At 41.9% G+C, this 144,179-nt stretch overlaps 1 protein-coding gene across 1 annotated transcript; it reads left to right on the top strand.

Annotated features, from left to right (window-relative positions):
* Positions 1–56,199: 56,199 nt before the first annotated feature.
* TACR3 (tachykinin receptor 3) lies at positions 56,200–130,263 on the top strand. The gene is made up of 5 exons (XM_034772461.1): positions 56,200–56,681; positions 87,132–87,320; positions 88,223–88,373; positions 127,703–127,899; positions 129,247–130,263. Exons 1-5 carry the CDS (start codon positions 56,206–56,208, stop codon positions 129,560–129,562), a joined length of 1,329 nt encoding a protein of 442 aa, XP_034628352.1. The 5' UTR covers positions 56,200–56,205; the 3' UTR covers positions 129,563–130,263.
* The last annotated feature ends 13,916 nt before the right edge of the window (positions 130,264–144,179 follow it).

Raw genomic sequence — 144,179 nt, 5'->3', positions numbered from 1 at the left:
TTGCAAAGGAGATCAGCATTATTATCCTCATTTTAAAGATGGGGAAACTGAAGTACGGAGGCAAAGTGACTTACCCAAAGTCACCAACAAGCCAGTGGCAGAGCTGGGAATGGAGTCCAGATCTCCTAAGTCTCATTCCAGTGCTCTATCGTCTAAGCTATTCTGCTTCCCTTATCCACACTTTTTTCTTCTACTTGTCACAAGAGGATGAGTCAGGAAACAAACACTCCAACACGCTATTGAGAGGTGTCCTGTTGCTCTTTTGATGATTCTTCTGTTGTAACTTGCTCACTGTCTACTTATGCAGCCATTTGCCACAAGTCAGGTAACTAGCTATGGAAAGGGACTAGAGAGCCACTCTTGCTTCCTTCAAAGCCAGTGGGAAAATAAACTGTATGACTTTGGGGGAAACAGGATCAGGCCCCAAATTAGTAGTCAAACTTACTCATCTACAGTCAGCCTTAAAGAAACAGTACAGAAAATGGCATTTGAAAGGATTTTATCACCATGCTCCAGAGTATAGTAGAATATGCTGGACTTGGAAGACAGAATTTTTTTTTCTCTTTTATCTTTAGCAGTCACCTTGCTGACAGCTTTTTTTCCTCCTCAGAGCCCTTCACCACCCCATAGTGTGCAATGCGCTGATTGGTGTTATGGGCAGAGGAAAAAACATAAGAAGCAGTTCTAAAAGGTCATTCCTGAATCATCTCAGTGATGTACTTCGCTAAATTCTCAGTGGTGAAGACTCTCTGGCTCTAAACAATGCTTTTGGTTCTCTGTTTCAAGTAATTCTGCATTTACAGAGCTTATTTCAAACAACTGAATTATTCAGAAAAAGCTGTTTGCAAGAAATCACTCCAGGTAGAGCAACAATTCACTATATTTGTTTCTGATCTGCCAATAATTAATAAGATGGGGAACAGGAACTAGAATGATTTTTCACTAATGATGAAAGAATCAAGTCATTTGCTCTTGCCATGCTTCTCATTCAAACTTATGATAGCTTAAAGTCAGTGGAGTTATTCTGCGTTTTCACTGATGTAGCATACGGCTAGGATATCCACAGAACAAATTCTTAACATTTCTTACAAATGATTATAGTATTCCAATTCCTGCACTTACAGTGGGAGTATTGGCATGTGGCTGGTCATAAGTCTGGCCCAAGAAGCATTTTGCTGATCTATGACATGGTGCATTGCATTGTTCTGCTTCATGCATGTTTCATTCCATTCTGAGCAGGACCAATTTGTCTAATCTTCCGCCAGCCAGCACTTGCAAGCCAAGGTTTAAGGGGAGAGCATGCCACTGAGTCACTGCTCCCCACTTCTTTGGTATAGCTGGGCAGGGAGGCAATCTACTCTCTCCTCTGATCACATTAGTGGAGATAACCAGCAAGTACATAGTTACTGCTTGATCCCCATATCAGCCCTTATATGGCTCATACAGGATCACTACTTCAATACAGAAGTAGTGTTCCTGGGGAAGAAAGGCCTTCTAAAAACACGTGTAGCTTTGAAAAAAAAAGTGCATTAAATATGAAAAGACCTCACAAACAATCCTTGATATGACTCTGATCTTCCTTTCAAAGCACTCAGATACAAAGAGCAAAGGTAATTTAGACTCATTTTAAATGAAAGTAATGCAAAAGTAGCCAAAAAATACTAAAAAGGCTCGGAGAAACGTTCAGATGACATTATTAAACCTGCGAATGATACAGGCTGAGAAAGCGATGCAAGATGCTGCAGGAAGTTTTTGAAAGGTCCTAGGTTGTGATAAAGCTGCAAGAATTTTCATGACAATTTTTGTCATCAGTTAAAATGTGTATTTTATTTCATATTATAAATAGTCCAACTCATTACAAGATGTCATTTTTATTTGTAACTTTAAAAATTCACAGGGTAAGTTACTGTGGATGAAATACATTAGAAATATGTACCCTAAAAATTAATATATCGTCTTATGTCTCAGAAAGTTTTAAAAAACTTATTTTAATTAATGTTTATTTCCAATGTAAAGGAAATTAATTTGAATTTTAATCACTTAGAAATGAGAGTTAGAAGTAGTTTCAGGTACTACACCTGCCCCTGAATACACCAGACAATTTGTGGTTTTACAATCATGATTTTCTACAATGAATTTGTCCTTTTGATGTGTGGAAAAGTCCCACACAAATAAAAGGCAAAAACTGACTTTACAGGGAAGTAATTAAACAAATTATATGGAGGTGCTGTCAAATGCTCAAATTTTACTCATATATATATATATTTTCCCTCTACTATTTCAGTTATACTCTTAAGTCTTCCTTGTAGGAACACTAGGTACAACATTTTCAGAAGAGTTTAATGTGACTGGGGACTGGTACACTGATTTCCCAGTCCACAAAATAAGTCAGGCAGCCTTCAGTCAGTTGCAGTCCCTTCTCCCCAAGGCCAATATTATGAAAACTTATACAGAGTCCAAACAGAACAAAACCAGCAGTAGCAAAGCAAAGACAGCAACAACCAACAGTCTCAACATACAGACCTGTGGTCAGGACTCCAGCTCACACCTTAGCTAAGCATCTTAGATTCTTCAGGCATATTAGAGGGTGAAACAATAAAGAAGTTGTGTTGCCTTGTTCTGCAGCACTCCAGGGAACGGTGTCCTGGGTGTAGAGGCAAAGAAAACAGAGCTCGTTTGGAGTGAATTCCTAGGAGACACAGAGTTCCCAAATCAGCAGAACAGCTACAGTTTTACTCTGTAGAGAGACCATGCTAGGTGACTGCAATCCACAACATACAACTCTGCATGCAATCCATGAGGGGGACCAACAAATCAGTGATGACACAGCAGCCAGCCAAGTTCATGAATGGAATGGATTCCTGTCCAGTCTCTGCAGTCCTTTATTCTTGGATTAGGAATAGATTCTGTAGCATCTGAGTAATAGACATTTATGGACCCCACCATTGTCAAAACAGGAAAAACCATGGGATATGTTATCATTATAGCCATCATTGTACAGAATGAAAAGGATATTTAGCAAGATTCGGAGTTAATCATTTTGGACCAAATCCTGAAGCCTAAGTATTCAAGCTGTGTACAAGGTATTTCCTGCTGGGCTTGTAAAGCACGAGAAGGAAATCTTCCCACCAAGGCGATGGAGTCGGAACAGAGTCATGCTGCATATCCACTGCTGCTCTGCACCCCACAGAGAGATGAATGTGACCAGTGGAGTCTCATAGTTGTCAGTCCTTCAGCCACAGCCCTGTCCTCCTCAAGCACAGCACACTGGACAACAGGAATACCTGCAGAGTATAGCTGTGTTACATGCAGTAAGAGCACACCCTCTGTATCAGCTCTCCACATTGTCTCAGTGCCAGAGCTCATTTTGGGGGGCTAACAAAGACTAAATCTGCTTCCCTACCCCCACCCAACATCCTGATTGTTGGGACCTTATAAATATAAAGGCTAACCTCAGTTATCATTTCAAGCAAAATAAAAACTTCTGCTTGTAGTGGTCAGAATCTTGACTGACCAATCAAGCTGTATTTGTGTTCTGAACTTTAATGAGCTTATTATATCTAAGAGCATCTCATATGCTGGGGATAGGTGTATTAGGGGAGGATGTTCGTTCAGATGTATCAAAGGAGGGGGAGGGTTGGAGGACCTTTGAAAATTTCCAAGGTGTCAAAGGTAACTGTCATGGATTCCTTAATTGGTTTGAGTGCAAAATTTGGGAATTCAATTTCAAAGACCCCCTACGCAATTCAAAGACTTCTTTGAAATGGACACACCAGGTAGGAAATGGACTGTTGAAGTTTTAGGAGGAAGCTACAAAGGGTTAGTGAATTTAAGAATAGTTTAATTTGGAAATGCTATGTAGTTGTGCACTGCAGGTTGTACTAAAATCTGAAGGTAATTTACATTGTCATAATGAACACCTTTGCCTCAGCAGTCTCAGAGAACAGCTACCAGAATCTCCAACTGTGAAGGCAATGAGATATACCTGGGTCATGTCTTTCAGTATCCCACAGAGAGGATGAGACCTTGAACCATAAAAAGCATGGTGCTGTTAAAAGAGAAAATTGTTTAACCAATAAGCTGTAATTAAGAGCTCTGACCTAGCTCATTATGCTTTCCACAGTGTTTATCTAGCTATGTCTCATTCTGCTATATCATTTTGTGATTTTCCCTTTTATTGTCACTCCCATGCCAACTTAAGTAAATCAACGCTTACGTATCTGGAAGTATCAACAGGAACCATTTAAGGACAAGATTTGTAAGATGCTCCTAAAGGAAAAAAAAAAAAAAAAAAAACATGATCTGATCTCAATGGAGGTTAAGTCTCTCTCCACAAAGAGAGAAGTATCTCAGTGTAGGAAAGGCAGTGTTGTCTAGTAGAATAATTATGGAACAGGAAAGAAATCTTGGAGTCATCGTAGATAGTTCTCTGAAGACATCCACGCAGTGTGCAGTGGCAGTCAAAAAAGCAAACAGAATGTTAGGAATCATTTAAAAAGGGATAGAGAATAAGACGGAGAATATCTTATTGCCCTTATATAAATCCATGGTACATCCACATCTTGAATACTGTGTACGGATGTGGTCTCCTCATCTCAAAAAAGATGTACTGGCATTAGAAAAGGTTCAGAGAAGGGCAACTAAAATGATTAGGGGTTTGGAACGGGTCCCATATGAGGAGAGATTAAAGAGGCTAGGACTTTTCAGCTTGGAAAAGAGGAGACTAAGGGGGGATATGATAGGGGTATATAAAATCATGAGTGGTGTGGAGAAAGTAGATAAGGAAAAGTTATTTACTTGTTCCCATAATATAAGAACTAGGGGCAGCAGGTTTAAAACAAATAAAAGGACATTCTTCACACAGTGCACAGTTAACCTGTAGAACTCCTTGCTTGAGGAGGTTGTGAAGGCTAGGACTATAACAGGGTTTAAAAGAGAGCTAGATAAATTCATGGAGGTTAAGTCCATTAATGGCTATTAGCCAGGATGGATAAGGAATGGTGTCCATAGCCTCTGTTTGTCAGAGGGTGGAGATGGATGGCAGGAGAGAGATCACTTGATCATTACTTGTTAGGTTCGCTCCCTCTGGGGCACCTGGCATTGGCCCCTGTTGGAAGACAGGATACTGGGCTGGATGGACCTTTGGTCAGACCCAGTATGGCCATTCTTATGTTCTTAACAAAGATCTCCTGCATTCTAATCCCAGCTCTGCCAACAACTCCCTCTGTGACCATGACCAACACACTTAAGATTTCCCCCCAGCCATAATATGGAGTTAATTATCCTATAGGAGTAATGTGATGAATAATTTGTAAAGAATTATACCGGGTAGTATAAATATATTAATGTTGGTGGGGCAGACACGCTACTGATGGAGGCCAAGATCAGTATCCAAAGAGACAGGAATGCCTAGGAAGAAGCATTACATATTATTCTAGAGAGAAAGTGTGACCGGGGTCCCAGTGGGGGCCAGCTGTGGTCACTCAATTAGGATGAACTGTGAATAATGGGGCAGACAAACCCCAAAAAGCTGGTGGATATTCCAATACTTAGATTTACCAAGCCAGCATAAAACAGCTTCTTTATTACATTACTGGTTACTCAGAAGTCCAAACAATACAGTTCCCTTAAAGTGACCAGCCTCAGGCCTCCATCCAGGTACTTCAGTCAAATATGATGATTTCTGGAAATCTTATTTCATCATATAAAAGAAAAGGTTCTACCAATCCCAAAGGATTGGACACATTAACTCCCAGGTTAATGAATGTTTCAGATCTTACCCAAATACACGCTACAGCCAATTCTTATTAACTAAACTAAAATTTATTTAAAAACAAAAGAGAGAGTGTATGGTTAAAAGATCAATATACATTCAGACATGAATTCAATTTTTAAGATTAAGATTCATAGCAGAGATGGTGAGCTTTGTCGTTGCAAAGAGTTCTTTCAGAAATGATGATCCAGTTAGAACTAGGATCTCAGTCCTTGAGGCCTAAGCTTCCCCTGTAGGAAGCCTCAAGCAGACCTAAGATGAGCAAGGATCTTTTATACAATTTTATGTCCTCTTTGACAAGCTAGAGTTCCTTGGGGAACAAAAAGGATGACTTTGAAGGAGGTCCATCACCAGAATTTAGCTAAACGAATTAACATAAGACAATTGGCTTGTCCTCCACCATTCATAGATGATTTGCTATACATTTCAAAGAGAGATGAATACAGAGATATCCCGTGTTTACAATTCATTTAAATGCTAGGATGTTCTTTTGATCTTTGAATTATCAGAATACAGCGTAGACAGGGATTGTTGATTACATTGTTGACCATTATCCATATACAAAAGCTTGCAAAAACACAAACATTATCTCCCCATACGTCTTCAAGGGTTGAATTTGAGCCATTTATTTTGAAGGATGCTTAACCCTTTTTATCCAAGCGTCACAGAAGAGTAGGTGGACTTTGCTCCCATCATTGTCTGTCCAAGGGGGGGCAAGATCTGAATTCAGAGAGCAAGGCAGCAGAGAACAAAAAAGTGGTGCAAATGGGAAGATAGGGAACAGCAAGGATGACAGAGGATGGAGTAATATGGACCCAATCCTGTCATATGCTGATCACCTCCAATTTGCAATGAAGTCAACAGCGGTTGAGGGTGCATCACACCATAAGAATCAGGTGTGAAAGAGAAAGAATAGAGAAAATGATGTTTTTTTCTTGGAAAAGCAGTGAGAAAGAAGGTCGACAAGTCATATAGAACAATTGACAAAAAAGTAAAAAGGAAATGGAATTTGGGATTTAGGAAGCAAGAGACACAGAACTATCAGGTTCATGAATTTGACTTGTGATCTTTTATTTTATTGTATTTCAAAGAGGTGCTCTACCTCTCTAACTATGAGGGGAAAGAGTGGAATGGTGATTTGGAAAACTTACGTTATTTGAATATTCCTAGTTATTCTGGATCCCATAGCATAACCAGAGGAAAAGTCAGAAAATGAAACTTACAAGCAAAGATAATTTATAAATCCCCCCCAAAATCAAACAAGACTCCTGATTTTATATGTGTTACCACTGGCTATTTATGTTAGATTAATATTGCTGACTAATCTGGATTTTATAGTTAAATATTAACCTAAAATTCACCAGAATATAGGCAAAAACCTCTATCAAATGGCTATTTGATAAGTAATCTGAAATTAATCAGCAGTCCGTCCACTTCCAAAGACTGAATCCATCACCACAGCTGAGAACAGCACCTTGATGGTAGCCGAAGTAGAGAGGTCAAGGCAATAAGAATAGCAAACAAATTTCCCTCTGACCACTAGAAGTGATTCTTGCAGGGTTGAACAATGGTGGTGGCACAAGATGGGGAAGTTTATGTGGTTACTTCCCATGCTGCACATATCCTGTGACTAGAAAGAAAACGTAGGTTCTTACTTTCAAGCTGTAACCTTTCAAAAGAATTAACATTTTTAGATGTGTAGAAAATGGGAATTTTTTTTAAATTTATTAACGGAAAGAATTTTCCCTGGGTTGTACAGGAAAGCCAAATCATAGTCCAACTCACAAGCCAAAAGGAATTTATCATGTACATATAGCCTAGTCCAACTCCTGTTGAAGACAATGGGAGCCTTTAATGAGAGCTGGATTAGTCCCATAGCTGAGATGGCTGCTACTTGATCCATAATATTCCTAATAGAAGGATTTATGGGTAGTAATAGTAGTAATGAGCATTTGTACAGCTCTTATTTATATTTTCAAAGAGCTGTACAAACATTAGCTAATTAATCCTCACAACAGCCCTGCTAGGTAGGAAAGTTATTATTAAGTAATTGCCTATAGCATACAACGTAGAGGTTTTCCCTTTAACCTTATCTCATGCTTTCAGTTTCCACAGATTTCTAAATTGCTTCTCTGCTGGAAAACCATTTTGGTCATGACTGAATTATAGATTTATTTTACTTCATGCATAAAGATGTATTGAAATAGTTAATTAAAGTATTAATTAATAGAAACCAAAAATAGTCTGTCCTTTTATTCTTGTGTGTATAGGTACTCTGAGTTCCATTGTAAACCAAGGACATTGCATTCTCAATGCATTTGAGCTAATGAGCACTCTGGTGACCTTGTGAAAGTTAGTCACTCTTTTCACTTCTTGCTGCCGTTGCTGTCCTAGCAATGAAACTGGGATACATATTTCTTTCAGTACAGACAATGGAGCCAGAGTAGATTAGCAGCTACCTGAACTGTTGTTTTTCTGTTTGACGTCTAGTATCTGTCATTGTATTTGTGTAAAGACAATTCAGTTACCTCCACAGACGTAACTGGTTTCTAATCCGGAAGGAGAATTTCAGTGAATAATTGATTACCTCTAGCTTTCTCTGAGTAGGAGTCTCATGCCTATTATGTTTTAGGTGCTTGGAAACAATGGTGATGGGCACAGTACAAAAACCTTGAGCCAAATTCTCTGCTGATATAAATTGTTGCAGCTCCAATGAACTTTGGTAGGCTAGAATTCAATGAATTGGCTTCAATGGAGCTGTGTCAGTTTGCACCTGCAGAGAATTTGGCCCTGACATAAAATAGAATTGACACCATTTACTAGCTTGTGCAATTATTCATATTACTTTAGTGTGTAGGAATCCCACTCATGGACAAAGACCCCTTTGTGCTAGGTGCTGTACAAACAGAACAACGTCCCAACTTCAACAGGAGCACAGGAACTTGACTTGAATGTCAGGTCAGAACCTAGAGTGATGGCAGGGCATCCCTCCTCATTTCTCTTTAGATTTCAAATCAAATTAGCGCACACCACTAAGATTATACTTAATTTAGCATACAGAGCTTCAGTGAGGAAACCTCCTATTGTTTTGTACTGAATATTTGCAACTCCCGCTGTAACTCATGTGGGCTGAAGATTCTGATGTTGTCTCATCTGAACTTTTCATTTTAACTGCACATTTCTTCACTTTTGTCACATAAATGAAAATTTAATATAAAAGGCTTCCTCTGCCCTGCAGCCTCAGAGGTAGGGACCTGGACCAGCAGGGGGGAAGTAAACCTGTGACCCGCTTTGAAAGATGACTACCCCCTGTTTTCTCCCCTCTATGTGGGCACTGAGCTGCCTCATAGGCTTGAGGAGAGAGGCTGATTGGCTGGAAAAAAGGGTGTAGTGGAAGCCTATCAGCTCCGATAGGCAGGGTTTGGGGCGTTTCCACTTTCCTCTCAGAAGTCCCAGGGACCTGCTTAGCAGGTTAGGTTGCAACAACACAAGTTTTACTGACATTACAGTGCCGGTAATTGTTCAATAGAGGAGAAATTTGAATAGGAAGCTGATTATGAGAATGTATCTCTAAAGAAGGTGAGGATGGTGGTTAGGGCTCCTAATGTTTGGTACAGTGAGAAGACAACCCTTTCTTCTCTCTATCTCAACCCTCATACAGTGGGAAAGCACTGGGGCCTGAGCAGTGGTGCTGGGACTGGTTAAAGGGGTGTGTGTATGTCAAAGAAGGGGCAAGAGAAGCCCTCCAAGTGGTATGGATGAGAGAAGAATGACCAGCACTGGACATTGCTGGAGAGTTCCCAGACATGTTACTTAATAAAGCTGTCATCCTGTTAAACTGTATTTATGGTCTCTTGTCTTCCTACCTGCTGTGTCCAGGAAAATGAAACAGCTTCAGATAAGTGCATTAACAGCAATATTAGCTAATACAAAATGTGACAGACCCAGACCAGTGGGGTACAGGAGTCTGGTAGAGGGCAAATATACTGGTCACTGGATGAGTAGTTTTCTGTTCCCTGAGTGACCAGAGCAGGGGCTGCACTAGAGTAATCAGGAACCTGCTAGAACCAGTTAAGGCAGGCAGGCTAATTAGGACACCTGAAGCTTCTAGAATCAATTAAGGTAGGCTAATCGGGGCACCTGGGTTTTAAAAGGAGCTCACTTCAGTTTGTGGTGTGAGTGTGAGGAACTGGGAGCAAGAGGTGCAAGGAGCTGAGATGGTGTGCTCCTGGAGGACTGAGGAGCACAAGCATTATCAGACACCAGGAGGAAGGTCCTGTGATGAGAATAAGGAAGATGTTTGGAGGAGGCTATGGGGAAGTAGCCCAGGGAATTGTAGCTGTCATGCAGCTGTTACAGGAGGCACTATAGACAGCTGTAGTCCACAGGGCCCTGGGCTGGAACCTGGAGTAGAGGGCGGGCCTGGGTTCCCCTCCAAACCTCCCAATTGACCTGAACTGTGGGTTCTTCCAGAGGGAAAGGTCTCTAGGTTGTTCCCCTCAACCCACATGGTGAATCTCTGAGGCAAGAAAATCTGCCAATAAGTGCAGGACCTACCAAGATAGAGGAGGAACTTCGTCACAAAAGTTATTACTCAAAGGTTTTTGCTAAATAGCTGTTCACTGAAGGTCAAATCCTACAACTCTTACTGTGCTCTAATTCAGGTCAGACTCCCATGGAAGTTTGCATCAGGTTTGCCTGAGACACTACAGGATTTAGGGTTACCATACGTCCGGTTTTTCCTGGACATGTCCGGCTTTTCGGCAATCAAACCCCCATCCAGGGGGAATTGCCAAAAAGCCGAACGTGTCCGGGAAAATGCCGGCCGGGCACTTCCCCTCCCGCGGCTGCTCTGCTCCTCCCCTGACTCTTCGGCTCTGTTTAAGAGCTGAGCACTATGGGCTTTGGGCAGCCCCCATGCCTCCGGACCCTGCACCGCTGGAGCCCGGGAGGGGAAGTGCCCAGCTGGGGGCGCAGGGTCTGCCCGAAGCCCAAGCGCTACCGGCTTCACGGTTTGCCGGGCAGCCTCCAGACCCTGCACCCCCAGCTGGGCGCTTCCCCTCCCGGGCTCCAGCTGCGCTGGGGAAGCACCTGCCGGGCGCAGGGTCTGGGAGCTGCCCGGCAAACCGTGAAGCCAGTAGCGCTCGGGCAGCCCTTTTCACGTGGCTGGGAGTGGGAGGGAGGAGGGGGCGGAGTTGGGGCAGGGAAGGGGCGGAGTTGGGGCAGGGCTGGGGGTGGGAAATGGGCGGGGTCAGGGCCCCATGGAGGGTCCTCTTTTTTTACTTGTTAAATATGGTAACCCTACAGGATTTTAACCTTAAGATTAAGTCCACATTCCCTGCACAAAGCTCAAATAAAGAAGCTTTGCATGGGGAAAATTAAACTTAGGTTTAGGGGAATCTTTGCTCCCAATACATGGACTGCAGGGTGAGCACTTGAGTAGCTGCATCACAGCATTAGCCCACTCTTCCAACCCCTTACATGAGGGTTAATCAGTTAGTTCTAGCAGTGTATGGTGCCACTGACCACGACCCTATTATTCCCCAGTCCATCCCTGTGATCCCAGGGAAAGAGCTGCCCTATAGCTGTTCCCTTTATGGCCTCTCCACTTCACTCTCATACTGAGGTTCTACTGTGCTTTGTCTCTGCAGCAGGAGGCAGGACCAGAGGATTGTCTTCTAGGAAGGCAGGTAATATAAACAAGAGGATGAACTGGATCACTTGTTTCCTTCTGAACACCATGAACATAGATTTGTGTCAAATCCCTTATGGAGAAGTCCCAAAAGGAGTTAGTGGGGAACAACAATCTTTCTATTGAATGTTTAGACTCTTTAAATGACCCAGACATTTCTACAGTAGTGATATAGTTTTCCCTTAAAGGCTTAAAATTCTGCAGGATCTTCTTGGCCTCATAGCTGTTAAATTCTAGAGGATTTTTTCCACAAAGGTATATCTAATTGAAGAAATAGCATTGCTTCAAGCACCTGGTGTGCCATATGCCATAACTGACGTTGTATTGCTGAACTACTAAAAGGCTTTATTTCAAAAATTTAAAGAAAAGAAATAAAAGTAAATCAGCCTTCATTATTATTTTCTTACCTATTTAGTTGCACTATCTGTCCTATGCCAGATTGTGATACCCTTACCCACACATTAAATAGAACCTTACATTACAAGAAGTCCTACTGAAGTTAATGGAAAAGGCAACTTACTCATGGAGTAAAGTTGAAGAAGGGTATCTCAATCTCGTCCTATGTTTTAAGTTACACCGAGTAACACAGAATAACTACTTGGCATGATCACAGCACCAACAGTTTAATGAAATATAAGTACTGTTGAGACTGATTGCTGAGAAAGTGGGGAAGAATAATTAATTGGGTTTTATTTTCATTTCACAGGTAGTGCAATTACCTGGTATTTGCAAGTGCCCATTCTACTTCTTCACTTACCTTATTGTTTCCTTTTCAGACAGCAAATAGCGTGGTAATCAGAAATGAAAAGGAAGAGATATTGTTACCTGCTGAGCTATTCAATTTGAGGCTGTTACTGAACAAAATCATAACAACTATAATGGCTTTGATTAAAATGAGAAAGAGACACCTTCTGTTCTGTTTATACTAGTGGAAGAGAGCAGAGTTAGTTCAAAATCCTGTTGCACACATGTGGCTGAAGTGGGGGTCACACCCTCAATGCAGAGATCCAAGAACTGAAGGGATGGCCTTATTTCCTAATATCTGGGGTTTTGCCTGGTTTGGGGGGTCATGTCACAGCTCTTTCTTAAAGACAGTAGCTTCCCCCCCTCCCATCTGCCCCCAACCCACATAGTTCCAGACATCCATGACTTGAAAGCCATCCATTTTAGTTTAATTTTTTTTCCATGGGAGAATATCCTGGAGCCTGCTCTGTTTACCTTGAGCAATGAAGTTCCCATTAGAAAGACCAGTTAAGCTAGAGGCTATACAGCTTTATCATGGAAGTTACAATATTTCATAGCAAAGCTGCACATTCCTAAGGCACTGTACTCTGTCAATGAGCAAGTAATACTTTTCCTGACAATTTGTCAAATGAGAAGAGGACAGTTATTTCCCCCCCTCCTCTGCTTAATGGGACTGAAAGCAAACAGCACCATGTTTGTTATGTCAGATTTTGTACCACCCCTCTACAGAGTTTAAAGCTCAACTTTCAGCTCTGACTTGTGTGTTAGAAAGTGGAGAACTATACCTCAGGAATAATCTGAAATGAATACAACCCTGAGAATGGGCTTTGTTAGTGCTGCCAAGCCAGCAAAGGGAGCATATGCATTACGTTTGAGTGTAAACACATTGTCAGAGCGCTGGTTGAGCTCCCCTCTTGAACACTCCCTAGGGTGATGTGTTTGGACCCATATTCTGGCCTATCTACTTTTAAGGCTCCTCTTGGTCACAGTCTCTGGCTTCAGCCTCACTAGCCCACTTAATTTGCACAGACTCTCTGATAACCCTACCCCAAATTGGGACCCTGCAGCCCAGCTGCCCTAGTCCCCCAGGACCAATGCTAATCCAACGATGAGACACTTAAGCACATCCTTTCCCAGAGCTTCACCTTGTGGGCAGTCTGATTTAAAGTTTAATGCTTGACAGACCTGTGAAGGATTGGATCACAGAAACCCCCTTGGGAGCTGCCACCCGATGTGCAAAGACTACCTCTGCTCCTGTTTTCCCTGCCAGCTCAGGATTCCAGCACCCTGTCTTACTGAGCCAGACACTCCCGTCTGCTCCAACACAGACCCAGGGTCTGAATCACTTGCCCCAGAGCTGCAAGTTTACCTGAAAACAGCTCTCAGAAGTGTGCTTGTCTTCAGCATTCAGATGCCCAACTCCCAATGGGGTCTAAACCCAAATAAATCCGTTTTACCCTGCATAAAGCTTATGCAGGGCAAACTCATAAATTGTTCACCCTCTATAACACTGATAGAGAGATATGCACAGTTGTTTGCTCCCCCAGGTATTAATACATACTCTGAGTAAATTACTAAATAAAAAGTGATTTTATTAAATACAGACAGTAGGATTTAAGTGGTTCCAAGTAACAGACAGAACAAAGTAAGTCACCAAGCAAAATAAAATAAAATGCGCAAATCTATGTCTAATCAAACTGAATACAGATAATCTCACCCTCAGAGAAGCTTCAGGAAGTTCTCTCAGGCTGGACACCTTCCAGGCCTGGGCACAATTCTTTCCCCTGGTACAGCTCTCGTTCCAGCTCAGGTGATATCTAGGGGATTCTTCATGATGGCTCCTCTTCCCCCTCTGTTCTCTTCCACCCTTTTATATATCTTTTGCATAAGGTGGGAACCCTTTGTCCCTCTGGGTTTCCAACCTCCCCCCCACACACACTGGAAAAGCACCAGGTTAAAGATGGATTCCAGTTTAGGTGACATGATCACATGTCACTGCAAGACTTCATTGCCCACTTGCCAGCACACACATATACAGGAAGACTCACAGGTAAACACAGCCATCTGCGGATAATGGTCCTTGTTAATGGGAGTCATCAAGATTCCAAACCATCCTTAATGGCCCACACTTTACATAATTACAATAAGCCCTCAGTTATATTTTATATTTCTAGTTTTAGATACTAGAGTGGTACATTTATACAAATCGGATGATCATACTCATGAGATTATAAGCTTTGTAATGATACCTTACAAGAGACCTTTTGCATGAAGCATATCCCAGTTACATTATATTCACTTATTATCATGTTTTTATAAAACCATATAGACTGCACAACATCACAAGACCCTTGGACAAAGGCTTTGCAGGAGAATTTCTAAATAGCATTCTTTAGACAGCACAAGAGAGACACAGATCCAGATAAAGTAATAAACACCTCATTTCCAGCCTCAGTTGCCTCACCACTCAAGCGGGCTTTGGAATTTAGGTCAGTGTCTTTTCAGGGGTGCATGACCTCTCTGCTGGACCACACTTCTCTAGCTTAGGGCTTTTCCTCCAAAATATATAGTCACTCTAACTTGGAAAGTCACCTTCGACCAGCTTTGGGTGGTCCTGAAATCATCAGTCCTTTCTCCCTCCTAAAATCTTCCCTTCTGTGCTTCTCTCGTCCTCTGTGAGCCCTGGTCTGCATTACAAACTTATGTCATTATAACTATGTTGCTCACCCTTGAGCAACGCACTTATGCCAACTGAACTCCTGGTGTAGACAGTGCTATGTCAATGGGAGGACTTCTTCCATCGCCATAGGTACCGCCTCTCTGGGAAGTGGAGTACCTACGCCAACAGGAGAGGCCTTCTTCACTAAGCACTACAGTGATACAGTGCACTACGATATGGGTAGACAAGCCCTGAGTCTTTCCCCAACTTCTCATCCTATGTGTTTTAGGCACCTCCGTTGACACCTGTCTTTGTTCCCTTCTGGGATTTTTCATTCCTTACAGCCCTAGCTCTCTGTAGAAAAGTTGGAGGAAACTGGTTTCACTTAGGACGCAGCCATCTCACTGTCATGTCTGGGCAAGATCTATTCAGGTGCTGGTCTTAGGTGCCCCTCTCCATCTTCTTATCACAAGAACTAAAAGCAAAGATACAGTAAAGATAATAGGGATTTAAACATACAGAGGTCAATCTCAAACAGAATTCATAAACTGAATCTAAAAAGATTTCACCAAGTCATCACATAGACATGGCATTCAAAAAAAAAAAATAAATAAACAGAGCTTAGGTTTTTTTAGCTTGGGTTTGGTCTTATCAGATTTCCCAGACTAAGCATTACATCCCAGTTCTCCCTGTCCAGGAAGGAGAATCATTTTTCCATTCTGTTTCACCATAAACCCCTCAAAACAGTTTTTATTCAGTGGAGTTTGAAAGCATTTTTCTTCTCCAAAGATGTTTCTATTTAAAGAGTTCTAATATGCTGTCTAGTATCTTGACATAACTTGAATGGGAGACCCCTAAAATTAGTTTTGCTAAAGAAAAGATAAAGGAAGGCTTTGCAAAACCTATTTAAAAAACAACAATGTGAAAACACTATTTGTTCTCTTTTAAGCACTCAAGCAGTACTTTTGACAACTCTTGTGCTGTGTTCAAGAATCCCATTATAAATTAGAGCATAAACATAATGAAATTTGTTATTTCATTCATTGGCCAAGCTGAGCAAAATGCACAAAGGAAACAGTGAAAAGAAATTTTAAACATTTATTTTAGTTTGAAATATAAAAGTGTTATTAGTAACATGGGTGAGAATTTTTTAAAGGTGAAATTTTAAAATATCATCCAAGTGTCTTTTTAGGGGACTATATCCTGCCAGCTTCTCAGCCCTGGACTCCCATTAAAATTAAAGGAGGCAGCATACGCTGGGATTGAATGAAGCTCCCCAAGTTTTCCCTCAGCTCTTGTTGCTATAAATTGTACATATTCCACTGGACTCCTTTTAACTGTCTCCATACATTAGCCATATACGTTGCCATTCACTGATTCTGTGGGCTGTTTATGACTGCAAACATCCAATCGCTGATTTAGACACTGTACCCTGGAGCATGCCACAACATTTGCATTCCCAAGTGCCCAGCTCAGACTATGAATTTGATCAGATGGAAGGTACGGTATGAAAACTCACAAGCGATATCCTTATTCAGAGAATGCGCAACCATGTTTCAGGCATTGTTGTCTTGTCTTTCAGGTGATAATGTTAATAACTTGTGTCAGAAGACAAGGAATATAAAGTCACAAGAAGAAACTGTATAATTCAGAGAGCTCTTGGAATTCTAAAACTGTATTAGATACCTTGATAAATCTGATGGCATGTTATATGTTAATGAAAAGGAGAATGGAATAGATATAAGGCTAATAGAAACAGGGTGCTGGTTGCAGCCTACTTTTTCTAGTGATAATCTGTAAAGAAGACACAGATATGACCTTTCCCTTCTCAGACACTAGCCAAACGAGCAACATTTACAGGGCTAGATCCTCAGCTAGTGCAAGTTAGCATAGCTAGCTCCACTGACTTCAAAAGAGCTATACCAATTTACACCAGCTGAGGATTTGGCTCAGAGCTTTTCCACAGCCCGTAAGTGCTCGCCAAAGATTTCAGAATATTGACCAAGCTTGGAGTGCATGTCTACAGACTTGATATCTTTCTGCACAATCTAACTATTGAGGATAATATATGGTCCCAATTCATATGTCCAACTTTTGTTGACAGTCGAAATCTGTGTGCAGAGGACTGTATCCTCCTGCATATCAATTACACACCGAAAATATTCCCCCTCTCTTCTCCCATAAGGAACTAGAAATGCTCATTCAGAATGTCTCACATTTGGTGAGAGATTCCCCCAAGTCTTTTCCTAGCTCCTGACAGTCTTCACCAGCCTACCCTTATACTAATCCAAGACCAAGAAAGTCTTCCTGATGGTTTCCCATGATTGAGCTAAAAGCACCCCTTTATAATCTTCAACAGATAGTCACTTGACTCAAGCACCTGGTGCCCATTCTTGATTTGGTCTGTTCAACCTTTGCAGAATTACCTTTCTTAAAGGGATCATGCCTTGGTACAGAGTTATCTGTCCCCAGGCCACACTGCCCATAAATGGGACAGACCACTGATGACATACACAGCTTCCATGAAGAACTGCCCCCAAGAGAAGAGTTAAACAGAATTCATAAGACAATTAGAAAGCAAATGAGTAAAAACACAAATATGAGCCATAAAGAGCTGGCATTAACACTAAACCAGGTGTACTGCTGCTCAGGAGATAGAAAATATCTCCAGACCTCAGTCAGGTCAGAAGCCTGTAAAAGAGTTGCAGATCACTAAGCAGACAGTGGCTGTGGTTCCAATCTCTCATTAAGAATAAAATTAAAATTACCACCCTCCCCCAAAATTAGAATATCACATGTCAAACAATTTATCAAAAGAGCACCCAAGCTCTAAAAATCCCGCACACGCTGTCTTTCGCTACAGTAGGAACACAGATATCAATCAAAAAAGATATTGTGCAAAAGTAGCTCAAACCATCAATAAATGGCCTGGAACAGCTTCCTGTACAACCATTGAATCGGGCCTCACCCTGTATGCAAAGATGGCTACCCCTGTGCTTGTAGTGGAACCAGGATTCAGAAAAACCTCCCCTCTCCAATCAGCAAGCCAGTCAGCTTGGTTGCCTGGATCTGTGTGCGTCTCTTACAAAAATGTTGACACTTCGTTTTTCTGGGACAGGTACTCAAAAAGAGCCATACATTTTTTAATGTCCCTACACCCATTCACATTCGTTCAGAGAACCACATATAAAATTATCCATTAGACCAGTACTCTCTTACTAAGGGGAAAAACCCCAAAGCCTCAAAAACACCAAATTCTCCTATATCCATTAATCCCCAACTTTGGTTGTTTTTTTTTTCCCCAATCTGTGCTATTTCTGTTTGATAAATTTAGAGACATCTCATAGTATACTGAGCAGACTACAACAGGTTAAGGTCAGGAAACCCGTCTCCCATCTGTTGGTGGGGGAGTGGGGAGAGGGAACCTCAGAGAAACCGGAGGGAGGGGGCTGCTGGGACCAAGAGGGGCAGAACTACAACCAGAGAATTGTCCATGCCCCTGACAAAACAAAAAGGGGGGAAAAAATAAAAGGACATCTTAAGCACCCCCAATAGTCTGCTTCCCAGTTTTGCTGACCTAACTAGCCCTCTTCGCAGTGCCCTTGGCAACTGGAGCCCCTTCCTCTAATGGCCAGTTGCTGCTTTGGGGCTTTGCCAGCAACCCAGAATCCACAGCTAAGGTTGCAGATATCATAGCAACAGGCTCAGGCTGCGTTTTGCAGTCAGGCTCAGGCCAAGAGGCCTCTGAGTCAGGAGCCACAGAACCAGTCATACTGCCTCCCCCAGATTATAAAGGGGGTTGCCCAGAACCAACAACCCCAGAGACATCTGGGTCCTGTTGGGACACGGTCTCTGCCAGAGCCATCCCACTTAGGGCTTTTCTCTCAGAAACCTGCACATTCCCAGGAACAGGATCATCGTAGGGCACTGATTAACCAAGTGTGTCAGCCTCTCACAATGAAAAGAGTCCATGTCCTCAGCTGCCAGCAACTTAGTCACACTCCCCAATTCTATACTTCATGGAAATGTTTAGAACTTTGGAAGCATTGTTTAATATATAATCCTGCCTATGAAGGGACAAGATATGCAGGACCTCTGGTGCACTACAAGGACAAAAAAAAAAAAAAAAAAAAAAACCCACACCCCCACACAACAATCCCCTCCACAGCCACCTGTTCAACAAGGCTAAGTGGGGCAACACAAGAGCCTTGCTCATGGGGGAGGCATACCTCACCTTTTTACACCCAGTCATCTTCCCCACAGTTAGAACACATTCCTCCACAGAGGCAGAGTCTGCAGGCAAAATCTGCAACCCATGGCCATGGGTTAAACCCTCAGAATCCACAACCAACTGAGGTGTCTCCCCTTGGCTGGCAGACAAAATCCTGCTAAAGTAAGAGAAATCCTGAAATTAATTCCACAATCACCAAACAGAGCCCCATTTCCCCAACAGAAAGAAACACAACCAAAGTGCACCCACTCTCAGTCTCACTCCCAAACATCCCCATAGTCCTCTTAGAGAGAGTTATGAACAGAGAAATGCTCACTAGATTTTCACAAATGTTTTGCCAGTTTTTTCTTGCTTGATGCTGTCTGCCAATTTCCACTCAATGTATTGCTCTAGTTGAAGGAAAACATTGACACATTGAGTGTGAGAAAACATACTTCAATGTCTTGGGGGTCAATGAAATGATTTTCCAATCTAGTATTTTCTAGAAAAGAAATTTGCCTGGGAATTAAACAGATTAGCACAAGCAGAAGTATCAGACTCTTGCACCCAGAGGCAAATATACCTTCTTTCCTGTCAGTCACATTTTCTTTAATTACAATACAATACTTTGATGAACCTTCTTTTTGTTTTGTTTGATCCTCAGAGAAATGGTATTCAATTATGCAGTCAAAGTGTTTTTGGCATTGAGTTTGTTTGTCAGACACAAGGCAACGTAGAAGATCAAATTAATCAACAAGCTCAGCTTGATTATGGTAATGATGAATTAAACGTGCTGTCAGAAGCTAATTTTGTCAGATACATTTATGATTTTACTAATTCATCATGCTACCTATTTCTTGTTTGCTTTATTCTAACCCCCTAAAAAGTGTGTTGATTATAATGGCTGTAGCTTCTAATACTTGTTTCCATGTTGCTGATCTTTCCATCATGACTTACATCCTTTTTGAAAAAGCCTAAAAAATTTAACACAGGCTTAGAATCAACCTATGTACATTTTTAAACCCACAAGTTTTATTCTAAAGCAGGGATGTAATTCTCTGTTAAATTCTGTAGGATTATCATTTCCATAGAACTCTATTGCATTTCTGTAAAACACTAGTTTCAATCTACTACATTCTATAGGCATTTTCTATAATATATCATGATCTAAATTCCAGAAGACTTTTCCAGAAGGAAAAAGGGATGAACCCCCTAGATTTCTAAAAACCCACAGAATTTAATAGAGAATGATATTTTTCTATAGTTTTTTTTAAAAACTGTTCTATTAGAATTATACAGCAGAATATTCTCTACTATTGTTCTATATTAAATTTATAAAATTGGCAAGATCACTTTCTGTTATACTCTATAGGACTAAGCTGGTAGAGGCCCCTGCCGCATCATGTAAAAGCCACCCACTCATTATATAGAGTCAGAAGGACCCAGATCCTCAAGAAGCATTTAGGCAGCTAACTCCCATTGAAATCAATCAGAGTTGGTGCCCAAATATCAATGAATAGTAACTGCTCCTAGAGTCTGGTTCATTGACAAGAAGATAACTCCAAAACAACACATGAACCAACCCTTCAGCCTTTTCCCCAGATCAGGTAGCTCCTAGGGCTTCTTTACTCCAGCCTAAGCCTTCTCTGCAGGATTGGCTGCTGAGGGGCTGTCTGTTCCAGACTCTAGCTCTCTGTTGTAGAAGGGTACCTGTCCCCTTCCCCCAGATGTTCAAAACTCACAAGCCAGATCTCAGAAAAAATAATGAGACTTTAAAAATATTATTTTAAATCAACAAGCCCACCCCCGTTTCTTATTTTTTTAAATTTGCCTTATGGTTTCCGGGTCCATATGCTATACTTAGATCATATTTTCCAGCTTTTCTCTGGAAGTATGAGGATTAGAAATTTTCTTTTTATAATGCAAGCTGAGATTCTCACATAATCACTTGATTTCAGGAGCTGGGATTTGAGTGCCACGTACATTGAGACTTGGGATAAAATCCTGAGAGTTGGCAACATTGCATTCTAAATATAGGCAATCTACCCCAAAGAGTCAGTAGTAATTAACCTGCATTCCAGATCCTGCTGTCTGGATAGGGAAATAGGAGAATCTTGCTACCCAGTTACAAGGACTTTCCCCATACAGGAAAATCACAAATGTGTGAGAGACTGCAGGCTTTTTTGACATTGTAGGCCTGGCTTGACATGAGTAAGTGGATATGGAAGGGGCCTCATTTCTCCTCTAAGAGCCACAAGCAGACTTCTTAAAAGGCTGCAAACTAAAAACAATTGTACATTCCTTTCTTTTGAAAAATGAATATACTTTAAAGACTTTTTGAATCAATAGACTTTTTGAATCTTTTCAGTCTGAAAATGCAACATAAGTGTGTCACTTGACTTCTAGATAACTGTGAAATTCTAAATTTAATTTGAAATTAAGAAAACCATTATTAATTCAAACAATTCTGGCTGAGAGAAACATAATTTTGTTGGAAGTTATAAGTAGGTGAAATTGTACTTGATCGGTAGGAAATTTGTAAATCAAGAGATGTATCAAATAATGCAACTGTAGCTTAAGTTTGTATTGTTAGGTACCTTCCTTAATATCAAAATCAATTATAATTTTCAAAGTGAGAAAAATCTAGGTTGGGATGAAATAAAATTGGATTCCTCTTTGTCTTATTGATTGTCTCACAGCAACTTAATAAAACATCTGTGACATACTGTGACTGAGCCAGGAATTTCACCCAAGCCTCTTGATACCCACTCCACCAGACCATCTTTCCACTAGATATCGCGTCCCTTAGAGATGAAAGACCTACTGGTCTCTTGTCCATACCCCTGCTAACATCTTTATTCCATTGGACCTACATAGATGCAATAATGGCATTGAAATTAGGAGATAATTTCCCCATGATCTTCTCAAGAAGGGAAATTTTATGCACAGATTCCCACTTGCTAGTTCTAGGTGGTGGTGTGCTACTGCTTCCACTGAACCATCCCCTTCTACCCCAGGCTGAGGAGGACCCTCAGGAGTCTGCATTTGAGGATAAAGAGAGGGTAAGAAGGATCCATATTGTCCTCTTCTCCCACCCCTAATGCTTTAGAGACCTCTCTATGCCCCCATTGGTGAAAGGGTTCCAGGAGCAGGTGGTAGGTAGAGAAGGATGGGTAGTCTTGTGATCTAAAGCAGAAGGTCTGGCAGTCAGTGGAGAGGCTTCTCTGTTGGTGTCCTTGGCATTCAGAATATCCCTGAAGAACCTTTTCACTGGGATCAAGCCTGGCCCTCACTCCAAATAGAATGACTGAAAGGAAAACTCCATGAAGTTCTGGCACTTTTCTTCCTCCCTTTCCTTGGTAGCTACCCACCACTGACATTCTATTTGTCTCCTGTAAAATACACATTACTTAGAACTCCAATTAATTAAGTCAGAAAATATTAACATTTAAACAAAAGCCATGGTGGCGTGCGAAATCACTTGAGAAATAAAGTCTTTTAGAAGTGGCTAAATATGAGCCTCACTGAGATGACAAGGTAGGGCAATAAAAATGGAGAGCACTTATAAGCCCCTGGATCAAAGGGACCTGATTCATACAACACTGGAGAATGAAATGCTATATTGCTGGGCAAAAAACTTGCAATAAAATATAATCTATTGGTGCCTTCCAAGCTGTTATGGGATCATTGACAATGCATCATAAGACAGACCATAATGTGTTAGACTCTAAGTAAGCCAAGAAGCCATTAGTGACCATAGAGTAGTTTACAATATTTTAAAAAGAAATCCAGCTATGCTATTGTCAATGCATTGAATAAATAAGGTGTTTTTCAAAGTAATTATAAGAGCCCAGGAGCTCTTATGGAACATTCATTAACTGCTTTATTTTTTAAATACCAAATGACATAATTAGAGATTGCTTTTGAGGTTTATGATGGATTATCAAAATATATGTAATTGAAAGTCCTTAAAAACCTCTTGGAAGTAGGGAAATCAAAACCAAAAATAAGTATTTTTAAAATATTCAGAGATTTCAAGTTCAGTGGACCATTATGATCATCTATTATGAGCTCCTGTACAGCACAGACTGTACAACTATTATATTACAGTTTTAACACTCAGCAAGTGAAATAGGTGATGCACATCTCTTGAATAACCCCAGATAAGGTCTTCAAAGAACTCCACCATTGCTCAGTGGAATAACCAGTCCTGCAAACGGAGGCATTCCATATAGGGATGGGATACACCTCTGTTGCATTACAGATTCAGGGTGAGACGCATAGCATATAATTAGAAGTCCCAGGTGAGTGAGGGATATGGTGGCTTTAAGCTACCTCTGCAACCCCCCAATTCTGGGCTGCTTCAGGGATCACAGCCACCCACAGGGGCGGCTGTCGCTTTTTTGCCGTCCCAAGAACGGCAGGCAGGCACACCATTGGAGCGCTGGTGCCTGGAGCAGCCGCTGGCCACCCATAGTATAATTAATGCAGCACCAAAGGACTAAGTTACAACAGCCTGTTCCTGTCTTCGTATGGGCAACAGTAAAAGCCAGAACTCCATAATGCTATGAGCCCCCCCAACATGCCACTTCTGCCTCACCCACACTCCTTGCATGCTCCCTAGGCAAGGGCTTGATGTGGATCCTCTGAAGACAGCCTACTGCTGTCTGCCTTAGTTCCTGTGCTGAGAAATTTGCTCTGCTTGATCCAGGGCTTTTAGGGTATCTGCACTGCAGCTGGAAACAGGCATCCCAGCACAGTTAGACAGATTTGCACTAGCTCCAATAGCTGTCTGGACATTGTAGCGGCTCTAACTAGCCACCTGAGGCCAAGCCCACCAGCCGATTGGATTGGAGCTTGACTGGCTAGCCCGAGCGTTGCTGTGCTGCAACATTCAGACCACTACTAGCAGCACAGGCAAAGGCTTAGTCACACAAGCTCCAACCCAGGGGATTGGGTAAGCTCAGAATTGGGCAGCTAGTCTGAACCACCACCAGGGCACAACATCTACCGCTAATGTTAACGTGCTAATTTGAATGGCGCTATCATGAGTTTTTGTACCTGGCCTGGGTGGCATGTCCCAAGCTGCATGTAGACACATTCTTAGGTCTCTCTTATACAATTCCAGCTCTTGCCTCACCCCCCCGCCCAGCGTAAAGGAGTTGCAGTGGGGGTGATAATCTCCCCTGCAAAGTCCAGTCCTGATCCTACTGTAGTCAATGGGAGTTTTGCCATTGACTCTCCAGTTCCCAGTGTAGTGTCCCTTCAGTGAGAAAAATGTACTTGCCATCAATTTATCATTACAGGAGAGATTATGTCCTACAGAGCAGGGGCTCTCACCATGATCGGTCTGATACTATAGTTCAGAATGAGAGACTGATTTGTTCTCTAATCACCACCTGTTTTCAGATATTTATCTGACAGAAGATACTGTTTTTAGGTTATTCTTTGTTATAAAGAAAAAATGCTCTTCAAAAATAAAGACTGAAAGAAAATAAAAACAGTGTTAAAAGTCATTTAAAGAGGGTAAAAATCAAATTGGACAAGATAACCAAAAGTAGGGGAACAGCGAACATGTGTATTATAAAATAGGCATTGAAAATGCACCTTAAAAAAACCAAACAAACAATCTACTGCTGGTAAAGACTGAAAATCCATCGGCACTCTTACCTGAAACTATTGTTGTTTCATTCATGTGACCAAATGTAGCATTGTCTTCACTCTTTTTATGAAACAACAGATGCTCAAATAGAAAATATTTCACTGCAACAACAAGAAAACCATGATTGAGGGATTAATAAAGTTTAATTGGGTGGGGAGAGTATTTACTCCACATAACTTCACAGCATACATTCTTCTGCATCTTTGAAGAATGTCATCACAATTTTTTCTATTATACTTGTACCTGGAAAATATCCTACGCATACTTCTGAGTTAACACTTTTGGAGCTATGTGTTTAAGGGTTGTTGTTACCATAGCGGATTGTTTTTTTTTTTTTGAGCATTTCCATTGGCTTGATTTCTCAATAAAGTCAGTGATAGATCTAGGTGGAGATTTTCAAAGGCACAAAGAGCAGCTTAATTGATTTTCAGTGGGAGTTGGACTAATAAGTTTGGGGAAAAAAACCTCCATAAACAAGATATAGATCAGAGAAAGCAAGCCACAGACAAAACTCTAAAATAGACCATTTCTTGGGGAGGGTACAGAGAATATTCAAGGATTAAATGATTCACTGCACATTTTTATACAAATTAGAAAAAAAACTGCAGGAAGAGGAACATTTTGGTTAATTCCATTTTACCTTTTATAATGACAACATTGACAAAATGAATCACTAAAGCCAAAATGAAACATCTTACCTTATTGAAACAACATGGTTTTGTCAAAATGGAATGATTCAAAGTTATCTAAACAATTTGTTTTGATAATCCCAAATCAGATTTTTTTTGGAATTTTCACTTCATGGGAAATGTAAAGTTTCAGCTTTTTGTTCCAATTTAGAACAAACTTTTTTCCAGAATGTTGGAACGTCCCATGGAATGAAATTCTTATTCCCAATCCGCTCTAATAAATACATTTAAAATTGTCAGGTGCTCAAATACTATGGTACTGGGGACTAAATAAGTAACTCAGGGCTTGTCTACACTTTAAATGCTACAGTGGCACAGCTGCACTGCTAGAGCTTCAGCGTAGATACTACTTGTGCCAATGGGAGGGGTTGTCCCATCTGTCTAGGTAATCCACCTCCCCAAGCGGCTGTAGCTAGGTCAAAAGACGAATTCTTCTTGACCTAGCAGCTGTCTACACTGGAAGTTGTGTCAGTTTAACTATGCCGCTCAGAGGTGTGGATTTTTCACACCCCTGAGCAACACAGTTAGAGTGACAATTTTCTAGTGTAGACCAGGCCTTAGATACTCTAAGCACATGAGTAGTCCCATTGACTTTAAGGCCTATATAACTATCTGAAAAGGCCAGTAAAGGCTGGTGGGTCTTTGAAGAGAAAAGGAATATTTGTCAGCATTTGAACAATAATGTATAAATAGGCAGAGTTGGAAAGAAAAATAGGAATGTCAGGTTAACATCTTTGAAATGCCTTAAAGTCAGATTATTTTTAGAGAATGATGTAATTGATCTATTTGCTTAAAAACAGGGATTGGCCTCACGGACAGTTGATGTATATTTAGAGGGGAAATGGATTATAAACCATCTGGAAATTTAAGAGATATCTATATGGACATTTTAAGTGTCTAAAAAGGGTGCACCAGCAAAGCCATTTTGTACACTTTTGCATCATTGTAACTTTTCCTAGTTCTTTAAAATGAAATTTAGCAGACAATTCACAATATATACAGATCCCTTTTATATTTTTAAATGAGTAATAGTGGCACAAAATAGCTTTTTCATCTGCAGAATTCAAGGTGCTTTTTAAATGTGGCTGAGCACTAAAAGTCATAACGGAACCACTCTGCACTCACAGTAACTCCTGTCCATAGGAATTTTAACTATTCAGTCACAGTTATCGGCTGAGAACTATTAAGTGGAACAAAGGTTTAATTGTCCATATGTTCCAAGGGGAATTTTTCTAAGAGAAGACTGCCTAAGACCTATGGGGCAACAATTTCACCTTTGAAGTCAGGGGAGTTCTGTCATTGACTTCGATGGGGCCAGAATTTCACCCTAAGGCTACATCTACACTACGGGCTAAGAGTGTCATTTCCAGCTTGTGTATGCATACTCATTGCTAGTACTAGTATAAATAGCAGTGTAGGCACAGTAACATAGGACATGGCAGCAGAGGCATAGCAAAGCCAGAGACTGTACAAACCCACCTGAAACTGATGGATATGTATTTGGCATGTTATGGCACCTTTAAAGGGATGTTATGTCTTTTTAAACTTCGATATGTCCCCTCTTTTGCCAAGACAAGGTTTGGGAGGCAGGGGAAGACAAGCCTATATCCTACATTTGCAGTGGGATGCAGTTAATGGCATAGTAGGGTTTTCTCATCTCCAACATTTATGATCCAAGCCCCTGTACTGCCGTAGTTCCCCCAGTTAGCTGAGAAGAGCTAAAGCTCATACAGCAGGTTCCTGTGGAGTCTCGTGCTGTATTACAAATTGCCCAGAAGAAGTTTTCTATGTAACTATTCAGACCATGTATGACAGTGCCTGGTAGTTTTAGGTTAGGTAGGCTTTTATATAGACAGTGGAATTTTTTGGTATGGCTTCTGGGTAAATTCACAACCTGTAAAGAGTATTTCAGTTTCTTTGGATTACTAGCCTCTTAACAGGAAGATCAAATAACTCTCCTCAAAAGAGTTAGCCAGTATTCCCTCCTACCGCCACCCCCAAGCAGTCTAGTTCAACTCAAATTAGACTTTATATATTTTCTCTGCTATGTCTAATATTAAGACTGTACAACAATGTACACATTTCAGACATCTTGCAGGAGAATTACACAAGGATTCTGTTGCCAGCTGTTCCATACACTTTTGCATGATTGCCATTAGTATTGGTCTAATTATTCATTGCCAATAATATTCAATTAACATTTAATTTTTTCTTTTATATTTGTTTGCGAGCAGATCCTGATTTCTGCAAGTATATTCATTATTTGCTAAATAGTTTGGATGAACAATTTTCAGATTATGATTGGGTTACAAGTAGAGCTGTCGATTAATCACAGTTAACTCACACGATTAACTAAAAAAATTAATCGCAGTTTTAATCACACTGTTAAAGAAGAGAATACCAATTGAAATTTTTTAAATATTTTGGATGTTTTTCTATATTGTATTCTGTGTTGTAACTGAAATCAAAATGTATATTATTTTTGATTACAAATATTTGCACTGTAAAATTGATAAAAGAAATAGTATTTTTCAATTCACCTCATACAAGTACTGTAGTGCAATTTTTTTGTCGTGAAAGTGCAACTTACAAATGTAGATTTTTTTTTTGCTACATAACTGCACTCAAAAACAAAACAATGTAAAACTTCAGAGCTTACATGACCCTTCAGTCTTCTTGTTCAGCCAATCGCTAAGACAAACAAGTTTGTTTACATTTATGGGAGATAATGCTGCCCTCTTATTTACAGTGTCACCAGAACGTGAGAACAGGCATTTGCATGGCACTTTTGTAGCCAGCATTGAAGATATTTACATGCCAGATATGCTAAACATTCTTTTGCCCCTTTATACTTTGGCCACCATTCCAGAGGACATGCTTCCATGCTGATGATACTCATTAAAAAAATGTGTTAATTAAATTTGTGACTGAACTCCTTGGGCAAGAATTGTATGGTCCCTGCTCTGTTTTACCTGCATTCTGCCATATATTTCATGTTATAACAGTCTTGGATGATGACCCAGCACACATTCATTTTAAGAACACTTTCACTGCAGATTTCACAAAACTCAAAGAAGGCACCAATGTGAGATTTCTAAAGATAGCTATAGCACTCACCCCAAGGTGTAAGAATCTGAAGGGCCTTCCACAATCTGAGGGGGACGAGGTGTGGAGCATGCTTTCAGAAGTCTTAAAAGAGCAACACTTCAATGCGGAAACTATAGAACCCGAACCACCAAAAAAGAAAAAAAATCAACAATCGCTGGTGGCATCTGACTCAGGTAATGAAAATGAACGTGTGTCGGACCACACTGTTTTGGATTGTTATCGAGCAGAATCCATCATCAGCAAAGACACATGTCCCCTGGAATTGTGGTTGAAGCATGAAGGGACATATGAATCGTTAGCACATCTGGCACATAAAAAATATCTTGCAACGCCGGCTACAACAGTACCATGCGAACGCCTGTTCTCACTTTCAGGTGACATTGTAAATGAGAAGCAGAAAGCATTATCTCCTGCAAATGTAAACAAACTTGTTTGTCTGAGCAATTGGCTGAACAAGAAGTAGGACTGAGTGGACTTGCAGGCTCTAAAATTTTACATTGTTTTATTTTTAATGCAGTTTTTTGTACATAATTCTACATTTGTAAGTTCAACTTTCATGATAAAGAGATTGCAATACAGTATTTGCATTAGGTGAATTGAAAAATACAATTTCTTCTGCTTTTTACAGTGCAAATACTTATCAAAAATAAATATAAAGTGAGCACTGTACACTTTGTATTCTGTTTTGGAATTGAAATTAATATATTTGAAAATGTAGAAAACCTCCAAAAATATTTAAATAAATGGTATTCTATTATTGTTTAACAGTGCAATTAATCTTGATTATTTTTTTAATTGTGTGATTAATCGTGCTTAATTCTTTTTAATTGCTTGACATTCCTAGTTACAAGCTCTCTGCTTTGGGTATTCATTTGTGTGAATGGTTCTCTCTATGATAGGGTAATTACTTTGGCTTCCTGATTGGAAGACTGAAATCTTTTAAAGAAAAATAATGACAAATAAATGAGTAATGAATAATCCACTTTGATACAAATCTTTGGAGGAATATTCATTTGTGGTAAAATTCTTTAAACTATCACAATTCAAATACATTTTCCACATACACACCTGTTTTCCATATCCACAAACTAATGATAGACACAAATAATATAAGCTTAAACAATAATGAAATTGTTTGTATTATGGCAGCATCCCCAGGCTCCAGACAGGATCAGAGCTCAATTCCTCATGTGCTGTATAAATACATTGTATGACACCATCCCTGACCCAGAAAGCTTACAATGTAATTTTAAAAAAGTCAAGTTATAAAGAGTGGATTTAAACAATGGGAGGGTGAAAGGGGAGAGGACTAGAATTACGGTGATGAAAACATGCGATTACACAGATTAGAGTACAACTTTATGAGTCCAATTCAGTTTTATTACTGCTGTTAGATACGCCCTCTGGCACGTCTATTCGTGACAGTGTTTGAAAACAAAACTTGTTTAACAGTTAGAATTTGGCCAATAGTGGCTGAAAGCTGCCTATGTCCCAATAGACAAAGCTATCCCTCTTTGACCACAAAGCCACAGAGATATCATGGTATCATTCTTAGAGGGAATGGGTTTATTTTCCAAAGGTCTGCCCACAGTCAACCTATTGTGTGTGTGTGCGCACACACACACACACACACACACACACCCAACAATACTATGATTCCTTAATCCTTAGTATTGTGTCAGAGGGTAAATCAACTTTTCATTAAAAAGCACCCTTCCATTTGAAGTTATAGAATGCCATCAACAGGGCCGGTGCAAGGAAGTTTCGCGCCCTAGGCGAAACTTCCATTTTGCGTGCCCCCTCCCCCCAGCCTTGCGGCAGCTCCCTGCCCCACCTCCGCCCTGAAGCACGCTCCCCCCCCGCGCCCTGAGGCACCCCTCCATGGCAGCTCCCCACCCCAGCTCACCTCTGCTCTGCCTCCTCCCCGAGCATGCCGCCCCCGCTCTAATTCTCCTCCCCTCCCAGGCTTGCGGCACCAAACAGCTGATTGGCGCCGCAAGCCTGGGAGACGGGAGAAGTGGACTGGCTGCTGCGCTGGGAGAGGGAGTCTGAGCTGCACGTGTCAGCGCACTGCCGGCAGCTCAGCCCAGGAACACTGAAAAAAAAAAATAGGGGCACCACTTTTGGGCGCCCCCAAATCTTGGCGCCCTAGGCAACTGCCTAGTTTGCCTTAATGGTAGCACCGGCCCTGGCCATCAAACCACTTCCTACATCTTTAATTACATTAAAAGGTCTGTGTGAAGTCTTGTAACAAAATGAGTAATATTAGGGTGTATATGCATGGTAAACCAATGAGCAGTTTGAAAAGCTACTACTTAGCACCAAGGAATGCTAGTTTGTCTTCTTGAAATAGTGTTGATTCATAGGGGCCTTGCTAGAATACATGCTAAGCACATATGCCAGCTCAGAATTTCCTTATCATTGTCACCAATAAAAGAAAGTGTGCATACTCGTGCCAGAGAGATAAAAGGCTCTTTCTTCACCAGATTAATTTGGAAAGAATTCCTTAAATAACATTCTACATCCATGAAGACATGGAACAAGAAATGAGTTTCTCCAGTCCATAAGTGATGTCCCTGTATGTTATAGCCACCCAGAGTCCTACTTGACAAAATTAAGTTGTTAGAACAATTTTGTGAGACAAAAATATATTTTATCAATACATTACATCTGGGTCAACTTGGCAACAGTAAAAGATTAATAAGAGTTTTAATCCCACGAATCTGCTACATCTAGAAGAAAATAAAGACTTCACTTTCAGAGAGCAACACAATGGGGATTTGAGAGATTTAATCAAAAGATCTATTGCCTGATGCAGGAAAAAAGCCTATGGAAGCCTCACATTTTAATTAAAAATCCCAAACATCTAACAGTCTTCTGTAAACTTGGTTAAAAGTATGTCTTTTATATAATCCATACTACAACATAGTCATTCCCTCTGCTATATTACAGTAAGGTTTGGTTTGTTAAGTTCATAATGCTGTGTAACTCACTTTTATTTGTCACTGGTAATAGTGATGGTTCAACTCTCAGTTGCTCTCTAGAGCCCTGTTTTCATTTCCATTTGTGTGTTTTCCCATAAATCATAATCTACAGCAGGCTCTCAGTATAAGGATCAGCAGACTAAGCCATTTCTGATGAGGTTTTCAAAGAAGGAAATAGTTTTGTTCCCAGTTAAGCAGAATTCAACTGCAGGTAAAGGATGCCTCTGCTCTTGGAAGTGTTAAATGGAGCCAGTTATAAATTAATACGTGTCCCTTGGGGAAAAAGTTTGTGTTGCTGATTAGTGCATATGTCTTTGCAGGTTGGTGAGTTCTCCAGGAAATCCAACCGTCACCCATCTGAGTTTTGTACTAGATTATAAACTCAGAAAAATGTACCCCTCTGTGCTGGCTCTGGATCTGTGAAGCAGGAAAGAAGTGATGGTGCTTATCTTGGTGCTTATCTGGCCTCATGGGATCAGAGCTGCATTAAATTAACAGGGTAAGTTATGGAGTTGTAGTAGCCACTTGATAAGGAAGGTTGCTATTGAGTTTTCATTATAATGCGGATTCCCTTCCCTCCTACCCTAAGACTCACTAGACAAAAAGATCCTGGCCATCATGTTGCCAGGTTAGGTATGAAACTGAGTTAGAATTTTTCTGCCAAATTTGAAGTTATTCAGACAGGGGGTTCTTGAATTATTACAACCTGCAACTACAGGAAAGGCTTGTGAACGAGAAGCATCTTGCAGCCATTGATTGGGTGTTTTTCTAGAGATTTGTAGAAATGTTGCCCCTCACAAGTCAACTGAGCATAAAAAATTAAAAGGCATCTCGTCTCATTTTAGCACTAAAAAGAAATTGTAATTGTGATGCTTTTTGGGGTACCCAGGGCCGAGAGTCATCTTGTTGCCCACATGCCTCCAGCGTGAGGGAATCTTGCCTGTGCCAACTGGGTGTTACTCCCCAACACAACCAGCCTGTCAGCCACGTAAGCACTCTCCTTTGGGCTATACCAGCTCTCCTGGTTAACAGCAGATAAACCCCAGCCCCTCCAGGTCCCTTCAAAGTGTGATATCCAGCCACGATCACTGGATAACCACAGAAATCCAAGATCCTCAGTTCCCAAAGGAACAGTGTATTACAGTTTAGCAGTTTTACCTTGGACCACTTCTCCTGTATCACACACAGCACCTGAGTTCAATTATAAACAAAAGGAAATTTACTTAAGAATAGAGACTGAAATAGAAACAAGTGAGCAATGGAGACAGACATATAAAACAAAATCATAAGATATGAATTCAGGCCCACACTTAGTAGTTACCTTTCCCTAGCCAATAAAGAATATTCTCACTCCAAAGTTCAATCTTTTGCAGTGTTTGCTGGCCCCTAGGATCCAGAACCCAGTCTTCAAGGTGCTTTCTCAGTGAATGGATGCAAAGTGTCTTTCCCCACCCTATGATATACCATATCAGTCCTGTCTTCATATACAGACAGGGTGATCCCATGGCTGTCATATCATTCCTTTTCACTGCCATGTGGTTTCAATGTTTATAGCTTGTGTTTGGTGATTTTCCATTGACTTTTCTGGGTTGTTGGCACAGTGGACAATTGAGCAATATGTTCCATAATCAACTGGCCAGGGAGGGTGACAACTCCCCTCCTGATTGAATGGAGCAGCACTGAGACATGATTCCCTGGTGACTTGCTTTCACGCCAAGACCATAAGGCATAGTTTTCACTATATTTACATTATTCCTTACATGTTATCCACGCATACAGCTCACAATGATTACGATTATTATCAATAAGTTACAAATTTTCAGTAGAGAGCTCACATACTACCCTTTATGGATCAATACCATTTAAGTAGTGTAGGGGTGTAATGAGTTTGCCAGGTCTGAGACAGGAGTTGTTTGTGAAGAACAATGAACCTTTTGCCAACGAGCCTCCGTATCACAGTAATTGACAATGGGCCAGTTTGCCAGCTCCAAACTCTATGCTTTTGAAGACACAGCATGAATTCAACCTTCTTCTTTCCACCTCTACCGCTCATTTGGAAGTGGCCTGCTGGAATGAGATGTGCAGTTTGTAAAGATAATATGGAATCTCTGTTGAAGACTTATATGCTTAGCTTTAGGGCAACTTGTACTTTATCCCCTGGAGTAAGATCAGCTCAACTGCTTATGGGTCAGATCAGAACATGTAAGTCTTTAACCTAAAAGGCCGTGCTTAAAGGATGTGAGGCTGAGAGATTCCAAATCTAAGAGGACACAGACTTTCTTCTTTAAATGTCATACTGCATCCCAAAGTTGCCCCAGTCCTAAAAAAAATTGGATAAGGAAAATATTGTACAACAGTAGCTGTTGTCTCCAGAAATTGCTGCACTATAAATTTGTACCTGTTTGAGCGTGCTCAAGTCATGCTATACAGAAGAGGTAAGCAGTTGGTTCCAATCCTAACTGAAGTGCCATGTGACCTTAGTTGCACTGGTACTCACACCACAGCCTTAGCAAAGATAAATCTGTTGGGAAGAGTCCTTAACCTGCTCTACAGGAGTCTATGCATTTAGAATTTGATAATCCACGTAAATGCACATTAGTCTGTATCTACAAAAACAACAAGGAGTCCGGTGGCACCTTAAAGACTAAATCTGTCTAAGACAGATTTAGTCTTTAAGGTGCCACCGGACTCCTTGTTGTTCAAGTAAATTCACTTGGGCAGTCTCTCTCAGGGATGGAAGATGGCATGTTCTGAATGAGTGATAAACCAGTGCAGTACCTGGATTGATAACTGGTTGATAAATATTAATTCTGTTCAAAATTCTTTTTCTGTGTAAAGAGAATAAGATGTCAGAATGTGTACTGTACTGCTGCATCAACTCTGTCACAGTAAGCCAGGCAAGAAGGGAGCTAGGGAAGGTTCCAGACAGAAGCTATAAATGTAGTGATGGGAGGGGCGCTTGAGATCACAATATTTTCCCTATTCTAATAAAGTTTTGTTCAGAGTAAAAGAAAATGAGGCGACCTATTCTGGACACAGCACGGAGTTTTACATTGTTACAAGCCAAGTGACTCACCAGAGGCAAAAAGTCTTGCAACAGCAGCATATGCAATTGATTGCACAGTCAGGAAAGCCTGACTGATACCTGAAATTCCAGAATTTCCTTGTGTTCAGAAAGATATGCTGTAAGAAGCTTGACCTCAGCATGTCGAGAGGAGATTATTCCACCCCCCACACCCACACACCCTTTCTGATCTCAATGATTTTGACAGAGAAAATTCCCCTAACCCCAAATTGAGCTCAACCAGAGCTCTTTAGATTCCTGATCAAAAGCCCTTTGAAGTCAATGGAAACATTCCTATAGGCTTCAGTGGGTCTTGGATAAGGCCCTAGGGGCTAGTTATTCAAAGGTATTTAGGTGCCCAGTGGAACTTTTATAAGTGCATAGGTATTGGAGTTAGGGGTTAGATCTACAATGGGATATGGACATTGCAACTTTTAACTTCTAAGCAACCTTCCACCTCGTGGAATCCTGAAAGCCTGAGCTGTTTTGTTTCTCCATGGCTGTTGAACAGAAGTATCCTGCTGCTGTGACCACCAATTGGTAAAACTTTAGAATGTACATGGCATACACAACCCAGCATTTGAAACAAAGTATGCCTGGCTATCTGTTGTGTTTAGTGCACCTAGAGGACATAAAAGAAAAGAAATTCTCTACTACTAAGAGATGGATTAGTATTCTATAATTGTTCCTGTTCACTGTCTGCCTTTCTAAATCTTGGCCATAACTGAGCATATATATATTTTCTCTCTCTCTCTCTCTCTGTTTTGTTACAAGTTTTGATTGTAAAGGACAGATGCATGAGGATCCAGCTGCAATGATCAATCAGATGTTTGATCAAAAGTCATTTGTTATAACACTGTTGTACTTTAATTTTATATTTTATTTATTAATGGGATTCCTCTATAAGAAAGCAGCAGTATTTTGTAATGAAATGCAAACATACACCCATTTAAAATTCCACTATAATTTGACCCCCAAAAAAATCAGTTTTGAAAAAGGAAATTAAGTAAAAAAAAAAACATTTTACAAATCATGAATAGAGAACCAGTCTAACTTGTCATTCAAATTAAAGAAAACTGTTCACATAGTGCAAGTAAACAGTAGTGCCCTTGTAAATGCCAAGATACTCTTATTGAAAACTGAATCTTTCTTTGATCAAATATATTCATATGGATGAAAGTGTGGCTTTAACCTAGGTCAATGGCAAAACTCCCATTGACTTTAATGCAGCTAGGATCTCAGCCTGTGAGTAGAGGGCCAGATTCTCAAGTTGGGTAAATTGGAGATAGTTATGCTGATTTACTCCAGCTGAAGATCTGTCTCGTACTTTAACTTTATTCCACCCAAAGGCACCATATTCACTCTCTAGGCACTGCCATTCAGCCATCTCTGAGCCCCTTAATTAATTCCAGACTGGGACGCAAGCCTAAAGCAAAGACATAAAAACACACAGCTCTCTAGACACATTAGAGTCTCTGGCAGGTGAGCAGGCAGCAAGAAGTTTGAGTGTTCGTCTCAAACCAACAGAAATGTAAATCCTTGGATCATGTGTCCTAATGGGGATAATCCTGTCCCCGCTCTGTCCTTCTGACTACAGATTTCAAGTCCTCTGCTCTTCCAGTTTAAGAAGTAGTTGGTGATGATATCATTGGCTTTGACTGAATGGCTGACTGCTTTCGAGTCAGGCTAGTAGTCAACAGGGCCGGCTCCAGGAACCAGCCCACCAAGCTTGTGCTTGGGGCGGCACCTGGAGGGGGGCGGCGCGGCGCACCGGCTCTGGCCGCTGGGGAGAGCGGGGCCGCGACTGGGCTCGCCGCCCTTCCCCCCGGCGCTCTGGCCGCCGGGGAGAGCGGAGCCCCGGCCGAGCTCGCCGTCCTCCTCCCGGGGCTCCAGCCACCAGCGGAGCTGCGGCGGGCTCGCCGCCCTCCCCACGGCGCTCCGGCTGGTTGGGGAGAGCGGGCCCACGGCCGGGCTCGGTGCCCTCCCCTGCTGTGCTGGGGGGGGGGGACACGGCGGGAGGCTTTTTTGCCTGGGGTGGCTTAAAAGCCAGAGCCGGCCCTGGTAGTCAAACCCCAACAAAGTCCTGAATTCACCCAGGGAAGCTGTGATGGTAAGCACCTCTGTATTCACACCCGGCCTACACACTACTGCAGTGGTGTTTGTACAAAATATGCCTTTTAAGGTATTTAAAAACTAACACCACACTGGTCACTAATATTGTAAAATGGATGTGCTAACCTCATATGTGAAGTTATAAATTCCCTCTGTATAATATTACTAGAACACATTTAAGACAAAGACAGCTTAACCTAGGTAAAGGCGATAAACAGGTTTCTCCACCTAGACAAAAGAATGTAGGTTTACTTCAATTTATATATTAGCCATAAAAACAAAGCTATCAAGTAAACAAGTGGGGGTTGTCTAGAGCCTCAACTCAAGAGACAGAATTAACATGGCTCCTGTACCCCAGGTCGTGATAACCCCTTACTGGCCTGGATTGTACCCCAAAGTTGACAGAAGGGCAGCAGCAAAAATAAAATAGGTAAAATATTCTAAACTATATTCTATAAACTGGTATGCATTATCTTTTCTATGAAAGAAATTGTATTTTTATGCATCTACTGGCTGTATATTTTATTCGAGCTTGAACAATCAGACGATAGAACGCACACACACTAATAACGGCAAAGTCAACACATCATTTGAAGGAAATGCAGCCTCATATTATTGCCATATAAAACTATGCATAGCAGGATCTGGGACATTTTGATATCCCACTTGTCTTGGATCTTGTTTTTGGCATAGCTAGACAAAACATCTGAGGGCCTGCATGGCATAACTTTACAAGCTTAAAAAAATAGTACAGTTCTTTTAGAAGCTCTAATTATTTTCTTATTAGCATATGCTCACAGTGTAATGTTTGATAACATTCTGAATTCCTTTGATTCCTTGGTGAAGAACATATTCTCAGGTACATTGAATTGCTCTTTTTATGGTGTGCCAGTTTTTTTAAAGAGTGCTAGTATGTATTCTTAAAGAGTATCCTAAGAAAAGAAAATGTCTTTACTAAAAGTTTAATTGTATCATTTTTATTCAGATCAGACAATTTCAGTAAACAAAATTCAAAATAACTTGATCGCATAGGTGAAAAGAAAGCAGATCTTCAGCAAGAGTCACAATCTCAGTGGACCAGATTTTTAAGGTATTAGATGCCTAAAGATGCAGATAGGCACCTAGTGGAATTTTCACTAGTGCCTAGGGGCCAGAGCCTCAAAAGGTGTTTAGGGACAGAACTCCCAGAGAAATCTGAAAATTTGACTGTGGGATAGTTGTATGTGGGTCTGTCTCCCTTGCTGAAGTTGTTCAACTATAAATAATGGAATAATTAATATTAATTGGGTCAGACTAAGTGTAAGTGACTAGTCCAGAGATTAGGCACTCACCCAGGAGGTGAAGAGCCCCTGTTCAAATCCCTTCTCCTTATCAGGAAGAGGGGGGAAGTGAATCAATATCTCCTACATCCTGTTTGAGTATCCTAACCACTGGGCTAAAAGTTAAGGAAGGCTATCCCTTCCTTCCCCTCTCCCCCAAATCTCCTTGTGGATCCAGATCTAACATGTCTAAAATGCTCTGAAGGTTCAAACATTTCAAGGTCTCAGATGTAGCAGTGTCAGGTCCTATGACTATTTGACTACTAAGGACTTCAAGCTACAAATTTAACTCAGCCTCACTATGTTCTGGGAGGAATGTCCTCCAGATATTAAATAGTTGTCTCAGGATGAAAGATTCAGATCTTGATTAAAAACTTGATAAGCTTAGGGGTGTTTGGGTGCTGTGTTTTGGTTCAGGCTCATATCTAATTTTAGAGGGATGCACTTTCCACCAACAGAAGTAAGTCCAATAAAAGATACTATCTCACCTACTTTGTCTCTTGCATCTCCACTTAGAGCAAATGGAGGTATGCCAATTTATACCAGCCAAGGAAATAAACCAAAATATTTATTTTATTTTAAATACACTGGTTGTATTTCAAGGCTTGTTTTTTCAGTTGCCATTGGCTATATGCTATTTCTGTCACAAACCTCATTGCCACACTTGTGCTGAGAGGAGCAACAACTCCAATGATAAGAAAAAAGGGAGCTACATTGGGGGGAAAGTTAGCTCATGCTCCCTAAAAAGAGGGGGAAGGGTGGGGAGAATGGAGGGGGCAGTAAGCTTCTATGCATCTATTACAAAGCAAAGGGTTAGAGTTAATAAATCGAACAAGTCCATAAAACTGCACTTGAGTGATGAAATGTTACTTAAAGACAATCTGCATGGATCTTTCTAGCTATGCCTTTTTATTAGCAAACAAGCATGTCAGCAAATGGAACAAAAGACAGACTTTGGAAGGAGAGATTTTGAAAATTTCAAAAGTACTTTCTGAGTAGAGGAGTGTTGGAAGATTTGTCTTAGTTCAAAGCAAATTAAACTTTCCTTCAAAAGTAAATATAGTCTCCAAACAACAACTCTTTGTCCTAAGAATAGCAGAGATTTATTTTTAAAGGTGATTCAAGAAAATTCCCATCTCTGTTCACCCGAGCATTTTTTACATATTACCCCTAACAGCACCATTTCTAAGATAGCTCAAACAATCAAAAAGCCGAAATAATCTACAGTTCAAAGCAAGCTTCACCCTACATATCAGAGAACTAAACTGTTTTGTAAATTGTTGGTTTATTTTGAAAATATACCAGAGTACTTAAGGGAGTTAGGAGTCCAACTCATTTCAGGGTGCCTAAATCCCTTGGGCTCTTTTGAAATTCCTACCTTGTGTTACAAGTATCATTTGTCCTCTTAGGTCTTTAGCTTCTCTTCCTCTTCTTCTGTTTGCCCTGGTCTTACATATATTTGCTGCTTTCTCTAGTTGCTTTGTACCTTTCTCCCACATTTTTGCTCATTTATGTTTTTATTAATTCCTTTTAAACAAATACTTGTACGAAGACAAGGAACAATACTTGTCCTGTGTGCACAGAATTCAAGATGAAGAATTAAGACATGCGCAATGTGGTGACAGCTACCTAGACCACTACAGGGTGCTTTCTAATGGAAAGAAATTTCCATTTAAACACCCTGGGCAACTGTAGGAGCACACCCTTTCCTCTAGTCTAGAGTGTCTCCCTATGTTCACTGTACGGCATATATCCTTTCACTCTAACAACCCCTCCAGGTCTTCTGGCCTCACGGCCATCTGTTGCCTTGTATGGGCTTATTCTCCAGCTAAGTCACTGCTCAGTAATGCACATTAGACAACATAATCCCAAATATACATACAAACTGATGGGGTCTAACTTAGCTATTACCACTCAAGAAAGAGATTGGGGAGTTGTGGACAATTAAAAATGATTAAGGGTATGGAACAACTTCCATATGAGGAGAGATTAAAAAGATGGGCTGTTCAGCTTGGAAAAGAGACAAAGGGGGACTATGACAGAGGTCTATGCAATCATGAAGAGTGTGTAGAAAGTAAATAAGGAAAGGTTATTTACCTCTTCACATAACACCAGAACCACCAGTCACCCAATGAAATTAATAGGCAGCAGGCTTAAAAACCATACAAACAAAAGAAAGTACTTCTTCATACAATGCATAGTCAATATGTGGAACTTGTTGCCAGGGGATGTTGAAGGCCAACAGTATAACTGGGTTCAAAAAAGAATTAAACAAGTCCTTGGAGGATAGGACCATCAATGGCTATTAGCCAAGATGATCAGTGATACAATCCTATGCCCTTACCGCTAAATGCTGGGATGGACAATAGGGGATGGATCACTTGCCCTGTTCTATTCATTCTCTTTGCTGCATTTGGCATAGGACACTATCACAAAACAGGATACTGGGCTAGGTAGATCATTAGTCTGACCAAGTATGGCCATTCTTATGTTCTTAGTATATCCTCATTCAAAGTACACAGAAAAGTCCAAAAATAGGGAACTCACAGTTCAACAGCATCAGCCTCTGCCTAACACTCAGTCCTTTACCATTTTCCCTCTCCTTAATCTGGGGAAGAGGCAGCAGAACCCAGGTTCATCTGTCCACTGGGTTCCAGCTCAGGCCCCTGTTCAGAACAGCCAGAATTAGCCTCTCAATTCCCTTGCTGTTCCCTCAGTAGCTTACTACCTCTGTGGGCTTTCCAACTTCTTGTTGTGTCTCTCCTGTTGGCTTCTCTAGTAGTTCTCACCAGTTTCTTAGCAGAAGCTTCTTTCCAAAGTCCATCAGTCTCTCTGGACGCTACCTCCACCTACCTGCCTTACAGCCCTTTTATCCTCACACCTACTCTGGGGATGCCAATCAGCTCTGGTTGAGCAGATACAGGTTTTTGTGTTAACACTTTGGTTGTCAAGCCAGCATAGACTCTGACAGCAATACTGCAGCTTATGAACCAGGTTTATTGGTATGATTTGGCTTCTTTGTGCCACTCTGGTGAAGAAAACCAGCTGTAAACCTGCTTTAGCCAGCCACTAAAGCCAGCTTTATGGCTTCTTTATGTCACCAGAGTGGTACAATGTATCTTGAGCATGCCAGTTAATCTTGCCCTCTAGGCCCAATCCTACAATGCATTGAGTGGCCTCATCTTCCCGCACTTTGCACCTTGCAGGATTGTGTTGTATATTATCTCTTGCGATGTGTTAGTTCAATTAACCATGCAGTCTATACCAGAGAGGTGTCTGAATTCCTTGCTCACTGTTTATTCCTCTTTGTCACTCATTGTTAGAGAAACTACCAAGAGTTGGGCCAGATTCTGAATTCAGTTGTATTCATTGAAATCAGCAGGTTTCCATGACTGTAATTGAGGGCAGAATCTAGCACAGTATATCTGGGGAAGGAGTGCTGTGGAAAAGGAGAAAAATACACATTCAAAACTGCAGACAGATTTCTACAGTCGAGTATGTCAGACCAGAAAACTGTACTGCAGGATTCTCTGTGCAATAAACTGAGGTCTGGTCTATACTACCCGCCTGAATCGGTGGGTAGAAATCGACCTCTCGGGGATTGATTTATCGCGTCCCGTTGGGACGCGACAATCGATCCCCAAATCGGCGCTCTAACTCCACCAGCGGAGGTGGTAGTAAGCGCCGCCGACAAAAAGCGGCAGAAGTCGATTTTGCAGCTGTCCTCACAACGGGGTAAGTCGGCTGCAATACGTCGAATTCAGCTACGCTATTCACGTAGCTGAATTTGCGTATCTTAAATCGACTCCCCGCTGTAGTGTAGATGTACCCTGAGAAACACTCTGCCCAGTGTGGAGCACATCAGAAGCAGGCAAGCTCTGCATACCAACCTTCCAAGAGACTCAAGAAATGGGGGACACTGGGAGATGGGTCCCAGTGTAGGTGGGGATAGTGTTCTCCAAAAGTGCCCCTAAAGGACGGTGAAAATATAAAACTAAGACCTGGTTACAACCTCTCAAGAAACCAAGCATAACCACATGTGGCACTTCCCCTTCCCAAACAACAGTTATGGCTTTTAGAGCTATCCTTAGATAAAGGACCGCTCTTTACCAGCAGTGTGTTACTCCAGTTGTACACAAATGTAATTCTGTTGATTTCCAAGATATGGCACACTCTTTCAAGTGCAAAATAAATCACAGAAGGAACGCTAGAGACTGCCAGGTGAATTAGTACAACAGCAGAAAAAGCGGTGGATGCTCCATTGCTTTGAACATTTAAAACTAGACTGGGCAAAGCACCCTCCCAGGACACACCCTATAGACCTGCTAATACTGCCAGCAGCAGTAGTGGCTATCCCACCTTGGGGCCATTGCTAGTGTACGTAATTTACAGCACTGAAGCTGCCATAAACTATGACAGGGATAGCGTAGAACCAGCACAAGACTAGGGACAACCCCCCCTTAACCCTCTCCCCCCCGAGATCGCTACTTTGCAGCTCCTCTTTCTCCTTACTGTGTGCAGCTGAGGACTGAGCCAATTATAATATTGTTAGAGGACCAGGTTTTAACCCTGGCAGATACGTAGGCCAAAACAGTTCCCTAACATGGTTTATACGTCATTCCATTGGGTTTATAACTGAACAAATCAGTCTAACACACTAAGATGTTATGACTATTCCTACTCTTGGAAAATTGCCAGAGGCCATAATTTAGGTGGCTAATTATACACAAGTGTCAAAATATTCCTAGTAAATATTCTATTAATTTACTCTGGTCATTTGAAAGTGATCAGACTTGACAGTACATAGTAGAAGATGGTTATCTTCTTTGGTTAAAGGAGACAACTAAAAGAGAAATAGATGGCAGTTTGGCATGATATGCTAAAACGATCAGCAGTGTCACCCCTGAAACTTTCTCCAAAAAAAGGGCAGAAAAAGTGAAGTCTCAATAGTTCTTGAAATAGAGGTATTGATTGGTTTACTATCAGAATGAATGTTACAACTTATATTTGAGAATGTATGTTACAAGCACTATTAAGGATCCCTTTTACTTTTAAAGTGTCCTTTGCCAAATATGCCACTACACTGAAACTGTTCTACTTGGTTTTATGGAAGCTAAAAAGAAATCTGTGTTCTACAGCACTGCTGAATGCCACTGGACTCTTGCATGTCTGTTCAAGAAATACCGAATACTCTCACATTTGACTTGGTAGAATGATCTTTTAAGGGCAGAAAGGGAGACCTATAAGTACGGATTTGAGATTCTCCTTTTTCACCTGTTTCAAAACCAGAAGGGAAAATAGACTATAGGCAGGTGAATAAGAACTATCAGTGTGTTGTGAAAATATGTCAAAGTGTAGCCCTCTGGAGCAGAGATGGTCAATTCTATGTTCTTACAGCACCAAGCATAAAGGAGCCCCAACTCCAACATGGCCTTTGGGCACTAACAATAGTAAAAGATGTTTACTACTATTAATAATGCACCCAGGAAGGGAGAGAGAGAAGTAACTTTTCCACTAATTGGTACTGTGATGGGGTTTATATACCCGGCCTCCCAATAAAGATAGGAAGGACTTACTGGCCTGCCATGGAGGAGAGGAAATATTGCTGGCTTCCTCCAAGGTTGGGATTAGAGCTCTCCCACAAAGTGGATTCCCTAAAATGGGGAATATTCACTATTGCTCAAGTAAAGAAAGGTGACACCCAATCCTCCTCATAGACTTTAATACCAGAAGGGACATCATCTAGTCTGACCTCCTACATAGTGCAGGGCACAGAAGCTAGCCCAGCCACTCCTGTAATAGACCCTTAAACTCTGGCAGAGTTACTGAATTCCTCACATCATGATGTAAAGACTTCAAGCCCATATAGATAAGGCCTTAGCTAACAATGCAAACGCCTAGTGTAAACACAATGCACATTAGTGGAGAATAATTTGCACATGTGCAGATATTCCAGTGACTAAAATCCAAGCAGAGACAAGGCCTTTGTGTTTAGTCAACTTTGGACATACATAACCATTAGTCTGGTATCCTCTGGTGAGCCAGGAGTGCTTGCGTCTATGTTAGAAAAAAAATTTTATTCCCACGAGAGTCTAGATTTGAATGATAGCTATAATCTCCCAACAAGGGAGCAACATCCTGTGGGAAATGTTGTGTTCTGCAGAGGAAAGAAAGCAAATAAACAGCAGGAAAAAGAAGAGACTTAGGCCTGGTCTATACTACCCGCCTGAATCGGCGGGTAGAAATCGACCTCTCGGGGATCGATTTATCGCGTCCCATCGGGACGCGACAATCGATCCCCGAATCGGCGCTCTAACTCTACCAGTGGAGGTGGTAGTAAGCGCCGCCGACAAAAAGCGGCAGAAGTCGATTTTGCCGCCGTCCTCACAACGGGGTAAGTCGGCTGTAATACGTCGAATTCAGCTACGCTATTCACGTAGCTGAATTTGCGTATCTTAAATCGACTCCCCGCTGTAGTGTAGATGTACCCTTAGTTTGGAGAGATACAGCATTGTTACCCAGTGAATTTTAAATAAGCATTCTCCTCTCACATCAGTACTGATCCAATGACTGTTGCTGCCAGCAGCAGGGAGCAGGATCCTTTTAATACATTCACAGGGGATTGATCTCTGTTGCTGGCTCTGCCTTTACTGGCTATCAGTGGTGTGGGGCTCCACATTAAAGTCAGGGGAAAGATTGCCACAGGGAAAGACTTCAACTGGCTTTGGATTAAGCTCATAATGCTGATCTATTTTTGAGACCTCTGAATGAAAATCCTAGTCATTTGAAATGTATTACGTTCAATAAATACTTAAGCTAGAAAAACAAAAACATTGTTCAAAGTCCACCTTTATCACTATGGATTTAGCAAAACATAGCCATTCCTACTGTACGTCACAGTGCTTTCTCAAACTTTTTGCTGCATTTGTTCCTTTATCCGTGGCACCAATATTACCATATATATGATGAAGAGTTAGGGTAGAAGAATGCTACAGACAAGGCAATTACAAAAATTTATAGAGTATACAAAAGAATCTTATCACATTCATATGAAAATCCCACTATATTAGGATTTCCTGCATCATATTAAGACTGTCAACTTTAGCCATATTTTGGCGGGCCTGGCAGCACACTGCCCCTTTGTGGCAGAGGTGGGATGGGGTGTTGGAACCTCGCCATTCTCAAGTTCACGTGCCCGTCTCTCTGTGGGCAGCCGGTTGCGGCCTAATGGCCTCCTTCCACACAATCACTCCTTGGTCGGGGTAGTGGGCCTAGTGGCTAGAGTCCGGGTAACTCAGCCCAAACGTCTGGGCAGGGTGGCCCAATAGCCAGGGTCCATATAAATCACCTCCCATGTTGGAGCAGTGCAGCCTAATGGCCAGAGTCCATACAATCCCTGTGGTGTGTGTGGAGGGTAGTAGGGGGACCTGGGCAGGGCCGGTGCAACCACTAGGCGAACTAGGCAGTGGCCTAGGGCGGCAAATGGTTGGGGGCGCCTGGGGCCATCCTCAGGCATAGGCAGCTGGGGAGGGCACCTGAAAATTTGGGGCACCACTGGGTCCTAGTGTCCACCCTACTGGTTTTCCTATCCCTGTTCTGACCCTTCCTGCAGGCTCTGAGTCTTCCTGGGAAAGGGATCTAGTAGTTAAAAGAGAAACAGTCTCCAGCCTGCCAGACCTATTAGCACAACACTGAAACTGTTAAAGAACCATTCAAGGGGTAATGAAGACATTTAACAGGCATTTGCCAACCCCCAGGTATCTACTGTCAGTTTCTGAATGTACTGACAAAAACAGTTGTGCATGACTGTAATATTTACTCAGAACATGTCAGTCTACAGGACCTTAGTTTAAAATTTGCTTTAAAAATATTTCATTAGTGAGTTGGTGAAGATTATAAAATCACATCTCTAAAAAATCCTTGCATGGATTTTTAGATGCACAATCATCTTTAGCCTTAAATGCTTGGATCTTCAGACATGTTTTTTTAAATAAATTCTTCAAAAGACCACCCTTTTCTAAAATACACATTTTAATTACTATAGTAAAAAAAACTTATGTCTAAAGTCTTCCTGTCCTTTCTGTCCATCCTTTTCTCCCTTCCCCCCCTCCCTCCCCCCCCCCCCCCCCCCCCCCAATTGAAGGAAGCAACAGCTCTTTGCTTCCAGATAGCTGGACAGAGTTTCCCTTTCTTTACTTCTGACTATCTGATGAACTAGTTTTAAGCAAAATCAGTACCTTAGTAAGATATAAAATCCTTTGTTATGCCTAAAATCTTTGGAAACATATTTTTTAAAGTTGGTGAAATTTCATAAACATGTGTATTGTTATGGAGATCACACACAGTAAATTAGTGTTCCCTTTTTCTAAAAGCAATGAACATTGTTATGAACACACTAAACCTCTGTGACTGATTAATTTAAAATAATGTCTCTGTTTCAGTGAGTTAAATATGTAGTAATCTGGAAATGATTACTTTATGAAGGCTTAAGAGTACATTTAAAATATTAAATCAGCTTAGAAATACTGATTAAGAAAATGTAAAACAGAGAAGAGCAGCATCATGTATTCCATAATATTTAATGTTGTCTTCAGCAGACAGCTGACTCACCCTTACTACAAAGTTTTTGCAAATAAATGTCTGACAAACTTCAGGGCATATCAAAAAACCTGTGACTGACATTTTTTATTCCCAAATTTAGTGCTTTAATTAAGTACCTTCTGCATGTCCATTCTGCGTGAGGGAGAGGGTACAGGGGTCTCTGCGGGGAACTGTGACTCTCCGCCACCGTGAGATGGGCTGGGCATCTTGTTCTTTCTGCCTTGTCCCTCCTCCCCCGCCCCTGCTGGGCTGCACGCTCAGGCTGCCGTAGGGCATATAATAATACTGCCTAGAGCTTGCGGGGGCAGTGAGCCCCAGCCATAGAGGAGCTGGCACGGTGCAGGGGGGCAGGAGCCCTGCAAAGGCAGCGGCAGCGCTAGCAGGAAGCAGCTGCGCCCCACGCCCATCCTGCCCAGGCTGTGGCCTGGTGCCCCCGGTGGGCCCCTTCAGACTGCAGCAGATGCATGTGGGCCCCACCCTCTGTACGCCCCCCTAGCTCTCCCCTCACCACATTCGGGCTCTGCGGCTCCCGGGCATGTGAGCCGCTGCCGGGACGCAGGGCCCTGAGACTGCTCTGGGAGCGGGAGGGGCAGTGGTGGCTCACACTCCCGGGAGCCGCAGAGCCCAAGCGTGGCGAGAGGGGAGCCAGGAGCCCCCAGAAGGCAGCTCCTCCCTGCCGAGCTGCTGCAGCAGCCCAAGCCCGGCAAAGCCAGTGAGTGGACTCGGGGCGGGGACCTCCAGAGTGGGGTAGGGATGGCTCATGGGGGGGCGGGGAGGGGCTGTGCACCATCCAGGGGCATTCAGGGGGCAGGGAGGGGGGAACCTGGTCTGGGGAGCAGCCCCTGGGCACAGCTGGCCCCTGGGGTCTATAAAGGCTCATTGGGATTTGCCCCTCAATGAACCGATGTTACCGGGGGGAGGGGAAGGGCGCAAGGTGGAAGTTTCACCTAGGGTGCAAAATATCCTTGCCCCAGCCCTGGACCTGGGCCTCCCCTCTCCACCAGGTCCTGACCCAGGGCCCTGGTAGTGGCAAGTTCCCCTTGCCACCAGCTCAGCAGGGATCCACCCCTAACACCCTGAGCATCTGTGCAGCTCTAACACCGTTTGCCTCTAAAGTTCCCCTGGGTCACTTCCTACCATAAACTCCAGGTTCTCCACTTCAGGGGGTCCTCCAATCTGTTCCCCTCCTGTGATATACTCTATCTGGGCATCAGGATGCATCCCAGCTTGGCTGGCCTCTGGATCCTGGTGCACAGGCTCTCCCTCTTCAGGAGCTGGCGGCATGTTTCCTTCCCCTCTGGCAGTCCACCTAGACTGAGCAGCTCTGCAGGCTTTTATACCTGTTCTCCAGTTGGAGCATGCCCAGCAGAGCTTCCGGGGCGTGGCTTCCTCTGCTAGGAAGGAACGATTAACCCCTGCGGTATTAGTGCGGGGCCATTCTGCTCCATCACACATATCCAAAAACTTTAACAACAGTTTTGATCTAATTTGTATAGAAATATTAGAAACCCAGTAGAAATGGGTGTGGTTTCTAATCATTTTTACAGCGCTATACCCTTCCGTACTGGGCATTGAGCAAACATAACTGCTGTCTGACAGTCAGTAGTTTCTTTGATTCTGCAGTGAGGCACAAATCTTGTCTCCTCCTGTACCGGTGTGTGGGGACCCTTCCAGAACAGCCAGTGAGCGTCTGCTGCATAAGCTAGGAGGGAAATAGTAAGAGAGGGGGAGAGAGGGAGCACACAGGGAACTTGTACCCCCGTGAGACAAAGAAGTGGTGCTAGGGATAAGGTAGGGCTGGAACCAGATGATCGGTTGCTACATAGTCCCCTGGTCCACTCTCTACTGTGGAGCATGGGTACCGGGGCTGGTGAGGCTATTCCAGCCATTAGATAAAATATCATCTGCAGAGAAGCTCCGCAGTTGCTCTGTGGTTTAGACAGAATGTCACTTGTCACCTTCCCCTTCCCCCACCCCCACATGTACACATTCCCACACGCTCCCTTGTGGAGTTCCCCCTGCATCCTGCCGACTTACTCAGGCTTGGCACAGAGAACAGGATTTTAACATATGTGAACAATATCCAGGAACAGATTTCCAGCTGTTTTATAAGAACAGCTCCATAAATAAAAGCAATAAAACTATTTGTTCATAACCCAGGTAGGCTGACAGGCTCGTGATAATAGTGTAGGGCAAACAAGCTGCCATAACAAATAGGACATTGCTAAGCATTTCTGAGTGATCGCAATTCTTCCACTGTAAAAATCTAAATGAAAGACTGATAAAGAGTGAATTTCAAAACAGTCAAGAAGAAACCCAACTGAGGAAGACTTTTGAAGTATCAAAGCATCTTCTGAATTCCTTGAAAGCAATTCCTTGAAGCCCTACCCCCTCCCTCATCCCACTCCACCCTACCGTACCCTGGAAGTTAGATGAAAGAGGCTGTGTCTACATTAGAGAATGGAATCACAGACAACTGATCAGGTGGGACAGCACCAATGTAAATAGCAATGGTGTAGTTTATCCACGGTACGTAGCAATGCTGTACTGGGTGCAGTTTTGCTATACGTCCATACTGTTGCAGTCTAGGTATATAATCCCACATTTCCTCGTGCAGTTCCCTGAAGCAGTGACTTGGAAGAGATTTTGAAAAGACATTTGGTGCCTAGGGAATTGTGGAAGATGAAATCAAACTCCCAGAACTCCCAAAGAACCAGCATAATTTAGAAGACTTAAGCATTCATCCTGACTTCCATTTTGTGATAAAGTTTCCACTGCATGCTCAGCATAAAAGGTTTCTGCACAGGAACTTTTAAAAAGTAGCTCCAAGATATATAGGGCAGCTATAATGAAATCCTGAAGGATGTTCCAGCAGCATATGCAGAGATTTAATCTTGATCCACCTGGTTTTTCTTTACCATTCACAAATACATAGGAATACTTGGGAATATGAAATGACAAATGGTTTTAATTTGGGGAAAACACAATAACCAAATGTTTGCATAAAATAAAAGTAACAAAATAAAGAGTGTATGAGGAGTACAGCTAACCCCAAACTCTTAGTTAAGGGCCAAGAACTCAGTCCTTACTCATTAACCTGATTAGATCTAGTGATGGCTTAGTGGTGGCCAAGTGGCTCATAGGAGACAGCTTTACTCACCTGTCTGCTTCAGTCCATTGAAGGCAACAGCACTAGGTTCTGCTCCACTCCATTGCGAGTCCCATAGGGTCAAGTCCACTTCCTCAGTGTTCTAAATCTCTGGGTGTGGGAAACTCCAAACACAGAAGGATGCAAGATAGTACCCCTAGCATCTCAAGCAGACTCTCTCAGTAAATCTCCAAAGGGATCCTAAATCCCAAATCCATGCACACTTGATCTGGCTACCCAATCTCAGGCTGAAAGCACCACTGGACCTGTTGTCCAGATTAGAGTGGTCCAATTCCAGGGCCAGCCTTACCATGAGGCGAACTGAGGCTGCCGCCTCAGGTGCCAGACTGGGGTGGGGCGGCACTAGGACCCAGAGTGTAGAAAATTGTGTCTGCTGCTAGTGCATAAGTATTCTCTCTGCTCTAGATGCACAGAGATAGTAGAGTGAGTGCTGTGCGGGAGGAAGGAGGGCACAAGAGACATAGGCAGGCAGGCAGGAGAAAAGGTGAGAGGGAATAACAGAAAGCAGCAGAAGCTGCAGGGAAAGAGAGGAGGAGGAGCCTCTTATGTACTTCTCTAGCACCCCCAGGAGCCTGGACTGATTAACACCAGCTTCGCAGGGAGCTTCCTGCTACTTCCCTGAACCCACTTGAGGAGAAGAGGCTGTCAACTGAAGTAGTAGGAGCCAGTTAGGCCCTTAAGATGCTGATATCGTCCCTCACTCAGGCCCTGCTACCAGTCTGCTTATTTGTCCCCTTCAATTGAGTGTTGAGAGCCAGTATAGCTGGCACAGAACAGCAGTCATGAGTGAAAAAAGAAAACGCCCCTCTGGGGCATCATTCAGAAAAAGAAAGAAAGCAAAGGAAGCTTTTCTATCTAAGCAGGAAGGAGCTCTCCTGAGATACATAGATACAAATATTCACGGTGAGCCTTCCGGCCCCAGTGAGGATGTGAGTGGTGAGGAGATGCCTGATCTTCCAGTTAGTCAGAATGCAGGTGACCTGGCAGCTACTGCAGCATCCATATCTCCATCTCAAATAGATGTAACCATGCACATTCCAGAAGAAAAGGAAGAGTGTGGTGGAGGCACAAGAAACAGCTGCTGCTGAGTTTAGTTCCTTAAGTCTAGATGATCCAGGACTGTGGACCAACTTGAGCAGTAGCCTGAGGGACTTCCTTCTACTTCATGGGCCACAGCAAGTGAAAAACTTCATGCTCCCCAAAGACAATGAAAATAGAAGTTTCCATCCAACATATTACTGGCATGAAATCCCCAGTGGTGACAAAGTGGAGAAGCCATGGCTTATGTACTCAAAAACCCAGAATGCTGCATACTGTTTTTGTTGCAAACTCTTCCAGTCTAATGTTCCAGCCACATTGGGTTCTACAGGAACAAAGGACTGGAAAAATCTGGCTAGAAATCTGGCATGCCATGAGAAGGCAACAAATCACCAGAGAGCATTCCATAGGTGGAAAGAGCTTGAGATGAAACTAAGATTAAAGGCCACCATAGATGATCAGCATCAAGAGAAGATTGCATCAGAGTCTCTTTACTGGCAAAATGTTCTGAAAAGGCTCATTGCCATTGTGAGAATGCTTGCTACCCAAAACCTAGCACTGTGTGGCACTTCACATCAGCTGTATGTGCCAAACAATGGAAACTTCCTAAAAATTGTGGAGCTGATGGCTGAGTTTGATGCTGTACTCCAGGAGCATCTAAGAAGAGTCGCCACCCAAGAAATGTACACACACCACTACCTTGGAAAAACAATTCAAATTGAGATCATACCGTTACTGGCAACAAAAGTCAAACAGAAAATTGTGGCAGATCTGAAGTCAGCAAGATATTACTCTGTTATTCTGGATTGCACACCTGACATCAGCCAGATGGAACAAATGACTTTAATGGTGTGTTTTGTAACAACAACAGAACCTAGTGAAAATATCCCTGCTATGGTGACTGTCAGAGAGCATTTTCTAGAATTTATTGACATCGATACTACAGGAGCTGGTATGACCAATGTGCATCTTAAAAAGCTGGAAGATATGGGAATTGCGATAGCTGACATGAGAAGTCAGAGCTATGATAATAGTGCCAACATGAGAGGAAAGTACAGAGGTGTGCAGATACGGATCCGAGAGTTAAACCCTCGATCTTTTTTTGTCCCATGCAGTTCTCATTCATTGAACTTGGTGGTCAGTGATGCAGCACCAGCTTCTAGTGAAGCTGCTGAATTTTTTAATGTAATTCAAAGCATCTATGTATTTTTCTCTGCATCAGCTCATCGATGGCAAATTTTGAAGCAACATCTGGGAACATCCTCTCTTACACTGAAACCACTGAGTGCCACATGATGGGAAAGTCAAGTGGAGGCAATAAAGTCTATCAAACACCAAATTGGGAAGATAGATGATGCCATGGTTGCCATCATGGAGGCTAATCCTATGACAGGAACTGTTAGTGGGAGAACACTGGCAGAGGGAAATGGAATCACCAGAAACATACATAACTTCATATTTCTGTGTGGCTTAGTGATGTGGCATGACATACTGTTTGAAATAAATGTTGTAAGCAAGAGACTACAAAGTGTTGACCTTGATATATATGGAGCAATGGAACAACTGGACAAAGCAAAGCAAAGTCATATCTACAGTCTTACCGGTCAGATGAGGGATTTCAAAATGTTCTAAAGAGTGCACAGAAGTTGGCAGAGGAACTTCACACTGAAGCTATTTTCCCACCCATTCAAGAATACAAGAGTCACCGAAGAAGACATTTTGATTACGAGGCATGGGATAATCCCATAAGAGACCCCAAACAACAATTCAAAATTGAATTCTTTAACCAGGTACTAGATTGTGCAATACAGTAAGTTGAAGAACGTTTCATGCAGCGCAAGGAACATAGCAGTATATTTGGGATGTTGTATGATATTCCAAAACTCCTCACTATACCTGAAGAAGACCTACACCAGCAATGCAGGGCACTAGAGACAGTGTTGACACATGATGACATGCACGATATTGATGTGAGTGATTTAGGTGATGAACTGAAAGCCCTTTCAAGATACATTTCAGCAGGATCAACTCCAAAGGCTGTTCTGGAATATATGTGCACAAATAAGATGATCACCCTCTTTCCAAAAGCTTTTGTTGCTCTACGCATACATCTAACACTTCCTGTAACAGTTGCCAGTGGAGAACGCAGCTTCTCCAAGCTGAAGTTAATAAAAACAAATCTATGCTCCACAATGACACAGAAGAGGCTGGTGGGCCTTGCAACCATCTCAATAGAGCATGAGCTGGCTCAGACTGTGGACTTTCAGCAGGAAGCCGTTCAAATCTTTGCAACCAAGAAGGCATGGAAAGCACCACTTTGATTATTCAAACAGATAAAAATGCCAGTGTTTACTATGCAGACAAGAAAAGTTACATTTGTTGTTCAGGCATTTGAAAGTTAAGTGTTACTTAAAATTTTTGAACAAGGCATTTTAAGTTGTTAGTTCTCCTTTATTGGGGTAGGTAGCAGAGCAGTACCATGAGAGGAGTAGAACAGGAAGAAGGCAGAATTGAGACTTTCAAAGCTTTGGCCCAAGCGAGGGGGTATGGGTGCGTCATTTGATCTCCCTGCCTCAGGTGCCAAAATGTTGTGGGCTGGACCTGTCCAATTCCCTCAGTGGACAGGCATTCTCACACTCATCTCCCCTTTCAGGTATCTGCTGACACACAGCAAATATATCAGTTTTGGGATGTGGGGGTAAGAGGAAAGTCTGTGGGTAGAAGCACGTTGAGGAGAGTAATATCCATAGGGTCACTATACTCCCTTCCACACTGGTGGCCAGGCAGCAAGCAGGCAGGAATGAAGGAGTGAATGGAGTCTGGCTCTGCCCCTGCCAAGCACCAGTTGAGAGTAATCTGCTCAGTATATAGGGATGGAGTTGATTGCTTCCCTACGAGAGCAAAGAGGGAACCAGGAACCAGATTGGTGCTCTGAGTCATAATCTGGTTCCTGATTTGCTCCTGAAACAGTGCCACTGCCCCTTAATTGGGGCTTGTAGCAAAGCCACCATTGAGTACTATTAGCATGTATAAGGGTGACATAATTCGGTTATAAATAAGCGGAATGCAAGAGGCGTTGAAAAGGAAAGAATGAGTCTGTCCAAATTACAGATATACTATAGAATCACATAGACAGACTTAAAAAAATAAAGTCAGTGCACTTGAATTAGGCCTTTTTACCCAATCATTTGCACCATTATCTGTCAAAACAGTGAAGACTGCAATAATTGTTACAGCTGGCCAATCCTGCACTCTTTACTCGTTGAACTCAGCATTTCAACACTCCTGCAACAGACTCAGACTCTCACAGGGCTTGTCTTCACCACAACATTATCTTGGACTTGCCTGGCTCCCATCCACAAACATAACTCTCCCCCATCAGTGCAGTGGTGCTTTCAACCGGAGATAGGCTTAAGTCTCTATGCAAGGATGGATGGACTGAGTAATAGTAACACACTCACAATGAGGACTCAGGCTGAATCGTTCCAGTGTTGATTGTCCTCCAATGCCTTCCCACAATTCCCACCATGTGCCCAGAAGATCAAACAAGTTCTCCCCCATTTCACTGGCAAAGAATCAGAACAGCTCAATTAACTGCAGTGCTAAGAACCACTGGATACGACACACACAAGTGAGTTCTGTATCAGTGTAGAAGCTACAACTCCAGCATGGCTTTGCAGTGTGTCTGCTCGCACCTAAATGCCAATCCCCCAAATTAACTCTACAGTGAAGGCATGCCCATAGTCAAGTATACACACCACATTCATTGAGTAAATACATCAGCCAAGAGAGAGCACAAAGTAATACTTCATCTCTGACATCCCAAAGAAAATATATTCTGATGCCAAGTATTAGTTCTAAATTGTTGAAGTATGGAGCAGAATGGCACTGAAATGCACTCATTGCTTGCACCGTGCAATGCTTCAGATAGTCGGTGTTTGACGGATTTGACAGTGCCTTCCAATCAACATCTGCACGAAGCAGAATCTCTATGCCAACTGCAGTTACAGAACTAAGAAATATGTGGCATTACATCAGGTTATAAACCCAGCCGCTTTACCTCGTCCCATTGAGAAATTGACATCAATCAATGAAGATAGCTATACTGGTTGCTCAAATTAAGAAAAGGTGCAAGAAGTTCAGGTAAACGAAAAATGTTTACAATTGCCCAGTGAATTCAGAGCAGGTAGGGTTTGTACAATATAAACAATTATTATAAACCTGGACTACTGGATTTTTTTTTCAGTACAAAGAAAATAAAATCCTGCTGATTTCCCCAGGTTTAGGAAAATTTTACCTTACTGTCAATTCTACACAAAGGACCATATTATGTTATCAATTGAAATCAATAGTTGCTGAATAAACTGGTAGCTTTATAACATCCAAAGATTATTCTATGAGGAAAGATTCATTAATTTAAACTTTATAAATGTTTCCTGACAGAATTAACTATTACATGTAAAGAAGTGCAGTAGAAAGCAGCAAGATTTATCATTCATTTATCTCATGAAAAATGTCATTGCTTTAGATCTGTAACAGCAGGAATAAATAGCATGCGGTCAAATGAAAACTTGGTGAAGGAGGGGTGGGGGAAAAGATGAGCATCAAAAGAGGATCTTAATAAATTGTTCTCAAGAATGTGTTAATACAAATCAGGGATGTATCTGATGTCCACTAATACTGCCAGCCAGACTGGCTGCTGCCCTTAGCAGAATGCCCAGCATTTCTCAGAGAATGTTCTGACAGAATACAGAATGGAAGTGACAATATAGTGTGGTTTTATTAGCATCTGAGACTTGGAATGTTCAATTGATTCCAAAAACACAGAGCCCTACAAAGCTGGGGAAAGGAGTATAACAACAAAACAGGCATGAGCATGAAAGGGTAAAGAGGGAAGTGAAGGGGGAAGGGGGTGGGGAGAGGGGGAGAGGATTTATTCTCTTTGTTCCTTCCTTCACAGCTACTGAACGTGGATGCTGCTGACAGTGAATGAAAGCTGGGGAGAGGAGGAGGGAGAAGAGAGAGAAAAAAAGTGTCATCACCCCACTCCCTTTAGGACGCCGGGGAACACACAATCCTATAAAAGGTGCTTCAGCTCCTGATCCCCTTCTCCTTCAGCAAAGCAGAGAGAGAGCTGGCTGCACAGAGAGGGAAGGGGACAGACAGCGTGTACTACTCACAAGCAGCAGCTCTCCTGGTGTAGCATCCTTTTATAGTTTAAGCAGCATAACCACATGTGGTGTTGCTCAAGCTTGCTCTGATCCCTCTCTCACTTCCACTAAGCTGTTCTCATTTTGTTGATCAACTTTTTGGGGGGGTGGGGGGTGGGAGGGGAAGTGGAGGAGACTTTCATATTGCTGGGACAAGGGAGGACATTCAAGATGACTTCTATACCTGCATCCAGCTGGAGTGCAAATGAGAGCAGCAGCTGGAACACGAGCTTTTCTGGGTCAGGAGGCAACTGGGGGCAGCCTCTGGGAGCTCAGGCTGGTAACATCTCCTCCCCTTTAGCACCCACAACAGCTAACTTCTCCAACCAATTTGTGCAGCCCTCCTGGCGCATTGCCCTGTGGTCTCTGGCTTATGGCGGGGTGGTGGCCGTGGCCGTCCTTGGCAACCTGATTGTCATCTGGATCATCTTGGCTCACAAGCGTATGAGGACAGTGACTAATTATTTCCTGGTGAATCTGGCCTTCTCGGATGCCTCCATGGCTGCTTTCAACACCCTCATCAACTTCATCTATGCCCTGCACAACGAGTGGTACTTTGGGGAGGCTTACTGCCGCTTCCACAACTTCTTCCCCATCACTGCAGTCTTTGCCAGCATCTACTCCATGACAGCGATTGCCGTGGACAGGTGAGAGAAGGGAGGGGACAGGTGGAGATGATGGGGTGGAGACAGAATCTCTCTGCTGAAAAATCCCTGAGGGAGAAAGCCAAATAGGTGAGGGGGTTGAGTGATGAACACTGCACCTAAAGTGCTCTGTGTGGAAATTCTGCTGCAGTCCTTGTGTCTGTCAGACAGATCAGCACGGACACTCCACTGTGCCTTTTCAAGATCCCTCCCTAATGCTCATTTTAACTTTTTCTTTCCTCCTCTGTCTGATTTACCTCTGTCTCTCTCTCTCCTCATCTTTTATTCCCTCTCCCTTAGTCTTGCTTTCACATTCTTTTCCTGCGTGAGGACTTCAGCAGCTGTCTGTGCTCCCATCCTTTCAATAATGATTGTGCTATGCCAGCGCCTGCTCTGGGTGTGCTCTTTACCCAGGGAGATGCTCCGTTCTTACGGTCCATGCCATTGTGCTACACCCTGCTGCTGGAGAGTCTATTCTAATGATGTGATTAGAGGAAGCATTTCAAATTTCCTTCTTTATTTCTGCAGCTGGCAGTCACTGAGGAGGACACATCCCAGAGAAGCATCTGCCTCTTCTTTGCTTCCTCAGCGGAGGGAAAGCAACCTCAGACTCTGTTGTCAGTAACTCCCCTAGCCGGAAGCTTCTTTCAGCTTTGCCCCTCCTGATCTTAGCTAATGAAATGATTTACATTGTCATTTGTGTATACCAGTAGGGGTGGCTACAGGAGGTATTATGTTTTTAATCAAGTGTATGATTTCCCTCTCAATAATCAGAGCAAGGAAGCCTGTGATCCTGAGAGAAAATAGAACAGGGACAAAACTTCATCCTGGTGTTCTTGATGCTAATGGAATGGGATTGATACAGAAGTTCCTATTGACGAGAGATTTGACACCATCAAATCTCTCGCAAAAATGTTTCACTAGATTGTTCCCTGACTCTTGCAAGATCAGTCTGTGGCTCTCCCTTAGGAAGCGCTCCCTTCTTCCTCATCACTTTCACATACACTGTATTGAAAGGGAGACTCGGCACTTCCTTCATGAGCCTAAGCAATTTAGTTTACATTCAGAAAAACTGGTAGCTTAAGATTGCAGATCTGCAGCAATAGGTAGTGTAGTTATTTCTAAGACTCTTTACTACGTGTTTGTTATTGCAGTGCATTTATAACTTTTTAAATGCAAGAGAGTACATAAGCTATTAAAATCATGTTGTGTAGGTTTGCTCACTTAACTTGCTAGAAAATATGAAACTTTGGGGTGACAATTTTTTTCAAAGGTTCCATCATATGAAGCTTTAAAAACAAGTGCAAAGACAGCAGCAGCATTCCTACAGAGCAGAAGGTCAGAATACTTCTTTGTGAGTTCTACTAAATTGTAAATCTGAAGGCTGAATTCTCAGCCACAAGAACTCATGCTAGGTACAGCTGACAGAAGAGTGGTTCTAAGCCACCTTTCCACTTCCTCTGCTCCTGGGGCCCGTGAGAGTCATTCTACCAGCCCCAAATTGTAAGAGCACACTGTGCTCTGACTTCACTCCTGCTATCAACTCACTGTACCTCACCTCCAACACACACTCCTCTGCTGAAGGGGAGGTAGAGTAGATGGAATAAAGATAGGTATGCCATCCTTATTACAGCCGAGGATTCCCCAACTGCCAATATAGGGATAATTTAATGTCCTCGGTGCTCCAAAGAGTCTTTAGTGGGTACTGAGGATCTTGCCCTAAGCTTTTATTCATATCTATCCAGATGCCTTGTCTGCATTTTTTGGTGAGAAAAAAAAAAAGAGATATTGCATTACACCAAATATTGCTAATTATTCTAGGAGATTGGAACCAAAGATGAAGTTGTCCTGTGTTACAAAGTCCTCAAGGAAGAAAGATTGGTGTATTTCTAGAATGAGTGAAAAACTACCTGCCCTGCTCCACACTGCCTAAAACTTAAGTGCTTGGCTTGGTTTTAACAGGTTGAAAGGCACACAAGTGTTTGAAATTCATTAGGTGCCATTCTTCCCTCTGACTGATCTCTGAGAACAAGTGACTGGGCTCAGAGATCAGAACAGGGGCTGTCACCAGAAGACATCTCCCTCCCCCACAGGCACCTGCACCCAGAAAACACACACACACACACACACACACACACACACACACACTCTACGCTTGGTGTGTGGGCGGGGGGGGTGCAATCAACTGTGAAACGAGTCCTTTTCTTGACAGAGTATAAACAAATATTCAGCTCTCTGCAGGGTTTATCAAAAGCCTTTTAAGACAAAAATCTCCCCTTCTGAGGCTCAAGCAGGAGAGCAGCAGCCACTACTGCCTTCTTTTACACCTAAACAGCTGGGCCAGACACCCAAATGCACATGCTCTGTATCTTTTAACCCTTCCCCACCTGCTTCTACAGCACATCCCTGCAGACTCATAAGGAAACAGTTTAGCTGGGAATCCCAAGGAGGATCCAAGGCCCAACCCCTCATGGGACCCAGCTAGGTAGCACATCCATCACAGGACATTGTTCTCAAAGAGGTCACTTCCTGGAGAAGAAATATAATGTTGGGTTCCTGCTTGCTTTCATGAAAGATCTCATGCCTTCTGCCAGAGTCAGGATGTTGCTTCTGGTATCCTGGTCAAGTTTTAACTCCAGCAATTAAATTCTGTCAATCTAAATACCTCCAACATTATCAATTGGATATGTTATATTCTTCACTTCCTGTCTTAATCTGATGTGTAAGTTCTGTTAAACAGTTGTCACATTCCACATCGGACACATGTGCATTTCAGCAGTGGGTTAAGTGATCCGTTTTTCATGCCTACCTCACAGAGGTGCTACATGTCTTAGTTCATTACTGTCTGTTATATACTTGATTTCCCCACATGAAAGGCACTATAGAAATGCAAAGGTTACTTTACAGCTATTTTATCTATAAATCACTTCCATGTAGTGTGCCAGGGCACTTAGGAAACAGCAGTGAAATAAAATACAATATAATTAGCATGCCAAGAAAACAATGTTAAGAAAAAATATTTAAGAACCATATGCCAAAGCATCAAATTTAAAACACCAGGGGGGAATGCTACACAAGGACTGACATTAAACAAACAGCTTCTTTTGCAGAGATGTATATGTCCCATATGACTAAAAGCTATTAAAAAATCAAGGTTCTGAGACTCAAAAATGCATACCTGTAACCGAGTTTTATTGATTGTGTGTACTAGTATTCACACAGTACAGGTTATTCTTCACTGACCCAGGTGTCATTAACTATCAGGAAGGGTATTGATCAAAGTCTCAAGTGATGTGGATTTCCTTCAGTACTTCTAGGACTCTCTGTTGCATGACTAAGTCAAGTTCTTGGATGGATGTGCTTTATCAATTCTGTGTTCAGTATGAAGTCACTGGAACCCACACAGGCCATCCCAAACTAAGGCGATCTCCTCTGTGAAGCTGATAGAGGTGCTGGGTTCAGAAGTGGAGGATGAAGATATTTTGAGTCAATGAAATTATTCACAGTCCAAATCAGTTCAATGTGTAAATTTAGCAGCCTCTAACAGAGGAGAAGTAAAACATCTAGTTTTCTCCCACAGCCATCATCTAGGCTTGTAAGAAGGCCACGTTTTGAAGTCTGACTTTATTTGATGTTTCCCACTACCAATTTTCATTTCTACTTGCCCTCTTTCAGATTGGTGAGGAAAAACTGAGGTTCCAAGGGTAAAGCAGTAAAGGGATGCTTTGGTACCAGACCCAGTGAATGATCATCATAATTCTACCCTTCTCCCCTTTCCACCAGCTACGCTGATCTCAGCATAGAAGAGAGGGTGGTGTGCTCATGCTGGAAGAGTTGGGTAGTTTAATTCTTGTTTTCTCTATACCCATTTCCAGTTAGAAAAATCAGGCTTACCCTATGAACTACTCTGTGTTTAGTCCTTGAAATTAACTTTGATAATACTGGTGAAAATGGGTAGGTTTTGGAGTATTGCATCACAGGCATTGTCAGCATGGATGTTGAAGACTCCCAGGATAAAAAGCTTTGGGAATTTTATGTGCATAATGAAAGGTAGCATCTCAGTTTTCATGTATTTCTTTTCATGGATATTAATATTATTAACGCACATGGAAAAAAAAAATCACTACAACTAATGTACTGTTAATGTTTCCATAATAATTCTCTCACCTTTTCCAAGGTTCATAAATACATTATGAAAGGAGTCACCAGATAGCAATGTTACACATATCTTAGAAGTCTGTTTTCCTAGTATGCAAAGAAGTTTTTGCTCCTTGAAGAAATGCCATATTGTTATTAGCTTTTTATATGCAGTAGTTCTTGGAGGAAGCAGTGGCTGATAGTTTGTTCTCTGGATTTGGAGACGCTTTCCAGGAACCAAGTGCTGGAGTGTAGGCTAAGATTTCTGAAGAGTGATTTGCTTGTGTGCTATTTGTGATGCCTCTGTTCCAGGATGTGTGTGTATAGGATATAGCCGGACTCTGCATCACTCATTTCTCCTTCACTCGAAAGCCAACCTGCAAGGCCCCCGAATTTGCTACTACTCAGCAGAGGGGCAACATTGCCATCAGAAGCAGTATTGGTATTGGAAAGAGAGGTGTGTGTATATATAACAACTGATTTTTCCCCACCTTATTAATATTTCTGATAAAGCAAAACAAGACCGCTAGAGAAATAAATGCACAAAGTTGGACATAAGTATCTTAACATACATTCTAGATTTCCTAGTCTGGAAATTCATGTTTCTACTTTGTATTTAAACTTGTACCATCGTGCCTACATATGAAGAGGTTCACACACCACAAGCCCTTCCTCATGGGCAGGTGTGGCATAGCAGCTCTCTGTCCATATGGCATTCCCTGCGGACAGTTGCTCCATTACTGCAGTGGTCTCTCTCCCCAAAACTCAGCCGTTCAGCCCAGGAATGATTTAATACACCCCTTTTCGGGTTACAAAATCCAATAGGACAACAGTCCAAATGCCATTTCCAGATAGCGTTCAATCCCAGCTCAAGGGTTGATTCCACTATATCAGTAGCTAGGAGAGGAGCCCAGCCCATCTGCTACTCTGGGTTCTCACCTAAGGAACCTATAACTAGCAATCAAGGTCCTCAGTACTCATCCCTAGGCTCCTTCCTGCCAACTCTCCCTATCTCCTTTTGCTCTAGGAGCTTACTCTTCTCCCCATGGTTATTTCACCCCTCCTAGCTTCTTACCAGACTGCTTACTCCAGGATAGGCACTCAGGCCTTATGCTCCCCCTAGACTTCCTTCTTGTCACTGAGTCACTCTCATCCCAGGAAGTGACTAGAGCCTCCTTCCATTGCAGCCCCCTCTGTTTTTCAGTTTCCTGGTTTTATACTATTGTCCCACCTCTTTCCCCAGCTGGGTTTCATTCTCAATTAACTCTGGCCCTCCTTCTCTCAGTTGAGGCAGGATAACCTAATTGGCCTCTCAGAGCTGGTGTTGGGTGCACATCCCCTCACTCTAGGACTATACTATTTTATGTGAAAGCAGGCAATTATGACTAGAGCTGTGCAAAATACTTGTACTGAGCCTCAAACTAGCCAGAGCCTGTAACTACAAAAGTTAGAAGACAGTGAACCGCCCTCCCTGAATTACACTCCATTGCTACCATTCCCTCCTACAACCCCCATAACGTATTTCATTGGACCTTTAGATGGCTTAGGGCTTAATCAAAACAAAAACAATGGGAATCTTTTGGCTGATTTCAAGAAGTTTAGCTCAGGCCATTCAGGAGGCATTATAGGGCTTGTTGGGGAGTAGTCAGGGGTCCCTTTGGCACAAGGGTTCAGTCTAGGGTAGGAAGGGGCATTTTGTCAGAGCTTCAAATGAGCCTGCAAGGGTGATTTGTCTCCAACCCACAAGAACCAAACTGCAGGGTTCAGTAGTGGCCAGGAACCTCTTTGCAAAGCAACACATGTAAAGATTCCACTGCCCTAATTGCTACTCCTTCCTTAAACAAAGAGGAAATAATTAATCCAATACATTTTCTACAATATAAAATTACTGTTTTAAACAGAAAGAAAGTGACTAATGTGTTCTACCACTGATCTACGCCATTCATTTTAACAAAAGAAACTCTTAAAAGTGCAGCTCTGTGCTCATGTCTTGTGTTCTTGTATTCTACTCAATATTTTTTTTGCCTCTGTTGCTTCACCCTTCCCTTGCTGAGCAAATGGAGCTAACACTCTATTTGAACATATTAATGTTCCATACATCACTGCTTTTGCTTGTGAACTAATTACATAGTGTTAGAGCTCTTTGTTTGCTCCATGTAAATAGTCTATGCTTGACGTTTCTCTTGGAAACTGAAAAGCTTGTTTCTTTCCAATAAATCCATACTCCTTTCATAATCAGGCCCTCTTTTAGACAAAACTTCTATTGCCTTCATTAGAGAGACAAGGTGTGTGAAGTAATATCTTCTATTGGATCAACTTCTGTTGGTGAGAGAGACAAGCTTTCGAGCCACGCAGAGCACTTCCTGACAGTATGATGGCATCCCAACAGGCCTGGTTTCTGAAAAATCTTCCTCCTAAACAGTGCTTCCAAGAGTACTGGTTGCTTTGGGGGAAAAAACAAACAAACAAAAAAATCCTTGATTTCATAGTTTTTTATACTTTAAGATTAATCATCTTGATGGAAGTGAATACATGATTGATTTTATATGGAAGTTTGGTTCAATATATTTCTTTCTATGTGCAATAACTTGGACCCTCATTTCTTTTGCTAAAAAATACTGATATCTTAATTCTCATATCGTGGCCAGCGTAGCTAATACATCACATCCTGAAATGAGTCATTGACTCTAACGGTATCATAGAAATCAATGGACTAATCCTGGAGCTGCAGATGCTAAAATCTTCTCAGGCTCCAGACTTAAAAGTAGCGATGTACCTACTTCAACAAATTACCGTGCTGAAATTGGAATTCTTCATATCAGGAATATTTTGCATATGGTGAGGTGTGCTCTCCACAGATAGCAGTAATGTGTAAACGGTCTCTCAACACAGATAGCAGTAATGTGTAAACGGTCTCTCAATTCCTTATTTTTATTTTCCTTATTGATAACATTGGATTCATACCATAGGCCCAACATGTCACATGGCTAGCCCATTGCCACATTAGCATTTTCAAAGCATTCATTTCATGATTCACCTTTGTTTGATCTTAAGTCTAATCATAGCATATTAAACACACATATATTTCCATGTTTTACTAACCATCTTTATTTTTCATTTCATCTGCTTTGAAAAGTTCAGACCCAAAATGGAATCTACTCAACATAGTTATTTATTCTGAAACATACCAACCCTCCAAAACAACATTTATAGCATAGAGGTTTTTTTTCAGGAAGGCAATCTGCTAACAAATCTGGGATGCAAATTCTCTTTGTGATTGTTGGCAATGGCTTGCCCCGTTCCTCCCACTACATGTGCATATGATTACCCTTTCTGTCATGTCTGTCTGTTTGATTTATTCCTTTGAGGAGCTAAAAAACTCTGTACTTTGACATCTGTATTCAGAGAATATCTGAGTATCCAGATAGTTAATTTCTTCAGCTACGTCAAAGTTAGGTCACTTGCTTTGAATATCACTTTAATATATTATTCTCCTAGGATTTTATCACAGCAACAAAAATATTCACTTAATAAAAATGTACTTGTATAGTGCCATTCCACCTGAATATCTCTAGCCACTTCACAAATAGTCACAGTTTATGGATTAGGCCTCCCAGCGTCCCAGTGAGATCAATTAGCATTTCCCCCCATTTCACAGATGGGGACAGTAAAGCATAGAGAAGTCAAGGATTTCTTTTTCAAACATGTCCTCTACTTTTGACTGTGCCAGTTTTTGAGTGCCCTATCTGAGACAAATAGGACTTGATTTTCAGCACTGCTGACTATCTACATCACCAATTGACTTCATGGCCTATTGTTGTCTTACATTATGTCTACACTAGCACTTTTGTCGGTAAAACTTCTGTTGGTCAGGGGTTTGAAAAAAATACATAGGTGACACCAGCAGCAGTGTGGACAGCACTATGTTGGCAGGAGATGCTCTCTTGCCAACATAGCTATGGCCGCTTGCTGGGGGTGGTTTAATTATTCCAATGGGAGAGCTATCTCCCATCGGCATAGAGCAGTTACACGAGAGACTTTACAGCGGCACAGCTGCATCAGTACAGTTGTGCCACTGTACAGTCTGTAGTGTAGACGTAGCCTATGAGTTTGAATACTCGAATGTAGCGACGTCCACAATTAGCAGACATTTTTGAAACTGAGACCTAAATGAACTGGCCAAGGTCACATAGGAAGTATGTGGCCTTGCAATGTTCCCTCTAATTTTTTCCATCCATGCAGAATGAATTTCGTTATGTGCACCAATAGCGAGGTAATGTGCGGCTGTGCGCCACCAGTAGAAACAAAATACCTAGATAGAATATATTTTTTTTTCAAGTTACCATAGGGATAAGTACTCCAGCCAGGACAGGTTAGGCATTTTATAATTCACTACTCAAAGAATTAAATTTAAGCATAAAAGAGAAATAAAATTATGAAATGCATAGACCAGTCAGAAAAAAACTAAAATAACAGCACTTTGAAAGAATAGTATTACAGAGAATATATGTACATTGCAGGAAGTGCCAAGAAGTAACAGCACCACCACCACCACCACCACATGTGTTGGGAGGTGAGTGAAAGACATAGTGTGTGTGTGTCAGAGACAATGGGTGTGGGGGTAAGACAGAGACAGTGTGTGTGTGGGTGTGTGTCAAAGACAGACAGTGTATGTGTGTGTGAGAGAGACACAGAGACAAAACGTGTGTGTATATATCTGTGTGAGAAACAGAGTGTGTATGTGTGAGAGACAGAGAAACAGTGTGTGTGTGAGAGAGAAAGAGAGAGTGCTTGTGTGTGTGCTGGCTTCTGGAGAAGTCTCTGAGAGACCATGCGCTGTCCCTTTAAGGCACTCACACCAGAAGGCTCAGACCACAGCAGCTCTCCTGCTCCTGAGCCCTGGCCCCTTTCCCCCGCTCTGCAGAGATGGGGTACACCCTGACATCAGCCCCCCCCCCATCCCTCCCGCTCTGCAAAGCAAACGGGGGGGTCCTGGGAGCAGCTGGCCAGGTGCTCCAAGGTAGAGAGCAGGAGCAATGCAGCTGCAAAGCAGCAGTGGGAGTGGCACCTAAACACACACGGTAGTGTGCCCCTCTGCTAATTAAGTGTGCGGCACTTGCTTCACTCCTGGGCGGCCACACAACAACACAGCTTAGAAAAGAACACAGTGTGGCAGTGTCAGAAATAGAACATGGGGCTCATGGATCCCATTTTTCTGGTTTAGATAAAAAGACTCTCTTCCTTCTCTTTCCCAAGGCCTCTACACTCAGGTCCTCACTTTTTTCCTTCTTCACTTTCCTACTTCATCCTCTGAATACATTGCACCAGATTGTTAGCTAGTATAAATTGGAATAACTTTACTGAAGCCAGTGGAGCTACACCAATTTACAACAGCTGAGGATCCATCTGCCTTAGCTATTCAGCTCTCAGAATCATTTTCCTGTTAATTGTTCTACTTTTAGTTCCTGGTTTAGATTACTTGTGTTCTACTCTTAGATCTTATCATTTACAATTTAACACTCAATTTCTGAAGATCTATCAAATTAAAAACTCCATTAGCCTTCACAAACAAAATGTAGATAATTTGTTGGTAGATAATTAGGTTGTTTTTTGTCCTCAAAGTCTTCACTTGCTTTTGAAAGAGGATATAATTTACAGGTAGAATGGTTTAGTATCATTAATATATTAGATCTTGCATAACTGAAAATATAATTTCTTTTTTTATAAAACAGGACTACAGTAGAAAAATAGTCTCATATATACCCTAATATTTTGAAGGCTATTTAAGACAGCTGATTTTTCCCCAAAAATAATTTTCGTACATTCTAGCCTTGACCCTGCAGGGGTGAGGTGCTGATGAACACCTATAGCTATCAAATTTTTCACAATTTTATATAATTTAAATAAGATTTAAGTGGATTCAATATTTAAGGTTCTGGTCCAACTTCCAATGATGCCTTGGAATTATTAATAAGATTTGAAATTATTAATATGGAAATCACCAAACACTAATTTAACCATACATTATTTATTAAATCCAAAGGCCAAATGGTACTTATACAATTGCTCTAAGATGCCTAAAAAGCCTAAATAATAAGCAATTGACTACATCCAAACAGTAACAAAACATTTATAAGCATTTGACAAAGATACTTACCAACGGGTTAAACCCAGGGGTGCTTAGACCAATATCGGTCAGTTCCAGTGTGGTCAGGAAGGTATTAGCAATGAACCCTTTAAGAGTTTCCTTTTTATACCTTTTAATAAACAAGTGATGTAATTGCCAATTAACAATGTTAGCTAAAAAGCAACTTGAGGCAGTTCACCCTTATTTCCAGTCTTAATCCAGATAAGATTTGAAACCTGATTTCTTCCCAAGGCCTTTTCTCCCCTCCTTCTTGCTGCCAACAATTTTTCCATTGCACCTGGGTTCACATAGGATTTAACACTGGTGTGTGGGTTGGGAAGGGCTATGATGGCTCATTTTAAGACAGATTCTCTTTGTTTTATTTAAAACCATCTGCAGTTCTTCCTCTCAGTCAGAGGCTTTCCTTTTAGAATCTTCCTCTTATCTCATTAGTTATTCTTTGAACCAGACAGCCACCCTACTTCATTTCTTCTGGCCTTATAACTTATTATTTTCAAGGCCTTTCTTCTATTTGCTAATCAGGGCCTCACAACACATATATTTCCTTAACCAAAGTTAAAATAACCCTAATTCTTTAATTTCATAATTATCCTACAGGTTGGGATGTAAATTACACAATGTTGGTATTCTGCTCTCAATAAAATTATTCACAACTGCATGAGATTTGCATTTATGTGATGGGGCTGGAAATAAAAGATAGGATATAATAATTTTGCTGAAATAAGCTATTTATACTAGAAATTTGCCAGAGTAGAAAATTTTTATTGAATCCAGGTTCAGATTTTGCCTGCCCCCAAAGTTTAGGAGGTGATACTTTTATGCCCATTTCTAGCATACATACATAATGAAACACAATATATATATATAGTGGAATCAGGCAGGTCAGAAGAAGAATGAGCTCTCCTCAGCCCTTCCAGAGCTGGGAAAGCTGATTCTACCAGACTTTCAACACCACCCTGCTGGGTAGTGTTCCTATTTTAAAAGGAATCTCTTTAATCTGAGGAATTAAATTAAGGCTAAGTAAATACATTACCAAGGACATATTGCAAATCAGAATAGCTTGGAATGAAAGATAAGATCACAAAGGAAACTGCAGCTCTTTAGTGAGGAAAACTGACACTTTTTCATAACTAGCTTCAATTTTCCCTCATCTTTGAGAGCTGAGGGTGAGAGAAAGATCACCTTTAGTATCAGAGAGGAAATCTGCTTTATCTGCCAAGGTCTCTGAAAATCAGATTTTCAATCCAATATCAATTTTGCCTAAGATTGCATTATAAAGAGTTTTTTGAACTTCTCTGCAATGATTGTCTGAGAAGCAAGGACAGTGTTCTTTGCTTCCACCATAGCATCCACAAAGCCTCGATCAATTGATTTGTTTGAAGAGGTGAATAGCCTGATTATTCCAACCTTCCTTCATGGTGGGGACTGCGGAAATTTCTAGAAACTTTACAAACACAACCCAGAAACTGAAGCCAGGGGTGGGTGCAGTGAACTGCAGCAGCCTGTTTATTAAGTGATGTGTTTAAAACAGGCTTAGGATCAGCCTCTTTTAGACACTGCCTTACTCTCCTTGCCACATTACATTAGCCGTAACCCACAGAGGTACTCCAGCTGGAGCCCCCTCAGAACAAAAGAAAGAGCAGCCCATAGAATGTTTCATGAGGGGCCCTCAACTTAAATATTAGCTATCCCACTTGGTCCAGAATAGCCAGGATTTAGTGATCGTCAGGGCAGGCCCATCTATTTACTCAGGCATTTGGGGAAGGAGAAACATGATAGGGGCTGGTGTGTGTGTGTAAGGAAGGAGAATATTATTGGGCTTTTTACTTTGTTTGTTTATTTTTGATTTGGGGGTGGGGAGTAGCTGCTGGCTTTCCTTTTGATTGTAATTTTAAATTGGACAAAGAGACCAAGGGCCTGATCCACATCCCACTGAAGCAGTGGAAGAACTCCTGTTGACTCCAGTGGGCAGTAGCCTCACAATATGGGGCCAGATTTTCAGCTGATTTAAATGGAAGAGCTCCATTTACGTTAATGGAGCTGTCCCTACGTACATCAGCTGATGATCTGACCCACTGTTTTAGGTGAAATATTGAAAAAAACACTCCTTTAATGTGTTTTTAACACATCAATTTCATACGCTACAAACCTACAATAAAATGCCTTATAATTTTATGAGTTACATTAAGTAAATTAAATGTTTATATTAGAGAGCTCCTTAATGCCACTCACATGTGCCCAAATACAACTCTAAACAAGGGCTGCTATAAAAAACTGATAGTGTGACTCATTTTCACAGACAAAGAACCAGGTTGCCTTGTGACTGTAACTGGTTAGTATACTGTTCAGGCAACTACTTCTGGAAAGAATATGCAATTGAGAAATTAAAGGAGCCAATGATGAGTTTCAGTAAAAAAGTAAATCATGGACAAAATTCATCCCAGGTGTAACTCCACTCAAGTCAGTGGAGATACACAGAGAAAAAATTAGCCCAGAGTCTTTAGCCTGGGGTTGGAAAATTCAGAATCCATGTTACCAGGGTCCCACCTGCCCAAAGCTGCAACTGTAACTTTTCTTATATCAGGTGGTCTCTAGTGTGGTGGGGGCTCAATGGAAATGTTCACATAGTTTAAAACAGCATTATCCTTTCTTCTAATTTACCATTGGTGATAAAGGAAGATGGCCCTGCCCAGTTTCTGGCCTCTTCCTTCGCTGTGACAAACATCCCTACCATGTGTCCAGGGGGTCTGTGCATAGAGGAGAACTCACACACCAATCTAGAAGGCATATGGCCCATATGAACTGACAAATTGGAAGTGAGCATCCATATAATTAGGAACGTTTTCACTTCACCTACAAGTTATTGTTCATTTAGGATGGGATTTTCAAAGGCATCAAAAGGAATGACCAAATCCCACTGACTTTCAATGGGAGTTGGGGATCTAACTTAGAGCTGGTTGGGAGAAAACCTGCACCATGAAAAAAAAATCTATTTTTTTAATTATATAAAATAAAATTAAAAAATCCAGAACATATTCACTTTTCAGTTGCGAAGAAATGTAAAATATTCAGTTATACTCTGAAGTTATACATTGATTTTATGGGGTGAAATCAGACCCGTCAAGCTGTTTAAACATATGGTGTTGAAACTTCAGTTGTTATAACAGATTATCACTTAATCCCTTTAAAAGGTATTAGTCATTAGAAATTCTGAAACAAGCAGTTTTGCATATAGAAGAGAGCTTTTCATTTTTAATAGACTCGATGTTGATATCTATCTCTGCCTGAATTCTACTCCTGACAAACCATTTGAGGCATGTATGTGCAAAGAACCCTTGCCCGCTGTTGCTGCCTCCTGCCAAACTCACCTCCAGAAGCTTTCCTGTACTATTACTTTGCATGAAATTGGGAGCTACATTCTAGAGCATCACCTATTTCATATGGACACTTTGTCCTTTTATTTCACAGTGTGGAGATCTGAGGTCCAGGGAAGTGTCTATGGACCACATCTATGTGCACATACCTAAAAATCCTCAGACATATAGAGGTGCTAGAGCAGGGGTGGGCCACATCTGGGTATGGAAATTGTATAGCGGGCTATGAATGCTCACAAAATTGGGGGTTGGCATGTGGGAGGGGGTGAGGGTTCTGGCTGGGGGTATGGGCTCTGGGGTGGGCCTGGGGATGAGGGGTTGGGAGTGCAGAAAGATACTCCAGGCTGGGACTGAAGGGTTCAGAGGGTGGGAGGGGGGTCAGGGCTGGGGGAGGGGTGCAGGTTCCAGGTGGCGCTTATCTCAAGCAGCTCCCGGAAACAGTGGCATGTCCCCCGCTCCGGCTCCTACACAGAGGCGCAGCCAGGCAGCTCTGCGCACTGCCCCGTCTGTAGGCGCCGCCCCCACAGCTCCCATTGGCCATGGTTCCTAGTCAATGGGAGCTGTGAGGGCAGCGCTTGGGGTGGGGGCAGCGTGCGGAGCCCCCTGGCTGCCCCATGTGTAGGTACCAGAGGGGGGACATGCCGCTGCTTCCGGGAGCCACGCGGAGCCACAGCAAGACCCCAACCCCGCTCCCTGGCAGGAGCTTGAGGGCTGGATTAAAATGTCGGGGGGGGGGGGTGGATTCAGCCCCCAGGCTGTAGTTTGCCCACCCTTGTGCTAGAGGTTATGGATGGTTGCAAAAGTAATGTGGTATGTGGTATGCAGGTACCATGAAGATATGCATTCATGTTCATCACCTGTATAGCCACTGCATCTGCTGGATCTGGAAGATATTGGGTCAGGGTAGTGCAGGACATGATGACATGGTCTAAGCATTGCTACCATTGGCAGGGGGAGCTTGAGAAATAGGCGATTGCTGTGGAGGAGCAGGTCAGGGCCATAAAAGATGTGATGCATCTTTCTGCACAAGCACAGATGGCTTCCAAAGTTGCAGAACCATCATGGTTCCATTGCACCAGTGTGCATCAGGGACAGTACATTTTATATAGCAACCAGGGAGGTTTGAGCAGGAGCAAGAAAAAAAAAGCAAGGTGTGGCTAGTAGGTCTGCAACTATACAAATCTGTTGGCCAAGACCCCTGTGTAGGGTGAATATGGAGGTTGCAACAGCTCCTATGCTCCACAGCCTACCAACAAGGTGGAGAAGGAAGGATTCTTTCCTGTCCACCCTGGCATTAGTGCTCTGTGCCACTTATTTGAACTTGGTATGTGGAAATAGGATTTGGCCCTATTATAGCATTCTTTCAGGAAGACAGGGATATATCCCTAGGACCTGTTCCTGCCCCACTGACAAAATAGCACTGCCTATTGTTGCTTTAGACCAGTGGTTCTCAAACTGTGGGTTGGGAACCCCAAAGTGGGTCGCAACCCTGTTTTAATGGCGTTACCAGGGCTGCCGTTAGACTTGCTGGGGCCTGGGGCCAAAGCCCGAGCCCAAACCCCACCACCCAGGGCCAAAGCTGAAGCCCAAGGGCCAGGGTGGCAGGGCTCAGGTTACAGGCCCCTTGCCTGGGCCTGAAACCCTTGGGCTTTGGCCATCCCGCCCATGGCAGTGGGGCTCAGGCTTCGGTCCCCCCTCCTGAGTTCATGTAGTAATTTTTGTTGTCTGAAGGGGCTCGCAGTGCAATGAAGTTTGAGAACCCTGCTTTAAACAGTGCAAAATGTATGTCTAAAGCAGCTGAAGAAAAATTAAATTGGGAGCCTAGGTCCCCTCTAGGGTTTGGAAGTAGCAAATGTTGTCACTGTTCAAAAAATTGTAAAAACACACTTTTTGTTTATTTTAAGCCAAATGTTATATGCTGTTTCTCCCATCTGCCCATGGGAAGTCAAAGTTTATGTATAGAAGGAATAGCCACATACAAAACTTTTGCATCAATAAATGTGGATGGGGGGAGGAATCAAATTTTAGTTACCTTTCATCATAATTGTATTCATATATGAGTACATAGAAGTAGTACTGTGACTTCCATTATCTCCTTTATTGAAATATGTTGTATGCAGAGGAGTTGTGGGGCTGGGACACTGTAGTCAGAGATATTTTGTTGTTAAACTGTAAGAAATATGATAATGGACTTATCTCTTCTGGGATTTTGCAAGAAGATATTTTATTTTAGAGTCTTCTAAAGTGATATTTCCAAAGAGATGGATGGGGAAAGCTGCTGTCTCCCAAACATGCTATTTTCAAGATATAGTTTATGGGTAATTAATTTTATTTGCCCCTAGTGTAACACAATTGTACAAAAATATGTAATTGCCTTGATCTCTACACTGATGAAACTAAACAACACAGTTGCTTTGCACTGACTGATGGAATTAATACTAATAATATTGTGCTAGCCCAGGTCACTGCATGCCAGAGACAGACATTGGTATAAAATGTTGTGGGGGGTTATGTTTTTTTTCCCCTGATTTGCCAATTAGATCAGAGAGCTCAGATGAAAACCAGCTTCTCCCTGTCTGTGTAGCAATTTTATTGCGAGTCTCATGATATTTGGTGTTTTTCTTATAGCCTCTATCTTGTGATTATATGAGTATCTCAGGTTTCATATAAAATTAAATTTCTAGCCCTAACAGTTGCAGAGAAAAACAAATATGTGAGTCCAAATATCAAAAGGCAAAAAACACAAAAGAACATCAAATGTATTTTTTTTGTTGTAAAAATCTCGTGATTTTGGGGAGTGGGAAATAGTGTTCTCTCTCTGACAGCAAGTGGAATAAGCTTCTTCTGATCTTTCCCCTCACATGGTATTTGGGTCAGCCAATCTAAGACACAGGAGAAAGATTGTGTGTCTTACCCTGTGAGCTTTGTGAACTCAGAATGCGCCTGCAAACAGATTCATTGATAACTAGATAGATAGTTTGGGCACAAACAACATTCTTTGTTATCTTCTTTGTTTTGCATTGAACGAGACTGTTTTGATATCTACTTTATCATATGTTGCCAGGAAAGTGAGGCTGCCCCACCTCTCTTTCCAGATATATAGACAATGTTTACAATAGTCTCTCCCCTCAAATTTCCCTATCTGAAGCAGGAAATATCTGACAAGTTCAAACCAAATGCTGACCTAAGAAATTCAAATCTGACAGTGTGTCTCAAATTTCATTTTCTCAGTGACTTCACTTACAGTATAATGGTAACAATTACGAGGCTTATTTTGGATTTTCCAAATATTTCACTCCAAGTTGATACATTTCTGTCTTCTTGGAACAAGGATGCAGAATCATGGGGCTTTTCTTCCTGAATACTTTTTTTTCCGGTTCAGTTATGTCCATGTGCTTCTCAAGGATCTGCCAGCCAGAACCTGATACTATGCCACTTTCTGACCATGCACATATGTGTGATATTTTTGCCTAAAGAAAAGAATATGATTTCAAATGTGAACATTTCCAGTCCTCCTCCTGAAGAAGTAAAGTAACCCCCACACACTCCGTGTTTATCTCCTGGTCTATGGTAGATGTTTTCTATTAAACTTGCTTCCACTTTTGGACAGAGATTGAGCCAATTGGTGTCAAAAGTTTGGGTCCTAAATCCATGTTTAAGCACCAAAAGAGAAGTAGCCTATATTTCAAAGGTGCTGACCACCTACAGCTGGCATGGATCTCATTGGGATTTGTGGGTACTCTGGTGTAGCAGTAGAGTTCCTGGTCTTCCACAATTACCAGAGAGGACCAAGATATGGTGCATCAGGGAGTTTAAACATAGGAACTTCCGGTTAGGGAGTTCTCTAGGTGCTGCTTAAAGCATGGATCTTTGTGTCTATATACTTAGACTACATGGTTTCAGAAATAAATGAATCCCTCTCTCTAAAGATAGAGTAAAGGAAAGATGAGACCACCACATTCCAGAGCAGTGAAAATGGAAAATCAAGGAAGAGACTTGTGAAAGCTGCAGCAGGAAGGAGGCAGAATCTTGTCTCAGCACAGCAATGAAGCCCAGAGTACAAATGGCCCTGTGGGAGAAGTCTGATTTTGGCAACTCAAGCAGCTGAGATCCATAGATTTGAACAATTCTATATGACTTCTGTTTTAACAGAGAAAGCACTAAAATTCAATGTAATGCCCTGATATTTGCCATGGGTGATGCTGCTGCTGATATACTGTGCACGCTGCTCCTCATTGGAGGATCATAATGCCACTATATAAAGCCATGGTGTGCCCACACCTAGAAAACTGCATTCAGTTCTGGTTGCCCAATCTCTGAAAAGGTATATTAAAGTTGGAAAAAGTACAGAGAATGGCAACAAAAATTATTAGGAATAGGGAACAACTTCCATATGAGGAGAGATTAAAAAGACTGGAACTGTTCAGCTTAGAAAAGAGACAACTAAGGGCGGGATATGATAGAAGTCTATAAAATCATGAATGGCATGGAGAAAGTAAAGTAGGAAGTGTTATTTCCCCGTCCCATAACACAAGAACTAGGGGGTCACCTAATGAAATTAACAGGCAGCAGGTTTAACACAAATAAAAAAAAGTACTTCTTCACACAACGCACAATCAACCTGTGGAACTCATTGCCAAGGCACATTGTGAAGATCAAGATATAAGTTGGTTGACAGGGGATAGGTCCATCCTTCATGAACCCATGGTCTAGGTGTCCCTAAGCCTCTGACTGTCAGAAACTGGGACTGGACACTCAATAAAAAAGAATCTGACACATCAAAAAAGGGCAGACAAATAAACAGTGACAAGTTTTTAAAGTGCTTGTACACAAATGCTAGAAGTCTAAATAATAAGATGGGTGAACTAGAGTGCCTTGTGATAAAGGAGGATATTGATATAATAGGCATCACAGAAACTTGGTAGACTGAGAGCAATCAATGGGACACAATCATTCCGGGGTACAAAATATATCGGAAGGACAGAACAGGTCGTGCGGGGCGGGGAGTGGCACTATATGTGAAAGAAAATGTACAATCAAATGAAGTAAAAATCTTAAGCAAATCCGCATGTTCCATAGAATCTCTATGGATAGAAATTTCATGCTCTAATAAGAATATAACATTAGGGATCTATTATCGACCACCTGACCAGGACAGTGATAGTGATGATGAAATGCTAAGGGAAATTAGAGAGGCTATCAAAATTAAGAACTCAATAATAGTGGGGATTTCAATTATCCCCATATTGACTGGGAACATTTCACTTCAGGACGAAATGCAGAGATAAAATTTCTCGATACTTTAAATGACTGCTTCATGGAGCAGCTGGTACGGGAACCCACAAGGGGAGAGGCAACTCTAGATTTAGTCCTGAGTGGAGCGCAAGAGCTGGTCCAAGAGGTAACTATAGCAGGACCGCTTGGAAATAGTGACCATAATACAATAGCATTCAACATCCCTGTGGTGCGAAGAACATCTCAATAGCCCAATACTGTGGCATTTAATTTCAAAAGGGGGAACTATGCAAAAATGAGGGGGTTAGTTAAACAGAAGTTAAAAGGTACAGTGACTAAAGTGAAATCCCTGAAAGCTGCATGGGCGCTTTTTAAAGACACCATAATAGAGGCCCAACTTCAATGTATATCCCAAATTAAGAAACACAGTAAAAGAACTAAAAAAGAGCCACCGTGGCTTAACAACCATGTAAAAGAAGCAATGAGAGATAAAAAGACTTCCTCCAAAGGAGCATAAACACTGCCAAATTAAGTGCAAGAATGTAATAAGAAAAGCCAAAGAGGAGTTTGAAAAACGGCTAGCCAAAAACTCCAAAGGTAATAACAAAATGTTTTTTAAGTACATCAGAAGCCCGAAGCCTGCTAAACAACCAGTGGGGCCCCTTGATGATCGAGATACAAAAGGAGCGCTTAAAGATGATAAAGTCATTGCGGAGAAACTAAATGGATTCTTTGCTTCAGTCTTCACAGCTGAGGATGTTAGGGAGATTCCCAAACCTGAGCTGGCTTTTGTAGGTGACAAATCTGAGGAACTGTCACAGATTGAAGTGTCACAAGAGGAGGTTTTGGAATTAATTGATAAACTTAACATTAACAAGTCACCGGGACCAGATGGCATTCACCCAAGAGTTCTGAAAGAACTCAAATGTGAAGTTGCGGAACTGTTAACTAAGGTTTGTAACTTGTCCTTTAAATCAGCTTCTGTACCCAATGACTGGAAGTTAGCTAATGTAACACCAATATTTAAAAAGGGCTCTAGAGGTGATCCCGGCAATTACAGACCGGTAAGTCTAATGTCTGTAACAGGCAAATTAGTCGAAACAATAGTTAAGAATAAAATTGTCCGACACATAGAAAAATATAAACTGTTGAGCATAGTCAACATGGTGTCCGTAAAGGGAAATTGTGTCTTACTAATCTATTAGAATTCTTTGAAGGGGCAACAAACATGTGGACAAGGGGGATCCAGTGGACATAGTGTATTTAGATTTCCAGAAAGCCTTTGACAAGGTCCCTCACCAAAGGCTCTTACGTAAATTAAGCTGCCATGGGATAAAAGGGAAGGTCCTTTCATGGATTGAGAACTGGTTAAAAGACAGGGAACAAAGGGTAGAAATTAATGGTAAATTCTCAGAATGGAGAGGGGTAACTAGTGGTGTTCCCCAAGGGTCAGTCCTCAGACCGATCCTATTCAACTTATTCATAAATGATCTGGAGAAAGGGATAAACAGTGAGGTGGCAAAGTTTGCAGATGATACTAAACTGCTCAAGATAGTTAAGACCAAAGCAGACTGTGAAGAACTTCAAAAAGATCTCACAAAACTAAGTGATTGGGCAACAAAATGGCAAATGAAATTTAATGTGGATAAATGTAAAGTAATGCACATTGGAAAAAATAACCCCAACTATACATACAATATGATGGGGGCTAATTTAGCTACAAGAATTCAGGAAAAAGATCTTGGAGTCATCGTGGATAGTTCTCTGAAAATGTCCAGGCAGTGTGCAGAGGCGATCAAAAAAGCAAACAGGATGTTAGGAATCATTAAAAAGGGGATAGAGAATAAGACTGAGAATATATTATTGCCCTTATATAAATCGATGGTACGCCCTCATCTCAAATACTGCGTACAGATGTGGTCTCCTCATCTCAAAAAAGATATACTGGCACTAGACAAGGTTCAGAAAAGGGCAACTAAAATGATTATGGGTTTGGAATGGGTCCCATATGAGGAGAGATTAAAGAGGCTAGGACTCTTCAGCTTGGAAAAGAGGAGACTAAGGAGGGGTATGATAGAGGTATATAAAATCATGAGTGATGTGGAGAAAGTGGATAAGGAAAAGTTATTTACTTATTCCCATAATACAAGAACTAGGGGTCATCAAATGAAATTAATAGGCAGCAGGTTTAAAACAAATAAAAGGAAGTTCTTCTTCACACAGCGCACAGTCAACTTGTGGAAATCCTTACCTGAGGAAGTTGTGAAGGCTAGGACTATAACAGAGTTTAAAAGAGAACTGGATAAATTCATCGTAGTTAAGTTCATTAATGGCTATTAGCCAGGACAGGTAAGGAATGGTGTCCCTAGCCTCTGTCTGTCAGAGGGTGAGAGGGATGGCAGGAGAGAGATCACTTGATCATTGCCTGTTAGGTTCACTCCCTCTGGGGCACCTGGCATTGGCCACTGTCGGTAGACAGGATACTGGGCTAGATGGACCTTTGGTCTGACCCGGTACGGCCTTTCTTATGTTCTTATGTTCTTATGTAATAAATTGCTCTGTTCATTTCCAGCCACTGTTGGAAGACAGGCTTCAGGACTAGATAGGCCATTGGTCTGACCCAGTATGGCCATTCTGATGTTATCTTCTTATGAGGAAAAGATAAAATACTCCAAAGTGAAAGAGGCTTTTGATGCCCATTTCATAGGCAGACAGAATATTACATAGAAAGGGCCAAATTTAGTAGGAGGCGCCAGCCACAAGGGAACAGTCTCAGACTTTTATTACTGCCGTTCATAGTCTTGTTTAATGTTCAAAATATGGAATAAAAGAATTAATAAGAGATACCAGTTTATAAGTACAGCTTCAGTTAGACCCAGCTCTCACACTAGCAAAAGTAAGAATCCAAGAAGATGTAAAGAAACAGCTTTGTCACTTGCATACTAACAATATATGGGAAACTGCTTCAGACAAAAATTAACACAGTAATGAGAAAAAGACCCAAATGTAAAAGGAGCAGTCAGACCAAATTTATACCATAAGAACAGTGCACAACTGGAGAGTGGGAGACCGAAGAAACCTTAATAGGAGGGAAGCTTAGAAAAGCTATAAAAGATGTGGCAAGACACAGCTTGCAACTATGTCCATCTAACAAGGCGGAAGGTAGGAGATGCCACAAAATGGGACACTGTGCAATAGCATGCAGATCACCAAGAGTAGTGGAAACAATCCAAGAGGGAGTGTTATCAGATAACAATGAGTGCATACTTCTAGGGACTATATTCCCAAAAGAACAGAGAACACTGGGTGCACAAGCATGAATATCAATGGTTGAGACTGTAAATTTAAAATGGATACAGGGGCAGCAGTAACTGCATTCCCAAAAAAGATAATACTTGATTCCAGGATGGAGCTCTGAAAAGACCAAATAAGATTCTATTTGGGGCTATGTAGTAGGATGCGCTCTGCTCCTGTCTTCTAGCATCACATAAATGACTCTTAACTCCAGTGATTGTGTATCCACACCATGCTGTTTGTTTATGTTCCCTCCACTAACACCTTTATGGTCCTGTGCAGTAATGCTGTGTAGTGTCCTCTGTGTTTCCAGCCCTTTTCCTAGGGCCCGAGAGGACCAGAGATCTCCCTTTCCAGAGATGTCAGTGAGACTGGGCTTAGCAAGCCTAGTTCTTCTCTCCCTCACTTCCTTCCTGTGCCCTTCTTATCAGTCTTGAGCTGATGGGCTAATTGGTTCTTTAACTCACCTAGCCTCCTCAATTAATTAGATAATTAGCTTCAATTACCCCAGTCAGCCTTCTCCAGAGGAACTAATTGGGGTCAGGGTGCAATCTCACTTGCTAACTGTCACCAGCTAGTAACATTATATTGAATGTTTGTGGCCAGTGCCGTGGGAAACTGGAGAAAGGACGGAAAGTTCTTCAACAAGTAATATGTAATATAAAGATAGACAACTCCTCTACTAGGATTACCAGCAGTACAAGGACTACACCTAGCAGAGAAACTGGAATGCATTAATGGCAGAAAGTAAGCTATGCAGGAGATGTATTCTCACATCTTCACAGGGCTCGGATAGCTGTCAAGGGAATACAAAATAAAACTGGTGCCATCAACAACTCCCTTTGCTCTTACAGCCCCATGGCACATTCCTATACCCTTGCTAGGGAAAGTCAAAGAAGAATTAAAGAGAATAGAAGACATGGGGGTTATTTCCCAGAAAGAAGAACCCACAGATTGGTGTGCAGGGGTGGTTATAGTATCAAAGCCCAATGGCAAAATCCAGATATGTGTAGCCCTTACACAACATAGTAAAAGCATGTGCAAAAAAAGATGCACACTTCCCACAGTGGATCAGATATTAGCTCAGTTATCAGAAGCCAAAGTCTTCTCAAAATTAGATGGTACGGCACACTCCTAGCAAATCCCTCTTGCTAAAGAACCTATGCCATTAACAAGGCATTAACCTATGCCAGCACCTCCCCATTTGGAAGGTACTGTTTCAGTCATCTTCCATTTGGCATACCTTCAGGACAGAGGAAAAGCACTACCTGATCTGAGACCCAGGAACAGGGTTTGGCTCAAAAGCTCTCAAACATTCGGAACTATTCAGAACTTAGCAGAAACTCCCAGATCCTACCTAGTGGAGACTCCAAAGAGGACTTCTCTGGCAAAATCAGGTTAATCTTCAATATTTTCCAACACAACAAAGAGAGGATCTGGGTCCTCTGAGTATTTGTCAGGAAGTGAGCCCCCTCCACAGAGAACACCGTGCTCAAACTCAACAGAAGTGAGAACACACTCTGGAAGACTGATCAAACCTCCTCAAAGACTTGATCCTTAGAATACTGCTCAGTACTATTTAAATACAATTGATAAGAGGACATAATTGTGTAAATAGTTTTAAGGAATTTGTAGTTTATTTTGAACTGTTGTGTGTATATACATGGCTTTATAATTATATTTTAATATTTTATTATAAATAAATGGAGATGAATGTTTATAGAGTTTCTGGTCCTCCAGAGTTACCAGAGAGGATCAGGATGCATTGGCAGCAGGGAGCTTAATAAATGTAGGAATTCCAGGCTAGGACATCCTCTAGTTGCTGTTCAAAACATGGCTCTTTGTGTTTATGTCCTCCCACTACAGGTGCTCATCATCTTTGAAAGTCAGGCTGCTTATAATTTGTACTTTGTTACTTGTCTGGTACATTCATCCTACTCTAGGACATCAAGCAGAACTACATAAATGTGTGCACTTACAGACATTAACAATCATTTGAATCATTCTGAGAACGCCACTGTCATGGAGGGAGGCTCCTTTTTTTGTTTACATTTCATGGTCTCACTTTATACTAAGGGTACATCTATAAATAATTTTAAAGGGTTAATAGAAATTCATAGATGTTTGCTCAGTTGTTATAAAATATTGAGTCTAACCAGTAACTAAACAGCTTATGACCAGATAAAATACTTTCGACTGACTTCATGTAATTTATCAGTTAAATGATTCAGTAATGTTTTAAGCATGTATTAACCCTTTATAAATGATCACTTAACATAAAGTGTGACCCTTTTATACTAGCTCATTCATATGATGAAAGATTTTGAAGTGTATTTCAAAGCCGTTTTAGAGTCTTTTAAGTTGGGCTCCCAAAATCATCAGATACTTTTGATAATTTTGGCCATAAAAACCAGGCAGCGACAGTAGTTCAACATCCAAGGGTAAAGTCCTGGAAACCCTTATTCATGTGGGTAGTCCTTGCTCACTAGAGTAGTCCCATGAAATCAATTATGCTAAATTGCTTGAGTATGGATTACTCTCATGAGCAAAGGTTTGCAGGGCAAGGGTTGCATGTGTCTGTTGTAGGTGGACATAAAAGAACGCAAAGGTTAAGGAGTTATTTTGGTCATTTAGAAAATGTCTTAGAAACCTCCAGGTTGCTAGCTTGTGTTGCTATTCCCAGGCATCCCATGAAGGATTCTTTACTTCAGTGTTTTTAATTAGGTCCATCCACAATTAGGATTCTTGCCCTTCTATCCTTGAATTTCTTAATTACCAGTCAATCCAAATACCGTACCAATGCAGTAGACAATATTGGGTAACCAATCACAGCTTTGAGGAAAGGAGTCTGTGCACTGTGAAGAATTGTAGGGTCTCTGCTGCAGATGAACCTCTTTTTATGCAAACTTCATAATTTTCTTCTAATCTCTTTCCTCTATCAGCATCCCAGTTACCTGATCCAACTTATGCTGAGTAGGTTAATTTCCCCACACACACATACATCAGTTTACAAGCAAACTGTAAGTAAGCTAGACAAATCATTTAGCACTTTTAATGGATTCCAACTGTGACTGCAGATGGGTGTTTGTAAAATTCAATTTGGAACTTGGCATTGTTTTTACATGTATGTATTTTTACTGCAATTGTCCAAATAATGTGTTAAATGCAGGAAAATTGCTCTCTATTTACTAACTCACAGTTTGCAGTCCCCCATGCATCTTAGCTGCCTTTTTTCCCCCCTTCCTCTGAAGGTTCTATTACTCTTAACTGGACTGAATTATGCTTTTTCTGTGATGTGGGATGGCATTTAGCTTGTTTTAGACATACACATTTCCTGGTTCTCTGACATTGTGGGATATAAGAAAAAAAGTATTTACTCAATTGTTTCACAATTTTAAAAATATGTGCTAAGGAGACTTAGCACTAGTCATTTGAAAGCAAACTGATTTTTCCTTTTCACACAAGTGAAATCAAAATAAGGCTGAGCTATTGAGAGCCTACTATGTGAACATAACACCTGCAGATCTGGGACTGAATTGTTGGTCCTATAGTTCCAGACATACTATACAGGCAGGGCCGGCTCTAGGCACCAGCAAAACAAGTTGGTGCTTGGGGCGGCACATTTTTAGGGGCGGCATGGCCGGCGCCAGAATGCCGCCCCTGCCGCCCCTAAAAATGTGCCCCGGCCGCCCTAGCTCACCTCTGCTGCTGACGGTGCGCAAAACAGCTGATTCGCACGCCGCTGCTCGCCCTCCCTCCCAGGCTCTCAAGCCTGGAAGGGAGGGGGAGACTCCGAGTAGTCGCGGCGTGCACGCCGCTTCTCCCCCTCCCTCCTAGGCTTGAGAGCCTGGGGGGAGGAGGCAGGGCTGGGGATTTGGGGAAGGGGTGGAGTTGAGGCGGGGCCAGGGGGTGGGGTAAGAAAAAAATGGGGGGGGCGCCAAAATTGATTTTGCTTGGGGCGGCAAAAATCCTAGAGCCGGCCCTGTATACAGGACTTTAAACACATGAGTCAATGGAAAATGTACATTATGGATCATCTATAGAAGGATTTTATATTATTTGTGAGCAGTAACAAGCCAATAAAGTGCAACACTCACACAACTACAGAGTGTATCTGATTTTGCTCCCACTGAAGTCAATGACTAAAACCTCTCATTAATGTTATTTGAGTCAGGACTGGACCTTTAATGATTCCTGAGGAGTGAGACAGATTTTCCTGATTTAGGGGACTAAAAAGCAAGTACCATACAGTAAATCCTGGAGCTTGGCCAGACAAACTGAGCGGACCTGAAGGAAACAAGATTTGTCTCTCTTTTGAGCACAGCAGATAAGATCAGTCCTGAAGGAGAAGGAGTCCAGTGTCTTTGAAAACCATTACACATCAGGTATTGTGATGCCTGTTCCAGCTCCGATTAAATCAGTGGAAAGACTACCATTAACTTTAATAGGAGTTGGGTCAGTCCAAACTGATACCTAGAAAAATTTTCAGTAGGCATATGATTGCTCTAATATGGTCACAACAACCCAAATAGCAAAGTTTAATGATGAAAGTTAAGAATTAACTGCCACCTAAAGATTCTTAAAATCAGAAATCTAAATTCAGAACTCAATGCAGAGGATGAATAATTCACAAGTCATTCTTGCAGGTGATGACTTAATTGAATTTTTTTTTTTAATACACATATTTACTTGTCATCAGTTCTTAGCTGTATTTACATATATCCATTTCTAGATATGTATATCCTATCTTGTAATTACTTTCCAAGTGTTGATTTGGTGTTTATGCTGGATGGGATAATAACAGTTTTCAACTGGCTGTTATGATGAACAAGCATAGAGTTAATTTTTTTGCACTAAATCTTTTCTGTTGATTTGCATTTCTGATTCACCAACACACACATCCCATTTATTTTTGTTGAATTAGTCATTTGCGGCATGACTTTTCAGAAGCACAGAATATCTGCTTGTTGCCACTGGTGCCAAAAGTCTTTTGAGGTCCAATCTGGAACCAAATGACGTCAGTGAGAATTTTTTGCCCTTGACTTCAGCGGGAGCAAGATTGGACATTCTATGGCTCCAATTCTATATTCACTGCATATCAACAGGCCTGTTGCTTGGAGCCCTGCTGAAGTAAATTGGCCTCTGCATGGACACAGCAGTCCCCCCCGCACAGCCAATTGAAGAATCAAGGCTTATACTTGCGTGACTACATTGCACTCCGTTGGCTGGTTGCAGCTTAGTGTATATCTAAGAATCCTTCTGTTGCTGATAGCTAACATAGATTTTCCCTTAAGTCAAAATGTCAGAGCTCTTTACAGGTTTCACCCCCAGCTCTGCATGTGTGTAGTTCATGTAATTTGTAGTGCTAGAAACTACTGCAAAATTATTAGTGGCCTCATTCTGAGAGGTACTGAGCACCTGCTACTCTCACTGACTTCAGTGGGATTTGCTAGTACTCGGTACATCTGAAAATTAGGTTGGGACAGTACATAGGGTAGAAAGAGAAAGAACGAACAAACTGATGAGTAGGCAGCTGCTAGGGGTGTTCACTGGAGGAGAGAGAGGAGAACACCATAATAAATCCCTAGCCATAAATTTGCTGCTGACTTAGTATTTAACTTTGTGACTGGTAAACCAGTGAAACCTGAACAGACATGTCTTCTTAAGAGTTCAAAAACAGCTAATGATGAATCATCCATATTCCTCTGGGTTTTCTTTTCCCCTTAAGAGGCTATGCTTAATATTTTCATAACAGATAAATACTATGTGGAAGTGAGCATAACCTTTAGTGTTGTTAGTCTACTTGTGATTTGCAATTTACACAACAACTGCAGTTGTTGATGGGGGAAAAGCAATAGTTTACAAAACCCAATAGAAAACATCAGTAATTATGGATCAGAGAGCTGGCCAAAACTACAGATTTCCAGTTCCAGGGAAATTTGGAAGCTTGGTTTTGTTCTGATTTGGACTGAAACAAAAAAAAAATTAATTTCCCATGAACCCGAAAAAGTTTCATTTCAGGAACACTGACACATGGTATTTCTAAAACAAAATATGCTCCTTGGGATCATAGGAGCTGCTGACTCGAATAGATAAGAATGTCAATTTTAGGCAGCAGCTGCTGGGGTTCTGAGGGTTTGCAGCTCTGGGGCAGCCCTACTATGCAGACTGCCCTGTGCCAGGGACTCCAGGGCTTCCAAAATCCCAGGGCTGCCTGTTTAAGAGTCAGGCAACACAGGGAACCAGCTGGTCCAGGAGCCTCATAGCCCTGGGGTTTCCAGAACCAGGGCAGGGTTGCCCCACAGCCACAGATTTGGATGCTCATCCCAGCGTTCCCAGGCTCCCAGCTCCATGGCAGGGAGTTTAGAAGCTCTGATAGCCTCCATAGTTCCAGGCTTCCCATTTCAAGGCTTTGAAAACTTTAGAGTGTCAGATCAAATAAACGTACTCAGTAAGTCTATTCACAAAAAAGAAATACTTCTTTAAAAGACAGTGTTGGCCCATGCCTTGCAACATACTAATTAATAATGAAAACCAACCTTTGTGAATCAGTCTTTTAATTTACCAGTGTTGGTAAATGAAATGGGGGGAGGGTGATCAGGGAATTTAGTGAAGAAGGTGTTCATTTGGAACTCAATTTAGAGATCAAAGCAGAGTTATGCAGTGATATGTAAAAGCACATTAAATATACAGTTATGGACAGGAGGTTCTGGTTCTGATTTGCTTTTTCCATCAAGACAGAGATCAAAAGACAGAAAGATTAAGTTAATTTTCACTTTTTAAAATCACACCTCTCTCCAGACCCCCTGCGCCTTCCATCATGTTCTTTATTTTGTGTCCTCCTGAAGAGACTGGAATTACTGAAGGGCTGTCTTTTCCTATTTTTTGATAGTTTTCTATGAGGTACCACCTTAAACGTATAGCCAACACAGTTACAGGAGAGCCAGATAGATGCTATTCTGCCTCAAGCATCACTATCAAAATCGCAAGCGGTTGCAATCATCTTAGCCACACATTTCTACTAGTGCCTTCATCTTTTGTGTTGTTTGGGCAGGGGTGCAACAAGGAGATAAAGTTCCTCTCACCATCCTCCCACCTTGCAGGGACCAGTCACAGTCTGGCCTTGTTTGTATTGCTGATTGCGTGAATCTGAAGGAAATGTATGCCTACTTAATAAAATGCATGGGTATGTATCAGTTTCTCTAGATACAGGGCAACTCTTAAAGTAGACTTTAGCCATATGCTGGTCTGGGACACCAATGTAACTTTTACAATGTGATTGTTAACTTTAAATTTAACAACAAATCTGTTGTTTGCAGCAAACAATTACTGAAGCATCCTATCTTGATCACGAGCCAAATGTAGTTTGTTATATTACTACAGGTATTTGTGTGAGACCACTGTTGTATTAATGTAGATGGAATATACAGGCCAAAGTGTTAACATAACCCAATCACTGTCCAACATTAAACAGTATAAAATAAGGTTTAGGGTTTGGTATAAAAAGTCCTCAACCTTCGTACCATGGTAGGCACACTGTTAAAACTCCTTTAACCTTTTACTAGATACAGAAAAGTAGGGAAAACTGTTAAAGTATTTGGAACATAAAATGTTCATTTTAACAACATTCCTTATTCCCTTTAGCTGGAGATTAAAAAAACAAAAACAAAAAACCATCTTCTTTGCCATGGTTTTAGCTTAGTGGTTCTCCCCCAACCTCATTCTTAGTTACAGAACGTGTGTTCTTGTAGTATATGTCTATGCTGCAATTAGACACGCATGACTGGCCCATGCCAGCTGATTCAGGCTACATGGCTATTTAACTGCAGTGTCGACTTTTGGGCTCGGGCTGCAGCCCAAGCTCTTGGACCCTCCTACCACACAGGGTCCTAGAGCCTGGGCTCCAGCCCTAGCCCAAATGTCTACACTGCAATTAAATAACCCCTTAGCCCAAGCCCTATGAGCCTGAGTCCGCAGGCACAGGCCAGCCAGGGGGGATTAATTGCAGTGTAGACATACAGTAAGACCCTGAACCAACTTCCATTCAAGCAAATGGAGGGGGTGGGAAAACAACACCTCCCACTGACTTTAATGGGAGCTGGGTCAGGTCACTGATCATTTGAAGAATATAATGCCATTGGGCCTTCCCAAGACAAGAAAATAACTATCTTCTTTTCACTCCTTTGCACAAGCTGGTTTGCTACAGGAACACAGTCATCACTGAAGATTTCTCACATGAAGGATTTTTGTTTGTTTTTTATGCAGATACATGGCCATTATCGATCCCCTGAAGCCCAGACTGTCTGCAACTGTAACGAAGGTGGTCATTGGCGGTATATGGATTTTGGCTTTCCTTCTTGCATTTCCCCAGTGCCTCTACTCCATAACCAAAGTGATGCCTGGAAGAACTCTTTGCTATGTAGCATGGCCAGGTGGTCCAAAACAGCACTTTACGTAAGCTTTTCTGCTTTTAAACTCAGGCATGGCTAGATCTAAACTGCAGGCTTATTTTAATTTTGCAGAGGGACGGCAAGAATAACTTGCAGGCCAAGAAACCAAGCCCTGTACCTATCCCATACTCACAATGTGGGTCACAGAGATTTTCAGCCATATCCTCATCCGGTGTAAATTAACATAGTGCTACAGAAGACAATGGAGTTACACTGATTTACACCACCTAAGGACCTAGCCGTTAATCTGCATGAGTTTGGGATGGTGCATTACTTATGAGTGACAAATTTATATGGAAGTAGATCTTCTTTCCATTTACCTGTCAAGACCAAAGTTAAAATTCTGTGTTTGCTCTTCGATAGCAGTTCCCTACACTGCCACAAAAACTAGGACTTACGTTATATAGGTTTTGGAGGCCTCCCCATGCACTGCAGGATGAATGACAAAGTCTGTACTTCGATATCAATAGTTGAAGATGCCAGTTTTTCAAATATTTTGATTTAAAAAGTTGTTTATGGGTACAGTACTTTATTGTGCAATATTTGGCTACCCAGAAAACTGGGTCTCAGTAACACTGTTTTACAGTGTTGTAACGTCACTGATTTCAATGAGTAACTCCTGATTAATAGCAGTATGCGTTCAGAATCAGAACTATAGGTTTTAATAATGAATTCAGATCTTAAACAGTTTTCTGTCTGCTTTTAATGCAGTTTACTTAAGACTTTCATGACTGACAGTAAAAAAAAAATACTGTGCCAAATCCCCAGCTGGTGTAAATAGGCACCATCTGAGACGCTGATCCTTTAGGTAGAGAAAATGTCTTGTTTATTTCTCAAACATTCAGAAAATTCTATCTGAATAGTCCCTCTCAAAACATTTATCAGTTCAATGCTCTTTTATTGCAGGTATCATGTCATTGTGATTGTATTAGTGTACTGCTTTCCACTGCTTGTCATGGGTATCACTTATACCATAGTTGGAATTACCCTTTGGGGAGGAGAGATTCCAGGTGACACATCTGACAAATACCACGAGCAGCTCAAAGCTAAGAGAAAGGTACTGTTCCATTAAACCTTGCTAAGTACATTTATATTGATTTTTTTCCTGCTGAAATCACTAGCAATTATGTTGTAAAGTATTGGAAGTGTTTTATTTCAGACAGAATGGCATTTGAGACAGTTATAAAAGAACTTTCAATTAAAATCGCAATTGATTTTGACAAGGCTTTTTTTTTCCGGTGTGGTTGTTGTTCAAACAAATGATGTAAATGTTTGGATTTTAACTCTACTCCAATTCTAGGGGGCTCTGAGTAACATTTAGTCAGGCATACAATTGTGTGCTTGAGATGTGAAACAGAAGGACTGCCTTATTAACAGAACTAAAGTGATGATCCTGGAACTTTGGGTTCAGCTTTGTCTGTTCTCTGAACAGTAGCTCTTTATTGACCTGATCCAAATCCAGCAGAAGTCAATGAGAATCTTTCTATGACTTAATAGGTTTTCGATCTGGCCTATTTCAATACACAGATAAGAGCTGCTTTACCTATTCATCTAATGAAGGCTATACATTAGAAATTAGCACCTTTTATAGTGAGAATCAACAAACTGATACTTTCAATTATTTTTTCAATGTATTTCATTAGTTGTAATTACACCTCTACCTTGATATAACGCTGTCCTCAGGAGCCAAAAAATCTTACCACGTTATAGGTGAAACTGCGTTATATCGAACTTGCTTTGATCCGCTGGAGTGCACGTGCCTCCCCCGCCCCCCTAGAGCACTGCTTTACCACATTAAATCAGAATTCGTGTTATATCGGATCGCATTATATCAGGGTAGAGGTGTATTTGTATAATCAATATTTCAGCTTATACGTTGTTAGTGAACCATTTACTTTGACAATTCGCTCAGTAGTTGTGCAATTGGTCACATGGACCAGGTTGTATTGTTTCTGCTTCTTAAATGGACGACAGAACATTCTAAGTAGGATAGTAACCGAATAAATAAGCCCTTCTGTTATTCATTTTCAGATAAAGAATTATTTGTGCTAAAATTCTTTAAAATGGATTTGTAAACATTGGGCCCAATGCTGGAACCCTAACTTGCTTTGGTGAGCACATACTCAATTAGTCTGACTGGTCATCCCAAAGTTATCCCAACATTCGTGAATAATGAACATAATCCCATGAAAAGAAGAACAGGAGTACTTGTGGCACCTTAGAGACCAACAAATTTATTAGAGCATATGCATATGCATATGCATATGCATCCGAAGAAGTGGGCTGTAGTCCACGAAAGCTTATGCTCTAATAAATTTGTTAGTCTCTAAGGTGCCACAAGTACTCCTGTTCTTCTTTTTGCGGATACAGACTAACACGGCTGTTACTCTGAAACCTGTCATAATCCCATGAGTCATAACAAACTGAACAGAATACTAATGTGGTTCCTATTTAGCTAATGTGGTTCCTATTTTCAAGAAAGGGAAAAAAAGTGATCCGGGTAACTACAGGCCTGTTAGTTTAACATCTGTAGTGTGCAAGGTGCTGGAGAAAATTCTGAAAGAGAAAGTAGTTAAGGACCTCGAGGTTAATGGCAAGTGCGATAAATTACAACATGGTTTTACGAAGGGCAGATCGTGCCAAATGAATCTGATCTCCTTCTTCGAGAAAGTAACGGACTTATTAGATAAGGGAAATGCGGTGGACCTAATATACCTAGATTTCAGTAAAGCGTTTGATACTGTACCCCATGAGGAATTATTGGTTAAACTGGAAAAGATGGGGATCCATATGAAAATTCAGAGGTGGATAAGGAATTGGTTAATGGGGAGAATGCAGCGGGTAGTATTGAAGGGTGAACTGTCAAGTTGGAGGGAGGTTACCAGTGGAGTTCCTCAGGGTTCGGTTTTGGGACCCATTTTATTTAATCTATTTATAACTGACCTCAGAACCGATTGCAGGAGTGGACTGATAAAGTTTGCGGATGATACAAAGGTGGGAGGCGTTGCCAATTCGGAGGAGGATAGGGATATTCTGCAGGGAGACTTGAATGAGCTTGTGAATTGGAGTATCAGAAATAGGATGAAATTTAATAGTGAAAAGTGTAAGGTGATGCACTTGGGGATGACTAATAACAATTTTAGTTACAAGCTGGGGACGCATTGGTTAGAAGTAACGGAAGAGGAGAAGGACCTAGGGGTTCTTGTAGACCGCAGGATGACTATGAGTCGACAATGTGACGTGGCGGTGAAAAAAGCCAATGCGGTCTTGGGATGCATTAGGTGAGGTATATCTAGTAGGGATAAGGAGGTGCTGCTCCCATTGTATAAGGCGCTGGTGAGACCTCATTTGGAGTACTGTGTGCAGTTCTGGTCTCCCATGTTTAAAAAAGATGAACTTAAATTGGAACGGGTGCAGAGAAGGGCCACTAGGATGATCAGAGGAATGGAAAACCTGTCGTATGAAAGGAGACTGGAGGAGCTCGGGTTGTTTAGTCTGACAAAACGAAGGTTGAGGGGAGATATGATTGCTCTCTTTAAATATATCAGAGGGATAAATACAAGGGAGGGAGAGGAATTATTCCAGCTTAGTACTAATGTGGACACGAGAACGAATGGATATAAACTGGCCGTGGGGAAGTTTAGGCTTGAAATTAGACGAAGGTTTCTGACCGTCAGAGGGGTGAAATATTGGAACGGCCTTCCGAAGGAAACGGTGGGGGTGAGGGACCTGTCTGGTTTTAAGATTAAGTTAGACAAGTTTATGGAGGGAATGGTTTAATGGTAAAACATATTAGCTGAGGAATACCAAGCAATGGTAGGTAAACAGTATAATGGCTAACAAGGGTCAGGCTGGAGACTCTTGCCTACATGCTCGGGGTCTTACTGATCGCCATATTTGGGGTTGGGAAGGAATTTTCCTCCAGGGTAGATTGGCTGAGGCCCTGGAAGTTTTTCGCCTTCCTCCGCAGCATGGGGCAGGGATCTCTAGCAGGAGGGTTCTCTGCCAATTGAAGTCACTAAGACACAGGATTTGGGGACTTCATCAGCAGAGTCAAGGAAAGGGTAGGGACAGTTTTGTGGCCTGCAGCATGCAGGGGGTCAGACTAGATGATCATAGTGGTCCCTTCTGACCTTAAAGTCTATGAGTCTATGAAATACTCATGAATCAGTTATTCCAACTCTCCCACCAGCTCTCCATTACAATTAAAATTCATATAGGAGGACATCACCAAATTCTGCTTGCTACTAGTGTTACAGTGTTGTGTCTTACGGTACGTCTATACTTACCTTCAGGTTCGGCGGTAAGCAATCGATCTTCTGGGATCGATTTATCGCGTCTTATCTAGACGCGATAAATCGAGCCCGGAAGTGCTCACCGTCGACATCGGTACTCCTGCTCCGCAAGAGGAGTGCACGGAGTCGATGGGGGAGTCTGCCTGCCGCGTGTGGACCTTGTAGTTCGAACTAAGATACTTCGACTTCAGCTACGTTATTCACGTAGCTGAAGTTGCGTAGCTTAGTTCGAACTGGGGGGTTAGTGTGGACCAGCCCTTAGACAGCCGTGACCTTGGAATACAAAAATCATGTTAATGTAAATCACTATAAGCCTTATTAAACCCATCCATACTGGCTGGCCATCTACATATAAAACTCTGGCTTGCTACCACTCCACAATAGTGGGGGGGGGGGAAACTCCCAAAGTCCAATGCAATATGCATTAAATCATAGGATGGATTCTTTGGTGCTTCAGTTGTTTCAAAAACATATAAAGGAACATAGAAGGAGGTTCTCCCAGACAATACAAGTGATCACAGTCTTAGAATAGAGGACCTAGGAAGGAAGAGATCAAGGCTCCCAAGGGTGTTTCTGAGCCCAGGATACATCATATAGCCCTGAGTTCCTCTTTAAATTCATGTATTGGTAGCACAGCTGTGTCTCAGGGAATAGGGTGACCATACACCTCTTTTTGGCCAGGACAGTCCCTTTTTTAAGCCCTATCCCGGCCCTCCCAACCTTTTTGATAAAACTGGGCATTTGTCCTGTTTGCTCTTGTCAGCTTGATCAACTGGCAAGAGCAAATGGGACAAATTCACACTTTTGTCAAAAAGTGGGGTGCAGAGGAACGTGCTGGGGGGCGAGAGACAATGCCAGGCCCAACACCACTCAGGGCAGGAGGTGGGAAGGGCCCCAGGTGAGTGACTTGGGCCAGCCCCACCTGGGGGGATGGGGGAAGGCTCAGGCTAGCAATATGTGGTGTCCTGTTTTCCTTTTAGGAAATATAGTCACCCTACAGATGGACTAACGCAATATCTTCTTTGTATAGGTTGCAACAACCAGTTTCATTCACCCAAGTCCTGGATGCTTAAGGAAGTTTAGGCTACCACCTGCAAGTTGGACCCATGTCCTTAATAACTAGTAAAATCCAGTGTGGAGAACATTGGAAAGGACTTTGAACAGCTCCTTTCTGGAGGGCAAAGTGCCAGCATCTCTTAAAAAGCAATTGTTAGGCCCTGCTCAAGCAACCATCTTTTAACAGACTCTTATACCAGTTAGTGCCTTAACTCTATTCTTGCGGGTGGGAGCGGGGGGGGGGGGGGGGAGGTGTGGTAATTTTAAACTAAGTGAAAACTGACATGCAATTATCAAGGAAATCTGGAAAATGTACTTAATTATATTTTCCCCCAAGAAGCTAAATGCTTTAGATTTATTTCAAGGAATATAAAAAGCATTTCCATAGTGCTCTAGTTAGATCTTTAATGGGGTCCTTATCTCCCATAGGATCGGGAATAAATCTGCCATTCATAATATCACCCATCCAAAAACAGGTTTCCTATGTTTACAAAATGAACTTTATTACAAAACCCTAGCAGCGGAAACTCTTTGGTGGGCAATTATCGGGCTTATTACCTATACCTCCTCATTAGGTCAGAAAAAGAAACCATGAATGGTGCCAAGGGTTTGACAGTGAAGATAAACTGAGAAATGACTCTGTGTAACGAATGCAGTTTGCAAAAGGGAGTTTGATAAAGTGGGAAGGCTTGGTTGCCTTAGTTCAGGAGCTTGTTTCCTGAATGTTTCCTTCCAAAGAAATTCAGCACATTTGATAGTAGTGGCTAAATGAAATGAACAGTTTATGTTGAACACTAGAAGGCTTTGAAGAGAGTAGTTACCATTTACTTTGTGTTGCTAATAGTCCAACTAAATCCCTTCAATCCTTTAAAACAATGGCCATTTAGGACTTTAAATATACACAAGAGACAAGAAATGCCTCATTAATTAAAAGCTTTTTAACATGCTGGCAAGCCCCTGTTTTCATTATGCCTCTCCATATTATCTCTCTGCCTACAATGGGCATGTACTGGAATTCATGCTTTGGAAATGTACAATAAGAGGATTAATAGTGCATGGGACGTAAAGTAACTGCATCAGCAGTGTTATTAGTGGATCCCTTCAGTTACACTTTTGAGGTCTTAAGTATGATTTGTGAGGCAACTGGTATTTGGAAAGATGAATTTGTAATTGTCACTCAAAAAGGCAAATTAATAGATCAGGCTCCAAATTAGGTTCTTATTTGTTCTTCCTGCAAAACTCAATAAAAAAAAGCTACAGCTCTGCCTTTATTCAAATGAAGAGAAACTTGGCTAGTTACCTAAACACATGGAGGGCCTGCGCTGATTGCATTTTATTATGAAGGGTAAATATACAACAACACTAGGGGAGTTTGACATTATGCAGTGAGGTACAGATTATTGGGAATGGTGGTCAAAGCATATAAAATGCTAACAGTTAATGAACAGCACATGTAAGACTTCTAAAGAAGTCATTAGAAGTTTGCAAAGACAGTGGTTAACACCTAAACAACAAATCAAGTTATCAACAGCTTTGAAGACATTCCCATTTTCTGTATATATGCAGCACTGCAACACACCCACATTCTTCTCAAAGTAACTTCCAAATTATATGGAATTCAAGGAAGATCGCCTTACATCTAAAGATGAGTAAAACCATTCCTGGTATTTTGGAGGGCCCCATCTTTGCACATTTCAAAAGTTCAGGACAATATGGGTGAATTTTAGAGAGTATCAGTTTCCAAGAGAGATAGAAGAAGATCCACCACCCACATGATGCTCCAGATTAACCTGTAGACCCCCCCCCACACACACACACTCCCCCAGCTGCAGCAGTACCTGCCCCAGTATATGCTCAAAACTTGAACTAAGCCCTGCCCTGATATTAGGAACTGATTTTTGTCTTGGATTCCCCCCACTCTCCATTTGTGAATCTCTCAGCTTCCTGTTTCAGCCAGGGCTAGGAGGAAAGGACAGAAATATCCCAACAGAAGCTATTGTTGCATTATTTCTGGTCAAGCCAAGACCAGAAATTAATGGAAATGGGGTGAGAGATTTTTTTGCTAACATATACAGGTCTGCAGGTTACCGCTACATATACATTTGAACTTTTGGATGCTTCCCTGAATCTAATTCAGTGGCCAACCTCTTTGAGGTTTACCCAACACCAATCTGAACTTTAGAACAAGAACAAGACTGAGACTTGGGAGATATTTTTCCATCTTATTAAAATCTTTGCCATTAGAATTGACTCATGTTTCTCAGCTGTGCTCTCATTCTATAATCATTTTCACGAGGAAACAATTTCCATGCCCAATTGCCTGTAGATGAGAAACTTTGAATAAGTGTATAAATATGGGGAACTATTAAGTGTTAGAATCACCCTAGCATTAAAATGCACATTCATCCCTAGCTTTTCAACCACTACAGTGTTCTTTATTTTATTTGTTCATCAATTCCAATTCCCCTTCTAACTTTACAGAGACTGTAAAAAGGGAATAGCCAACATATACTGTAAAGGTCAAAGTAATAGCTTGCTTCTATCTGTTCTGTGAGAGATGATCGTAATACAATTCTGGTACAACATTTTTGTGACAAAGATTGTTTTGATAAGATGAAGTAAGAGTCTTGGGCCAATGATTAGACCAAGAATAGGAAATTCTATTCTTTAACCCTCTGCATTTTTCATCTTTTCTCTAACTTTATCTTTACCTATTAATTTTATGCTAACGATACTCCACTGTGTGTGTGTTTTTTGACAATTTTCATGACTCCAACACTTGACTCTGTCCACATTCAGTCTTCTCTTGATGCTGTCAACATGCAGCCTCAACTCAACTTCCTTCTTCATTGCAGTATAAATAAAAGCCAGATGTGGCCTGTGCCCAAAATGTTTAAGTGTTTGTGGTCCTATGAGCCTGGAAGTACATATAACGTCTCCCACTGTGTCATAGTATCCCAGGAAATAAATTGGTAAGCACACAGGCGCAGTAGTGTCAATTATGTGAACAAATTTGGAAAGCTAGATATTGAAATAGTGGTTAAAAGAGGAAAGATGCCATAAGCACTAAGATAAGACCCCTCTATTTGATGGATTAACATACTATGCGTGAGATAAGGAAGCCCAGAATACAAGAATATAGATATCTAAGATTGCCGTCTAAAGACAAAAAGATACTCCAAATAGTTTGTTGAATGTTTGGATTTAATAAAGTCAAGATTCTGATCTTTGATGTGAATTTGAGAAGCCCCACACTGTGGGAAGCCAAATATAAAAAGAAGACAGAATTACTTGTTTCTGAGGCAGGGTTAGAATACTGAGGTGAAAATTGGAAAACTCACCCAGAATAAAAGAGTGACAAGTTATGATAGGTAAACAAGACATTTTAAATATTTTTTTTCAAGTGACTCTCTAGAGGTTCAACACAACCTTAGCTTAAGACACCCCTAAGCAAACACTTTACAGTAGTGTGCTCAAAACAATATTGAGTATAAATTTTTAAAATGTCAATAAAGCACACTAAGAAATAGCCACTCTCCAAATGTAACCAGACAGAATTCTGCTAGACTCACCTTACATATAGAATTAAGCCCTCTTTCCATCACAACTAGAATATTAAGATTGTGATCCTTAACAAATTCATGAATGAGAAGCTATTTATGAATATAGCTCAACAAATGAATCCTCAGGAAATATTCTTGGGTTTTCTCTTACATTCCACACAACCCATACAGGAAGAGCAGGTTGTCCAAGTTATCAGCACACACAGACTAATGACACGATGCCACGTCCAGACACGGTGTCAAGGTCACAGGCTTGTTTATACAGCATTATACAATGCTATTGTACAGCACTGCAGAGAATCCATTGGTAATACACATTCACTTTATCCTATATGAAATACACAAAATACTAAAGAGAAGTGGGGTGCTACTGTCTGACATTAGACAGTAGTCTAAAAAGGAGACAAATTGGAGAAATGGTCTGAGTTAAACAGGATGAAGTTTAACAAAGACAAATGCAAAGTGCTCCACTTAGGAAGAAAAAATCAGTTTCACACATACAGAATGGGAAGAGACTGTCTAGGAAGGAGTATGGCAGAAAGAGATCTAGGGGTTATAGTGGACCACAAGCTAAATATGAGTCAACAATGTGATGCTGTTGCAAAAAAAGCAAACATGATTCTGGGATGTATTAACAGGTGTGTTGTGAGCAAGATACGAGAAGTCATTCTTCCGCTCTACTCTGCTCTGGTTAGGCCTCAGCTGGAGTATTGTGTCCAGTTCTGGGCACCTCATTTCAAGAAAGATGTAGAGAAATTGGAAAGGATCCAGAGAAGAGCAACAAGAATGATTAAAGCTCTTGAGAACATGACCTATGAAGGAAGGCTGAAAGAATTGGGTTTGTTTAGTTTGGAAAAGAGAAGACTGAGCGGGGACATGATAGCAGTTTTCAGGTATTTAAAAGGGTGTCATAAGGAGGAGGGAGAAAACTTGTTCACCTTAGCCTCTAAGGATAGAACAAGAAGCAGTGGGTTTAAACTGCAGCAAGGGAGGTCTAGGTTGGACATTAGGAAAAAGTTCCTAACTGTCAGGGTGGTTAAACACTGGAATAAATTGCCTAGGGAGGTTGTGGAATCTCCATCTCTGGAGATATTTAAGGTTAGATAAATGTCTATCAGGGATGGTCTAGACAGTATTTGGTCCTGCCGTGTGGGCAGGGGACTGGACTCGATGATCTCTCGAGGTCCCTTTCAGTCCTAGAATCTATGAATCTATGAAAGAGTTTTCACATGCTTAAATTCTCATACTTTTTACTTCAGTGTTAGAATTCTCATCACTGGCAACCTTAAATAACATTTTTTATTTTGTGCTCTCACAATTTTTGATCAGAGGAGGACCTTTTCCCTTCATTAAGCTACTGTTTCTGTTTTCAGAATAATTTACATACTATTTAAAGTAGGTGGCAGGCATTCTTAGTATTTTTTTTTCCTCTGAAAGCTTTAGATCCTGCCTCCAGTTAAGAGCCATTCCATATGCCATTCAAGTTTTCTAAGTAGACTGGGGACAGAAATTATTTCCTTCTTGGAAGTACATTAAATTAGGTGTTTCCAGCACATCATTACAAAGTTTCGTGGCCAAGTGACTGTCACCTGCCTTGATCTGTGCTATTCCTGTTTTATCTGCTACTACCATACCCAGAATTTATTTCTGGAACTGCCAACCTCAAAAGTTGTATGCAGTGTTGTTGTAACCATGTTGGTCCTGCTAGGTAAAAAAGCAAGTCCTCACTCACCTCTCCAGCACCCGAGTTCGTGCGGAGTTGGTATGGGGCTCACAATCTGTCAGAGACCAGACACCAATTCGTTGATCAACGGGCTCACACTATCCTTAGCTTGAAAGGCTTCAGAGTAAGTGTGGCAAGTTTATTAGGGGTGAGCATCAATATTTATACACAGAAGTAAACAAAGTGATTAACAGATCATAATTGTCATGCATAATCAATCAAGATTCTACAGGATAAAACAGGTTAAAAATGTAAATTAAGAAAGAGAAAAGGGGAGATGGCTACTTAAGGGGAGGGGGGTGTCATGAGTAGTTCGCAGGTCAGAGCTTTGATTAAAAGTTCAGACAGAGACATCAAGTCTGGGTTAAGTTTAAGCTCATCAAAAGTTCAGACTCAACATTCCTCCATTTGTAGCTTTGGGATAACTATTTACCAAAAGCTACACCCCATTTTAAGGAGCCAAGGGCTGCTTGGCAATTTCAGCCTGGGCCAACTCGAAGAGAGTAAGGCCCTTGGCTGAAGTAGGAAAAGAATAAACTGACCCACATGAGTCTATGAGGGAGGGGACACACTGAATACAGCAACACAGTATTATAAGGATTACTATGGCTCCAACAATACCCACCAAGAGTTTTTTAACCCACCCAAATCCAGGCAGCCAATTCCATAAGGCTCCCCACCAATCATAAGGTGGCTGGCCAGAGGAGTAGTTCTTAGCCATTTCCCTTAGATGTTTGGTACATTGAAAAGTGTCAGAGTAGGTGTCATTTACAAAAACACAGCATTCTTCATTTATGAGGGCACAAGTTCCTCCCTGGGCTGCTAACATTATGTCTAAAGCCATTCGGTTTTGCAAAGCTAACTGGCGCAGCTGGGACATTTCCCCGGCCTGATTCTCAAATAGGGTCGCAGTTTCATTGGTTAAAGATTCTAGTAGTCCCTGTAGACGGATGACACCACCCCTCAAGCTAATGAGACCAGCCCACCGCTGCCATGACAAACCATCACGGATATTAATATCTCTGAAGGTTTCACGGATATTACGAACGTGGGGAAAATGAGGGGGAGTGAGGGAGATGCGAGAAGGCGGTGTTAGCCACGCTAAATAACATGACCCTGCCCAATCAGGGGAGAGAAAGTAATAAGCTTTGGGCCCGCACACCCAGTATGTTCCATACAATGCGTTTCGGGTATTCCATTTCTCAAAGTAGGAGGTAACCCACCACCCGTTGGACCACTGTTCCCCTGGTAACGCAGAGGGGTCGTTGTGCGAACTGCAGAGGCACAATTTGGTAGTGTTGTTTTCAAAGGGCAGTGTAGTACTGCTTGAGCAGTTGTAGAAGGCAATCGTATGTCCCTTAGCAATTAGTTGGACACCCTCGTGATCTGAGCAGGGCTTCTTAAAAGCTGACTCTGAAGGCTTGCCTACCCATGAAAAAGTTGGATCGGGGTGAGGGATGCACATATGGGATAAGTGGGATGCGCAAGGCTTGAAGCAAAGATTTTTACTAAAGGCGGTGCCATTAAAATACATGTTGCATTTACTTGTTCCCACAAAAGTTGACCCCTTTTCTTTAACAAAACACAGTGATCCTGTCTGATTGGTTACCCTGAGATATCTGTTAATTGGCACTCCTGTTTTGTTCCATGTAAGATTGTGTTGGACTGGATCTTTTACTCTAGCCGGTGGCATCCAAGTCATATTAGCAGTGGTCAGGGGAATGGGTGTGAAGGGGAGTCTCTGTTCTGCATTTACTGGAAATTGAGTACATACCCAGCAATTACTTCTATTTCCTAAAATACGAGTTTTAACCTCATGGGAATATCTAATAAAAGCATTATCTTCATAAGCAGAAAATAAACTAAAAAGGCATAATAAAAAACATACAGTTGTCAGAATAAAAGGTCCTCTCATTTTTTCCGAGTCAATTTAAGTCTGATGTCTGAAAGAGGTAAGCTGGTCCACTGGTCGGAGGCAGTGTCCTCAGTGGTGGCAAGAGCTGCTGGTCCGTCACTGTGGTCCACTACAGCTGGCTTGACGTGGGAGTGGTGAATCCAGGATTTGCGTCCTTCCAGGAACACTGCAGTCTGGGTTGTTAAAAGAACCTGGTGGGGTCCAGTAAATCTTGGCTGGAGGGTGTCGCCACGAACGAACTTTTTGGCCCAAACGAAGTCCCCTGGTTGGAACGGGTGGATCTGTTCTTCCAGCGGCACGGTCTGGGAAAACTGCGAGGCTTTCCAAAGGGTACGGAGGCGAGCCTGTAGGGAGAGAAACTGGCACGCGGTCATATGATCCCCTCCCAATAGTGAAACATCAACACATGGTAGCGCCCTGCCTTTGAAAGGGGGGTGTCCATAGAGCAGTTTAAAGGGGGATAATCCCAATACATGGGTTGGGCGAGTACGAAGGTGAAACAGGACCAAGGGAAGTACCTGAGGCCACTTTAAGCCTGTTTCCTGACAGTATTTAGCCAATGTAAACTTAAGCTTCCTATTCATACGCTTAACTTTCCCGCTAGACTCGGGGTGGTAGGGTGTATGAAAGGAGTGTGAAATGCCCAGTCCTTGTTCTAAACGGCCAAGGACATGACCAGTAAAGTGAGGTCCGCGATCTGAGTCAAGCACGAGAGGGATGCCAAAACGGGGTACAATGTCTCTAAGGAGAATCTTCGCCACTGTGGCAGCAGTACAATTAGCAGTAGGAAAAGCTTCGACCCAGGAAGTTAGAGGGCAAACCAAAACAAGGAGGTGCTTTTTCCCAAAAGCCTTTGGCATATCTGCAAAGTCAATTTGAAGATGTTGAAATGGAGCAGCAGGTGGAGGTCTTCCACCCTTAATTTTGTTAAGAGGCGGAGCAGGTCCATTACGCTGACATGTGCTGCATGCTTTCACTATTGACAGGCAGTAGGGTTGAATGCCTGGAGCATACCAAAAGCGAGCGATGGTGTCCACAAGGGCGTGCGTGCCGTAGTGACCCCCCTTATTATGGTGCCAGCGAACTGCCACGGGGTATGTGGAGCAAGGGAGGCAGGCTCGGCCATCCGGCATAAGCCAGGTCCCTTTGACCAGAGTAGCTCCGAGGCTTTCCCATGACTGTAGTTCAGCAGCGGGTACTGGTACGGGGTGCGGTGGAGTAAAGGAGGAGGCTGCAATAGCCAACGTGGGCATGGCTAAGGGTAAGACGGCAGCCGTCTTGGCGGAGGCGTCAGCCAGGGCATTCCCACGGGTGACGGGGCTATCATCTTTAGTATGGGCCCGGCAGTGAACTACAGCCAGGACCGAGGGTTCTTGGAGGGCATCCAAAAGCTTGTGGATGAGGGGGAGGTGCTGAATGGGTTTACCGGCAGCTGTCTGGAAACCACATCCAGAGGTGGATGTGACAATGCACAACTCCAAAAGCATGCTTGCTATCAGTAAAAATGGTAACGGTCTTACCAGCGGCCAACTGGCAAGCTCGGGCCAGGGCATAGAGTTCGGCGGCTTGGGCTCCCCAGTTGCCTGGCAGTGAGGCGGCCTCTTGAATGTCCCATTCAGAGGTGACTGCATAACCGGTGAAACGCTTGCCATCAACATAGAAGGAGCTTCCGTCCGAGAAGAGGATGCAATCAGGGTTGTCCAGTGGCACGTCAAACAGGTTGTCCCTTATCTGTAAGATGCTATAAACTACTTCCACACAGTCGTGCTGATCCTGGAGGACTGGCAGGTCAGGAAGCAAGGTAGCTGGATTAGAGGGCCCACACCTTTCAAAAATTAGGTTAGTGTCTTCTAAGAGTTCGGCCTCTAGCTGTTGCTGATGATGGGCCGAAAAGACTTGGGTTGTGCCCCTACGCAGAAGGGCTGACAAGGCATGAGAGGTCCAAACCGTGGTAAAATGACCCAGGGTCAGGCTCTTTGCCTTTGTGATCAGCAGGGCAGCTGCTGCCAGAGTCCGGGTGCAGGATGGGGTTCCCTGAGCGACAGGGTCGATCTGCTGAGAGTAAAAAGCAAGCGGGAAATGGTGGGGCCCGCTCAGCTGGGTAAGGACGCCACTAGCAATTCCGCCCCTCTCGTGGACAAAAAGGTGAAAGGGTTTGCTGTAATTGGGGGGGCGGAGAGACATGGAGGAGGCCACACTGTCCTTGAGTAACTGAAAGGCTTGGATTGTGTCCGGGACCACTGCAAAGGGTCAGGAGCAAGGTTAGCAGTGAGTCGGTGGAGCGGTTTGCTTAACTCCCCGCAGGACGGCAACCAGGGGCGACAGAAGCCAATTAATCCTAAGAAACCTCGAAGTTGTTTCTTGGTGTTTGGCAGAGGGCAGTTTTGGATAGTCTTTATGCGGACTGGGTCCATTTGTCTCCCCTCTGGGGTTAACAGGAAGCCCAGATATCGGACCTTCTGTGAGACCCACTGAATCTTGTTAGGGTCTACCTTGTGGCCTCTGGTGTGTAGGTATAATAAAAGTGCCTTACCATCGATGCGGAGGGCAGCTTCTTCGCGGTTACCTAATAGGATGTCATCTACGTATAGGACTAACATGGATCCCTGCGGACTGGTGAAGCCTTCCAAGTCGTGGCGGAGGCATTGGCTGAAAATCGTGGGGCTGTCTCTGTAGCCTTGAGGAAGTCGTTGTCAGACATAACTTTGTCCCTCCCAGGTGAAGCCAAAGAGATACTGAGAGTCTGGGTGCACAGGAATGCTGAAAAAGGCTGATTTTAAGTCAATAACAGTGAACCACTCAGCATCTCAGGGGATTTGGCTGATGATAGTAGCTGGATCAGGAACTATTGCATGAAGAGGGACCACATACTGATTAACAACCCGTAGATCCTGTACAAAGCGCCAACGAATAGGGTCTCCGTCCTTTTTAGGAGGCTTTTTGACAGGCAGTATAGGGGTGTTACAGGGAGTGCGCTGAGAGCGGACTAGCTTTTGTGCAATGAATCCCTCGATAATAGGGCAGATGCCCTCCCGGGCTTCCAGCGACAGGGGGTATTGAGGGACTGACGGCGGGGTTAAGGAGGGCTTCACTTGAATCCCTACTGGTTCTGCCGAAAGGAGCAGGCCAACATCAGTGTCAGAAATTCCCCAGAGGGTTAAAGGCAAGTCAGTGAGGTCAGGGGAGAGAGGGGGGGGGTTTCCCAATTACCCTGAGTTGGGGCCGAATCTCCTAACACTGTCATCAATAATCCTACCCCTTCAGGAGTGCAGGTTAAAGTAGCCTCAAGCTTATAGAGTAAATCCCGGCCCATCAAAGGGATCGGACAAGCTGGGGAAAAAAGAAAACGGTGAGAAAAACATTTATCAGCATAAATAACATTTAGAGGCAAAGTGAGTCTCAGAGACTGTGGGTTGCCCTCCACCCCAGTTGCAGTTTTAACCTCAGAGGATAGCCAGGGAGAGGGGGCATGATTTAAAAGAGAGAAAGTAGCTCCAGTATCAATGAGGAAGGAGACTTGCAGTCCTTGGACTGAAAGGGTTAGACGAGGCTCTTTGCTGGGAGGGGAGAAAGTGAGGAAGGAGCCGGCTAAAGACATTAAGGAAATAAGACCATCACATTGTTTGCCTTCGCCCCCGGGGTACCGTCATTGAGGAGGCTGAATTTGGTGCAGCTGCTGCTGTTGCCCATAGTTGATCCAGGCCTGGGGAACGGGCTGAGCTGGTGGTGCAGGGGTGTATTCGTTCCTGGTGTAAGTATCTGCGGATGCGACCGGACCCTCTGGGCGTCCCCAGGGGAGGGGTATGCAACCTGCTGCATCTGCTTGATTTTTTGCCTAGTAATTACTTCTCCCGAGGTGTGCCCTTCCATTTCCCCCTTATCCCTCTGCAGAGATTCCGATCTGGAGTCCTGCAGATTCCCCTCTGCGCCCTGGAGAGAGTCCCCCTGCGGAGGAATAGGGGCAGGTGCAGTGGGGACCAACTGACGAGTCAAAACACGCCGTGGTTTACACCCTTCATCGAAATAACATGGAGGGGGTTCACTCTCGGGAGAATACCTGACTGCCATAATTTTTAAAGATTTCCACAGCTCTGCTGCTGTGTCCCAACAAAACCAGTAATATAACTGTCCCAGATGGTCTTTTTCGATCTGGCTCCTTACTCCTCTTAAGGCAGCCTGTTCGAAAGAGCCATACGAAGGCCATCTCATCTCCGGGTCAGCCAATACCGCGGTATACCCAGTCCAATTCCTTACACACAGTGTGTACAACTTCCTCCTGGAGTATCTGACCGCTGAAATTCTGGAGCTAGCTGGCAACGCGGCGCGGGATAATAAGAAAACCAGGATCATCCCCCGTCACCTGCAGCTCGCCATCCGTAACGACGAGGAGCTCAACAAGCTGTTGGGGAAAGTCACCATCGCTCAAGGTGGTGTCCTACCCAACATCCAGGCCGTGCTGTTGCCTAAGAAAACTGAGAGCCACAAGGCTAAGAGCAAGTAAAACCCGAACAAGAATCTTTCCTAAAAAAAAAAAAAAAAAAAAAAACTTCCTCCTAGACATTCTTGTCTGTACTGGGAGTTTCCCTTCGTTCCATAACTTATTTACAAACCCCAACGGACTCTCAAGAGGCACGCTAGTCCCTTGACCCATGGTGTCTGACAGGAGCCCTCCAACTGGCGTTTACCCTGCTGTCCAGTACACGACCCCTCAATATTGAATTGGCTGGGAGAAATCTCCCGTGGCGCCTGCCAATTCGTATATGAGTGGTCTGACCACTGGACAGAGGCACCGCACCAGAAGGAAATCCCGGACGAGCCCCCAAATTGTTAGGTAAAAAAGCAAGTCCTCACTCACCTCTCCAGCACCCGAGTTCGTGCGGAGTTGGTATGGGGCTCACAATCTGTCAGAGACCAGACACCAATTCGTTGATCAACGGGCTCACACTATCCTTAGCTTGAAAGGCTTCAGAGTAAGTGTGGCAAGTTTATTAGGGGTGAGCATCAATATTTATACACAGAAGTAAACAAAGTGATTAACAGATCATAATGGTTATGCATAATCAATCAAGATTCTACAGGATAAAACAGGTTAAAAATGTAAATTAAGAAAGAGAAAACGGGAGATGGCTACTTAAGGGGAGGGGGTGTCATGAGTAGTTCGCAGGTCAGAGCTTTGATTAAAAGTTCAGACAGAGACATCAAGTCTGGGTTAAGTTTAAGCTCATCAAAAGTTCAGACTCAACATCCAGAATATTAGAGACAGAAGGTGGGTGAGATTATACCTTTCATTGGACCAACTCCTGTTGGTGAGCGAGACAAGCCTCAAAGCCATACACATGCCATGATCTTATGCATTTGCCACTCTCTCTTTAAATCTAAAGTAAGATACTGCTTGGAAAGCAATGCTTCAAGTCAAATCACTTTTGGTGCTTTGGCCTCCTATGCTGCATCTCAGACAGACGTCATTGACACAAGCCCTTTCTTATTCTGAAAAGGACGTTAAAAATGTTTTCTCTAAATAAAAGCTTCTTTATCTGTAAGGTAACACCTAATCTTTCCATGAAAAGATAATCTTCCCATCTGTAGAAAAGATGATAAATAGATGTGCCTGCTATTAAAATGTGTCAGGGAAAGATAATGGTATTCATTATGTGAACAGCTTCCTACAGAGTGTGAAAAGGAAAAAGTCAAAGGGTTAAAGCTGCAATTAATGAGACAATATTATTATCCCGATCAAGATTTTCCAGACTCATTCTCAAACCTTCTCACCATCTAAGTCAAATAAAGCAATGGTATTACATCGTAGATGTGCAACATGCTGGAAAGCAGGGTTAGTGACTATATATTAAAACTTGTTAAGAATAGAGTTGGTAAGAACAGAAGACATTGCTACAAGACAAGAAACTACAAAATGGACATACCATAAAGTGGACAATAGAATTTGTTCAGATGTGTTGACAGAAAGCATATCTCAAAACCTGAGGCTGTTATGGCAGTTCACACTGCCACCTATTACATCCATCAAAATTAATTATGGGATTAGTTAGGCCATTAAACTTCAATGCCTCGTTCACTAAATGTGAACAAGCGGGACAGGTGGCTTGGGTAATGAAGCTAGATGAATGAACTTTGGACTTAATGAAAATTAATTTCAGACTTATGGTATGTGAAATTAGTGTCAAGGATGGATGAGCACAGAAGCCATGGAGTAAACAAATTCAATCCTCTTGAACTGTCCTTTTAAAGCATTGTCTACACTAGAGAGGCATAGGTAATTAAATTGGCGGGATAGCACCATGGTAGGTGGCAATGATGTAACGTATTCACAGTAACCAAGCTATTTCAAGTGAAGATTGGTTGCAGTTTTGCCCTGTATCTGTATGTCACTGCAGTGGCACTGCGAACTGGGTGTTCCTTCCACGAGCAATTTAGTAAGTACACTCTTTTCATCCAAGGATGAATTTCAGCCTTTTTTTGATTAAAGCAATTTTATAATCCATGGCTAAAATAATTTACACCTCACTAACTGCAGTACATTATCTATGAAAGAGCCCAAACTACTGTAAATTTTCTTCTATTGGATCCATAATTAATAATTACAAACATTTTGTCAATTTCTGATTTAATATTAGAAAATGTTACTTGGAATGAACACATGAAGTTTAAGTAGAAAAACGTTTTAGATTATTGTAGACCTGTAAAAATTATACTGTTCAGTGCAACATCCATAAATCCTTTATAGTGATTAGACGAGTAATGAAAGTGCTTCCACAAATGTCCTGAATCCATAAGTGTCAAATGGGATGTGAGTCTGGAAAAGCAGCTGCTTTTACAACCCCTCCCAGGAGCACGTGGGAAATTATTAGCCCCTTATTTTTCAGACCCAGGGGAATGCTTCTGAATCCTGTCACAAATCTCTTGTTTCCCATGCTTTCATGTAAGTCTGTTCTACTCTATCAAAATTAAAAAACAAAAAAAATCTTTCCAATAGAAAGTATCTCATCTGTGTTTCCATTATTCAGTCCAGACTTACAAACACCCCATTAATTTCCATGGCATTTCTCATGCAGGTTAGGATGCTCATATGAATAAAAGTTTGCAGGACAGGGACTTTTGAAGAGTGTACTCACTACTGGCTTGCCTCATCGTGGCATAGCAGGCTCTCCGCATTTGGCTCTCCCTGCCAACAAACACTTTGAAAGAGAAGACGACGATTAGTGCAGGGCCAAAGTGTTACTGGCTTGTGGATAAGGGGGAAGAAATAGATGTGATATACCTGGATTTTAGTAAGGCTTTTAACACAATCCCACATGACATTCTCATAAGCAAACCAGAGAAATGTAGTCTAGATGAAATTACTAAGGTGGCTGCATAACTAAGTGAAAGACTGTACTCAAAGAGTATTGTAAATGGTTCACTGTCAAAGTGGGAGGGCATGTCTAGTGGGGTCCCACAGGGTCAGTGCTGGGTCCAGTATTATTCAATATCTTCATTAGTGACTTGGATTATGGAACGGAGAGTATGTTTGCAGGTGACACCAAGCTGGGAGTGCTTCCAAGTGCTTTGGAGGACAGGATTAGAATTCAAAATAACCTCTACAAGCTGGAGAATTGGTCTGAATTCTACAAGATGAAATCCAAAGGTAAGTGAAAGTATTTCACTTACAAAGGAAAAGTCAAATACACAACTACAAAATGGTGAATAACTGGCTAGATGGGAGTACTGCTGGAAAGGTGTTGGGGTTTATAGCAGATCACAAATTGAATCTGAGTCAGTATGATGCCATTGTGAAAAAGACTAATGGTCTGGCATGTATTAATGACAGAGTTATATGTAAGACCAGGTTGGTAATTGTCCTGTTCTGCTCAGCACTAGTGAGACTCAGCTGGAGAACTGTATATGATTTTAGGCTCCAAACTTTAGGACAGATGTGAACACATTGGAGAGAGAGAACAAAAATTATAAAAGTTTAGAAAACTTGGCATAAGGAAAGGTTAAACAAATAGGCTTGTTTAATCTTGAGCAAAGAAGACTGAGGGGGGACCGCATCAGTCATCAAATATTGTAACAGCTGTTATAAAGAGGATGGTGATCAATTGTTTTCCATTTCCATCGAAAAGAGCAGAAGTAATGGCCTTCATCAGTAGAAAGGGAAATTTAAGTTAGAAACTTTTTCCTAATATATAAACTATAAGGGTATTTAAGTTCTGGAATAGGCTTCCAAGTGGGGGTTGTGAAATCCCCATCATTGCAGGATTTTTAAGAATGCGTTAGACAAATACCTGTCAGGGATAGTCTAAGTTTACTTAGTCCTGCCTCAGCACAGAATGTTGGACTTCATGCCTTCTTGACGTCCCTTCCAGCCCTACATTTCTATAAATCTGTGACTCATCCTTCCAGCCAGGTCATTTATAGTCACTCCCCCAGGTAACAGAGTTCACCAGCCTCACGCCAAGTCCAATTCCAAACTTACTAGTCCTTTTGCCCCGGTGTCTTCACACCACCTTTCTGAATGGGCCTGTAGGAGAACCCAGGCCCTCCCTTCCCACTGGGTTCCAGCCCAGGGAATCTATAATAAGCAAGCAATGTCATCTACTCAGACCCATCCTGCCTCTTCGTTGGGCTTCTTCCTACCTTAGCCAGTCTATAGGCTTTTCACACAGCCCCATCCTAGGCCCAGTGTATACTTGTATTCTCCTCATGCTCCACAGCCTCTCAGGGTTTACCCTACTTTCAGGGCAGGGGCTCCCAATGGCTTCTCTGTTTGCCTCCTGGCCTCTTGCCAGAGATCTCTACTCAGGAGAGGATCCCAAGGCTAACTCTTCCCCTGGGCTTCCTTTTCAACCCTGCAGGACTGCCAAGAGAGGGACTGCAGAGTTCTTTCCCTCCCCTGCACTCTCTTTCTCTCCCCGCAGCTCCCACTTGACTTCACCCCCTTCAACTCTGGGCTTCTTTTCTTTATAACAACCAGCTGGGACTCATCTTTCATTGGGCAGAGCCCACCCTCCAGTTACAACCTGGTGGCCTCATTGAATGTTCCAGCTCCAATTAACTATTTCAGTGCCAGTGTGTGGTATACACTGCAGCCCAGGGAACTTTGTGTTTGTTTTTATTTATGTTCATCACAAGCTTTTTTAATGGCTGAGGGCCAAAATACCATGAGCACAATTCCCAGATGGTGAAGATATGATAAAAAACAGATATCCTGTTATTTTTGCCCAACAATTGGCTCCCTTCGGCATTAAAAAACATGAGAACTGTAAATACAAATACAGTATCAAGATATACAACTCTATTCAGGTGTTCTTGAATTCCATTAACTTGAACTTTATTGAGGTTCCATGAATAACCTTACTATTCATAACGATAACATGGCCCCAAGCCTACAATGACATGAGGCAGTATGGTTCCTACTCTGAGATAATCCTTTAAAGTGTTTCAAATAAGTTATTAAATCCTTTCCATCATATTGTATTTGAAGTTTAAATGGATCTAATACCCACTGTAAAAGCAGTTCATTGTTATGCGTCATACTTTTGGTTTTACTGTTTTGCTCTTTGTGCACTCAGTAATTTCCCAGGGAAAAAAATAAGACATGAAAATTTGTTAAAAGAAACCAAAATTAATATACCCATACCAAAATGTTTTAGGATGATTGAACAGGTTTAGATTTTTCAAAGGATGAAATTAATCCTCTCGTTTTCATAGTCGATCAGACATCATTTGCTTTCTCCCAATATATCTGTCCCTTGCACCTGATAGACCTTTTTGTCATTAATTTTAGAATTTATCCATAATTATTGCCTTCCTGCAGCAGAAATAAATGAAGTCACACTTGGTTGATTCTTTCTATATCAATGTGAATTTTCGGCTTCTAAAATATACCACTTGACACTTCTGGAAACCTGGAGCCTGCTGTTTATCCACAGAACAGGTACAGCACAGTAAGAAGCAGTACACGCTTCCCCACATAGCCCTCCATGTTTTCCTAAGCAGAAAGGACCACCATGAGTAAGAGGGGAGCTACGTACTCCTGTGCTGCAGAAGGTTTGAGCAGGCTCGGCAGGATGTGACTGTCACCTTTAGCCTGTGCAGTATTGTTGTAGCCATATTGGCCTCAGGATATTAGAGAGACAAGGTGGGTGAGATCATATCTTTCATTGGACCAATTTCTGTTGGTGAGAGAGAGACACACGCTTTCAAGCCACACAGAACTCTACTTCAGGTTTTCTTCAGGGCCTTTAACCTATCTACTGAGACTGCTAAATTAGCAGTAGTACCGGTATGGCAGCATCTAGGATACCTTGTCATGGACCAGTATCCCATCATGCTAGATGCTATAAAAACACAGAACAAAATGATAGTCCCTGCTCCAAAGCACTTACAGTCCAAGACGAGGGACAACACAGATGAGGGAGTACAAGGAAACAATGAAACAAAACTGGTCAGCATGACAGGTAGGGGTCCCAGCACAGCAGAAGCCTAACCACTGTCAAGTTTTTTGTACACATCATGGCACTGGAGAGTTTTAAGGAGGATAATGAATTAATTTTGCAGATGTTTAGGTGGCGCTTCTCCCAAGCGTGAGGGGCAGCATGGGAGAAAAAACATGGAAGTGCTTGTTTAATTTAACAAGTGAGCAATGGCGATGGTCTTATTGGCGACAGGAGTCACACTCTTGATACAGAATCAGAGATGACAAGTCAAGTGGTGATAGGTCCTGAAGGGCCTTGTAAGTGAAGACAAGTAGCTATGTTTGATGCAATAGAGAAGAGGGAGGGATGACATGGTCAAACCAACGGGCTAAGAAAATTATCTTTGCAAGCAGCATTCTGAATGGATACAAGCAGAGCAAGACTACATATGACCTGGCCAGAGAAAAGGATGTTGCAGTATCTGAGAATTTGGACAAGAGTTTAGCTGTTTGGATGGATAGGAAAGGTCATATCTTAGATGTTAATACAGAAAGAATCTGTAAGACTTTAACATAGCTTGGATGTGGGATCTTGGAGAGAGAGTCCAAGTTATAAGATGATACCCAAATTATGGGCCCAGGTGACAAGTAGAATGGTGGTGTTGTCCACAAAGACTAAGAAAGGAGGTAGTGGTACAGGCTTGGGGGGATGGGGGATTCAGAGCTGTGTTTTAGCCATGTTGAGTGTGAACTGATAGCTAGACATCTACAAGGAGATGCCTGAAACAGGCAGGTTTCAATTAGACAAGAGTTCTAACTCAAGCCTGATGATATCCAGTGGGAAATAGACTGAGATCATTAGCTCATTTCATATAGAACACCAAACAGCCACCAGGTGGCAACAACTTTTGGTCAGTACCTGAAGTCAGACTCTCTAACAAAGGGTATGTCTACACTACGGGATTAATCCAAATTTATATAATTCGAATTTTGGAAACAGATTGTATAAAGTCGAATGTATGCGGCCACACTAAGCACATTAATTCGGTGGTGTGTGTCCATGTACCGGGGCTAGCGTCGATTTCCGGAGCATTGCACTGTGGGTAGCTATCCCATAGCTATCCCATAGTTCCTGCAGTCTCCTCTGCCCATTGGAATTCTGGGTTGAGATCCCAATGCCTGATGGGGCCAAAAACATTGTCGCTGGTGGTTCTGGGTATATCCTCCCCCCTCTCTAGGGAAGCAATGGCAGACAACCGTTTCGCGCCTTTTTCCTGGGTGAACAGTGCAGACGCCATACCACGGCAAGCATGGGGCCCGCTCAGCTCAAGACAGCAGTCATGAACATTGTAAACACCTTGCGCGTTATCATGCAGTTTATGCTGAACCAGAACCTGCAAAACCAGGCGGCGAGGAGTAGGCTACGGCAGCGTGGTGGCGAGAGTGATGAGGATATAGACATGGAATTCTATCAAACCGCGGGACCTGGTGCTTTGGAGATCATGCTGTTAATGGGGCAGGTTATAGCCGTGGAATGCCGATTCTGGGCCCGGGAAACAAGCACAGAATGCTTGCTTTTAAAACAAGTTTTATATTTTAAAAGGTAAACTCACCTGAGGTCCCTTCCATTGGGTCATGGTCTTGGATACTGGCTTGGGAGGGTTGGGAGGGTACTTCAGTCAAGCTGAGAAAAAGATCCTGGCTGTTGGGGAGAACAGAGTGCTGTGTGCTCTCCGCAAGCTCATCCTCCTCCTCCTCCTCCTCCTCTTCCCCGTCCGCAGAATCCTCAGGTGTAGCTGATGAGATTACCCCCGCCTTGGAATCCACGGTCAGAGGTGGGGTAGTGGTGGCGGCCCCCCCTAGAACTGCATGCAGCTCGGCATAGAAGCGGCATGTCCGCAGCTCTGACCCGGAGTGACCGTTTGCCTCCTTTGTTTTTTGATAGGCTTGTCTGAACTCCTTGACTTTCATGTGGCACTGATCTGAGTCCCTATTGTGGCCTCTCCCCTTCATGCCCTTGGAGATTTTTTCAAAAGTTTTGGCATTTCGTCTTTTCGAACGAAGTTCTGCTAGCACTGAATCCTCTCTCCGTATAACGATCAGATCCAGTACCTCCCGTACGGTCCATGCTGGTGCTCTTTTTCGATTATCGGCCTGCATGGTTACCTGTGCTGATGAGCTATCTGTGGTCACCCGTGCTCTCCACGCTGGGCAAACAGGAAATGAAATTCAAATGTTCGCGGGGCTTTTCCTGTCTACCTGGCCAGTGCATCTGAGTTCAGATTGCTGTCCAGAGCGGTCACAATGGTGCACTGTGGGATAGCTCCTGGAGGCCAATACCATCAAATTGCGGCCACACTAACCCTAATTCGAAATGACAATATCGATTTTGGCGCTACTCCGCTCGTCGGGGTGGAGTACAGAAATCGATTTTAAGAGCCCTTTATTTCAAAATAAATGGCTTCGTTGTGTGGACGGGTGCAGGATTAATTCAATTTAACGCTGCTAAATCCGAATTAAAGTCATATTGTAGACCAGGCCACTGACATTGAATTAAGCGTTATAGAATCACTTTAATCCCAGATTTTTAAGCATGTATTAGAGAAAACCAGAATAATTGATCCCTTCTCAACATATGAATCCTAAATCAATTGTGTTTAGTCACATAGGCCTCAATTCAGTAAAGCACTTTAACTTTAAGCACAGGCTTAAGTGATTGCTCTATAAGAATAGGACTTTAGCATGTGCTTAAGTGTTTTGCTGAATTGAGTCAGACATTTCTTAACAATAGAGTCAAAATTCTTACACAAAAACCAATGATACCCAAATATTGACGAGTAGGTATTTATTACACTAAGAAATAAACTGAAAAGTGTAGCACAAAACTGGCCCAAGTCTGTGATTGATAAGCCATGTGTGAAAATGGAACTGCTGATTGAAATGAAGTGAAATTCAGTATGGGCTAGATCAAGGGTCTCAAACACATGGCCCATGTGCCACATGCAGCCCGCAGAGTTATTTCCTGCTGCCACCAAGCTCTCTTCACCCACCGCCCCCCAGTGTGCCACATCCCCTCTCCTCTTCCTATCTCCAGGCACTTCCTGCCACCAAACAGCTGTTTGGCAGCGCTTAGCGCTTTCCAGGAGGGAAGGGAGAGGAGCAGGAAGCCGCATGCTCAGGGGAGGAGGCAGAGAAGAGGCGTGGCAGGGGCAGGGATTTGGGGAAGGGCTTCATGGAAGGGATGGAGTGGGGATGAGTGCAGGAGTGGGGGGTTGTACCTTTATATGAAAAGGTGTTAGTGATGCAGCCCTCAGGCCAATGTATTAGTCCTCATGTGGCCCTCATGGTGATTTGAGTTTGAGATCCCTGGGCTAGATTATGCTCATACATGGCCCTGCACAGGTGGGGAGAGATTACAAGCATACTTTCTCCTTTGTGCCCAGCACAGAACCCAGGCACAATTCCAGTCCTTGCATAATCCTTGTCTGATCCCTCAACTGAGTTTGTTGCACTTTCTGCACCCATCCAAGACGCTGTTGTATTTGCTTTCTGGGACAAATCCAATACCCACTGAAATCAATGAAAGGACTCTCACTGACTTCAATAGGCTTTGGATCACGCCCTCTTAGAGCTAGATCCTACCACCCTTCTTCAAGTTGGTTTGTACTGTACTCCACTGCCATATGGGAGTAAGGCACTAATCAGTCTAACTAAAATTGGCAAGTTGGCAAAATCTGGCCATTAGTGGGCAAGGATTTGGGGACTCCTGCACCAGTGTGATACAGTACTCTAATTACCACTAGGATAGTGACACCTCCTGGCTGTTCTGGGGATTAGCTTCATGAGATTAACACCCCTTCCCACAGTTGCACGCCATCATTCTGCCTCTCTCTTTGGATCTGCAGCCCTTCTTTCACTTCACAAGCTGCTGCTGCCTGTTTGTGACTCTCAGGTCCAGCCAGGGTTTCCCTTCTGGAGGTAATATCAAAGTCTCTTCTAGCCATGCGTCTCAGGCAGCCTTCCCAGTCAGTAGCTGATAGGAGAACCCAGGCCCACCATCTACTCTGGATTTCAATTCAGGGACCCTCTATTCAGCAGCCATGATCTGTTCCTTCCTGAACCTTGCTCCTTTTCCCTGAGCATCTTCCATACCTTCCAACTCTCGGCACTTCTCTGGGTTTCCCAGCCCAAACTCCCTCCTCCCCCCCCAAGGGAGCAACCATTGGTTACCTGGCTCTGTAGCCCTACACCTTCCTTGTCCCAGAGAGTGACAAACTTTCCCAGCAGCCCTTCCCCCCTCCTTCCAAATTCCTGCCTTTATAACCCCAGCCCAGCGTGGTCTTCTTCAGCTGGGCTCCCTCATCCCATCAGGGGATTACCTAACCACCAGAGTCCCCCCCACCTGTGGCCCATAGGGTTAACTAGCCCCATTCTCACTCCACATTAACCCTTTCCAGGCAAGTGTGGGGTGAACACCCCATCACAGCCAGCAGTGACTCTAGAAACTCCTTTGGCAAAGGGAAACACCAGGTGCTGAAAGGACTATTATGCTATTGCCAAACTAGCCAGCAAAGCTGGGCAGGCACGATTGAAACACGTGATGTATCCTGTTAAAGGTTGTGGCAATGGTCATTCCCAGTGCTCTCAGAGGTGCTGTTCCACACTTCGGGTGCAAATCTACTATATCTAACAAATTGATACTATTGTACAGTCCCTTACTGAATAAGAATAAGAAGACGAGTACTTCAATACAATAAGTAAAACTCCAACATCATTGACATTAATTTGCTTCTAACTCAATTTAAATGCAATACCGAACACATGCTTTATGGGAGTGTTTTTGTTTTGTTTTTGTCTCTGCAGTAATAAACCCCTTTGCTTCAACCTTCCGAAGAAAAAATGTTACTATCTTTGCAAATGCACAATTATGGTGGAAATAAAAGAATAGGTCTAACTGCTTTGCAAGCTGCATCAAGCCATGTATTTTGAAAAAGTGCTATTAGAAGCAAGTTCTGCCTTTATCTTCAGGCAACACAGTTTTGTTCACATCAGAAGGATGGGGGGGAAAGTAGCTCTTTTATTAAATGTTTAGCACTTTTTTTCCATGACATTTTCATATAATAAATGATAAAGAAACACAGTAATTATCTTAAGTGGTTTGTGACTGTATAACTTTACCAGGAAAAGGGCTTACTTCTAAAAGCAAGCACTTAATTCAATTTAGTGAATAAATTAAGAAGACCTTTGTGGCCACTCCCCAGCCATAGTGCCTGCAGGTCTCCAGGGGTACCAAGCTATGCAGGCTACTTTTAATTCTAAGGGAGTACTTCCCATTGTTAGAGGTCGCATGATGAGATTCCCATTTCTAGAGCTAAAATGTGCTTACTGCTTATCTGCATGCCCTAGATTGATTGATTTACCTATCTCTTCACATTTATTTCCATTTGTGCCAATCAGTGTTCTCTAGAGGTGTCAGGGTTCCCTCCCCACTCTGAACTCTGGGGTACAGATGTGGGGACCCACATGAAAGACCCCCTGAGCTTATTTCTACCAGCTTAAGTTAAAAACTTCCCCAAGGCACAAATCCTTCTTTGTCCTTGGATGCGTACTGCTGCCACCACCAACTGAGTTAGACAAAGATTCAGGAAAAGAACCACTTGGAGTTCCTGTTTCCCCAAAATATGCCCCCAAGTCCCTTCACCCCCTTTCCTGGGAAGGCTTGAGAGTGACCAAGGTGAGCACAGACCAGACCCTTGGGTTTTTAGGACACTAAAAACCCAATCAGATTCTTAAAAAACAGAACTTTATTATAAAGAAAAAGTAAAAGAAGCACCTCTATAAAATCAGGATGGAAGGCAATTTACAGGGTAATCAGATTCAAAACACAAAGGATTTCCCCTCTAGGCAAAACTTTAAAGTTACAAAAACAGGGATGAACCTCCCTCTTAGCACAGGGAAAATTCACAAGCTAAAACAAAAGATAATCTAATGCATTTCCTTGCTATTACTTACTAGTTCTGTAATTCTAGATGCTTAGTTCAGATATGGCTTAGGGAGATGTATTTTCCCTGCCCTGGTGCCTTGCTGACCCAGAGAGAACACAAAGGAACACAAAACAAAAACCTTCCCCCACAGATTTGAAAGTATCTTCTCCTCTTATTGGTCCTTTTGGTCAGGTGCCAACCAGGTTATTTAAGCTTCTTAACCCTTTACAGGTAAAGGCAGGATTAACCCTTTACAGGGTAAGGAGGAATTTTATGCTACCCTTAGCTGTATGTTTATGACAAGAGGTGAAATTTCTGACTGTGCCAAGGGCCAGCCCAAGGCTCATGCACCATTTTTAAGTCCCACTGAAGTCCTATCCGGAGAGCTTAAGTGGAGAACAGGCCCTGTGGTGGGGAATGAATTTCAACCTAGGTAGAGTACAACATTTAGAATCACAACAACAAATCAAAAACGTAAAAAAAAAGAAAAGAAAAGACATGTGATCAAGGTCATTTTAACAGTGTAGACCAAAATTATGGCTTTTATAGCTAGGGAACATTGCAGGAAGTATAGCACCTCATGCTCCCTCCTGATGGCAGGAGGGGGTATTATGAGCCTACAATGGACACTGTGGGAGTTGACTGAAGAGTGAATAAGCTGTTCTCCCCCTCCCTTTTTTGCCAGGGCTTGGTAATGGGATTGCAGGTCATGTAGACACACCCGAGCTAACTTTAATCTAGCTGGCTCAGGTACTGAAGTAGTGAAGCTGTGGCAGCACAGAATTATGTGTGGCCTGTATAAGCCTCTCTGGTGGCTAGCCCAGGGGTGGCCAACCTATGGCTCCGGAACCACATGTGGGTCTTCAGAAGTTAATATGTGGTTCCTCGTATAGGCACTGACTCCAGGCCTGGAGCTTCAGGCGTCAACTTTCCAATGTGCCGGGGGGTGCTCACTGCTCAACCCCTGGCTCTGCCACAGGCCTGCCCTCACTCCACCCCTTCCCACCCCCTCCCCTGAGGCTGCCATGCCCTCGCTCCTACCCCTACCCCTCCCAGAGCCTCCTGCATGCCACGAAACAGCTGATCGGGAAGTGCAGGGAGGGAGTGGGAGGCGCTGACTGGTGGGGCTGCTGGTGGGTGTGAGGCGCTGGAAGCAGGGGGCGGGGAGCTGATGGGGGGCTGCTGATGTATTACTGTGTCTCTTTGGCAATGTACATTGGTAAATTCTGTCTCCTTCTCAGGCTCAGGTTGGCAACCCCTGAGCTAGCCTGTGCTGAAGCCCATGCTGTCACGGCTTCATTGCCCTAGTTTAAATCTAGCTTGGGTATGTCTACAAGAGCTGTGATCACAGCCTGTGATTGCAGTGTAGACATACCCTTAGACATGATCCTTGTGACTTGATTAGCACGATCAGCAATGATAGAGTTCACCTTCTAGTTCTCCTCTGTTCTAGTAGCAAAATTATGGATGATGCCTACATGGGTGCACTGGGAAAAAATTGACGTGTTGTGCCTTTTCCCCTCCCCTATCTCCCCAGCACACAACTCTGTTGAGCCATTCAAAACTTGGCACTTAGGTATGATTAGATAAGCGCTATAAGGCAGGGGTCAGCAACCTTTCAGAAGTGGTATGCCAAGTATTCATTTATTCACTCTAATTTAAGGTTTCGTGTGCCAGTAATAAATTTTAATGTTTTTAGAAGATCTTTTTCTATAGGTCTATAATATATAACTATTGTTGTATGTAAAGTAAATAAGGTTTTTAAAATGTTTAAGAAGCTTCATTTAAAGTTAAATTAAAATGCGGAGTCCCCTGGACTGGTGGCCAGGACCTGGGCAGTGTTAGTGCCACTTTAAATCAGCTCACGTGCCGCCTTCGGCGTGCATGCCATAGGTTGCCTACCCCTGCTATAGGGTCTTCTCCCTCTATTTTCTCTGGTAACTCATAAAAATGGAGGATGTTCCCTCCTCTTTGAGCTCCTTGATCTTCTAAATCTGTGCAATTTTGTTGAATTAAGTCCATCTTCCAGGTCACAAACCCTGCACTCTCCTCTAAAATGGCTACACTGAAAGCCTCTGCATTTCTTCCACTGCTCTAATGATTTCTGATTTAATTTCAGCCAAGGAGTGAAATACTATTCAAGTCTAACTTTTTTTTCCTCAGGAACAGTAACCTTTTGCTATCTGTGAAATAGCAAGTATAAATTCTGTGAACTGGGTAAACGTGATTTCCTCTACGGTGACGCAGAAGAATGTTTTGGCCTCTTGCTTCCAGTTAACTTATCTGTTGAACTTTCTAATTCAAGTATTTGAAGGAGGACAAAATGATCCAAGGCCAAATCCTACATTCACTTTCACACAATGCACCCTCATTGACTTAGAGAGACTCATCTGGCCCATAATCAAGGGTTAAATATGAAGTTTAGTGATAGAAAGATTACTATTTAATTTTTAATTTAAAAGATAGCCAAGTCTAATGGATCTAAATCAAGAAGCAGCCACCTTAGTTGAGCATCACACAGTTCCCACTTAAGTCATTTAAAAACAGGAAAAGCTCTGAATACACTACAATCCTGCATTGGCAGGGGATGGACTAGATTTCCTAATAGACATTTCACATCTCTAATTTCTGATTCCTTCTGCTTTTTTCTTACTCACTGCCACTCCAGAAGGCCCATTTTGAGTTCCCCCATCCCCCTCTTTATATTGTGGATTAATCCAAGTTTGTGACATTTAAGCAAAATCCAACAGCAAATTATCAAGACTAGAGGAAATTCTATGTGCATTTTCTATGTGATAGAACTTCATAAAGAGTCAGACTGGATACTTTTCTTTTGGCAAAACTCAGAGATGTCACTAGCTTTAATAAAAGTCCAGAGGACCAGACAACATCAGTGAAGTGCAGTATAACAATGCCAGGGAGCCAAATCTGTTTCTAAAAATGTCAGAATGGCTTTTATTTTGTAAAAAAGACCACAATTTGTAAGAGATTATTGCAAATTTATGAAGTTAAGAAACAGAAGTGTTGCATAGCTGATGCTGAAACCAGTCTACATGAAAATCCTATCTTTTTTAACTTTCCTATTTAAATAACAAAAAAATTGATCACGAACTTTTATTTTTGGGTTATTCAAATGGAATGTAGAGGTAGATATTTAAAAAACTGGCAGAAAGTGGCTTATAAATCAGAAGAACAAAACAATTTATGAAGTGCCGAAATTGGCACCTGTCTTATCTGATTGAAAGACTATCTATGCTTTCAAACGTTGTGATTCTTTACTGTTCCCATCCTGCGTACATTACTATTATCATGAAAGCATTGTTGATATAGACTAAAAAGTTAACTAAATCACTAAGTTTGTGAAAATTATGTGAAAAGTCTCAGTGTTTATAGGAATATAGGCGCACACTACCTCTGAGTGAATTATACATTTTAAACTGAGTTTGGATTCTGACATGACTGATTAGCCCAAACTATGTGACCAAAAGAATGAGATCATGAGACAGAGGGATTGTTTGTGTTAAACTTGTAGTGGTCCTGGAAATACCAGTGTTATTTAAAGTTTGGGCTGAGCAATAGAAATACAGAAAACATGGTATATTAGGTACTAGGGTGGGTAAAATAATTAGGTACATAAGTTTGTTTTGAAAAGAAATGCTCAGTCCAGTACTGGGTAAAAATAGGCTGTGTGTGATAAGGTAAAAAACCTTGAAGAAAGCAGAATGCAGCCCTAAACTGCTTCAGCTAACTTTAGCGTAGGTCCAATAACCAGAAATGCTATCACTTGTTTGTTACAGTGTATAAAAAGAAAAGTTTTCTAGGGGGTTTTCAGCAGAGCTTTTCCTTACCCCTCTGGAGTACACCATGATATGATGGTGTCACCCAGGCCTGAACCTGTTGTAGGTATTTCAGCCAATACTTATAACTGTATTGTTGCTAGGGTACAGAATATAAGGATGTATAGGCTTGTATTGATATTTTGGATGTAACCAACACTAAGTGGCCAGTGGACTAATAAAGGAATGATTGTGAGGGAAGTAAGTCATGGTAAACCTTATTATGTCCAACAGTGTTTGACTTCTCAAGCACCATCTCATTTGTGGCATAAGTCTATTGACATCAGTAGAGTAATGATTATGGCCTCAAATGCTAATTATCTAAAAAGGGTCAGATTGTGGTCCATCCTACATGCACAGTGCATGGCAGAAAGGGGTGTAACGACACCCCCTTTTTTCTTTGGCTTGCTACCCAGAGCATAGCATGTGGTAGCCAGGGGCGGAGGATGGGCAGAGCCTTGGCTTCACCCTCTCAAACATGCCTGACAAGGCAGCTCAGCCAGCATGTGAGTGGAAGTAATCTATTTCCCCCTAAAGAGGGGGAAGGGAGGAAGGAACCAGGAACCAGACTGTGACTCTCTGAATAACTATCTGACTTCCAGTCTGCCCTGGAGCAATGCAACTAACTGCCGCCCCTTTCTGAGGGCCTGTGGCAAAGTCACAATCTAGCTTTAGTGAGGAGAAGGGAAGGTTCAAGCCAAGGGTTAGGAGTATGAAGAGGCAAGTGTTAGCAAGCAATGGGGGAAATGGGAGAAGAGACACCAATCACTGGGAGTTGGTCACTGATGGTAATGACTTGGGGATTGGGGGAAGGAAGTAGCAATGGAAGGAGAGGAAGGGATAGTGAAAAGAGGAAATGAGAATAACAGTAGGAGGACAGAGAAAAGAATCTGCATTTGCTGCTGTATTTTCCCTTCTCCTTATCCCTAAAAAGAGATAGGCAGAAGGATGGAACGAGACAGATTTAAGGGAAGAAACACATACTTACTGGTGCCTTGAAAACACTCCAAGAACTTAATATAGTCATCGGTACCAACCAGCTGTCACTAAAAGTATTATACTCCCGTGTGTGTGTGTGTGTGTGTGTGTGTAAGAGAGAGAGAGAGAGAGAGAAATATTAAAGAATGCAAGCTATTGTATACAGTTAGCAATTTGTCTTTGGCTAGTTTTAGCAATGGTTAAATAAATTAAAATGACAAAATCAAGGAAAATTAAACACGTGGCACAACACTTCTAGAGTGGATTAATTTCTTCCCTTCAAGGAGAGTTGGTCTGATGATCTAGTAGGTGTTTTCCATCTAAGTACTATGATTCTTTGATTTAGGAAGCATGCAGGATACATATATTTTGGTTTTCATAACCAAAGACAAAAGTCTCATCACTTTGTAACATAGGGGTTCCTTTTAACCTTCTCTGGGTATGAGAAATCTCATTAATAATACACCTTATCAGATTACAAAAGAATTTTCCTTCTGGGTTGTTAAGTGTAAAGATGAAACAAAAGAAAGGTATAGTATAGTACTTCAAGAGAGAAAATTGTCTATTAAATAGGGAGATAGGACATCAAAATTTGATGTCTCTTAATACCTTAAATGGCACAGGTTTTATCTTTTAGAAAATCATTGTGGCAAAAATCTCATCAGTAATAATGAGAAGGTTCTACTATATAGCTATAACAAGGCAAAAATCAAAAGCAAAGCTACACTTGATTTAGTTTTACTTTTAAGTATCCATTTACTTACAAACCTTAAGATACATGTTGCAAATTTTATCACTTTATTCTAGCTAAACAATCCATGAATGGATAAATAAAGACATACTTACAGAGATATGTTCTTTAATAACTGGACCTGATTCTTACTTACATCTTTGTAACTCCACTGAAGATGAAGAAGTTACACAGTATGGTGCAAATGAAATCAGAATCCAATCCCATTCACCTCGTAGAAATAACAGAATCAGGTTTGCAACAGAAAGCCAATAAAATGATGTAGTGCAGTTTGGAAAGGAGGCTTTTGACCTGCCTAAGAATCTTGTTCTAAGTATATTGAGTAGCTCAGCAAAGTGCAGGGAGCTGAGAAGCCCAGGGTGACAGCCCGGGGGAGGGGGGCAAGTGGGGCAATTTGCCCCAAGCCCCGGGTCCCACAGGGGCCCCCATGAGAATATAGTATTCTACAGGTATTGCAACTTTTTTTTAATGGAAGGGGCCCCCAAAATTGCTTTGCACCAGGCCCCCTGAATCCTCTGGGTGGCCCTGCCGGGGGCCAGCTGGGCTCCCAGCAGGGAGCTGAATGCAGAACTGAGAGCAGCCCCTCACACTGTCCCTCTTAAGTTGGTGGAAGCGCTCCCTGGTGAGGATGCGCACCACTGACAGAAGGGCAGTGTGGACATGAACCACCACATAATTCCTGCACTGGCTATAAGTCGACCTAACGTAGGTCGACTTGAGTTTATAGTATAGACATGCCGTATGTTACATCTGAATCAGCCAGACTAATTTATCTAGCCATTCCTGGGCTAACCCTTCCCATGTGTGCAAATAAAATAATAATAAAACAACAAACCAAACATCATTGCTGCTCTTTGTGAATTTAGCAGAATCCTTTCGTTCCCATTCATTTTGGAAATAGCATCAAATATTTCACAAGGCAGGGGATCCTACAAAGTCTCACTCCCATAAGTACCCTGGCTCACACTAGATAAGCATGTTTTATTCTTTTTGATACACTACATTTCAGCTGACTCTTTCCTTTGCTGTGTTGCATACTGTTGATTGATGAGAAATTGCAACTTGTGCGAGGAAAAGATTTAAGAAGTAAGCAAGGCTGCTAAGTACACAGTCTAACTCATTTTTATATAATCTCCATGTTGAGTGAGAAATCTGTATAAATAGTCCAGGATTGCCCTTAAATAAAATCCTTATTTGATTCCTCAGACAGGGACGGTCCTGTAAGGCTGCACTCATGAGAGTAATCCAATGGGACTCCTTGCATGAGTAAGGATTACTCTCCTGACTGAGGATCTGCAAGATCAGCCCTAAGTAATATAACAAATGTGGATTTTCTTTATAGGAAATCCTGCATTATTCACATTGTCTTTATGCAGATGTCTCATAAGAGTTAGAGTTAGATACTCAGGTGTGGTGGAGATACAGTCAGAGCAGCTGAGGGAGGTAAAGCAAACATGGCTCCCAGCGAAGGCTGGTTGAACTGTTTTTCAATGGAAGACTGGGTTTTCAACTAAACAGAATTTTTCACTGAAAGTTCCTGTTTTCTGTAGACAAATTGGAAAATTCATCAAAAAAAAACAAACACCTCAAAATTGAAAAGTTTTCAGGTTTTGATATTTCACCAAAATTTTTGACAAAAATGGAAAAAAATAATTTTCATCAACATTTTTCATGAGGAAAAAAATTTCCTACCAGCTCTGCTCACAACCTCAGGATTGCTCAAAGCATACCCAACTACCCTCCAGCACAGGGGACTGTTCAACAGCTAGGAGTCTACACTGGTGGAAACCACTGGTAGCTGGACTCACCGGTTTCTGAGTGATTTGTGGTGGCAGGACAGCACATAGCAGCTAGAATAGGGTTGAGGGTCTGGCCAAGAGATTATGTAGAAGTGAGAAGTCATGTACTTTCCTGGCTTGCTTGCTTCATGAAAATTCTTTCCATCTGCACAAATGGCAATCGGTCATTAATGAATGTAACACAATATGGAACAAAGGAAAAAAACAGCTGAAATGGCAGTTTATCAAAAAAGAGCAAAACATACATATTAAAAAGAAAGAAAATAAACTGAATTCTGTATTGCCAGATGCACTCTATACAATTCAAATAACAAAATTATTAACATGCTTTCTTCTCCTCTGGAGCTGAATAAGTAATAGCACCAGAGGGATTTTTTGATAAAATTTCTAGTGTAGGTATAATCTGGAGATTGGGGAAAATTAGGTACAAGTACTGTTTCACTCTTCTTCTTGTGCTCTAGCTTAACTCTTTGCTGGAGTTCATGCCAGAGTTTCTTCTTTTCAGGACTTTTCATTAAACTGAGTCAAACTAAGAGGCATTGTATTTATAAACCATGAATGTAGATCCTATTCGTTAGCTACCAGTCACTGTCAAGGAGAGAAACACCTACATCTAATGGTATTTGGATAGAGCAAGAGGACTGAATGGATTCACACAACGAGTTATAGTGGATTACATTTCGTTTTTTATATATACAGTTAATACTGAATGAAGAGAATCTAACATTGCTATTCAAATCATGGAGTATGCACCCCGAGTTTGAGCACCTGCATTCCTGACAATACAATATTTCAATGTATCTATCTTAATATTCATGTTTTGCTCTTAGCTGCTTTTTTCCTTTGTTGTATCATTCATTAATGAGAGATTACCATGTTTGCAAAGGGAGAGGGTTTGAAAAGCAAGCAAATCTTGTTCATACCATTACTTGTAATGTAACCTATATTTTGTGAGAAATGTTTCACTTTGTCTTTTCACTGTAATCCTCTCTCTTCCTGCTCCTTTCCAAATTAGCTTTCATCTCCGTTTCCCCCATGTCTTCCCCTTCTGTCCCAATATATCCACATTCCCCTCCCTTCCATTTCAACTCCCTTTGATCCTTTCTCCCTTTGATACTCCTGCCTTTCCCAATAGCGATGTGATGATGTGTTTCACCTGGTAAGGAGGTAGGAGTATATTTGCAGGTGAACTGACATGCCTGATTCCCTATAGAATTATAACCTCCTCCATTTTACAGAGCAGGGCAGATTTCTGAGTGTAAACTTTTTCACGCTTTCATTTCATGAAGTCTTCGAACACCTCCCACTCCCCAGTTTTCACTTTACGCAAAATGTCAATGAAATGTCTGTTTTTCATATTGTAAATATGCAAAAAAAAATGCAAAATTATGCTCAATTTTAAAAGCAAAGATTTTTTTCCTTGGAAAATGGGGCCTTTTTTGCTTGAGTATTATGTGACATAGGTGAGATTTTTTTCTCTCTTAAAATGCCCCTTTTACAAGTTCCTGTCAACATCCCAAAACCCAGTGTACATCTTCTGTAGACCATACACAACATACATTTCCATTGACTTTAGAGAAACTACTCATGATATACTCTAGTGTGAGAGAAATATCAGATCTTCTCACTTTCAAGTAGAACATAAGAATGGGCATACTGGGTCAGACCAAAGGTGCATCGAGCCCAGTATCCTGTCTTCTGACAGTGACCAATGCCAGATGCCCCAGAGGGAATGAACAGAACAGGTAATCATCAAGTGATCCACCCCCTGTCACCCATTCCCAGCTTCTGGCAAACAGAGATTAAGAACACCATCCCTGCCCATCCTGGCTAATAGCTATTGATGGACCTAACCTCCATGAATTTAGCTAGTTTCTTTTTTGAACCCTGTTATAGTCTTGGCCTTCACAACATCCGCTGGCAAGGAGTTCCACAGATTGACTGTGTGTTATGTGAAAAAATACTTCCTTTTATTTGTTTTAAACCTGCTGCCTATTAATTTCATTTGGTGGCCCCTAGTTCTTGTGTTATGAGAAGGAGTAAATAACACTTCCTTATTTACTTTCTCAATACCAGTCATGATTTTATAGACCTGTCTCATAGTAGTTCTGTCTTTCATTAAGAACAAATTTGTGCATCTGGAATCATTACCAAAATTCAAGGCAGAGACAGCAACAGGTTTTTAAGCTGGCCCTGCATTCACTGGCTTATTTGTGTTTTTTCAGGAGACCTTCCGACAATCTTTTAAAGCGGCAACTCCCGTAGAGAGGCTTGACTTGCCCTTTAAGTGTCTACACATTAACCTGCTTTTGTAACAGCTTAGGTGTTAGAAACAGAAAGGCTACTTTCTCTGGAAATTGTGGAGCTAACACATTTTAGTGATGCCAGAATTGGTAACCTGTAATGTTACTGTTGTAGCAATTCCTGCAGCTCCAGGGTATGAGAATCACAGTGTGCAGCCAGTTTAAACCAAATACATTACAGTACTGAAAGGCTCTGCTGCTTCAGTTTCTCAAGCATTGTGTAGATGGATTGTTTGCATACATATTGAGTTGACTTTTTAGACTGTAAAGAATTGAGGTCTGATTTTCATTAGTAGCCTCCCATTTTCCACCTATTTTGATCCACTAGTAAATATTTTCATGGGTAATTTTATGGGCACATTTTATTAAAATATTCATTGTATCAGGTTTTTAGCTGATTAATTTTGGTTGCAAATAATTAGACATTTAAGTGCTATGAAATATACCTGCAAATTCAAATAACAATAGTTTCATACAGGCATAAAAATGTGGATGCAAAACTGGAGGCCCTTCTTAAAATCAGGGGATCTGATGCTAAGATGTGGTGAAAGTATGCACCAAGTCTTCTAGCAATACAATTTATAGTTGCAGAAGTAATTTCATCACAGATGAACAGCTGGAAAGTATGTCCAAAAAAGAATGAAATATAACCCAATCTGAACTACGATTGTTTCAACACAATATTTCTGTGGTAGCCTGCTGAATCTGGTAGCAGAAATTTAATGAAAAGTAATTTGTGTGTGAAAAACATGAGCATGCATTCATGTAATTACAATCTGTACCATCGTGCATGTACCACAGGGCTGGATTAAGGTTGAACAGTCTTAGCTGAAGCTTTCAAAAAAAAAAAAAAAAAAAAAAAAAAGAAAAAATCAGCATGAGAGAGACACTTGACCTGAAAAATTTCAACTCTAGTGCTTAAAGTTTGGCAAAGTTGAAAGCAACTGGAAACAGGGTCTTTATAATGGGAAGTGACAGGCAACCTAAAGTATAGGTGGCAATTTCTATAGCTGAAGAGGGCAAGATGGCAGCTAGAAACACTTTTGTTTAATGCTTACTTCCTCTGTCTTGCATGATTTTCTCTCCTTGCCTTTCACACTGACCAAAGCTTCTCTTCATTTATCTTTTATTGTGACTTGGGGGCTGCAATGCCACACAAAACCAGGGAAGATGATGAAGATCACCAACCTGTCATACTTCTGGATGTACGCCATCTGAAACTAAATTAAGAATGCAGATTACTGCTGGTGGGCATTCCCTGCTGGTCACTGCTCACTCAAGTCCCATTTACTAGCAAGGGCCTAGGGATACAGTTATTTAGCAGTTAGAGAGGAATCTCTTCTCTACAACAGACTTTGGGGCAATAAAGGCCATGCAGGGGTGGCTAAATGGAAAATAGGATAACCTTATTCTATGGCTAATGACCTAGGAAAATGATAATATTGAACAAGTCCAAGCTTCAGTCACTAAGTGTCAATTTTTTGGTACAAAGTTCAATGTGGAGAATGCTATAAAAGTCTCTCATACTATTGAGAAGGATGCTGTTCTCCAGAGAAAAATGGAAACACAAGTAATTCAGAGTAAAAACAAAAATGCTGTTAAAAAATGTTAATCCCTGCTTCAACTTCACTAACTTTAATAGGGAGACTATCAAGAAGAGATCCAAGTGGTGCTAGCTTTAGTGGTGCTTGTGATATGGACACCTTTGTGCTAGGTACAAAGCAAGATAATATATATAATAAAATGGCCTTATTGCTTCCTTCTTTCAGGTGGTAAAAATGATGATTGTCGTTGTGTTGACATTTGCAATCTGCTGGTTGCCCTACCACATTTACTTCATAGTTACTGGGATCTACCAACACTTAAATCGGTGGAAATATATTCAGCAAATCTACCTAGCCAGCTTTTGGCTGGCCATGAGCTCCACCATGTACAATCCCATTATCTACTGCTGCCTTAATAAGAGGTAAGAGAGAATTATGAAACTATTAGGGGGCGGGGGTGAGCTTAGCCAGAATATAAATGATTTGAATGTGAAAAAGGCACAATAATTTTCACTTCAATAGTAAAGATTCCCAATGAGAGAAAAAAATATATATCATGTGAGGTGAAAGCCTCCTTCAGGTTTCTGTTCAATGCTAATACTATTCTTCCAATGAACACTTGTGGCATTGACAAATGTAAGAGCAAAATTTAGCCTTGGGGGGCTTAGTCCGCCTGCCACATTCCACATGCAGAACGGCCAATAAAATCAATAGAAGTTCCACTTGTAAGGGCTTGCAGAACCAGGCCCTAATTGTTTAAAATACACCAAATGTAAATTAAGGTTGCTTTGCTGTTAGCAAACATATATAAATTGTGGCATACACCACTAACTAATCATTACTCCAAAGATACTTATAGTATGACTTTATGAGGTGGGTGGTCAGAATGCAATTTAAAATAAAGCTTTTATTGAGGTATTATTGATCACATCACAATATTTCTATTATACATTGCAGTCTAAATCGGATGATAAAATGAATGTTCATAGCTTTATTACTCAGTACTGAAGCATATGTAGTTGGAGATGCTGGGGGAAAAAGGTCACACATACTCCTAGGTTTTTATTTTCAAGGGGGCTGCATTTGCAGTTAACTTCACTGGGATTTGTGGATGCTTACCCTTTTAAAAATCAGGCCACGATTGTTTAAGGGACTCTTTATGGGCATGAGTCACTTTGCCTGGATCAGACTGCAGGATCAGGGTCTAAATAAGTACTATTCAGAATGTGTGCCATTACACCTCTTCACATATGATACTGCCTCTACTTTTACATATCTGCTAATTTTTCAGTGTTTTCATTAGTATTACTGAATTAAAACCATCAAGAGCTTGAGAGAGAACCTGCCTGGGGAAGCGGCGGCCTACCCCCTCCACTCACCGCCTGGGTCAGGCTGCCAGGGCCAAGGTCCAAGCAAGTCAGAAACGTGTTAGGCCCTGGCGGGTAGCAGAGCAGGCAGGTAGCTGCCACCTTCCCCGACAGGCTGTCTCTCAGGCAGCAGCTGTGCTGCACAGAGGCAACGATCTGGAGCGGCCACACTCAGCCAGCCTGAGAAGTGACTCTGTCCCACCCCTTATGCTCCCCGCCCAGACCCGGCTACCAGGGACAGGGGCCAAATGTGCCAAGGGGCAGGTGCAGTAGAAGTACAGAGCCCCTCTCTCTCCCCCTGGAAGGCTGAGCAGAAATATGGGGGGGGGGGGTGCACTTCACCGTGCATGCCCCCCCTCCGTGTTGCCTATGAATGCTTTCACCAAGTATCTTTCTTCTCAGATTCCGAGCTGGTTTCAAGAGAGCATTCCGTTGGTGCCCATTTATCGAAGTGTCTAGCTATGATGAGCTGGAGCTCAAGGCAGCCAGGTTTCATCCCACCAGACAAAGTAGCTTGTACACTGTGTCCAGAATGGAGTCTAGCACAACAGTAGTGTTTGACCCCAATGATGGAGATCATTCCAAGTCCACCCGTAAGAAAAGAGCTGCTTCGCGGGACACAAGCTTCAATGGCTGTTCACGCAGGAATTCCAAAACCACCTCTACAACCTCGAGTTTTATCAGCTCACCCTATACATCAGTGGATGAGTATTCTTAAGGCTCTGGGTAAATTTGTGATGGGTGTGAAAAGAGCAGTATTGTACATGAAAAGAGACAATACTATTCTACTTTAGAACCAATATCCAAGCTACAGGATGGCAGTCAAGATTCAGTCGATGAACCCTTGTTGTAAATACCGTATGACTTACTGGCCCGGCTTACGTTTGTGCTTTGGAAAAAAAGAGGAACTATAAGACGTCTGTTTACATGAGTATGAAAACAGAGTGGCATCTTGTACATGGAAATGTTTGTAAGAATTATTTAAAACATTACAACATAAAACTCTTGCTCGTTCATTAGGATCAAATGCTGACCTATAGCTGACTTGCTGATATTTAAGTTTCACTGACCGAAATGTAACCAGACAACTTCAAAATAACTACAGTTCAAACTTTACTGAATTTTTATATTATTTGTGAATTTTACAGGAGGAAAGTTACATAAGATTGGGTTAAAAATTCCTTTTGTATCAAGTCCTGATAAGTTCCAAATCCAGTCTGCTGTTGTATAAACTCATGTGAGTGATCCTATTGAAGTCAATGTGGATGGGATTCAGCTCTGTGCAGAGGTCAAACTGTGCACCACTTTAATCCCATTTAAGACTAACTCAAACCCCAAAATAGGGTTTAAGTAGTTCATAGGCCTTGTTCTGGCCCCTGTACATGAAGGAATACCATCTTGTGTGCCAGAGGGTCCTGTGGCACCTTTAAGACTAACAGAAGTATTAGAGCTAAGCTTTCCTGGGTGAATGCCCACTTCATCAGACGCAAGACGTGGGCATTCACCCACGAAAGCTTATGCTCCAATACTTCTGTTAGTCTTAGGCCTGGTCCACACTAATCCCCCACTTCGAAATAAAGTATGCAAATTCAGCTACATTAATAACGTAGCTGAATTTGAAGTACCTTAGTTCGAACTTACCGCGGGTCCAAACGCGGCAGGCAGGCTCCCCCATCGAATCCGCGTACTCCTCTCGCCGAGCTGGAGTACCGGTGTTGACTGCGAGCACTTCTGGGATCGATCCGGGATCGATTTATTGCGTCTAGACAAGACATGATAAATCGATCCCAGAAGATCGATTGCTTGCCGCCAGACCCGGAGGTAAGTGTAGACCTACCCATAAAGGTGCCACAGGACCCTCTGTTGCTTTTTAAAGATTCAGACTAACACGGCTACCCCTCTGATACTTGACACCTTGTGTGAGGCCAGTAGGACTTATTTGACCCACCATTGAAGTGTCTTTCAGTAGGTACACCAGACTACAACCTCAAAGTGAAGATCAGAAAACACAGTCTGTATCAAGAGATCTTTGTTAAACATGGATCAATGCTCTCCCGCTGAAGTATGAAGAGCCACTTCCTCAGTAAGACATTGCAAATTAATGCCTTACTAGACAGACATAAAAATACATAACGGCATTTGTATTCATTTTGACAGTCAGCCAACTTGTATACATAATTAAATTCAGACAAGTGAAGCTTATGGTCAGATATCTGTTTTCCTGCAAAAACAAAACAGTGATTGTAATAAATATAGTTTGCTTGCTCTGTCCCCAGATACAAACTCAGTTTTTGTTTGGGTTGAATCCCAAACCATAAAGGGTGTATTCTTCAGTGCAGATTAAGATATGACTAATCTCTCACACAAGCAGCTTTTCCTTGCAAGATTTTGTCCCAACGTATTATGATATTTTGATTCAAGATAAAAAGAGAGAACTCTTTTGAGATCACGTCATCTTGCCAGTTTTTCCATCGTTTTGTGCTAAAACCAGTTTGCAGGATTTTGGCACAATTGACTCCAAACCCAAAACTTGAACTCCAGATTAAAGCCTGAGTCAGGGATGAATGGTAGCCTAATCCTAATACACTTGGGTATGGCTCTTACGCTGGAAACATGATTCCAACAATCATTTGAGAAATGTGCGTGAGGTTTATGGCGTATGAAAAAATATCCATCATGAAGGTCTCCATAGTGCTTCAGAGAATTGCAGTGCTGTTCATTGAACTCTAAGGGCTTACTTTGGAATGCAGCCTTTACTGTGGCTCTGTTTCTGCACCCACAAAATAGACATTTAAATGATTGATTTATTCTAACTACCTGATAGCTCCCATTCGTACAAAATTTGTGGGTACAATCTATCTACAGGGAGCCTGCAGCTACTTGCACCTGCAAATTATAGAGCAAAAAACAGATCGAGTGTTTAGAAATTTGTCCTCATAGACAATAGTTTTCCAAATATACATTTCCTTCAATAATGTGCATTCTTATGGGTGCACGTAGAAATCTTGTGATCACATTTTTGGAAGCTTGTTTGTAAATATGAAACAAATCTAACCATACTATCTTTTTATATTAGATTAAAAAGTATTCTTTTTAAAATGATCTACTGTGGTAAAAGCCCAAGGAGCTGAGTACCTCTTGAGAGCTGCACACCCACATTTTCCACTGAAATCACTGGGCCAAATCTTGAAATCTGTATCCAGTTTTTAACCTGTCCTTATTCAGGTAAACTGCCACTGAAGACTGCAAAGTCTAATTGCTTGAATAAGAACTGAGTAAAAGGTTCAGGATTGGCGCTCAACACTGTTTAAGAGACATTCTGAACCTTGGAGATCAGACCATAAATTTGCCAATCCTGAATCTTTAACATCTCAGTCCTATTGTTACTGGACAGCAAGAGAAATTTCTAAGACATCTGATACTTAGACAAGGTGGATGAGACAACAGCACATTAGGAAGTCATTAGAGAATCCAATATTATCACTGTTCAGGCTGGCCATTACCAACACACTTAACCATGAACATAACCCCTTATTGGCTTTAATATCAGAATTTTCCCATTTTTCTTTAACAAGAACTATCGTATAGTCCAGAAGTATTAGTGTGTGACAGAATTTAGATCCATATCCACTTAATACACATCTGGAGTGATCTGGAACAAATACAATTCTTTTTTATAATATACAGAATCTTTTCTATAATATCCATAGTATCTACTTTTAATCATACAGTACTTCTATCACACAAAACCAAAAGTTTATTAATATGCATAAAGACTAAAGAGTTGAGTGTGTGATAGAAGTATGATTAAGAATAAATACTATCTTATATTGAAGCAGAATACAGTAATTCAGAGCAAGGACACAATGGATATTACACTTCAGGAAAATTTGAAGTTTGTTAAAAACATTAGTATGTGTACTTTATATATATTTTATTTGTACAAGTATGTTTGGTAACTTTAAAAAAATACTATTGTTTTCAATTGTGTAATTGTACAAGATAAAATGTAAATGTCAGGAAAAGTCTACAGTTAATGTCTTTTTAAAAAACAGATTAAATTTAATGGAACCATCAGCTTCTTAATAAAATACATTATATGATATTTAATTAAAATTAAAATATTGCTACTTAGTTTAAGCAGAATCATCAACTAAGGCTTGGCAGTAACAACAAAGATCTTTTTGAGGTGTATTTTTTGTATTAGCTTAGGTGAATGTACTGTAGCCCACTGTTCTGGTAGCTAAGGGAGAAGTCCTGGCTCCACTGAAGTCAATGGAAGCTTTGGCATTGATTTCAATGGGGCCAGGATTTCTCCTAAGGATTTTGAACTGAGATACACAAATAAAGAAGAAAAAATTCAAAGCAGAAAGGTCAATATGCCATGTTGTAATGTTTGCTTTTACCTAAAACAGATAAAACTATCTTCCTGAACAAAACAATGAAAAAGATATTTGTGCCATTTTCCTAGGATAAAAAGGAGACAATTTCCCCAGTGAAAGAAAACCATCCCCAAACTATCCCTAAAGAATAGAAGGCCAAATTCTGATCTCAGTTACTCCAGGTCTAAGGTAACTACACTGACTGCAGTGGCGTTATTCAGGATTTAAATTGGAATATTTGAGATAAGAATCTGGCTCAGAGGTTCTTTAGGAGCAAAATATACTCCTAAGAGATGTTAGGTGTGTGCTTGACTTCTGCCAGGTATTCATATACACTAGAAATTCAGGATTTAACTAAACGAGTCAACAATGAGCCTTGACTTTGTGTCACAGAAAACAAGCCAACTCAGAGCTGTAGTGTGCGGGGAGAAATGTGTACAAGATGGAGAAATTTTGCATTATTGTGATCCCCTATTAAGACATCTTTTACATTAACCCCAACAACTTAATTCCAAAGGTGAATACAGAAATCATTTAAAGAAACCGTTACTCTTTTATATTAGAAAATTATAAAAATATAGTAACTTGCAGTTCCAATGTCACATATGCCCTTCCCTGCAAGGACCAGATCCAAAGCCCATTGACATCAAAGGAAAAACTCCCATTAATTTCTGGACCAGACCTTAAGTCACTGCTCATACATGCCAAGTGCCTGTATTTATGAACAGGCCCTGTTTTTCAGCAAAATATTTATAATTTAAAAAAAAAACCTCTCCTAGTTCAGTATATGTAATGTGATGCATACAAAAACGTCCATTTTCATTTTTTGCCGTAAATGTCCTGATTTAAAGGTTTTAAATGCACACAAGTATGAAGATATACTAACACAACTCAGCTGGGAGAGTTCCGACTGGCTACAAAAAGCTAAGCATAGTAACTTTGTGCTTGTATATTATGTGTGTGTATTGTAAAGTCTTTCTGGTTGTTCATGTACAATTTCTGTCTAGAAGGAAGTTATGTACAGAAAATGTATAGCTGTTGAATAAACTGTCTTTTTAAAATTGTGGCTATTACAAAAAAGGCATTGTATTAATAAAAATCAGTATATGAATATATGTTGTACACTTTAAACCGTGTGACTGTGGTGAGCTTATTTTGTTTTTCTTCTCTCTTATTTTAAGCTTAAAAAAGACAGATGTAGAATTTTAGAAGTAGCTTGTGACAATCCAATGTCAGAAATGTGCCAGGTTTCCTCCTACTCCATACACTTCTAAAATGCTGATGATAGCAAGAACAATGCAAATGCTCCAGAAGACAAAGAATGTGGTAAATAAGCACAATAAATGGGAGATGGGGGGAGCAGTAGATGTGGTATATCTTGACTTTAGTAAAGGTTTTGATACTGTCTCATATGATCTTCTCATAAACAAACTAGAGAAATACAGCCCAGTTGAACCAACTACAAGGGGACTGCACAACTAGTTGGAAAACCATACTGAGAGTAGTTCTTAATGGTTCACAATCAAGCTGGAAGGGCATATTGAGTGGGGTCCCACAGGGACCTGTCCTGGGTCTAGTTTGATTCAATATTTTCATAAATGGGTTGGATAATGGCATAGAAAAGTACACATAAATTTTGTGGGTGATACCAAGCTGGGAGGGGTTGCAAGTGCTTAGGAGGACAGGATTAGAATTTAAAATGATCATGACAAACCAGAGACATGGTCTGAAATAAATAGGATAAAATAAATAGGATAAAATTCAATAAATGACAAATGCAAAGTACTCCACTTAGGAAGGAATAATCAATTGCTCAAATACAAAATGGGAAATGGCTGCCTAGGAAGGAATACTGCAGAAAAATAATTTGGGAATTATAGTGGATCACAAACTAAATGAGTCAACAATGTAAAACTGTTGCAAAAAAAAAAAAAAGAAAGAAAGAAAGAAAGAAAAAGCTAACATTTTGGGATGTATTAGCAAGACACAAATAGTAATTCTTCCACTCTACTTGGCACTGATAAAGCCTCAACTGGAGCACTATATATAGGTCTGGGCACCACACTTTGGAAAAGAAGTGGACATATTGGACAAAGTCCAGAGGAGAGCAACAAAAAATGATTAGAGGTCTAGAAAACATGACCCACAGGAAAAGTTGAAAAAAAAATGGGTTTGTTAAGTCTGGAGCAGAGAACACTGAGAGGGGACATGATAACACTCTTAAGTACGTAAACATTTGTTATAAAGAGTAGGACAATAAATGTGTCTCCTTGCCCCCTGAGGACAGGACAAGCAGTAATGGGCTTAAATTGAAGCAAGGGAGTTTGAGGTTAGACATTAGGAAAAACTTCCTAACTGTCAGGGTAGTTAAACACTGGAACAAATTACCTAGGGAGGTTATGGAATCTCCGTCATTGGAGGTTTTTAAGAGCAGGTTAGACAAACACCTGTCAGGGTTGGTCTAGATAATACTTAGTCCTGCCTCAGTGCAGGGGACTGGACTAGATGACCACTGAGGTCCCTTCCAGTTCTACATTTTTGTGATTCTATGAATGGAGACAATGGTAGGTAAATAGTTAATATAGGGGCAGACTGTAGTATCCTCATTCATGCCAAGAAAAGGTTTGGACTGAAGACCATATTGCTGCTCTGCGGATGTCCATGCTAGGGATATTACCCACATATGCTACAGAGGCTGAGTGTGCTCTTGTTGAATACCCTTGATTATGTAGTACATAACAATACATCTGGTGATCTAGTTGGAACGTTATTATGTTGTTACAGAATGTCCTCTCATTTGTTCCAGGCAGGAGATGAACAGCTGGGCTTTGTTATTTCCAGATAAAAAACTAATGCTCAGTGACCATCCAAAGCATGGAGCTTTTGGATATGTTAGTGATCATGTGGTTTTGGAAAGAAGACTGGTACATAGATAGATTGGCTGAGGTAGAAATCAGATACTACTTTGAAGAGAAACTTAGGTGCTGCCTAACCTGCACCCGGTCCTTATATAAATAAAAAAATAAAAAAAAGTGTATGGAGGATCTCTAACTAGAGCATGTAGTTCCCCTACTCTTTTTGCTGAAGTGGTGGCTATTAGAAAGCCACCTTTGCTGAAAGGTGAAGCAACCAACAGGTGGCTAATGGTTTGAAACGGGGATCCATAAAGGCCGATAAAACTAAGTTCAAATCCCACTGTGGAGTAGGATCTCTGATAGATGTGAACAGTCTTTCTAGGCCTTCAAGGAACCTGGTGGTCATAGGGTTAGAGAATACCATCCTACCCATAACATGAGACTAAAACACTAAAATTGCAGCCAGGTGCACTTTGATAGAACTGATAACCAGACCTGATTCTTTTAAGTGTAATAATCCAAAATCTTTTGAATCATAGATTGCATAGGACATATACTGTAGCTAGCTGCTCAGATAGAGAAATGCTTCCACTTACTAAGGTAAGTAGTAAGTAATGACTGAAACATTAAAATCCCAGCAAGTGGTTTTTTAGTAATGCGGTTAAGTCTCTCTTTCTTCTAAGAAGATGTTTTACAAGAAAAGAGAGTGAAAACCAATAAATCAAAGGAAAGGAAAGTATTTTTTGGACATGAGCTGATGGAAAGCAACCTGTACTTAAATTTAATCATAATAGTGATAAGGTATATTAAGAAAAGGGGATCAGGGAAGAGTGTTGCATCATTCCCGAAGGTTTTTCCCCCAAAGTTACTGTTACAAATGAGGTTTCTTTATTCAGCAAATTAAACACATTTTCAAGGCTATTTTTTTGGGTTGATGTTAGTCGGCCCACGCAGTAACTAGAAGCAATCACTGATTAGGTGAAATGTCACAATAATAGTTGTGTGGCCCATGCTTTGAAATGAAGTCCCTTGACTCTGTCAAGCTACAGAGGGAGTGATGGATTACACAGCTAAACCTGTAGAAAACAAAAGCTCTGGTTGGCACGGGCCTGAGTTTTCATTAGCAGTTTTTGAACAAATATTTTCAACAACAATGAAATAACGTCTCTGCTAAGTTATATGCCAACTGCTACCCAACTCCTCTCACTTAAAGTTTGTACACAGCTTATCCCAGTACAAATACACAAGTAAGGCCCCTGCCTCCCACCACTTGTGCAGCCATGTAGGACTATCTCAGATTCTGTGTTCAGCCTGTGTTCCAAATACTCTCTTTCCCCCATAACCAAGTGGGTGCAGAGGGAACAGGGAAAGGCAGAGCTGGCCTGCACTAAGAGACAAAATAGCCACATCCTGAAAAGTGGTGTCACCTCTTATCTTCTCCTATAGCACAAAGGAAAGAGGGGAGGAATCCTGGTTCTCAGAGGCGTAATTCCTTCTCAGAGGTAGTGTAGCTATTCATCACCCCATATTCAGGTCTGAATCTAAAAGCTCAACCTAACCATTAGTGAAGAGTCTTTGTTGAAAGTCTTAGTTGAATTTACTCACCGATCTTTCCCATAGTGGACAAATTATCTCAGTGTAGTTCAGGTGGCTTTAGCTTTCATATCCACTGGGACAACCAGACTTCCTGATCACTTGATCCTGAACATCAGCTTTCCCAGCCATGCCCGTGGCAGTCTTTGATGGCAAAGGAACCAGTATAACAAGAAGATAAGCCTAACTGGTGCTCAACCCTGAGTTAACAAATAAAGATCTATATCTTCTTTGTAATAAATTGAACAAGTGTGAGAAGCTGGGATTTCTGCATATTAAAAGCTAATTAATGGAGTAAAGGAAGTAACAGCTTTAAGAAGAAAAAAGTAGTTTTAACTCAGAACAAACTAACCAGAATTCCTTGTTAAGATGAAAGGGTGGTTACACTAACAAGAAACTGCATTATTACAGGATATAGTTAGTAAATTGCAGCCTGCTGACGGGTAATCCCTTGATGGCTATTGTCAAGATTAAGGCACAGTCTCAGAGCTGTGTTGCATCTGCCTGGAGTTACCTTGACTTAATTAGTTGCTAATAATGCTCAAATCTATTTACTCTGGGTCAGACCAGTCCCTGAGTGAATGTGTAACCCACTAGTGACTATCTGATGATTCACAGAGGATATGAGTTGTTACAGCCCCTAGCTATGAAGCCTTGTGTAACAGTTCACTCACCACTCTGGCACCTCATGCCAGCTGTCATGGGAATTAGCTCTGCATGTTAGTGCGTGCTGTTCGGGTGGTGTCTCACTGCTGTCACTACTGCTTGAGGACCCACATCGCTCCAAGGACCATGCATCCTCTTCAGCGACACAGCCCTCCAGCCGTGCCACACACTTTGCTCCCCCCTTCCAGGGGACCTGCAGTCCGCTGTTCAGCCAATTCCCTTAGTGGTTACTGCCAGCAAATTGTCTGGCCACTTCCTCGTGGCCCCAGCATCCTCTTTGCCCTTGCCTAAGGTCCTCAGCCTGCAAACCCCAGCAGCCAGCCAGGAGCTGTCTCTCGCTCCCCCAGTCCCTGCTAGAAGCACTGCTCTGTCCAGGGTGCTGGCAGTTCTCACAGTCCTCCAGAGACACAGTCCTTCCTCCCAGGGCTCCCAGCAGAGACTGCCTTCCTCTGCCCTGCAGCTCCTTTTTTATATGGGCCTGCTTGGCCCTGATTGGCTTCAACCGTTCTCTGATTGGCTGCCTCCTGCACAGCCTCCTAGGGCTCTATTAACCCCATAGAGCCCAGTGTGGGGCAGGTGCCCCATCACACTTGACTCTCTAGCTTAAGCTGTAGTAACTTGTGATTTTACTTCTGGAGGTCCCTGGTGTTTCAACCAAGAGAGCAGCCATCACAAATGTGCATGGGAAATTAAGTATCATTATCTCTCTTTCTGTACATCCTCTAGGCATACAGGTTGTATCCAGTTGCAGGTACTGAAGATAGAGACTGCTCCCTGACAACATCCTCATAGGCACTAGCGACCCCAAATGGGGCAAGGAGGTAGGGGCTATGTCCTTGTCCCACTCTGCACCAGCCAACATAATTGGCTGAATGCGACGGAAGTAGCATGATATGCAGTCCTAAGGGGTGTAACTGTGGGTGTAATCCATGGGAAGGTGCTGTTCTGCACCAGCCCCAGTGCAGACCAGTGCCTAATAGTCACAATCTGTCCCAGTATCCCTCTCATAAAGTAACAAGGATAGCTTGTCCCTTGCCCAAATGGAGTAGAAAGGAGTAAGAGCCAGCCCCTCCCACCCCAATCAGTGGCAGCATTCAGGGTTGCAGACTTCACCTCTGAGCGTTCTGGAGAGAGCAGGAATTCTATGCCTGATGCTCCCCCCTCTATCCATAAGCAAGTGGAGGGGAAATGGAGGACAGAGCCATGGCTGAAGATCTAGGCCACAATACATACATTTGAATACTAGAGATTTGTTTCCTCTTTCTTAGCTGCCAGGGCCTGAATCCAAGGACTGAAAAAGAGAACTCTGACCTCAGGTTTTTGCAGGTAAAAAAAAGAAACTTCAGTTTGCTTTTTAAAATATATTTATTTGTAATTGTGACAGGGTGCGACTCACCACGCTAGCACCTCCTGCTGGTCCTCTTGTGAATCAGCTCCACAGGTCAGTTTGCCAACTCCCGGTAGTGTCTCACCTGCCGTCACTGGCACAGTACCACAGTCTGACAGTCCAGCCACTTCCTCAGTGGTGAGTGGAGGTGGGGACCCAGGCCCACTCACTACTCTGGGTCCTGGCCCAGGGACCCTGTAGATGGCATCCATATGCTTCATCCCCTCCAACCTCTCAGTCTACTTCCCTCGGCCACTTCCCTGCAGCACCAGCACCTTCTCTGCCCTTATCTCTGGGCCTCAACATGCCAGTCTTAGCTGTCAGCCTGGAGTATGCACTCACTTCTCTGATCCTGCCCAGCACTGCTCTGTCCAAAGTGCTGGCTTTCTTCCTCCGCAAGGCAGCCAGTGTTCCATCCTCCAGCTCCAGAGAGCAACCGAAGCTGCTCTGCCCTACAGTCCTTCTTATATAGGCCTCTCTAGCCCTGATTGGCTGCTCCTGACAGCCCCTCCCTAATTGGCTGCCTCCTGTGAGGGCAGTGTGGGGCAGACACCTCTCACAGTAATATGTATACATTTATTGGTCTTTAAAGCCAATGGGACCATTTTGGTAATCTAGCCTGACCTCCTGTATAACACAGGCCATAGAATTTCACCCAACTGATTTCAAGATCGGGCCCAATATCTTGCTTTGAACTAGACCACGTTTTTTAGAAAGATACCCAATCTTGCTTTACAAACCTCCAAGGCACAGAGAATTTAGCACATCTCTTCCTATGCTGTTTAATGGTTAATTATAGTCACTTTTGAAAATGCATGTTTTATTTCTACTTTGAATTTTTCTATTTTGAATTTGTCTACACTACACAGTTTTGTCAACAAAAGGCAGCTTTCTTCGACAAAACAGTGAAGGTGTACACACTGCAGTGCTCCTCCCACCGATGTAACTCCCCTGCTATGCCGACATAATAAAACCACCTCGACGAGAGGTGCTACAACTTATGTCTGTGTAGCTAGGGCAACGCAGCTGAGCTCCCAGTGAGGAGCTGCATGGAACTGAGAACCAGTCTCAGTCCCCCACACTGCCCCTCTTCAGTCAGTGGAAGTGCTCCTGGTGAGAACACACACCACCAATAGACAGAGGGTAGTGTGGACATCAGCCACTGCGGTAATTAATGTAGTGACTGTAAGTCGACCTAACGTAGGTTGATTTAAGATTATAGTGCAGACATAGCCTAAGTTCAACATCCAGCCATTGGATCTTGTTATGCCTTTGTCTGCTAGATTAAAAAGCTCTCTAGTATCAGATATAAATAATTGTAAAGGCACACATTCAGTTACAGCAAAATCCTGCCACCTTTCTTCAGTCTTTACTCAAGCAAAACTCCCACTGACACCATTGCGTTTCAAATTCAAACAAGTATTTGGAGCAAAAGTTCCCAGCATGACTCAGCAATACCATTCACCTGCAAATTATGGTTCACCTTCAGTTTTCAAAACTGTAAAGGTCATTTTTTTTTCTGTGTCTTGCCCTTTAAGCTATAGAAATCTGATTTCCACCTCATCATTAATTCCCCTTGCTGGGATAATAAAAGTAATTAGTTTCCATGGATATAATTTTGCACTTTTAAGATGATTAACTTCTGCTTTTTTCCCCTTCAAGGATTCTATGGATGATAAAGTGCTGCTCTCACAGCTAAGCCATTGGTAGCTTTAACCTCATTGGTTTACTTTTTCCTTAAAGTGTTACATGGCTTAAAAGCCATAGACTGCAGTTTAGCTGCCTGATAAATATATGACTAGTAACTGAAGAACATTTGTCCTATTTATAGATATTATTATTATGCTTGTTTTCTGAGGGGCTAATAGGCATACAACATAAACTAAAGTACTCTAATTAAGTGCAGTTTTAATGAAGTGCAATCTTTGATAGAATATTAAACAAACAGAAGAGACTAAGCTTGTTGAGAAATAATCAATGCCTATATTTTTAAAAAATAATTTGAAATAAGATTTAAAAATCTGGGGAAAGATTGCTTATACCATTCTATGCATCACCTTTAGAGTTATGCACATAGCTTTTATGTTCCTCTAGTAATTCTGATCAAATGTTTTGGGTTGAACCAAAAACAGGTTTTTTCCTAAATTATTGGTGTCTCAAAAATTATTTTAAAAGAGTAGTTGTGGGTTGAACAAAGTGTTTTGTTTAGCTAGCGCACTTAATGTTTTTGAATATTTAAAAATAAAATTTAAGGAAGTTTCAAACTGAAAAGTCATTTTAAACTGAAAAATCAAAATGGTTCATTCTGAAAATATCAAAACACAACATTGACTTTTCTGGATTCTGGACTCCACACACACACACACACACACACACACACACACACACACACAATTTGGCAAAACCAACACAAATTTGTGAAACATTTTGGTGATACCAAGTCTGCAAACTGTCTTCGCCAAAAGAATTCACCAGCTCTAATTTCATTACTTTAGTGCTTGCACAGGGAAAAGATCATGTTAATATCTTTAGGAACTATGCCATGCAGAGTCTGTGTGTTTCGGGTCCAAATTCACTTCCATTGTGTTTGGGTGTGCAGTGTGCACAAAGTGATTGGAGATCTATCAGTTGTGAAAGGACATGGAGACACTGCCTTTTGAATGTCTAGCCCTAAAAGACTATACAAGATTAAGTAAACAAACTTTTTTTTTCTCTTTGGAAAACCGAGTCATTGATATTCAAGGTTACAAAAGCTGAATTACAATGCAGTACACTAATTTGTGATCAGCACCACTCTTTTTAATTACAAAAAGAGAACAGTAGACACCTCTTGTTCATTTCCCTTTGAACAAACAGCATAAAAATGAAGCACTGTGTATCAATCAAAGTAACATTTAGTTGAATTATATTTCACATTTGGAAAAAGCTGTGAATAGAAAGCAAATGAACAGAAGTTAATTTCCCTGGGGAGAAAAATCTCATTTGAACATGGCAATCATTTAACACAATTGTCCAGCTTCAGAGCAATGTTCTAGCACAGATACAAGCACAAAAGGGAATGTGTTAGATTGACAAATAGTTTCCCAAATAATTCCAAAGGTGATCCACTAATAGTTTGCAAATGTGGCAAATTAATTGCACCGCTATTTAGAGGTCTCTAACAGAGTGCTTGGAGTGCCAGGCAGCCAGCGGTAGGCTCACTTGCTCTCCAGCCCTTTGCTTCCCTGATTGAGGTGCCTCAGTCTTTTAGGCAACGGAGTATCGGAACCCGGGGCTTCCCTCTCCACCAGGTCCACGCCTAGGGACCCGTGTGAGTCAGCCCCTGAACAGGGGGGCCCTCCAAGCAGGGAATCCAAATCTGCTGCCCAGGGCTACTTCTTACCACTCTCTCTCCAGTTTTGGGCACAGCCCCCATAATCCAATTCACTGGGGCGGCTTGCCTCCAGTAGCACCCCCTCTTGGAACTTGGATGGCACGCTGCCACCGTCCCAGGCTCCTTCGGGCAGGGCAGCTGTAAGTTTGGTGAGGCTGAACCCCACAATGTCTGTGCTTCAGTCACCCAGTTACCAGTCTCCTCCACAGTCTCTCTTGGCCGAGGAGACAATACTTATTCCCTGGTGGCTGCCTTAGCTGGCAGGCTAGTGACCCTTCCTACAAGATAGGGAGACAGCTAGCTCCTGCCTCTTAAACATTCGTCCCTAACCTGAGCCAGGCTCCCTCCTTTTCTCCCCTGTCCAGGCCTGGCATTGAATGCACATAGACTGGGACAGGGTTAACTGGGCCCAAAGGCTCTCTTTAACTCTTGCCGTGCTGGCTGGCAGTTTCTCTGCATCATCATAGGGCCTTACTATGTACTGTTCAGAAGCATTCAAATGACCATCCATTTACTCGTGAAAGTGTTCATTAACTGCAGGAGCATCTGGATTTTTAGCAGAAATTATTGTCTGAAAATTCACAATAGAAATGGCTTTTTAATTATTTGCTATCATCATTACTATTCTTCTATTTAAATCATTTCAATCATCTAACAGGGAACAAAAACAATAGCATGTGAGTTAGGTGACCAGTCATCACCTATTATGACTAGCAAATAATGAATTGTTGAAGTGAACAGTTCACACACAAAAACTAGCCTAAAATGTGTTTGCATAAGGCATTCAGCAAATATTTATAAATACTTTTAAAAAAAAAATCAAAAATTATTGTTGAACAATTCAGGAACAGGAAAAAAGAATAATGCAATCAGCTCTAGTAGCAAACAACTCCAACAGGTGCCACTGACGTGAAAAGGTTTTCAAAGAATTCATGTTACTAATCTACTGAAAGGTGTGCCTCTTTTGCTTTTTTATTTCCCCCCTCCCCAAAAGTCAATGAGAACTGTTGGATGTTCTGTGCTATTGAATATCAGGCCAGTTATTTAGGAACCTAACTTTGGGCACTCATTTTTTAATA

The sequence above is a fragment of the Trachemys scripta genome, chromosome 5 (genome assembly GCF_013100865.1).
Source record: "Trachemys scripta elegans isolate TJP31775 chromosome 5, CAS_Tse_1.0, whole genome shotgun sequence".
Taxonomy (NCBI): Eukaryota; Metazoa; Chordata; order Testudines; family Emydidae; genus Trachemys; species Trachemys scripta.
Note: the sequence above shows the minus strand (reverse complement) of the source record. Positions and strands in the feature narration are given on the sequence as shown.

What these genes read in the sequence shown, in the direction of transcription:
- TACR3 (XM_034772461.1), top strand. Translation starts at nt 56,206, where the DNA reads ATGACTTCTATACCTGCATCCAGCTGGAGTGCAAATGAGAGCAGCAGC. An exon ending in AGCTCAAAGCTAAGAGAAAG is followed by an intron (nt 88,374 to 127,702) that starts GTACTGTTCCAT and finishes TCCTTCTTTCAG; the next exon opens with GTGGTAAAAATGATGATTGT. An exon ending in TACTGCTGCCTTAATAAGAG is followed by an intron (nt 127,900 to 129,246) that starts GTAAGAGAGAAT and finishes CTTTCTTCTCAG; the next exon opens with ATTCCGAGCTGGTTTCAAGA.